This window comes from Notolepis coatsorum (genome assembly GCF_963971535.1).
Source record: "Notolepis coatsorum genome assembly, chromosome: 3".
NCBI lineage: Eukaryota > Metazoa > Chordata > Actinopteri > Aulopiformes > Paralepididae > Notolepis > Notolepis coatsorum.
Genome location: NC_140167.1, coordinates 171,077,783 through 171,221,961, shown reverse-complemented (window position 1 = coordinate 171,221,961; position 144,179 = coordinate 171,077,783). Strand labels below are relative to the sequence as shown.

At 44.0% G+C, this 144,179-nt stretch overlaps 1 protein-coding gene and 1 long non-coding RNA gene across 3 annotated transcripts; one reads left to right on the top strand and one right to left on the bottom strand.

Annotated features, from left to right (window-relative positions):
* Positions 1–20,390: 20,390 nt before the first annotated feature.
* Positions 20,391–21,412, top strand: LOC311224546. The gene is made up of 4 exons (XR_014619451.1): positions 20,391–20,509; positions 20,625–20,743; positions 20,863–21,075; positions 21,181–21,412. It is a non-coding gene; the product is annotated as an uncharacterized lncRNA (long non-coding RNA).
* An 18,681-nt stretch (positions 21,413–40,093) lies between these two features.
* On the bottom strand, positions 40,094–105,844 carry akap11 (A kinase (PRKA) anchor protein 11). Of its 2 annotated transcripts, none has more exons than XM_084310226.1 (12): positions 105,779–105,844; positions 84,892–85,000; positions 84,368–84,478; positions 81,305–81,358; positions 80,051–80,182; positions 68,422–68,704; positions 61,181–65,390; positions 60,602–60,748; positions 52,248–52,331; positions 48,560–48,606; positions 44,854–45,059; positions 40,094–41,721 (listed from the first exon to the last, which is right to left on the bottom strand). In XM_084310226.1, exons 2-12 carry the CDS (start codon positions 84,952–84,954, stop codon positions 41,536–41,538), a joined length of 5,523 nt encoding a protein of 1,840 aa, XP_084166352.1. In that variant the 5' UTR covers positions 84,955–85,000; positions 105,779–105,844; the 3' UTR covers positions 40,094–41,535. The 2 variants fall into 2 exon arrangements, with proteins under 2 accessions (XP_084166352.1, XP_084166353.1); XM_084310227.1 differs by having other exon boundaries at positions 68,422–68,701.
* Positions 105,845–144,179: the final 38,335 nt, after the last annotated feature.

Sequence of the window (144,179 nt, the reverse complement as noted above, 5' to 3'; positions counted from 1 at the left end):
ACTCTCTCCCCCCCTCTCGCTCTCTCCCTCTCCCCCCTCTCTCCTCCCCCTCCCTCTCTCCCCATCCCCCTCTCTCTCCCCCTCCCCCCCTCTCTCTCTCTCTCTCTCTCTCTCCCCCCCCTCTCTCTCTCTCTTCTCTCTCTCTCCCCCCTCTCTCTCGCTTTCTCTCTATCTCCTCCCCCTCCCTCTCTCCCCACCCCCCCCTCTCTCTCTCTCTCTTTCTCTCTCTCTTCCCCCTCTCTCCTTCCCTCTCCCGCCTCTCTCTCTCCCCCCATCTTTCTCTCATTAGGACTTGGTGGAAAGACACAGTGTGCTGTCGGAGTGCCTCCGTGGGATGGAGTGTGTTGTGTTTGTGAGTCAGGGCTGAGTTACTACTCCGCTCTATTACCCGGATAATAGATATAGATATTTACTCCGTCTCCAGGTCCACACACACCCAGGACCCATCTGGTGTTTTCCATCAAGCCTAGTCAAAACACACTTCTGCCGGGTTGGGAAACTACGCCAGCGGCCCCTCTTGATGGAGATATTTCCCCTCCGCCCCAAGGTCCCGTCTCTCTCATCTGGGCCCAGTCATGTTCAGATAAACAGTCGTTATTAAGACGTGATTCAGCTGCTCCTACTGACGACCACTCTTATCTCCCTCTGCCCTCTCTCTCCTCTTCTCATCACTCCCTCTCTCTCACTCTCTCCCTCACTCTATCTCCATCCCTCTCTCTCTCTCGCTCACTCTCTCTCCCTCCCTCTCTCCCCCCATCCCTCTATCTCTCTCACTCTCATACCCTCCCTTTCTCTCTCTCTCCATCTTCTCCCACGCTGGTGGTTTTCAGGGTTGGGGTCAGGGGTCAGCGTGTGTCCAGCTCCAGGGCTGTGGGAGATCTGTCCACTGTTTCCACTTCGCCTGGTCCACAAACACATACACACACACATTCACAACCAGACACACATACATATATAACCACAAAACACACACACACACACACACACACACACACACACACACACACACACACACACACACACACACACACACATACATTCACGGAGACACACACATGCACGCAGACACACACAAACACATACATTCACAACAAGACACACATACATATATATATACACACACACATACATTCACACAGACACAGACACACATACATTCACAACCAGACACACACACAGAGACACACGCGCACACATTCACAACCAGACACACAGAGTTGTCCTCACTGGTTCCACGCTGCTTGGTCCGCAAACACACACACACACACATACACTCTCACACACACACACACACATACACACACAGACACACACACACACACACACACACACACACACACACACACACACACACACACACATTCTCACACACACACACACACATACACACACAGACACACACACACACACACACACACACACACACACACACACACACACACACACACACACACACACACACACACACACACACACACACGCACACAAACACACCACAGCATCATGCAGTTCTCCTGTCACGGTTGGAGACTTCCTGGTTACCAGCCGGCATGGCGACCACTCAGAGCCCCGCGGTCACTCACTGGAAACAGGAGGCTAACGGCGACGACAGCCGGTGGGCAAGACGTTGAAAGACGCGCTGAGAGACGAGCGCTTCCGGCCCCGGGCTGGTGATTCTGTGGGTTCTGTCATTATAGAGACACTGCAGCAACATCACCGTAGCGTCAACAGGATTAGCGAACCGCTTCGGAATCAAACCTGCGTTACCATGACATCGACAAAAACACACGACAAGGGAATGTGTAATATGTCTACGAGCGTGCAGACATCAATAGGAAGAGATCTTTGATGACGTCTTTACGGGCAACTTAGCTTTAGGGGCCCCCCGTATCAACAGAGCCGCACTGTGGGAGAAAAACACTTGAAAATCCTTCACAGATCCCAAAATGTAGGCGTTGTGTTACGTAATTCACCCCGGGTGCCTCTTGATGTTATGAAACTGGTCGGAGGCTGGGAAACACAGCAAAATATATACGGCTGTTTTGTTTTTAGTTTTTCTTTCTAATTTGCTAAAGTGTCCCAAAGATTGGATTTTCCGACTCTTCTTGTTCCTCCAAGTCGTGCAGGTCGTTGGAGGACGAGGACGTCTCAGAGTCCGAGTCCAGGGCGGATGTTCAGGACTTGTGACTCAACTCGGACTCGAGCACTGACTGCATTTCGGACTCGGAAGGTGCAGACTCGGACTCGGACTTGTTAATTGATAAATACAGTTATTTTTATATATATATATTTTTGTAATAGGCCCTAATAGTTTGGCATAAGATATTGATGGCTATATTAATACCGTAACATTATTTAATTTCGGCGGTGACCGCTGTGTCATTTATGTTTAATGTAGACCTTTTTTTATTTGTACGTCAGCTCTTTGACGGCCAGAGTGGAGTGGACTCAACCTTGATGACTCGGACTCTGACTCGGGTAATGGAGTCTCGACTCGGGCTCTTCTTTGGTGACTCGGACTCAGTGGCGGCTCTGCCACTAGGGGCGCAAGGGCGCCGACCCACCTGCTGACTGCTGTTAAATCAGAGAAGAAGAATAAAATAAAACTTTTTAGTTTTTAGTTTTATAGCCCTATAAATAATATAAACATGTTTAAAATTAATAATATTTACTCATTTTAAGTATGTTTGTGTTTCCAATGCACAATATAACGTTATTATATAAAATAAAAAAATACTCGTTTTCTTGAACAGGAAGTGACATAACTTTTTTTTTTTTTTGTATTTCTCGGCCCGGGCTAGACGCAATAGCGCTCTGAGTGCGCGTCACGGTTTAATCGCTGTATCCGTCGAAGCCAATCAGTGCATAACGCGTTGTGCGTTGAAATATGACTATTATGTTGGAATCCGGGCGCGATTTGAAGCGGTCTAGCCAGTAGCGTCAAGAATGTCTGTAGCCGCATTTCGCGGAGACGCTCTCTGATTGGCCGACGCCAGTATTTTTTTCCGTAGCAGAATTTCACAGAGACGATCTCTGATTGGCCGAATCCAATTTCTAATGTTCCAATTCTAGCTTATTCCGGTCCGTTGGTGAGAGATAGTTGTGTTGTTGTGTTGTTGTGAAATGCAGGCAGCAGAGCGTGCCGTGACTGCAAGTTCTTTAGATGGTTAAGCTTAGGCACTCTTTCAAAGTTGGTTAAGGTTAGAGTTTGTCTTAGAGCAGGGCGATAGAACGCCAGGTAGTTTGCAGTCTGTTCGATGCGGAAAAATGGACAAAGAAATGTACTTGTGTTGTGCTAACAAGCTAACTGGCGGATGCAGTCTGGAGACAGTGGACAGTGGTCTGGAATACATCATTCAACAGTGGATTATACACGTTTATCAAGCTCTCCTGCCCTGGACGTTTCAACTAAACAGTGAGTCTCTCTCTCTATCTCTCTCTCTCTCGCTCTCTCTCTCTCGCTATACACAGCTGTCTCCGCGAAATGCGGCTACGGAAAAAAGTATTGACTGTGCTTGCTGAGACGATAATTAATAGGCTAGCGATTCAAAACGCGCTGCTGTGTTGTGAACTATAACATTAATTTAGCTGCTGCTGATGCATAATGAATGAATGGTGAGTTGTTTAAAATGACAACATACATGTGTTAATTATTTGATTTGATTGATCCGAGAGACAGAGAGAGATTGCTCCAGAGCATCTCAGAGCATTACATTTTCAACTCGACCTGAACTGCGACCTACAAGGCACCAGCGCCAGCGGCCGCCACTGCTCGGACTCGAACACTGGGGACTCGAGACTCGACTCGGACTCGAGATTTAGTGACTCGACTACAACACTGGCCGCTGTGGTGATGCTGAAATGTAGCCGAAGTTCAAACAGGAAGGCTACCTTGCGTCACACTTCACACTTCACTATTAGATTACATTAGATTAGATTAGATTCAAATGTGTTGTCATCATACGGCACAAGTGCAGTACAACGAAAAGAAGTGTGGAATAGAACCCACAGTGCAAATGTAACAGTAATGTGCAACAGTAATATACAATGTACAGGTGATTAAACTGGGTATAAAATATATAAACTAGTACTACTGTAACGGTCCTCAGTCAGTCAGAGATAGAAGAGTGACTGCTTTTCACCATGTATTGGCCCTCAGCTGCAGAAGACACATAAAACACAGTAATTGTAGTCTTCTAGTCACTGCATATCTTGTGAACCCTCAGAACTGCTGAGTGGGTATGGCAACACAACAGGGATATACAGCGCGATATGCCGTGAAACGCAAAACTTCACAGGTGACTCCAAAACAACAAATACCACCTCAGATGTATGTACTGTACAGAGCTGTAGTATTAATATGTACAGTGATACCGGTATAAAGACACTATGGTATCCAAGCAGCAGTGCTGGAAGAAGTACACAGTTCCTTTACTTAAGTAAAAGTATAAATACCCAGATAAATAAGTACTCTGGTAAAAGTAAAAGTCCTCCATTCAAATTTTACTTAAGTAAAAGTAGAGAAGTATTTGTTATTGAATTTACTTAAGTATCTAAAGTAAAAGCATGCATTCTACATGACGTTTGTGTAATCTAGTGCTTGGGAGCATTCAATCCTCGATCCATTGACCTCTATAGGTTATGTTAAAGGTATGTCGTCCAGTTATGCTGCTCTGATTATGTGCTCTGTGAAAGTATATAATCTTCATACATTTTAACCATGTTTTCTATGCAAAATCTTTTTCTTCAAAGTAACTAGTAACTGATGGGTTAAAAAGTGGAGTAAAAAGTACAATATTTCATTTGAAATGTTGTGGAGTAAAAGTATAAAGTTCCCTAAAATGAAAATACTCACATAAAGTAAAAGTAGCTCGAAATTGTACTAAAGTACAGTACTTTTGCTGCCCTATGCGCCAGCCGGCGTAATGGGGATAAGTAAGTAACAGTACTTGAGTACAAATACTTAGTTACTTTCCACCACTGCCAAGCACTTTGGAGAGCAGACCTCAATTCATCGGTCATTTCATATTATCCACATTAACCAATCGGGTTAGGCTAAGGGCATTGTCACGCCTTCGCGGGAAACAATCACAAACCGGCCTTCGTACACCCCCCTTCCTGCTCCGCGTTGCTGTTGCTCCGGTGTTGCCGTCGCGTTGTTCCGCGGCAACAGCAAACATGTTGTGAAACGAACGCTCTGTTTCGAGTTGGTGAACCCGGTCTCGCCTGACGCCGTTGCTGTTCCTGGTGTGCGAGTCACTCGGTCTGACCTCACATCCCCCTCGCTCAGGTCAGCCGCCGCCGCCCACACGCGTATTAGTCCATCTCTCCAGATAAAAGCAAGTCAAACTGCATTAAGGGAAAGATTTAACAAAGCCTATTTTCTTCAGACAGGAGTAAACAAAAGCCTGCAAAGGATGATGTAGCTGGATTTCCCCTTCCAACACAAAGCGCTGTATGTCATGGATTCCATGGCCTTGACTCAACCCCCCCCCCCTGTTGGACTCTCCCAACAACCCGGCCGTTTGTTGCTGTTGGGAGGGAAGTGATGTCATAGGGCTGTTGAATCACAGTTGACCTATGGGGTGGGGGGGGGGGGGGTCTGCCAGCCGAGCCAGGGCCCAGCCTATCTGTCAGAGAGAGAGATATAGAGAGAGATAAAGAGCGAGAGATGGAGAGAGAGATGGGACAGATTAGGGCTGGTATATGTTCGGGTCCCAGCCTGTTGTGCTGACTGGTGGTTTTCTACACAATGACCTCTATACAGTACATAACTTTTTGATTACAAACACTACAACCAGAACACAGACACTACAACCAGAACACAGACACTACAACCAGAACACAGACACTACAACCAGAACAAAGACACTACAACCAGAACACAGACACTACAACCAGAACACAGACACTACAACCAGAACACAGACACTACAACCAGAACACAGAAACTACAACCAGAACACAGACACTACAACCAGAACACATAAACTACAACCAGAACACAGGAACTACAACCAGAACACAGACACTACAACCAGAACAAAGACACTACAACCAGAACACAGACACTACAACCAGAACACATAAACTACAACCAGGACACAGGAACTACAATCAGAACACAAACACGACAACCAGAACACAGACACTACAACCAGAACACAGACACTACAACCAGAACACAGACACTACAACCAGACCACAGACACTACAACCAGAACACAGACACTACAACCAGACCACAGACACTACAACCAGAACACAGAACTCTTCACAGAGAACTGAACTTCACAGAAATCCATGCCCAGGTGTACACACACACACACACACACACACACACACACGCCCGCACACACACACACACACACACACACACACACACACACACACACAAACACACACACACACACACACACACACACACACACACACACACACACACTACAACCAGAACAAAGACACTACAACCAGAACACAGACACTACAACCAGAACACAGACACTACAACCAGAACAAAGACACTACAACCAGAACACAGACACTACAACCAGAACACAGACACTACAACCAGAACACAGACACTACAACCAGAACAAAGACACTACAACCAGAACACAGACACTACAACCAGAACACAGACACTACAACCAGAACACAGACACTACAACCAGAAAATAAACTACAACCAGAACAAAGACACTACAACCAGAACAAAGACACTACAACCAGAACACAGACACTACAACCAGAACACAGACACTACAACCAGAACACAGACACTACAACCAGAACAAAGACACTACAACCAGAACACAGACACTACAACCAGAACACAGACACTACAACCAGAACACAGAAACTACAACCAGAACACAGACACTACAACCAGAACACAGACACTACAACCAGAACACAGACACTACAACCAGAACACAGACACTACAACCAGAACAAAGACACTACGACCAGAACAAAGACACTACAACCAGAACACAGACACTACAACCAGAACACAGACACTACAACCAGAACACAGACACTACAACCAGAACACAGACACTACAACCAGAACAAAGACACTACAACCAGAACAAAGACACTACAACCAGAACAAAGACACTACAACCAGAACACATCAACTACAACCAGAACACAGACACTACAACCAGAACACAGACACTACAACCAGAACACAGACACTACAACCAGAACACAGACACTACAACCAGAACACATACACTACAACCAGAACACAGAAACTACAACCAGAACACAGACACTACAACCAGAACACAGACACTACAACCAGAACACAGACACTACAACCAGAACACATAAACTACAACCAGAACACAGAAACTACAACCAGAACACAGACAACCCTTTGTGTTCAAGTCTGTGGGACCTGTTCTCACTGTTTACTACAGGAGGAAGTATATTAACCCTTTGTGTTCAGGTATGTGGGACCTGTTCTCACTGTTTACTACAGGAGGAAGTATATTAACCCTTTGTGTTCAGGTCTGTGGGACCTGTTCTCACTGTTTACTAAAGGAGGAAGTATATTAACCCCTTGTGTTTCAAGTTTCAAGTTCAAGTTTCAAGTTTCTTTAATAGTTGTCATACAGAAGTACAGAATACTTTTATACAAAATGCTTCTTACTGTTACGCTCCAGAGACTGTGCAAGACAAGATAAGTATGAAATAGAATAACATAGTATAGCATGTAAATTAGAAGTAAAAAAAAAATGAGGTCACAGTGTTCAGTATAGGCATATGTACAATGTTTGATGCAGAATAGACGTAACTGAGTTACCATATAATATACAATACTATGCGGTGTACTAATATACAATACTATATAGTGCAAGGCAGAAATGGGATGAGGTGCAATTTAGGTACAATTTACAGTAGGTGTACGAGTTGTAGTGCAAATCCTTTATCAATAAATATAAAGTGTGTTTGTGTGATCTAACGTGTGGAGAGTGCGTGCTGCAGTGTGTTGTTTGTTTAAGTGAGTGTGTGCGTGTGGGTGTGTGGGTGTGTGTGCTGTGTGCATTTGATGGTTGTTGCATAGTGTTTATTGTTCGTTTAGCAGCCTGATGGCCTGGGGATAGAAGCTTCTTCTGAGTCTTTCTGTGCTCGCCTTAAGACTCCGGTATCGCTTGCCTGACCGCAGCAGTTCAAAGAGGCAGTTGTTTGGGTGGCTCGAGTCCTTAATAATTCTCTTAGCCTTCCCCCTGCACCGCTTGTTGTAAATGTTCTGGAGGGTGGAAAGCCCCCCTCCAATTGTGCGTTCGGCTGAACGTGTCACTCTTTGTAGTCTGCTACGGTCTTGTGCAGTGCTATTCCCAAACCAGGAGGTGATGTTGCCAGTCAGGATGCTCTCTATTGTACATGAGTAGAAGTTCCTAAGGATCTTCTGACTGACTTGGAACTTCCTTAGGCGCCTGAGGAAGTAGAGGCGTTGTCGTGCCTTCTTCACAACACTGTCAATGTGTGTGGTCCATGTCAAATCCTCGGATATGTGGGCTCCGAGGTACTTGAAACTGTTCACTCTCTCAACCGGTGCCCCGTCGATGCTGAGGGGGCTGTAGTCCTTGACCCCCGACCTCCTGAAGTCCACAATCATCTCTTTTGTTTTGCTGACGTTCAGGGAGAGGCAGTTCTCCTGACACCACTGTGACAGATTCTCTACCTCTTCCAGGTAGGCCCTCTCGTCGTTGGCAGAGATCAGGCCCACCACTACTGTGTCATCAGCAAATTTGATGATTGTGTTGTTGTTCCGCTGTGCTACGCAGTTCAGGTATGTGGGACCTGTTCTCACTGTTTACTAAAGGAGGAAGTATATTAACTAGGGCTGTCAGTTTATCGCATTAATTAGATTAATTAATTACACAGCTAATTATCGCGTTATGAAAATGTACTCAAAATTAATAAAAGCTAAATAAAATAAAAACATTTAAATACTTTTTTTTTATCTCATTCATTCCATAAGAATGTAGAATACACATTTACAGACTTTTTTTTAATATGATCCACTTGCACGTTCTTGGTATCTGATTCTAGGGACATCTATGGATCTCAGGGAATGTATCAGTGTCAGAAATACTGTGTCTGTTACTAGGCTTGAGTAAATTGTAATGAACCAAATGAGAATATCAATACATTTTTTATTTATCTTTGACTGTGAATAACAAACACCATGCAAAAATTTACCAGACCTGAAAAATCTAAGCAAATTAATAAATGGAAGATTTATTAAACAGAAGGTTTTGTAGATACAGTACTGAATTCTGCCATCCGGACACATGCTATTTGAAATATGATTATATAATATAGAATATCAGGCATAAAATGGTTATGCGATTAATTAGATTAATTAATTACAAATCCTGTAATTAATTAGATACATTTTTTTAATTGCCTGACAGCACTAATATTAACCCTTTGTGTTCAGGTCTGTGGGACCTGTTCTCAATGTTTACTAAAGAGAAATTATACATTATATTTTTTACCTCATTGGCCTTGGCTAATTTTCTGTGAAGAAAAGAACACATTGAGTGCTCCATGTGCACCTCCTACACAGTTATATTACATACAGTACATGGTGTTCAGGTTCACTGGACCAGGAAGTGTGTAAATTGTAGGTGGAAACACGTACATATGGTCAAAATGAAACAAAAAGGTTCACTGTGTTCCTTCACTGTCTGCCTCCACCTAGTTGCATTCATATTTTTCAAGATAAACGTGATTTATTCCATTCATGTCTTGATTATAATGGAATCTTTTTTTTCTTTACAGTCCTCATATTTGATCACACAAAAAAAGAGCACTTTTATTGATAAATAAATAGCCAATATTAACTATATATGCTGTCTAGATTGGGATACAGTTAACATCTATTGAGTGATTGTTGTGTTTTAAAATCCCAATAATGTCGTGGGTCCAGCTGACCTGTGAACATTAGGTGAGTAACAAAAACACTTGTGCAACCTTCCATTTCTCAGGGAAACAGGAAAATCCGGCTGCTCCTGAGAACTAGTCATCATAGGCTGCATGGCCGTCACAGCGGATTTTGTGCAGCCCGTTATTTCAACTCAAATGTTATTGCAATCATATCCTTACTATCATTTTGGTCTGATTATTATGTTTGTATATACCTACTTATACACCTGCATGTAACCCATATTACTCTGTATGATAGCATTTCCAATAATGCTGTATACTGTATACATTTATTCTTACCCTATACATATCTATCCACATCCGTCTGTACATATAATCCTTTTGACATTTCTGTAGATATGTATATTATATATACTGTATGTATGTACTCTATCTATACATTATCCCTTACCTACACTTACTAGTTATGCTGCTGGCCACTACCATAGTGTCTTTATACCTGTATCACTGTACATATTAATACTACAACTCTGTACATACATCTGATTAGCACTATTACTCAGTAGTACTAATTTATATATTGTATACCCAGTTTAATCACTTGTACATTGTATATTACTGTTGCACTTTACTGTTACATTTGCACTCTGGTTGGATGCCAAACTTATTTTTGTTGTACTGTTGTGCTGTATTTAAGCATTACATCACGCGCAGGAGTGGTTTGTGAACAATAAACCATGCCTAGGGGTGGTCGTTAGACCCCCCTAGGCATGGTTTATTGTTCACAAATCACGACTGCAAGTGGTGTAAAGCTTTTATACAACTGCCAGATTCATCCAACCTTATTTCTATACAATAAACACACATTAATCGAAGATTTATTGAAAAAACCATCCGCCAGAAAAAGTAGTTCCCACAACTACAAAAAAGACAAGTTGCCTCCATGTGGAAGCAGCTTGAAGTGCATCCAACCAAACTAACACATCCAACTGTGTATTATTGGAATGATTGAGAGAAGTTGCCTCATGTGGAAGCAGCTTGAAGTGCATCCAACCAACTAACACATCCAACTGTGTATTATTGGAATGATTGATTGAAAATTTTATTACCAGATGCAGAATGGGTACAATACAGTACGGCTCAATACACACAATTGTTAAGGGAATGCAGACCTACTTTCCATAGAACTTCATTCTTAGATGCTTCTATATAAAGTAGGTAAAACAAATTAAAAAGTTTTCTTTGCCCTATAGGAAAAAAAACGTTTTCTTCGCCCTATTTTTTTATTTCTTTCTTTTAGCCTAAACTTAACCAGTTGGAAACCAGGGGTACAGTAATAAAATTAGCAATCAACCAATCAATCAATTCAATAGACCATGCTCACTTAAAACAGCGCTGCTTCTCTCTCAGTCTGACTCCCCCGCTGTTGCAGACAGGAGTGTGTGTGTGTGTGTGTGCGTGTGTGTGTGTGTGTGTGTGTGTGTGTGTGTGTGTGTGTTTGTGGGTACGCCAGCGTCGGACAGTGTGAGAGTGAACGCTGCAGTCAGTGGGAAGGAAGTAGAAATTTAAATCAATCAATTAATCAATCAATCAATCCGCGATTTTTCTTTTGTTCTAGATTGACTCAAGACCCATCAATTACATCATCCAACATTGTTTAAAGGACTAACACATTCCCCTTGACAGAATCGCTTCATATTTAGTCGTTATGGCGCTATCAACATTCTGGCGCTATCAACATTCTCCCGGAGTGAGCCGGCGGAGTGATTATGTGATTCGGTTGTGGGCGGGTCCTGAGCCCAGGACCGTGGATTGTTGCCAATAAAGACGTGTAAATGGACTGTTTCAGCCAATCAGAATCGAGAAATTTGCATGCCGTTGTATAAAATGACAATACATTTGGATCTAATCTAATCTTATAGGCCGGTAAGGCTGTCACAGTGGACTTTCAGCGGTTATTTCAACTCAAATGTCATTGCAATCATATGGTCACTATCATTCTGATCTGATTAGAATGTTTGTGGTCCTGCAGCAGCAGCTAATTGGGATCCAAATCAACCGAAACAAAACCCCAATTTCATCCAGGCTCCCCACAGGGAGCTCCGCTCCCAAGGCTGCGGGAAACCCTGCGTTACTAGCATACAATAAGTGCTAGTTTGAAGACAAAGGGACAACATGTCGAACCCCACTGACTCCGTCTTCTGGAAGGGCCTACCGCGCTCCAACAGAGGAGGAGGCACCATAATGTGCAGTGTGTGATCTCGTAACACCCCCACACATCCCCTAATTTGAAGCCTGCTGGGGGATGACTTCATCCCGGCCCGCCCGCCCGGCACGTCGACCGTCTTCCCTTGTATGGTCGGCTCTCTCTCCGTGTCTGTCGACGGTCGTAATGCTCAGCCAGAGATCAGAGATTCTCCGACACATTCGCTCAGCCGCCAGAGATCAGAGATGTGCTTCTCTGACACATTCCTCAGCTCCTGTATCACGACACAGCCTGCAATTAGGCTTTCCCTCCTCCTCCCGCTCCTTCCCTTTCTTCTCCTCCCTTCCCGCCCAGACAGACACCTCCATTCATTCATAGCGCACGCAGAGAGCCGTAACGCTGACAGGCACCGGCCATTGTGCTAAGCATCGCCTAATTACATGTGTGTGTGTATGTGTGGAAAAACCATCTAATAACACGGCAACAATGACTTTGTTGTGTGTCTCTGTAGTCGAGGCACGGCAGAGAACTGTAACTCCGTTGTTACGACAAGAAAGGGCTCGGCTTTGATAAATACACATCCCGTCTGTTTCCTTTGGCACCTGCAGTAGAGGGCCCAGGAGAAACCAGCCAGCACTAAAGTGATAGCTCGTCTAATAGGGCTGGATACTTAGGGATCTCTGCACTGGTGGAGGTGGGCTTCCCGCTCTGCGGGACATTTACACCAGGCGTCGCAGGGCCAAGGCTAATAGAGAATAGTCAAAGACTCTATAGACACCCAAACAACTGCACCTCTTTGCACTGCTGCGGTCAGGCAAGCGCTACCGGAATGTCATGGCCGGTACAGGGAGACTCAAAAAAAGCTTCTATCCCCAGGCCGTCAGGATGCTCAATGTGGACTCTATGCAACACTAACCTATCTATTCTACATTCACTGCACATACATCCACACTCACTTTAAACTCTCACCATTAACATTAACTTTTTAACACACCATATTTTATAAATGTATTACTAAAAGATTTGCACTAGCCTACATCTCTACCTCATTTTTGCATTTTGTACTTTCGTTTTGTATATTGGTTATTTTGTATAGTGTTTGGTCTTTCTTTTTCTTTTTTTTACTGTATGAAGCAGGCACGTGCACACATAGAGTCCAAGGGGTGCTTGAGCACCTGCCTTTTTAAGCCTTGTAAAAAAAGTGCCCTTTTTGAAAAAAAATATTATATTTTTTTTCGTTACGCATATAGACTGCCCTTCCAACTGAAAAATGTCAGGATAGAATCAAAATATTAGGTAAAGAGAGCGAGATGCCCCATATTCCATTGCAGTTTGCACGGCCTCCTCAGCGTGCCTCTCCGCGGACCTATATATTTTATGCATAGCGTGGGTGGTGATGATGATGATGATAGAAACCGCTGTGGCCCATACAGTTGAATGCTGGTATTATACTCACTGAGGGACACGAAGAAGTCAAGTCCGATGGGATTTGGGAATCTCAAAATACAAATCGGGATTGGAATAAAAAATGCATTTATATTAAACAATACAGAAAATACAGCACTTCTTGGGGTCTGTAGGGTAAGCACTTATTCCCTCCCCCCTGAACATTTATGGAGATGTATGGGCCTTTTAAGTCAGTGATAAAAGTGTCTTTCAAGGATAAGTGAGCCCCTGCACTGATTATTATATTTCAATATTCAATATTTGATCACCAAAAACCCCCAAAAAGCATAAAAAGGGGCCCCCCGCCCGATAAGGGCCCTTAAAAATCGGGCTACGTGCGCTCGGTTAAAACACAGACAGGTATAGTGCCCTTTTCAGCCTTTGAGCACCTGCCCCTCTAAAGTCCTGTGCACGTCCCTGAGTGGGTGTGTATCTGTTAGTGGCTTGATGTGATGGAAATTAGTCAGAAGGATTACGACAAACATCTGTATCTCCAGTATGCACCCTCCCAAGTGATGATGTTTGGAGGGCGTGGAGGAGATGTATTATAGGACACGAGTGTCAGCTTCTTCATGGTTGCATTGATCCATTGGTGGACTGTTTCCAACATGGTGGACTTGATCACCTGCAGTGATGTAGATATCCTTGTCATCTGGGAACTGTCCATCTGTTAACAACTTATTTGACAGGAATGAGAGAATGTCTTGTTACACCTGGCGCAACTAACTCCTCGTCAACAGAAATATCTCTACTTGACGTGTATGTCTAGCACAATAAAAGCTTTCCCATAGAGCTCTGCATGATGTTTGAAGTGCTGCATTCTCAGCTTATTTGCTGTCTTATTCTGTGTTTTCTTCTCATGGAACAACAGTAAGTTATTTCGCTTGATCGGTGCTGTCAGAAGTCTGTCATTTGATTCAAGCACTCTTCCTGAAATTGTTGTACTGCTCTTGTCCCGTAGACTCGAGTTGATGGACAGATACGGCAGCAGCCGCAGACTCACACACCTTATTGTCTAATGCAGTGGAGGTTTCTCTATGACAACACGTGAAACACAAATTCACTCATAATTCATAATTATTATTCATTTACATATATATATAAATTTATTTTATTTATATATATATACAAAATTTATTTTTTTAATTATTATTATTTTATATTTTTTTATTAGAAAAGTTTTCCTCTGTAAAAAAAATGCCAGTGAATTTTTTCTTTTTAAAAAATGGCCGAAATTGACAGCTCTGAGCAGGCCTGCACTGCAGTAATGACTGCAGTAATTATTCGTGAAGAAAACTTCACAGGTGTGACCCAATGTTATATAAATAATAAATAACAGCCAATCGAAATAGGCTATTAACTTCGTCTAAGCACGGTCTGTGCAGTTAAACTCTTGCCATTGAATGGAGGATTGAATGATTGACAGCCCTTGCCATCCAATACATGGAGGTTGAATATGATTGGCAGCCTTGCAAATCCAATCAGAGATTGCTGCATTGCAAAGCAAAACGGGTCCATCTGCAGGTTAGGTTTAGCTCTGGCCAATCTCAAGTTTCTCAAGTTTCTTTATTAGTTGTCATACAGAAGTACAGAATACTTTTATACAAAATGTAACAGAAATAAGCATTTTGTATAAAAGTATTCTGTACTTCTGTATGACAACTAATAAAGAAACTTGAGAAACTTGAGATTGGCCAGAGCTAAACCTAACCTCCGACCCTGCAGATGGACCCATTTTGACTGTTTGAAAGAGCAAGGAAGTAGTTTAGTTGTTGTTTAGTAGAAGTAAGCTGTACAGCTATAACAAGTAAAGTCAGGCTAAATTAAACTTTGCGCCAACATTAGGACCGAAGTATAAACCAGCAACTGAGCAACATGAAGAAGTGGACTTATGCATCTGGATCAGAAAAAACGTTGTGGATGAAAAAGTAAGTAGGCTAGTGTTTGTAAAAGCTTGTATGCTAACAGTAGCTAGCCAGCTTAGCCTACATCACAATGATAATCACCAAGCTAACTTACTGTACACACTGTAGGGCTGGGCAATTAATCAAAACAGAATCGCGATATCGATTCATAGACCTATGCAATCTCATTTCTAAGTTATGACTATTTCTTTTTATTAAAAAAAAGTTTTTTTCTTTTTTTTACTTTTTAAATTATTTTATCTGGGTTGAACATGATTTGTGGAACTCCCTCTGGTGTTGTGGTCGTGGTATTCACTGACCTTTGGGAAGTATTTCGACATGCACATGGGTATCTTAGTGGTGTAGTGTATCTTGTAGACCAGGCAAGTTGCTGTACTCTGTCGTCTACTCTAAGCCATCCTAGGTTGTCAAAGTGGGCAGGGGTGAGGTGGGTTTTAGGAGTAAGGTCAAGCAGTAGTCTGACCAGTTTGTTTTGTGATGTTTGTAATCTTGTTTTTAGTGCCTTTGAGGTGCTTTGGTACCATGAGGTGCAAGCATAGTCGTAGTACCCTTGAATGAGTGCTCGAGAGTCTTCAAGGTATTCTTGTTTACCAGAGAGGAGATCCGGTACAAGAATCTAGTTCGTTGGTTGACTTAGTTTTATTACATTGGATCCCATTTTGTCACAGGAATGATTTGCCTCTATAGGATGGAACCCAGGTAGGGAATTTCATCTTTCCTTTTAAGATAAGATAAGATATTCCTTTATTGATCCCCTTGGGGAAATTCAGGCATCATAGCAGCATGGGGGAAGGGGGGGGGGTACAGGTAGTGAAAACAACACAAGCAGTGTAAACAAATAGGTCAATATAATTTACTATCTAACTAACTGAAATATATTTTCACAGTGTCACATAAGGTGCAGTATGCATAAGGTAGTGTTATAATTTACTATCTAACTAACTGAAATATACATTATTCATTATTCACAGTATCACAGTATCCACATAAGGTGCAGTATGCCTAAGGTAGTGTAAGTTGTCCTCCTTGGGTTCCTATAAGTCCCAGGTCGATGTCTGGCAGCAGTTGCTGCCCACTGTTGTGGAGCCTGATGGCCACTGGTATGAGGGACTGTCCGAGGCGGTTAGTTGAGTGTCGGGGGGGTATGAGTCTGTGGCTTCCTTGTCACCTTCACCTAATATGTTTTGATCTGGTCAGGTGCGCTGTCACCTAAAATGTTTTGATCTGATCAGGTGCGCTGTCACCTAATATGATTTCATCTGGTCAGGTGCGCTGTCACCTAATATGATTTCATCTGGTCAGGTGCGCTGTCACCTAATATGATTTCATCTGGTCAGGTGCGCTGTCACCTAATGTTAATATGTTTTCATCTGTGTCCACTGACCACTGACACACAGTGGGGGATGTTTTAAAAATATAATTTAATATATAATATAATATAATAATTTGTGCTTCACCTAAAAATTTGGTCAGCAGCCTCCACTGGTCTAATGTAACCAGGTCTTTACTGCCCTCCTCAAAGGGATTCCCATTGCTCAGCAACACCTCCATCAGGTCTTTGGCATGGCGTTGACATTGGTGCTGAGATGCAGATCCTTTCTTGTGATGAGGACGTTCTTCACAATCATCGTTTGTTCTTCACAATCAACTGTTGTTTACAGTTCTCATATCTAACTCTAGTTCTCCACATATGTATTGTCTCATTGTGTGAAATATCATATAAGATATGCTCCAATCATGTTTATTTAATTTTTATTCAATTACTCATTCATGAAAACATAGGTACTATGAGAAAAGTGTGTGGTTTTCTGGTCAGCAGGAGATGTGCATCTCTGGCAGCTTATGGTCAGTGGCATTGTTCGTCAAATAGTGTTGAACTTGAGTGTTACACCCTGAGTGCATAGTATAATAGACATATTAGCATGGTAGGTAGTAGTATATGGATAGTAACATAGTACATAGTAGTAAGGTACTAGTAAAAGACAGTTATTTATATATATATATATTATATTGTAGTAATCATCGGAATAGAGAAACGCAAAAAAAGAAAAGTTGACAACACAAAGCCGTGTGTCATTTATTTTGCAGTAGCACAAGTGACAGCTGTCAGAACTATGCCGGGCTAGCATATGGATAAAAGTTCCCATATTATGTGCATTACACAAACTAAAAACAGATATTACATTACATTACACAAACTAAAAACAGATATTACATTACATTACACAAACTAAAAACAGATATTACATTACATTACACAAACTAAAAACAGATATTACATTAAATTACACAAACTAAAAACAGATATTACATTACATTACACAAACTAAAAACAGATATTACATTACATTACACAAACTAAAAACAGATATTACATTACATTACACAAACTAAAAACCGATATGTGACTCGCCGTGACCAAACCCGATTTGATCCGCAAAGGGGGAGGTGCTCTGAAATGAAGAAAATGTCTTGCTGTTTAGAAAATCCTAAAAATCGATATCTTGATTTTTTTTACATATTTGAATTGTCATTGATGTGTTCCCTTATTTGCCCTTAGTTGCAAACTTAAATACAACTTGTAAATGAGGTAATTATTGTTATAATAGTTCCACAAATTTTCTTCCAAGTGAGGAGAAAAAACTACACGCGCGGGCTGTGGGGCCTGTCCACAGGGGTTAAGTACTGTACTTAATAGGTGTTAACACACAGACGTCATTAGCTTTAGAATAACACACTATTAATACACTATCTTAATGTTATAAGTTCAGATGATTTATAAGCAACGTAACGCAGTGTCTAAAAAAAAGATTAAAAAAAAGAGGCCTTTACGGCCTTTATAAAACGTGTGTTTTAACTTAATTAAAAACCATTAAAACACAGTTCGAATTTTATGAGCGAACGAATTTCGGTAGGGTGCATTTTTTCCAACCTAATGGCTAAAAGTAAATTAATTTAATACGGAAACGGAGTGATAAAAAATGGCTTTTTCATCGGCTTTTTCATTATTGTGGGGGCCCTGATGTAAACTGCGCTGCGGCGCGATGAGGGCGCGTTAACCCTTTCACTGCCACACTACAGAAGCTTAGTAATGCTTCGCCTCAACTCCGTTTCTGGTAGAACTAGTGAGCGAATCTTTAATATTTTTTTTTGATTCATATTCAGAGGTAATTCGTCGAGATATTTATAATTGGTATTTAGCCAAAATAAATATTAGAAATATGGTGAAAAAAACTATTTATCCGTTTTTTTATCCGTCACTACCACACTACAGAAGGTTAACCTTTCACTACCACACTACAGAAGGTTAACCTAGTTGTTGTGTCTTTCACTACCACACTACATGTATTTACATCTAAATGCTTATTGGTCAGGCGGTGACGTCATTAAGTTGATGCCATTGATCGGTGAGTATTAAACAGAGAGCAGGGCAGTGCATGTTTGCCAGTCACCATGGAACCCAGTCAGCAACCCACAGCGAGGGCACTTGCCGAGGCATTAAACCGGTTTGCTCACTTCGGAGCACACTGTGTTGAAGACGAACGCGCTTTAGGAACATTCATCACGGATTTCTTTCCGCAGAAGAAAAATCCAAAAAGAAACTCAGATTCTGGTTCAGAAGAAGAAGACAGTTGTGACGAGTTAGAGGCAGATGATGATGATGGTGACAACACTATTGAAGACGAGGCAGAGCCAGAAAATGATGGTGATGGTGGTGATGGTGACAAAACTAACGGATTTGAAGACGAGGCAGAGCCAGAATCTGATGATGGTGACAACACACCTAACGGATTTGGAGACAAGGTAGAACACGTAATGTGCGTTGTGGAAGTTGAATCTGACGAGAACCACGAACGCCAAATGGAAAGACTTTTGCGATTTACTTGTAAATGCGTCCAGGTTGATAAAGAAAATGACATTCTTAATCGGCGGTCATGTATCACAAAATTGGACCGTGATGAAGTTTACACAAGGCGTTTTGAGATAGCGGCTCTCGAAGAGGATCATAAAGACTTGATTATTATGGCGCAGCTCCAGGCTTTTGGTCGAAAGTCAGAATGGACTATCGGAAATAAATCGTTTTCCAAAAAAAGACAACGTGCTTACACAAACTATTTCTTCGGGGCGATACAAATCTGCCGTGAAGCTTTCCTCTTCATCCACGGGTAAGTTATTATTATTGTCTATTTAAAACTAATATAGTACATCATGCCTATTTTTTTTTAAATGATAATAAAATCTTGAAACTTGATTAGTCTTGTTTATTATCAGGGTCCCCCATTTTATTAAAACTAATTATAGTGATGATGATGATTGATGATGATGATCTAACTATCTCTCTCTGTCTCCACAATCATGTAGACTGGGTGTGGTACAGACAGGTACCGGTACTTGTGATGATGATGATGATTGATGATGATGATCTAACTATCTCTCTCTGTCTCCACAATCATGTAGACTGGGTGTGGTACAGACAGGTACCGGTACTTGTGATGATGATGATGATTGATGATGATGATCTAACTATCTCTCTCTGTCTCCACAATCATGTAGACTGGGTGTGGTACAGACAGGTACCGGTACTTGTGATGATGATGATTGATGATGATGATGATCTAACTTCTCTGTCTCTGTCTCCACAATCATGTAGACTGGGTGTGGTACAGACAGGTACCGGTACTTGTGATGATGATGATCTAACTATCTCTCTCTCTGTCTCCCCCCCCCCCCCCCTCTTCTCTCCCAAGAATAGGTAAGGATCGCTTGATTGCAATAAGCAAACACATGTCAGAAAATGGCATGTGTCTTCGCACAAAAAAGCGATCACCACACAACAACAAGCATTGCATAAAATATGAAGATATCGAAAAAGTAGTTCAATTTGTGTTGAATTATGCAGAAGATCATGCTGTTCACCTCCCTGGACGCCAGGCACACCAAAAGAACTTTACCGGTCAGCTGTTACCATCTTGCGTCACGAAGGCATCTGTGTGGCGTTTATATACCAAGGCAATGCCAGTTGGTAGGTGTAAGCAAATCTTTGTCAAAGAAATAGGTCAAATAGGTCTTTGTCAAATAAAAACAAAGCTTGAAAATGAATGACATTGTGCTAACATGTGTTCTTATTAATCTTTCAGACCAGCGAGCAGTGGGCCTGTCCACATTTAAGTCCCTCTGGAGGCAATTACTGAGTCATATCAGAGCAATCAAACCAATGTCTGATCTTTGCTGGGTGTGTCAGAAGAACAATTATCTGGTTAGTGAACATCACAGTGTTATGAACTTTGAACTGCAACTTCTGTATGAAAAGTGTTATACAAATACAGTTTATTATTATTAATATTAATCATCATTTACTTAACTTTTTTTTTTCAGATTTTCAAAAGTGCCAATCTGCCAGAGGCTGAGAAGTCTGCAAAGCTGAAGCAGCAGGAACAACATCTGGCGCATGTAACCTCAGAGCGGGCTGCCTACAAGGGCATGCTTAAAGCCGCCAAGGAGATCGGTGATGGTCTTTCTCTGGGTGGTCATGTGCCACCGGCAAGCAAGCCCTTGACAATGCATTACAGTTTCGACTACGCTCAAAAGGTGACTACATACCAAGCCCTCTTTCACAACATCATGTTATAATTGTTATAACTACTGCATTGCTCCCTTTTTTTTCTTTCTAAAATCCTTATTCATTTATTGCAGGTGCACTACCCATCAGACCCCCTTCAACCAGGGCCCATGTACTTCTTGGCTCCACGCAAGTGCAGCATATTCGGTGTTTGCTGTGAGGCGATTCCACGGCAAGTCAACTATTTGGTGGATGAGGGGATGGAGTCCAGCAAAGGTAGCAACGCCGTCATAAGCTACCTGCACCACTTCTTCAAAGACCATGGTCTTGGGGAGACAGATGTTGACCTTCACTGTGACAACTGCAGTGGCCAAAACAAGAACAAGTACATGTTGTGGTACTTAGCGTGGCGAGCGCTACATGGTCTTCACCATCGTGTCAATCTCCACCTGCTGATTGTAGGCCACACAAAGTTTTCCCCGGACAGTTTCTTTGGGCTTCTCAAGCAGCGTTTCAGAAAGACCAAGGTGAACACTCTTGATGAGATTGCAGCAGTCGTAAGGGACAGCTCAGTGGCTGGAATCAACATACCACAGCTAGTGGGAAAGGAAGATGGCACTGTAATCGTGCAGTCCTACAACTGGCAGGAACATCTGGGGCCTTACTTCAAGCCACTGCCACAGATCAAGCAGTACCAGCACTTTAGGTGGGTGTGGTCACTGTGTGTTGTGTATTTACTGTAATTAATTATTCACACTTTAGTGCAAAGAATGTCATTGGTAAATGATACAAATGCATTGATATTGTTATGTGCCCTGTACTAACGTTTCACTTTATTATTGCAGCTTTGATTCCAAGGAACCTGGTGTGGTTGTGGCAAAGATGTCTATTGATGGCGCTGAAACCAGATTCCAGCTGCTCCGTGACGTCCGTGTCCTGCCGCCTATAGATGGACTTCCTGTGCTGCCACCACCGGGACTGGACTCTGCAAGACAACACTATCTGTTCCACAAGATCAGAGAGTTCTGTGATGAGGAAGCCCAGGACGTAACATGCCCGGCACCACCAGCCAAAATATCCAGCGGCGGTTCAAAAAGACCACGGTGATCATCTGGAGAGGCCATCAGAACATTGAACATTGACTTTAGCATGTCTATTTTTATCTCGTGTTATTTTAAATGCTAATAAAATCTTGAAACTTGATTTTGTCTCTTGTTTATTATCAGGGTCCCTTTCACTACCACACTACAGAAGGTTAACCCTTTCACTACCACACTACAGAAGGTTAACCTTTCACTACCACACTACAGAAGGTTAACCTTTCACTACCACACTACAGAAGGTTAACCCTTTCACTACCACACTACAGAAGGTTAACCTTTCACTACCAGACTACAGAAGGTTAACCTAGTTGTTGTGTCTTTCACTACCACACTACATGTATTTACATCTAAATGCTTCTGGAGAGGCCATCAGAACATTGAACATTGACTTTAGCATGTCTATTTTTATCTCGTGTTATTTTAAATGCTAATAAAATCTTGAAACTTGATTTTGTCTCTTGTTTATTATCAGGGTCCCTTTCACTACCACACTACAGAAGGTTAACCCTTTCACTACCACACTACAGAAGGTTAACCTTTCACTACCACACTACAGAAGGTTAACCTTTCACTACCACACTACAGAAGGTTAACCCTTTCACTACCACACTACAGAAGGTTAACCTTTCACTACCAGACTACAGAAGGTTAACCTAGTTGTTGTGTCTTTCACTACCACACTACATGTATTTACATCTAAATGCTTCTGGAGAGGCCATCAGAACATTGAACATTGACTTTAGCATGTCTATTTTTATCTCGTGTTATTTTAAATGCTAATAAAATCTTGAAACTTGATTAAGTTTCTTGTTTATTATCAGGGTCCCTTTCACTACCACTACCAGTCACCAGACTCATTTTAATAACAAAGAGCCTCAGACTGGAAAGCTGCCAGGTGTTAATTGCCCTAGAGAGAGGGGGGCCATGGATTACAATGACTTCTGGGTAGTGTTGTAGTTGTTTCACTATTGTCACTGAATAGCCTGCTCGTCTCTTGAAGGCTATTATCTCTGAATACGTTTTGTGATAATCACCATGAATCATAGGAAGTAGCTTGCAAAGTATCCCACCAAAATGTTCAAGTGATGGCTTATTTTGAAGGTATGAATCTGTACTTTCATAATATGTAAAAAAAAAAAAAATGAAGATCCCTCAACATGACCCTGAAGTCCATACCTGGGCACATATTGTCTGAATTACTAGAAGAAAGAAATGCACCACATTTGGCTGATAGTAATTTATTAATTTCTTAGGATTTCTTTTGGTCTAATAAATGTTTAAGGTTCTTAGATGGATCCCCTGCTGCCTCCTCCTGCTCCTCCTCCTCCTCCTCCTCCTGCTCCTCCTCCTCTCCTCCTCCCCCTCCTGCTCCTCCTCCCTCCTCCTCCTCCTCCTCCTCCTCCACGGGGGGCAGCGTACTGGCTCATGTTAGGCAGGCCATGCATTATGCAGCAGCTTAGGCCACTGCGCCAGGTCTTCATGTCCTCTGCTACAGTCCACTTATCACTGCTCTGGTCGTAGCGCTCCACGTTGGAGATGGTGTATGAGTCACTGGTGCCTCCGACCACGAAGAGCAGGTCGTCCAGCACCACGATGCCAAAGTAGCTGCGGGGGGTGAGCATGGCGGGCCGGGCGCTCCAGGAGTCAGTCAAGGGGCTGTAGGCCTCCGCGCTATGCAGGTCGTTTACACCCTCCCACCCTCCCACCTGAGGACAGGACACATGAGAGGAATGTTTTAGTGTCTGGTTAAGGCAGACACTGTATTAATCCATTTAGGGAAATGAGGGCATCACAGCAGCATTGCAAGTCAAATGATACATGTAGCGGCCTCTTCCTGGGTCCGCTTCCAGTGGCAGTCGGGGAGGTATTCCATTCTCATCAATAATAGTCTCCACACTTTCAGTTCCGTTGTCAGATATCAAGTGGATATCCGATTTATTTAGAAAAGTATTTTACATGGAAGATGGGACCAAAGCGATCCTAATCGTGGTTCAAAGCGATCCAAAGCGATCCAAAACTGTCAGAAGCGTTCCTATAAGCGGTCAGAAAACTGTGTGCCGTTCCCCGTTCTACACCCCCCAGCTGATTCCCATCACTAATTTATGCCCTCAGCTGCGCCGTGGCTGGTCAGCCTGACAGGTGAACCACCCACAGTTCAACTGAGTTCATTCAATTTTCCCTAGAATAGGTCAGCACTGGGCAAGCATTCCCCTTTTGGCTACACAGATAAATAACATTCACATAAATCATATCCTTCTATTTGATATAATAATAATAATAATAATAATAATAATAATAATAATAATAATAATAATAATAATAATAATAATAATAATAATAATAATAATAATAATAATAATAATAATAATAATAATAATAATAATAATAATAATAATAACAATAATAATCCATAACCAAAACACTCATATGGCCTTTACAATACATATCTATAGAAATATCTAGTATAAAGCATTTGTCTCTGTGTGCACCTACCGCATAGACTTGTCCTCCGTACGCAGCGACTCCCACTCCACAACGCCTGCTGCTCATGGGGGCGATCAGAGTCCACTGGTTGGTGTCTGGGCTGTAGCACTCAGCTGTGAGCAGACACTCCGTCCTCCTGTTGAAGCCACCACAGATGTAAACCTGTAATAAGAAAGAATATTCTAATTTAGTTTATATATTCCATTTGATTTCATTCTACTTTAATTGTCTGTTAATGTTGATGCACCAAAGGACCCAGACACATCTTTTGTATGTGCAAGCTTACTTGGCAATAAAGACATTTATGATTTCTGATCTAACGTTCCTTGGGTTCATCTACCACCCTGTGTCCCTCAGTTCCACCAGTGGCGGCTCTGCCACTAGGGGCGCAAGGGCGCCGACCCACCTGCTGTTAAATCACAGAAGAAGAAAATAAAACTTTTTAGTTTTTTGTTTTATAGCCCTATAAATAATATAAACATGTTTAAAATGAATAATATTTACTCATTTTAAGTATGTTTGTATTTCCAATGCACAATATAACGTTATTATCTCAAATAAAAAAACACTAGTTTTCCTGAGCAGGAAGTGACATCACGTTTTTTTTATTTTTTTTATTTTTCCGTATTTCTCGGCCCGGGCTAGACGCGATAGCGCTCTGAGTGCGCGTCACAGTTTGATCGCTGTATCCGTCACAGCCAATCAGTGCATAACGCGTTGTGCGTTGAAATATGACTATTATGTTGGAATCCGGGCGCGATTTGAAGCGGTCTAGCCAGTAGCGTCAAGAATTTCTGTAGCCGCATTTCGCGGAGACGCTCTCTGATTGGCCGACGCCAGTATTTTTTTCCGTAGCAGAATTTCACAGAGACGATCTCTGATTGGCCGAATCCAATTTCGAATGTTCCAATTCTAGCTTATTCCTACATTGGTTCCTAGGTTGGTCCTAGGTTGTTTGTCTTAGAGCGTGCCGTGACTGCAAGTTCTTTAGACTGTTAAGCTTAGGCACTCTTTCAAAGTTGGTTAAGGTTAGAGTTTGTCTTAGAGCATGGCGATAGAACGCCAGGTAGTTTGCAGTCTGTTCGAGCGGAAATGGACAAAGGAATGAAGTACTTGTGACTGTTGTGTGGTGCTGCTAACAAGCTAACACTTGGCTAACAAGCTATATGGCGGATGCAGTCTGGACACAGTGGACAGTGGTCTGGAATACATCAACAGTGATACACTACTTTATCAAGGCAAGCCCTCCTGCCCTGGACGTGTCAACTAAACAGTGAGTCTCTCTCTCTCTCTCTCTCTCTCTCTCTCTCTCTCTCTCTCTCTCTCTCTCTCTCTCTCTCGCGTTTGGATTGAAAATACGTGGATTATGGCTTGTTCAATATCGTCTATGTTTGAATGAATGAATGAATGAGAACTTTATTAACAGATTGCAGAATGGGTACAATACAGTACGGCTCAATACACACAATTGTTAAGGGGATGCAGACCAGAGAAAGACGTTTGTCTTGTTTACATCAGGGTCCCAGATTTTCGATTCATATCGATAGTTTAATAGCTAGCCTTGGCTCGTTTAACAATATGCAAAATATGTGTACAGCCCTGTACTCATACTGAAGTTATTCTTGGTATATAATAGGTCTGATTGTGTAACGAATCGATTCCACGTCGCGCTGTGTGTGAGAGAGAAGGAGAGAGGGAGAGATCTGCCTGTGTTTGGAGACGGGGCGAGTTTTGTTTCTAACTTTTCTATTTATATATTGTGTTTCAAGTTGTGAATTAGAGTCTAGACTATACTTTATTTGACTGGTTGTGTGTTGTTGTAGTAACAGCTGAGCGACTCGTTCATAAGAGCCGATTCATTGCCGTGAGCGTGAGTCGAATCGCTCACGTCTTGCCATGAGTCTGTTGCGTGGTACTGTACATGTTTGCAAAATGTTTGGTATAGCGCCCCTAGTGGCGAAGCACCCACCGGCCGCCACTGAGTTCCACCCACCTTGCCCTGGAGGGCTGCTGCCCCTGCTAGGCCCCTGTGCTCCAGCATGGGTGAGATCACTGTCCACTGGTTGGTTTCAGGCTCGTAGCGCTCGGTGGTGTTCAGTACCACGTGTCCATCGCTCCCTCCCATGGCGTAGATACAGCCGCCCAACGCGACCACGCTGAGTTTACTGCGGCGTGAGTGCATGGGAGCCGCCTGCAGCCAGCTGCGAGTGATGGGGTTGAACCTGCACACACTGTTGAGAGTCTTTCTGCCGTCCAAGCCACCGACACAGTAGACCAGACCGTGGAGATAAGCGGTGCCGTGGTGGCAGGCCCGGGGACTCTCCGCATCAATGCTCACGTCCATCCATCCACCGGCTCGGATATTGTAAGCCTCCATGGACAGGATGCCGCCACCCCAGCCTCCGATGGCCAATAGGACCTCCTGGGGCAGGCGTGGACGCATCAGGGGGTTTGGGAGCCTGTCGGAGCCAGGGGGGTTCAGGACGCTGAGGATGAGGGGCTTGCAGTCGTGGCTGTCCCTCACCACAGGGTTGTTCTGGACGTTGTTCAGCAAGTGGTAGCCTCATCAAGCCCATGCGAACCTGGGAAGAGACAAGCAGACAGCGGGTACAACTTAGACATCGGTTGTAGACGGTTTCTGTTGCTAGGGAACAGTTTGGACCCAAATGTTTGAGAACCACTGTACTAGGGAACCTAGTGTTGTTTTAATGTAATGCACAGTAATACAATTAGTTACCTTGGCCAGCAGCAAAGGGATGTGTGTTTTACGCTCCTCACGGGAGTGGTCGATCCAACGGAGGACGGCATCGAACACCGTCTCCTCGCTCTTCACGTTCAGATCATCCCTCTCGATGATGTCCACAACATCTCCTCAAAGTGGCACACGATGAAGAGATGGGCCTTGGGCCTCAGGTCAGGGCAGCAGTAGATGTCCGCCAACCTCCAGATGCCGACAGTTTTCCAGAGACAGCTGGCCTTCTAGGAAATCAGAGCACGCTCCTACTATGCCAGTGACGAGAAGCTGGCCTGCAGCCACCAGAAGCTCTTCCACGTTCTCTGCTGTCACCAGCACAAAGCGTGTGTAGGCGTACTCTATGATGAGCTGCATCATACCCGGGGACACCCCAGGGATACTGTAGACTGCCTTCTCTGAGTCGCTCCAGCGAGTGAAGAGGGCTCTGTGGGATGCAGAGTATAGAGATATCTGATGAGTAAACAGTAAGCAACATTCTGTCCTGTGTAGTAATATATTTTCACTGTAGAAGTATAGGGTCTTAGCACAGTAGAAGTATAGTATCTGTTTACAGTAGAAGTGCTGTATAGTATCTTTTTACAGTAGAAGTACAGTATAGTATCTGTTTACAGTAAAAGTACAGTATGGTATCGGTTTACTAACCAAGCTAACCTGGGCCCCGTTCCCCGTACCTGGCTAACTGAGTTAGCCGGATAACTTCCAGCATAGCCTGACTTAAGCCGGACCTTTCTGTTCCCCGACGCTCGATTGTCTAAATCACCATGACAACAGATCAAAAAGTTTGAGCCTGGTCGAGAGCAGGGTTAAGTTCAGTTAGCTGGATGAACCATGGCCACGCCCCCGCAAAGAAATGCCAGCTCGCTTCCTGAAATGATTCTCAGTCTAGATCTGCATTATACCATTCTGAATTATGTTTCTGTGCTTCGTTTTCCTAGAGGGGGCTTTTGAAATGTATAATAATAGAACTAAATGCTGATAATAAATCATATTCAGCCTATAGATTTACTTTGTCCTAAATAAAATAATGCACGTCATATACGGCGCTCGGAGTGCGATACACGCTGCATGTGGTTATTTTAATAACGGCGCATTGCAAATGTGAATCCCGCGGGGATATTTTTAATGAATGAAACCTATCGGCCATTTGGCTCTGATTAGTTTCATATATTCTCCGCTGTAGATTTGCTTAACGGAGCGCCCGGATTGTGTTTCATTCAAGCATAAAATTGAAGTGTCTATGCGTGGATTGTGGTTTTTGTGGATTATGAATTACGAGGACTCTGAGGATTGTTGAATTGTATCATCACTCACACGTTATTGTGATATTGTAACTGGGATTAAAATGTCTGATGAGATGCGCTGTTTGACGGATTTGAGAAATTGAATGAGCCGTTGACGTCACATTAATGCATTTGAGAATAAAGAGATAAAACTTCATTCAAAAGAAAAATATTCGAAACACGGGTCTCTTGTCCATTGATGGATACACAATGGATATATCCCGTCTGGCACAGTGGTGCAACGGCCAGTGTTCGCTCCTGGCAAGCGGGCGACCCGAGTTCGAGACCCCGCGTTTCCAATATATTTTTTTTGGAATATAATATTAATGATTATACGCAAAAGTAGCCTAGTTTTAAGTTAAAATATTATAAATCTACATGCATTGAGGATGTCATTCTTTATATAGCTCTCAACGTGCACCAAATTGAATTATTCCTACATTGCAAAAAGAAGAAAAAGACTAGAAGAAGTGGGATTCGAACGCGGGTCGTCTGCGTGAAAGTCAAAACGACCAACCGTCACACCACAGTGCAGATAAGTAAAACATCCACCATACATCAATCAATGGGTAAGAGAGCCGTATCCTTATTCTGAAACAGTTGAACTAATTATTTTCGCTAGCAAGATCTCATTTGATTATCCATTCCATAAACCTACTGCCAGCAGGCAAGTTTAAAGAAATATAATCTGATTGATTGGGGTAATGAGGGACTTAAAATTAGCCTATAGATTATGCATTTAACTTGTCGGCGAGGCTATTGAGCCGTACTGCAATCTGTTAATAAAGTTTTAAATCAATTAATCAATCAATGCCGTTAGATAATCAGGATTTCTGCTATCGATACTTGCTGGCTTTTCAGCTGAGGCGGGCGCGCGCAATTATCCTGGGTCTCAAGTCTGGTTCGAGTTAACGAGACTGAATCCACCTTCGAGGAACAGGAAAATCCCGGCTTCAAACATCGGGTTAATTGAATCTGGATAATGGGACTCTTGATCGACTTAGTTGAACCAGGTACGGGGAATAGGGCCCTGAACCAAACTAACCTGAACCAAGCTAAGCTGAACCAAGCTAACCTGAACCAAGCTAACCTGAACCAAGCTAAACTTACCTGAAATAGTCACTGCAGTCACACAGGAGGGCCTTGTGGGCATTCAACTCAGTGCTGTTGACTTTAATAACCACATCACAGAACCTTCCCTCCAGACGCAGCTCATTAAGGATTGTACAGGACATTGTTTCCTTTTCCATGTAGGGATTTTAAATTGTATCTACAGAATATATTCAAGCTTACAGACAAATAGCCGGAAACTACAAGTGAGATCTTGACTTGTCTTCTGAGATCTGAGAACTTCTTCTTCTTCTTCTTCTTATTTGAATTTCCGGCAGTGTAGACGCATCGTGGCGTATTACTGCCCTCCACAATTCTTGCTTCGCCCACACTTGAGAAAGTTTACACTCCTCTTCTTCTTCTTCTCATCTTCAAAACACATTCCTATCGTCTCTGTCTCCTTCTTCTCTGCTCCTCTTGTCATACAATCACAATACAAACATTGAATATATACTGTACACAAATGTTCTAGAATGTTCTATTATGACATACTGTGACATCACAAATGTTCTAGAATGTGCTATCGTGACATCACAAATGTTCTAGAATGTTTGATTATGACATCATACTGCAACATCCAGTGATGGAATAACTGTTATAAATAACAGCGTTACTAATGGCGTTAGTTTTTTCAGTAACAAGTAATCTAACGGATTACTCTTCCAATCTTAATAACAACGTTACCGTTACGGCCAAAAAATGCGGCGTGTTACTATGATTGAAGCTGTTTTTTTCATCAGACAGATCTCTGCGCCGAGAAGCAATACTTTATTTCCTTGGTTGGTGGGTAGTGCGCGATTGGCTGAGGTTGAGTAAAATGTCATGGTAAGCCAATCAGAGGTAGAGGTGGGCAGGTGTTCGAAAGAATCCAGAGTCTGACACACAGCGACAACACAAGCGACTCAGTCAACGACAGTCCGTGTACGTTTTGATAGTTTGTTTGGCAAGCCCAAATAATCCAAAACTAAACATCTGTATGTCATGCATGTCTTAAATGTCATGATTAGATTAGTTTAGATGATTAGATTAGATTCTTATATCTGTATGTTGTGTATGTCATAAATGTCATGAATTGAAAATGCAGGACCCTGATGTAAACAAGACGAAAGTCTCTTAGTCCAGTCATTATATGAAAAAACCTAGGACAAATTGCAACAGTAGCAAACTCAACTGATTTTGTATCCTCATTATGTCCTTAGTGAGGGAAAAAAAGTCCCAAGGAATCCCATCATGGGAAAGTTTTGAAAACGACCTATATATATTCATATCGAAAAATGCCTGTTATAACATAGTGGTGAAAATTTTACTTTTAGATATCACTATAAAAACTCACAAGCTGATTACACACACAAAGACAAGAAAAAAAGTCAATCACAACTTCATTGAATTATTCTGTTTACTGCAAATCACACATTATCTTATTTGATATGCACCAATTAGCATACACGCCAGAACTAATCAAAACATTTGATAAAGACATTTCTTTCTTCTTGGAATATTAGTAGATAGGCTCTGTGGAGCTCAGTCCACGAGGATGGGGCTCAAGGGTTTATGTCCGTGGGGATAGGTCCATGGAGATGGGGGTTTTTATAATAGGCGGAAACTACATATTTGTACAGCATGCAAAACACTACATGATTCTTGCACAAAACTACATGGGCTTAACATAAATTTGGTATGTCTGTATAGGGGAGGCTTGTAGGTACCCATGTAACCCATTTCCATTAACATATATTGAGGTAGAAGGCCAAGGGACCATTTGAAAAATGGTGATGGCCATATTTCCCTCCCCAAAAAATCGTCTTAACTTTGAATAATTAGGTATGTACTATGTAGCCCCCTTTCCAATGAGGTAACATGACATGGTTGGTCTCATTGGAAACCCGAGGTTGTCTAGAATGAAATGGTATCTTTACTTTTGAGCTACCTAAAAATTTGAACGCGTCACAATCTCTGAAAGACAGTGTCGTCAGTGATCCTGCCAGCAATCAAGTACATTGAAAAGAAACACATTTCCCATGATGGGATTCCTTGGGACTTTTTTTCTCTCACTAAAGACATATTGAGGATACAAAATCAGTTGAGTTTGCTAATGTTGCAATTTGTCCTAGGTTTAGCCTAATTCTGGCCTATAATGACTGGACTATCTCTGAAGGTCTGGGCCCCGTTCCCCGTACCTGGTTCAACTAAGTCGATCAAGATGTCATTATCCAGATTCAGTTAACCCGATGTTTGAAGCCGGGATTTTCCTGTTCCTCGAAGGTGGATTCAGTCTCGTTAACTCAAGCCAGACTTGAGACCCAGGATAAGTGCGCGCGGCCGCTCCAGTTGAAAAGCCAGCACGTATCGATAGCAGAGATCCTGATTCTCTAGCGGCATTGATTGATTAATTGATTTAAAACTTTATTAACATATTGCAGTACGGCTCAATCGCCTCGCCGACAAGTTAAATGCGTTATCTATAGGCTAATTTTAAGTCCCTCATTACCTCAATCAATCAGATTATATTTCTTTAAACTTGCCTGCTGGATTGAATAATCAAATGAGATCTTGCTAGCGAAAATAATTAGTTAAAACTGTTATACAGAATAATGATACGGCTCTCTTCCCATTGATTGATGTATGGTCGATCTTTTACTTATCTCCACTGTGGTGTAACGGGTTCTTCTTTTGACTTTCACGCAGACGACCGGGGTTCGAAACCTAGTCTTTCCCTTCTTTTTGCGATGTAGGAATAATTCAATTTGGTGCACGTTGAGAGCTATATAAAGAATGACATCCTCAATGCATGTAGATTTATAATATTTTAACTTAAAACTAGGCTACTTTGGCGTATAATCATTAATATTATATTCCAAAAAGTTATATTGGAAACACGGGGTTTCGAACACCGGTCGCTGGGTTGCCAGGATTGAGCACTACCGCTGCGCCACTGTGCCAGATGGGATAAATTCATTGTTTATACATTAATGAACGAGAGACCCGTGTTTAGAATATTCCTTATTTTGAATGAAGTTTTATCTCTTTATCCTCATTCATTAATGTGACGTCAACGGCTCATTCAATTTCTCAAATCCGTCAAACAGCGCATCTCATCAGACATCTTAATCCCAGTTACAATTAAAATAACCACATAATGTGTACATCGCACCGAGCGAGCGCCACAGTATATATAACGTGCATTATTTAGGACAAAGTGAATTTAGTATCAGCATTTTGGGTATATTTTACATTTCAAAAGCCCCCTCTGGAAGAATGGAGCACAAAAACGTAATTCAGAATGGTATAATGCAGATCGTAGACTGTGGGAATAATTTCAGGAAACGGGCTGTCACTTCTTTGCGGGGGCGTGGCGATGGTTCATCCGGCTAACTTGAACTTAAACCCTGCTTTCGACCAGGCTCAAACTTTTGGATCTGTTGTCATGGTGATTTGGACAATCCAGATTCGGGGAACCGGAAAGTCCGGCTTAAGTCAGACTTCACCGAAAGTTATCCGGCTAACTCAGTTATCCAGGTACGGGGAACGGGGCCCTGCATCCCCTAACAATTGTGTGTATTGAGCTGTACTGTACTGTACCCATTCTGCAATCTGTTAATTAAAATGTTCAATCAATCAATATATTTGTTATTTATTTTTGGTATAGTGCTTAACAAGCATAATTTAATGTTGCCCAGTTGTGGCCTGTTGAGGGGCAATACATATCAAAAGTTCCAAAACATCTATTGTGTTTGTATTTGTATGATCCAAACATAGTAATTATAATATCTACATACATGGCATTTGATTGGAGGCTAGTCTCACTTTGTCCCACAGCAACATTAAAATAGTTTAGATTTGTGTATGTTGATGTAAAAAATGTACTTGAAAGTAACGCAATAGTTACTTTCTGAAGTAACTAGTTACTTTTATCATTTGTAACTGAGTAAGTAATTTAGTTACTTTTTGGAAGAAGTAACTAGTAACTGTAACTAGTTACTTTTTAAAAGTAACTTGCCCAACACTGGTGACATCACAACGGAACATGTTTGAGTCAATTTGAATAATTTAAATAATATGTTGACATTAAAAAAGAACAAATAAAATGATAAAAAAAACTACATAAAACAATGATACAAATTATAATAAAATATTTAAAGGGGAACTATCTTATAAATGGCCTTTTTGAGTGTTTAGCATTGTTTCCTAGCTATGTGAACTTATATTAATATGATCTATGTCTCAAAATTCTCATATTGGCGCATTCTTCCAATTCTCCTCTCACAATATTCACCCTCACTGAACTGAGTCATTTGAAAATGTGCGCGATATGTGATGTCAGAAAGACACCGCTGCATGATAATGGAGACGTGCATGATGAGCTGCACACAGTTCTGCTGACCACTCCACACAGTCAGCTCAAAACGGCTCGAGATCTTGAGGTAGAAAAATGCTGTTTTTGAGGACTTGATTAGAAATACAAAACAATGAATAAAAAAAAATATATATATTACAGAGGTGTTCCATAGACTCACAGGAATTGTGTAAAAGTGCCCAAATAGTGAAAGAAATAGTAAAATAGTTCCCCTTTAAGTAAAATTTATAGAAATAAAGAAAAATAAGACAATGAAATAAAGATAAAAATTCATTTAAAAGCTATTGTAAAAAGGTAAGTCCTAACAGACTTGGGGTCTGTAGAGTAAGCACTTATTCCCTCCGCCCTGAACATTAATGGAGATGTATGGGCCTTTTAAGTCAGTGATAAAAGTGTGTTTCAAGGATAAGTGAGCTCCTGCACTGATTATTATAGTTCAATATTCAATATTTGATCACCAAAACCCCCCAAAAAGCATAAAAAGGCCCCTCCCGCCCAAAAAGGGCCCCCAAAAATAGCACAGGCCCAGTGCCCTTTTCAGCCTTTGAGCACCTGGCCCTCTAAAGTCCTGTGCACGTCCCTGGTATGAAGCACAATCTCATACAGGCTCATACAGAACCAAGCATTTCACTGTAATGTACCTTATATGTGAAAAATAAAACAAAACTTGAACTTGAACTAGTAATCAGTGTGCTTACATGCAAGGCCTTCTCTGCCTCAGAAATCCATCCCCAGACCCAATCCCTCCATGTTATTCCCATCATCTTGAACAGTGAAGATTTGTGAACATGAAGTGTTTTCCTCGAGTGAGAAACTCTCTCGATGATATCATCCAGGGAGAACGTCTGGGACGGCGGACAGGAGGAGGCCTGTGGACGATATAAATACCGGTGTTGAGCATCAGCGTTTATTCTGGCACTCGGACATTAGCAACAAAAAACAGTGACATTAAGCACATTTTCAACGGAGCAGCTCAGGGTTTTGTCACTTGACAAATCAGATAGGAATCTTGGTTCTCTTGATTTATACCCAGGAGAGACGTGTTATTTTATTATCACACGTATTTGGTTAAATCATTCGAGGATCACTGGAAAAGCATATACTGTAGAGTACAGGAATTCCATGGTCGATTTTCACTTCCAAGTCTGACTGGCAAAAATGTTTATTGTAACGTACTGTATAATATAATCGTCATACAGACCCTCATCTGCACCTTAGTTTACACCGTTCATTCTTCATATTTTTATATTCAGAATTTATTATATTGTTTACACTGTATATTTCTTCATATTTCTATATTCAGAATTAATTATATCGTTTACACTGTATATTTCTTCTCATATTTTCATATTCAGATGTAATTGTATTGCCTACTGTATATTTAGGTCTTTCTACCATTACCGTGCCCATACCTGTACCTCCGCCATGCTGCTATCGTCATCATCATCAGGTGGCTTCTTCGTTCCGAAGGTTGCCTATCACTCTCCAACCCATTCTGTCCCCACTTCTTCTCTCTAACTCCGTGACTCCGCCTCTCATTCCGCTCCAATCAAGAATCAAGAATCAAGGTTTATTTGTCACATACATTACATACAGTGAAATGCGGGTGGTCATGCCCGCATTGATTGTGCAAAATACAATAATAAAATAGAATAAAATAGACATAGACTAAATTAAATAGATAAGACACAAGATATGCATGGGGGAAAAAAATACATGCTAGGTTCCTGAGAAACTGGTTCTTATATACACTACTATGCAATATACAATTTACAATGTTAACTCTTAATGTATCTAAACTATACAGTACCTCCTTCTTTTAAAGTGTTTCTAAAGATTCTATTTTTTAAAGTGACATTTTGTTTAAAGTAGGGATGTCCGATATTGGCATTAAAATGTGATATCGGAAATTATCGGTATCGGTTTTCAAAAAAAAATTATAAAAAGAATTTACATTTATTTCACCTTTATTTGCCGAGGCAAGCAAGTAGATCAAATTCTGATTTTATTCATTGTCAAAAGTATGTATAATGTTGTGTTAATTCCATGACAAGATATATGTAATGTTAATTACCTGAAATTATTCAGTTTTTTGAGGGGGGGGGGACCCTGCATATATCGGTATCGGTTGATATCGGTTGATATCGGTATTGGAAATTAAGAGTTGGACAATATCGGTAAAAAAGCCAATATCGAGCATCCCTAGTTTAAAGTGATTGTTTTAGCGGTTGCCGCATGAGTGGTGTGTGTGTGTGTGCTCATGTGTATCTGTGAGTGGAGAGTTCAGTGTTCAGTGTTGATGGCCTGGGGGAAGAAGCTGAGTCGGAGTCTCTCTGTTCTTGCAGCGTGTGACCGTAGGCGCTTGCCTGACCGCAGCAGCTTAAAACAGGCGGTGAGGGTCTTTCATGATTCTGCAGGCTCTGGATTTGCACCTCCTGTTATATAAATCCTGCAGGGGTGGTAGTGCAATACCCGTAGTACGCTCAGCTGAGCGCACCACTCTCTGGAGTGCCTTCCTGTCCTGTGCCGTGCTGTTTCCAAACCAGGCAGTGATGTTTCCAGTCAGAATGCTCTCTACAGCCCCGGAGTAGGAGTGGAGTATCTTCCCCGATACTGAATGATGAATGAATGAAAACTTTATTTAATAGATTGAAGAATGGGTACAATACAGTACGGCTCAATACACACAATTGTTAAGGGGATGCAGACCAGAGAAAGACGTTTGTCTCGTTTACATCAGGGTCCCCCATACTCTGAACTTCCTTAGCTGTCTCAGGTGATAGAGGCGCTGTTTCGCCTTTTTCACCACAGAATCTGTGTTTAGACCATGTCAGGTCCTCTATGATGTGGACTCCCAGGTACTTGAAACTGCTCACCCTGTCCACGATAGCCCCGTTTATCCACAGCGGCGTGTGTGTCCTATGCTGTATTCTCCTAAAATCCACGATCAGCTCTTTGGTTTTATCAATGTTCAGGAGTAGGCTGTTATCCCGGCACCAGCGTGCCAGTGCATCAACCTCCTCCCGATAGGCCTTCTCGTCATTGTTAGAGATCAGCCCCACCACCACCGTGTCGTCCGCAAACTTCACTATGGAGTTGGAGCTGAACCTGGCCACACAGTCATGTGTGTACAGTGAATACAGCAGGGGGCTCAGAACGCAGCCCTGGGGGGACCCGATACTCAGGGTGATTTTGCTGGAGGTATGAGCCCCCACCCTGACCGCCGGGGGCCTGTCACTTAGAAAGTCCAGGATCCAGGCGCTCATGGCGGAGCTCAGACCCAGATCGATCAGCTTGTCAACCAGTCTGGTGGGGACTATGGTGTTGAAAGCTGAACTATAGTCAATGAACAGCAATCTCACATAGCCCCCCTTCTGACTGTCAAGGTGAGATAGTGTGTTGTGTAGCACTTGGGAGACCGCATCATCAGTGGACCCGTTTGTCCTGTATACAAACTGCAGTGGGTCCATGTTACTGGGGAGGGAGGCACAGATGTAATCCTTGACCAGCCTCTCAAAGCATTCCATGAACACAGAGGTGAGTGCCACCGGTCTGTAGTGATTAAGGCCTGTTGGAGAGGAGTTTTTTGGCACAGGGAATATAGTGGACATTTTGAAGCAGGCAGGGACCACGGACTCAGCCAGGGATAGATTGAATATGGATGTAAATACTGGGGCCAGCTGATTTGCACAGGACTTAAGTATTCGTCCTGTTATCCCATCTGGGCCAGCCGCTTTCCGAGTATTTATACCCATGAACATTAATCTCACGCCGTCAGTGACGTCGTTAGCCGGTGAGCCAACGTCACCACTGCTCGCTCCAAACAGTGCGTAAAAGGAGTTCGAGTTCATCCACGAGCGAGGCATCGGCACTCACTATTGAGGGGGGGGCTGACTTTATAATCAGTTATCGTTCATACTCCCCGCCATAAGCCTCTCGTGTCGGTCTCCCCCAAGTGGATCAATAAAGGAATATCTACTTTATTCAGCAGGTCTATACGAAAAAAGATAACATCTATGATGTAAAAAAAAAGCTTATTATTTGGGCACAAAGCGAAAAAAAAAAGAATAAAGGAAAACCAAGAGACGCAGATCAGAGCACATGAAAAAGCTTTAATGTCACACATGGCTTTAACATTGACAAATATAGTGCTTTGACTTCAAGCTTAGAATGTGTGTAAACTATCAAGCGATGCCACTAAGGAAAACAAGTAGTGTACTCACTGTTATATATAACTTACATAAATTATTAAATATCGTATTTGGCAAAGATTATACAAGGAAGCAGGAAATATACAGGAGTCCGTGAACGCATATCTTTTATTTTTTGTCGTCTGCAGTAAATCGAGAAGGCCGAAAGTAACACTGGAACGACAGTAACAAAATAGACTTGATCTGATACTAAATGGGAGTTGATTCTCTGCGAGTACACATTCAGCTTTGAACAACACGACGACACAGCGTTACAGGTGATCCAGGAAGCTTAGGAATGTACAGTAGAACACTGAATAAGGAAGGTGATTAGGATGGCGGGGGGGGGGGGGGGGGCTAGTGGATCCGTCCTGGAAAAGGTCCCAACAGCTAAACACATTCTGTACAGTCTCACTGGGAGAGGGATCCATCCACGACTCTGGAAATACATTCCTTCCCGTGTAAACCAAGACATAAACACGCTCCCTCATGTTAACGTCTCCTTCAGAAACAATATCATCCGTGACCTCTCTTGAATACCAGGTGCAACTCGATTGTGAATACCGATTATAACCGACATATTTGCCGGAGGCCACAGTAAACAGACTATCCAGGATAAACACGTGTACGGTTTTTAGAGCGCTCAGCAGCCGAGAGGCTTGAGAGGACGAGGAGGCAGCGGCCTGCGGCATACTGTGAGGCGGCGTGGAGGCACAGGTCGCCGGCGAGTGACGAGCCAATACCATAATAATAAACCAGCGTCTTGGGCTGAGGAAGCGGATTAAGTCTCTGCCGTGCAGATGGCTAAACAATACGTTTTTTAATCTTTATATCAGTAATAGGAATAGAGGTGGAAAGCCATGGTATATTACAGTGTTTCAAACTCAAGAAGGGCTTCGGTCCTCGTGGAATGATGCTGGGAACGCTAAGCTTCACAACGTCTCTGATTCAAAAAAAAAAAAAAGGAAAAAAATGATCCCGGTCATGTTCCTTCAGAGCTGCTCACTACAGTTAATCCTCTGGGAACCGTGTGTGTGTGTGTGTGTGCGTGCATGCGTGCGTGTGTGAATTGGGGTGTGTGTGTGTGTGTGTGAGTCTGTGAGTGTGTGTGTGTGTGTGTGTGAGTCTGTGAGTGTGTGTGTGTGTGTGAACACTGACTGATTGTAAGCAAACCCGTCGGGTGCTGACAGGATATCAGTGTGTGTGTGTGTGTGAGTGTGTGTGTGAACACTGACTGATTGTAAGCGAACCAGTCTGGCGCTGACAGGAATATCAGGAATTATTCATTTTCCGGGTAAATCAACGGGAATAAAGCCAGGAGGCCTCAGGGCAGCGGGAGAGGAAGAGGAAATGCCCCGCGGCCACATAGCCAAATCAAAAAGTGCATCTCAGCAATATAGTGCTATATGTGTGCGTGTGTGTGTGTGTGTGTGTGTGGCAGGGGGTTATATTTGGAGGTCGGTGAGTAACTAGGGTGTGTGGATATGTGTTGTGTGTGTGTGGGGGGGGGGATTTGAGCGGATGTCGCCTGATCTCTGGATCCCACAAGGTGACGTGTGGAGTGGGTGACGCTGTGTGTGAATCCGAGGCTCAGCTATGCGGATGCCGTCGCTTGTGGTCTGGAGGTGCAGACTTGAGGGACATGCCTTTAATTACACCTCCTCAGCACTCTGCGTCACTGGATCTTCCCCTGACTGGACCGGTAACCGGCACACTACACACACATAACACTCTGTACGTACATCCCCCCCCCCCCCCCCCCCACGGGGCTTTTAGGCATCATCCTGGCTACGTTTTGGCAACACGAGGCCCCGCGCGACGAGGCTTCCTTCATGACATCCAGCAGCAGTTCCATTGTTTGATTAAAACAGACGCAGTCTTCCAAAACAAAAAGAATAAAAAGACACTTATTATCTTAACGGCGATGATTCCGGAGAACATTGTCCGGTGTTGGTGGATCACTTTTACTACGCTGAAGAGAACAGGTCGCTGGGTTTAAGTATCTTCTTCTAGATCTTCTCTTAATACATGATACAGGGGCGTAAATACAATTAAGTATTGTTAAAACCATTGTTTTGCGTTTTGTCCCCCCCCCCCCCACCGACAAATGAATGGCCCACTTGATCATCAACGCACAGTACAGTGTGGAATAAACACGTACTAGACTTGAGCTTCGTAACCACTGAAGCGTTTTTGGGTCAAATGCGAGTCATGTGGTAAAAGTGTGATCTAATGGAAGTTCTTATTGTCTTAATGTTTTGCTTCCTCATACCCCGTGTCTTGAAACCGTGAACGGAAGCCAATAACGTGAATGACACAAGCAATTATGATTGCGTTAATACAATCGGTTCACACTATGGAGAATCATTGGCCTGTATTGAGAGTTTTCTGACTCCTTTCTGTCACTGACAATGCAAGGGTATGGTGGTGTGAGTGTGTGTGAGTGTGCGTGTGTATGTGTGAGTGTGCGTGTGTGTGTGTGCGTGTGGTTGGTCGCTTAACATGTGGAAACAACACCACAGAGGTGAGCTGTGGGGTTGACATCATCAGCCCAACAACCATGGGGATTCCCTAACAGAAAACACATTCTCTCTCTCTCTCTCCGTCTCTCCCTCTCTCCATCTCTCCCTCTATCTGTGTGTGTGGAGCATAATAGATTGGGTTTCTCTCTCTCTCTCTCCCTCTGTAGCACAGGCGCAGGGGTTGCGAGGTGTGAGGGCTTCGACACAAAAAGAAGATGGGCGTGAAACATAACTCACTAAATCAACGTAACGCATGTGACGTATGCAGCCTAATATTAAACCAAACAAAACGGCAACAACAAAATAACCGGGAGAGGCTTTAAATAACAACAGAAGTGCTCTTGGTCACGGCATGCCATGCAGACACACACACACACACACCACACACACACACACACACATCCATCCATGAGTGCAGATCACACCGGCTGAATAATATGGCGCCCTCTAGGGGGGTAGCGGCGGGTGTGAAGTCTTAGACGAGATTACATTACAGTTTCCGTTGTACATGGCCATAGGAAGGGAGAGAGGAGGGTAGACAGGTGAGCCATCGCTGTGCGACCACAGCAAACCTTCATGTGGCACAACTCTCACACAGCCCACTAGAGGGCAGGATTCACAGACACCCTGTGAGCAGCGTGAGAGGGAGAGGAGAAAGGGGGAGAGGAGAGAAAGGGGGAGAGGAGACCGCCTAGGCGTGATCCAGGAGCCAGTGAAAGAGGGACATGTGGTGGGGCACTCTGCCCGCCTGAGGGGGCTCGTCTCTGGGCTGGCTGGGGGACGGGGCCTGGGTCTCTTCACAGTAGCGCAGCAGGGCTTGAAGGAGCTCGCCCACCTTCCACTCCCTCTCCCTCAGCCGCTGGACCACCGTGGGGAGCTGGAAGGGGAGACACAACGCAGTACAACCAGGTTAACAGCCACTCACTAAGCCTAAACACCATCAGTCAAGCAGATAACTGTATCCAACCAGGTTAACATGCACTCACTAAGCACCAAGTCATCAGTCAAGCAGATAACTGTATCCAACCAGGTTTACATGCACTCACTAAGCACCAAGTCATCAGTCAAGCAGATAACTGTATCCAACTACATATCTGTAGATACTATATCTGTACATATCCTACTCTTACTAGTTATGCTGATGGCCAGTATTTTTATTTTTTTGTATTTTATTATTTTTTATTATTTTTTAAACAAACACAAACAAACATGACAACACAAGATAAGATATACAAGCATTAATAACAGTGCACATCCAATGAAATCACCATTTAGTTAAATGTCTTATACAGGATATACCCCTAATACCTGCTATCTAATACCCTACACACATATGCTCTAGCTCGTACCCCCCCCTCCCGGACCCCCCATTGGATAATACATCCATTATCACTCGCTCCTAACCAGACACTACCATTATATGCTAGCTTTTATTCTCTCCACCACTTCTAACCACATTGTCATTTTGGATTCATTGAGACCCAAAATTCTTGTTGTAGATATTTCTTGATAAATCACATCGAGATATGTAAGAATCCAGACCTTCCGGCACATTTTTTCTGGTTGAAACCATCGTGATGCTATCAGCTTTTTAGCCACTGTGATACCAGATAAAACCAATCAGTCTAGCAGATAACTGTATCCAACCAGGTTAACATGCACTCACTAAGCACCAAGTCATCAGTCAAGCAGATAACTGTATCCAACTACATATCTGTAGATACTATATCTGTACATACTACTCTTACTGGTTATGCGGATGGCCAGTATTACTACTACCATAGTGTCTTCATACCTGTATCATTGTACATATTAATATTACAACTCTGTCCATACATCTGATTAACACTACACTCAGTACACACAGTAGTACTAATTTGTATATTTTGTACCCCGTTTAAATCACCTGTACTGCTACATTTGCACTCTGGTTGGATGCCAAAATTCTGTACTGTACTTGTGATGTATAATGATAATACATTTCCTTGATTGAGCTGAAACGACAAGAGATGTATCCTGAGAGTCAGAGCTGATAATTGAGATACAACATACCACACAATTTCCTAAATCGAATATAGATTTAGGAAATTGACCATTTTCTGAGTGTGATCATCATGGGACTGGGAATAAGATGAAAATGTGCTTGTGAGGTATTACTCTTGTATATTTGCCTTTTTCATGATTAAAACATCTCATTCAACACTGAAATTGCTGAAATATGCCCGGTCTATCAAATTCCATGACGGAAATTGTATTTTGGCATGGTTGGTGGCAGCCTTCTTAAAAATATATATTTTTCAGCTAAGTAGACCCAAGATGTATGCTTTTCTCTATCTGCTTGGCTGTAATGTGTAGCCTATAAACTTGTACCAAGCTTTATTGGCACAGCATGCGCATCTGTATTGCCAAGAAAATTATTGGGATCAATATAGATATAATAGATATCCAGCCAAATGCTGGTAAATATGGAAGTTAATATAGGTCTCCGATGTCCCCAAGACAGTTTTTTGCTGAAAAGACCACTCAGATTATGCATTCTAGCATGTCTCTATACCCCTCTGTTTCAGTCCTGTTCTGGACGGGCTGTTTTTGTATCTGTAGCTTTACGTGCAAATTAACCATGTTTTTCAAGTTCAAGTTCAAGTTCTTTAATAGTTGTCATACAGAAGTACAGAATACTTTCATACAAAATGCTTCTTACTGTTACGCTCCAGAGACTGTGCTAGACAAGATAGTATCAAATAACATAATATAGCATGTAATTTAGAAGAAGAAAAATGAGGTCACAGTGTTCGGTATAGACATATGTACAATGTTCTGAGTTACCATATAATATACAATACTATGCAGTGTACTAATGTACAGTACTATCTAGTGCAAAGCAGAAATGGGATGAGGTACAATTTTAGGTACAATTTACAGTAAGGTGTACGAGTTGTAGTGCAATCCTTCATCAATAAATATAAAGTGTGGGGAGTGGGTGCTACAGTGTGTTTGTTTAAAGTGGGTGTGTGCTATAAAGTGTGTGGAGTGGGTGCTACAGTGTGTTTGTTTAAAGTGAGTGTGTGCGTGTGGATGTGTGTGCTATGTGCGTTTGGTGGTTGTTGTTGTGTAGTGTTCATTCATTGTTCGTTTAGCAGCCTGATGGCCTGGGGATAGAAGCTTCTTCTGAGTCTTTCTGTGCTCGCCTTGAGACTCCGGTATCGCTTGCCTGACCGCAGCAGTTCAAAGAGGCAGTTGTTCGGGTGACTGGAGTCTTTAATGATTCTCTTAGCCTTGCCCGTGCAACGCTTGTTGTAAATGTTCTGGAGGGTGGGGAGCCCCCCTCCAATTGTGCGTTCGGCTGAACGTGTCACTCTTTGTAGTCTGCTTCGGTCTTGTGCAGTGCTATTCCCAAACCAGGAGGTGATGTTCCCAGGCTGCACTCCGGAACTGTGGGGCTTCCGGCTCATGAAATTCAGATCAAACTGTCAAACTAGGAGTTGCAGATCAATCAAGCTTTTTCGGGGGTGCTCTTGGTTGAAAAAGTTTCAACTGTAACTGCGGAGCGCACAGACGTCAATGTCACCTTCTTGTCGGCGGACCAATCGAAACAACCGAGGGGAGGGATTACAAGTCTGAGGTACTATCTGAAGAGGAATCGACAGCGAAACAAACCAATTGATAACGGAGGAGAAGCTATTTCTGGCAGTTTCCGACATAACCTTGTTTGTACGACCAGGTCCTCCCTTGACCGAGATATGAACAGCAACGCCTGGAGGGCTGTGAGCAGTAATGTGTGTTACTTATGTAACGACGTTAGCTGAGGTAGCGACGATAATCAGTGGACCTGTGCACTTTACATTCTCTATGTACACCGCCCACGACTTGTGTTTGAGCAAAAGCAATCACTCACAGGTAAATAACCATCATTCAGAGCTCCTATTCTATTAACCCACAAACTACTGTGGCCAATGGACTAAAAAGGGTTCTATATAGATCTACTGTATTCTATCCTGAGGTGGGTCACCTGCTGCAGATCTCTGTCGGCGCCGGGACCCAGCTGGACGTGAGGAAGGTCGGCCATGGAGGCCGCAGCCCACTGCAGCATGCTCCTCAGCTGGGGGTCAAGGGTCGCGGACTGGAGGTCGTGGCTGGGCTCTCTGACCTCGGAGTTGACCACTATGAGCAGGGCCCTGGCGGCCTGCACCTGAGGCCTGTCCACACGCACGGTCCCTGCAGGACGGCATCATCATCGTCTTATTATACAGTAGATATCACAGGGAAAAACAGAAAGGAGGGCTGAACCACAGTGTAATTAGTTATAGGTCTTCCAACATTGGTAACCACTTTCAAATTAAAACATTTGGGAAAGAATGGTATTACTGTTCTACTGTGACTTATTTACAAGATCCAAGTTATACTGTATATATCCAGTATAAGATATATTTCTCATATCTACATATAGCAACCGTTGTTTTGCACATAGCAACTGTTGCTCCTTCCAACATGGAGGACACATGGGCATTCTAATCATTCCGTGAAAGGCCTGCATTTAATTAATCTAACTACGTGTAACTATGTGTACATTTATAAATACGGATGACCAGAAGTGTGAAAATGTTGCCATGTCATGATTCTTTGGTGACAGAGATGAGTTTTAAGAAGATTTTATGAATTGTTTTATAGATGAACTTTTTGTTTACACCGTTTATTCAGATCTAATTTTATTGCCTATATTTATGTCTTTCTACTATTACCCTGTTCATACCTCCCCTCCCTCCTCATCCATGCTGCTATGACGCCTGCATTTCCCCAAGGGGATCAATAAAGGAATATCTTAACTTATCTTAACATAATTATCTGTAGATACTATATTTACTGTATATCTGTACATATCCCTTACCTACTCTTACTAGTGATGCTGCTGGCCAGTATGACTTACTATTAATAGTACAACTCTGTACATACATCTGATTAGCACTATACTCTGCAGTATTAATTTATATATGTTATACCTAGTTTAAATCACTGTACATTGTATATTACTATTGCACTTTACTGCTACATTTGCACTCTGGTTGGATTGCCAAACCTCTTTTAGTTGTACTGTACTTGTGCTGCATGATGACAATACATTTGAATGTAATGTCTCAGCCCCTCCCTCTACCTCTTCCCTGGGCTGTTAAGCAGCTCTCCGCTCCCCTGCCCTCCTCTGTTCTCCGGGTTCCCACGCTCTCTCACCAGGGCCAACGTGGAGCCTCAGCCCCACCAGGGGCTTCTCTGGTCTGACACACTCACAGCCCAGGGTGAGAGGAGGAGGAGGGAGGAAGGGAGGAAGGGAGGAGGGGGTGAATGAATGAGCGGTAGTGTGGCTGGATGTGTGGGCGGTGAAATCCCCGACTCACACAGACAGGCAGACAGACGGAGCCCACCAGCGCCAAGTCCAACTGTTCTGAATCTGAAGCTGGGGAGGTACAAGACCTCAAATTATCTCCGATTAGGAGAGAAGTCCATCTCTTTTCCACGTGCTTCACGAGTCAGACGAGTGCTCCGACGTACTTAACACCGCATGCTGTGTTTTCAGGAAGGGATCAGTGACACTTTATATCAAGGTCCTTGTAATAAGAGTTAGTTAATAGGCAATAAGGCTCTTATAAGACGCTTATTCATATTATGTGTTAATAAGACTATACTGTATAAGTGTTAATAATAGCATCATAAACACATTTATAGTTAGACATTGATAAACACTTATCAATTAAACATAAGAAACATGTTAACAATTTATAGACTGCTTAAGAACATTAATAACGGTTTCTTATAATTGTTTATAATAGCATTACAAACACATTTTACTAACCTTCCTATTTTGTCATTGTTAAACCTTTACCAATACTTTTTTTTGTTGCTTCATTAATGTTACAAAAAACATCATTAATTTATTAGGAGTTAACTATGCACTTATTAGCAGTAAACTATGCTTTTTCTAAAGTGAGAACAATTAGATTGGATTCAAATGTATTGTACAGCACAAGTACAGTACAACAAAAAGAAGTCTGGCATCCAAATGCAATGCCTTACTAAGGGTAATAAATCCTTTATTATTAATAGTCAACTATGCTGTTTGCAGCTGCCCCATCTAGAATGAGCACTACATGTGGTCAATGTTAATAAAATAAATTACACATAAATACAATGTTTTAGCGGTGAAACAATTTCTCTTTTCTTTTCTTTATTACTTAATGGCAGCCACATGCAGCCACAAAGAGAACGTTCCATAAAACATAGCCTCAAACAGGCCTTTGAAAAAATAACTTGTACAATTATTAGTAGGGCTGAGACAATATGCTTATCACCCGATTCGAAACTATCACAATACTTGGGTGCCAATTATGTATTGTGATTCTTCAGGTATTGCGATTCAATATTACATTCTGTAAGCGATATATACTCACATCAACACAATAAAAAATCAAGTGAAATTGTAACTTAAAAACGAGGTAGGTCTTAATAAAATAAATAAAAAAAGAATAACTCCATTAAACAATGCATTGATAATACAGCTCGATGAACAGAATGTTTGTATATTTATCCATCTTCTGACATGGCTGCCTGTAACCATTAATAATCACTTTAGATTACAATATACAATTTACCTAAATGTTGAAAGATACTGCATCTGTACTAATAATAAAATAAAAATAAAAAATCCCTGGCCTGTTTGGGTCGATGTTTTATAGAACATTCCCTTTGTGACCGCATTTGGCTATATATCATTTTTTTTCCAAAAAAATTTAAGGAGCCATCTAGTGTGCTTAACCACTAAAACATATATGTATTTCTTTTTCATTCACATTTGATCAAATTTGAGTTTGATGTAGCGCTCATTCCAGATGGGGGGAGCTGCAAAAAGCAGTTAACTGTTAATAAATGCTAAATAAATGTTTCATTAATTAGTTAAATAATAATTTATTATTGTTATATGTTATATGTTATTAAATACATTTAGTTTTGCACACATTCATTTAGTTATTGAGAGTAAATTACTTTGAATATGGCCACCAGTGATGTCATCAGGACTCCTTTTGTTGTGTTAATTACAGCTCAATGAAATAATAGGGTAGCAGTCCCTATAAGACAAGGCATTGCTATCTTTTCATCTACATCATGTCATTGAGCTGTAATTAACACAACATAATGATTCAGTGTCCCCGATGACATCACTGGTGGCCATATTCAAACTCACGTAATCTCAACTGTCAAACTAAATGAGTGTGCTAAACTTTGGTTGTGTGTGACTATACTACCGGTATATACTATTAACACGTTTCTTATAAGAGCTTATAAATGTCTTATAATCTAACAATAATTGTGTTTATGATCCTATTATTAACACGTATATAGTATCATTAACACATAATGTAAAAAAAATAACATGTTAATAAGCATCTTATAATGACTCATCTTATTTAACATTTATTACAAGGACCTTAATATAAAGCATTACCAAGAGATCTCTACTCTCTACGGAAATTTACTTTCTGATTTAAAGGGGATCAATGACATTTGAGCCCTACAAAGCAACAGTACGGAGTACATAAACTGACTTTTAAAATAACAAAAGTTAGGGGCACAATATTCATTTCCAGTTCCCTAGGTAGCATAAACCTATTTCAGGAGATGTGGCCCACAAATGGTGCGAGACGGCCGTGATGCGTAGCAGATCTCCTTACCACTAGACTCCTCTTTGACCTCAGTCTCCCTGTCCTCGGTGCAGTCACTGCGGGGTGAGAAATATCACACGGGTTAGAGAGAGGGAGAGACGGAGAGAGAGAGAGAGACAGAGAGAGAGAAGGCTGCATGCGAGAGGAAACGGGAGACGGAAAAGAGGGCCCAGACTTGTAGCGGGAGCGAGCTCTCTCCGTCTTTCACATACAGCGAGCACAGCGGGGTCCCCACAGCCACGTGCAAGGCGGTCTTAGCACCCCCCCCCCCCCCCCCTCCCCCTCTCCGTCAGGAGATGTTTTACCATACCACACTTTCGGGGAAAACAGATGAAGCGCTTTCGCTAAACACAGTGTTTCCCATTATTTACATTCCTCCTTAATGCGTTTAGCTAATTAGCAGCGCGATAAAGCGCGACGCCTTAGCACGCATCAAAGACTCGGTAAGACGTGGCTTTTCCCATTTTAAACTCATGCTCTTAAATTGTGAAAACACCCGCCGTGTGACGTGCCAACAGGTAAACAGTCATTTCTCTCCACTTTTCTGTATGTAAATCTGGGTGTTGTTGACACAGCCCACGGCTACAGACAGACAGACTCTGCCCGGGCTGGGATATCACTTTTCCTTCCGGAAGAAGAAGGAGGCCCAAAGAGGCTTTTCTACATTTACATTTCAATACGGCGGCGGCGGAGAGAGAGAGAGAGAGAGGTGGTGGTGGCGTGGCTGAATGGATGAGAGAGAGGGAGGGAGGGAGAGAGGGGGAGAGAGGAGAGCGAGAAAGAGGTGGTGGTGGTGGTGTGGCTGAACGGATGAGAGAGGGAGGGAGGGAGAGAGAGGTGGTGGTGGTGGCGTTTCTGAATGGATGAGAGAGAGAGAGAGAGAGAGAGAGAGAGAGAGAGGTGGTGGTGGTGGCGTGTCTGAATGGATGAGAGAGGTGGTGGTGGTGGTGTGTCTGAATGGATGAGAGAGAGAGAGAGAGAGAGGTGGTGGTGGCGTGTCTGAATGGATGAGAGAGATAGAGAGAGAGAGAGGTGGTGGTGGCGTGTCTGAATGGATGAGAGAGAGAGAGAGAGAGAGAGAGAGAGAGAGAGGTGGTGGTGGCGTGTCTGAATGGATGAGAGAGATAGAGAGAGAGAGAGGTGGTGGTGGCGTGTCTGAATGGATGAGAGAGAGAGAGAGAGAGAGAGAGGTGGTGGTGGCGTGTCTGAATGGATGAGAGAGAGAGAGAGAGAGAGGTGGTGGTGGCGTGTCTGAATGGATGAGAGAGCGAGAGAGAGAGAGAGAGAGAGGTGGTGCCGTGTCTGAATGGATGAGAGAGAGAGAGAGAGAGAGAGAGAGGTGGTGGTGGCATGTCTGAATGGATGAGAGAGAGAGAGAGAGAGAGAGAGAGAGAGAGAGAGAGAGAGAGAGAGGTGGTGGTGGCGTGTCTGAATGGATGAGAGAGAGAGAGAGAGGTGGTGGTGGCGTGTCTGAATGGATGAGAGAGAGAGAGAGAGAGAGAGAGAGAGAGAGAGAGAGAGAGAGAGAGAGGTGGTGGTGCTGTGTCTGAATGGATGAGAGAGAGAGGTGGTGGTGGCGTGTCTGAATGGATGAGAGAGAGAGGTGGTGGTGCTGTGTCTGAATGGATGAGAGAGAGAGGTGGTGGTGGCGTGTCTGAATGGATGAGAGAGAGAGGTGGTGGTGCTGTGTCTGAATGGATGAGAGAGAGAGGTGGTGGTGGCGTGTCTGAATGGATGAGAGAGAGAGGTGGTGGTGCTGTGTCTGAATGGATGAGAGAGAGGTGGTGGTGGCGTGTCTGAATGGATGAGAGAGAGAGGTGGTGGTGCTGTGTCTGAATGGATGAGAGAGAGAGGTCAAGATTTCAAGATTCAAGATTCAAGAGTTTTAATTGTCACGGCATACAGGTATACAATGAAATGCGGCTGGTCTTGCCCGCGACGATGTGCAATACAGTGGTACAACATATAATAGAATCCAATAAAAATACAGTGGTACAACATATTAATAGAATCCAATAAACAGTGCAATAAACAGGTACATGGTGTGCCATCTCGGTATCTGTACATTAGTATTTACAGAGCATATAGGACATGGTGGCGTGTCTGAATGGATGAGAGAGAGAGAGGTGGTGGCATGTCTGAATGGATGAGAGAGAGAGAGAGAGGGGGAGGGAGAGAGAGAGGTGGTGGTGCCGTGTCTGAATGGATGAGAGAGAGAGGTGGTGGTGGTGGCGTGTCTGAATGGATGAGAGAGAGGTTGTGGCGTGTCTGAATGGATGAGAGAGAGAGAGAGAGAGAGGTGGTGGCGTGTCTGAATGGAGGAGAGAGAGAGAGAGGTGGTGGTGGTGGCGTGGCTGAATGGAGGAGAGAGAGAGAGAGGTGGTGGTGGTGGCGTGGCTGAATGGAGGAGAGAGAGAGAGAGGTGGTGGTGGTGGCGTGGCTGAATGGAGGAGAGAGAGAGAGAGAGAGATAGGGTGGGAGCAGTGAGGAGCCATGCAGCAGACAGTCAAGCAGACAGGCAGACAGGCAGACATGCCAGAGACAGGAACAATGCCCAGTAAGCAGGACTGAGCTGATGTAGCCCATGGTAACTTTAGCAACAACACACACACACACGTATATATATTGGCACGGATTCCCGCTGTGTCTCATAGATGTGAGTGGAATCTACCATTCACGATCAAGCACACCCAGGTTCTAAGCTCTACCAGGTTCTTGTAGGATACTGGGGGGGGGGGGGGACCCCTTCTGAACGAGACGAGGAAGACCTGCACATACAGTGCCACCGTAAAAACTAGTAGTTTCACCATGGAAAATTTATATGGTTTCAAATGTGTTGCCGGATGTCTCAATGGTTGAGAGCAGACGGTTTCCTGGCTCGTTTCTTTGGCAGTGGGACCTAATTTACTGGATGGTCTTCCTTCTGCATCCCGTTCTAGACAGATCCCCTGCAGTGACGTCTAGCTTAGAGGAAGGGCTGGGCAAGAAGGCAATATTATTCTATATTTATCATCTTTCATACTATGATGAAATGATGATGTGTACGCAATTCTGCTGTCTTAATTCATGTGCTATCGCCCACATTTCAAATACTTGGGGAGTTTTGGTTTCATATCACACTTTATGTTTGATGTATTTATTTTACATTGCCATGTGGCTGAACTGTCGGACGTTGAGTATTTATTTTACATTGCCATGTGGCTGAACTGTCTGACGTTGAGTATTTATTTTACATTCAATGATGAAAGGTTTAAGCTCTTGACTCAAGGCTTACCAAGGTGTGTGCCAGGTGTGAGAGACCATCATAACGGTCCAATGTAATCCAGAAAAATCCAACACTAACAAAAAATATAGAGGATCTCTGGATGTAAGAATAGATGTATTTAGAAAGTGAAAACATAATATCTTCACTATGGAAATACATCTATTTTTGCATCCAGAGAGCCTCAACATACTAATGTTTTCTCAGTGTGCAGGCTTCTTTCAGATAATATTTATTTGGCATTGCCACGTGGCTCAACTGTCTGACACAAGTATTTATTGTTCACACATGTGAGCAGATATCATGCTTTATCGACACATCGGCATCAGGGAGTGGGGCGGGGGGGGGTCCTTGTGACTACGGCGGCATGCATGGCTTCCTAATGGCCCAGCGCTACGTGTGGGTGTGGGGGGCGTGGTGGTGCTGAGGACCGACCTGTCTGAGGGGGAGAAGGACAGGTGCTCCTCGCACACCTCCCCCTCCAGGCCCAGACTGCTCCAGCTACTGCTGTTCCCATTGCTGCGGAGGAGAGAAGGAAGGCATCACAATGCTCAGCCACACAGGACACAGACACACACGGACCACGGCTGAGCACTCAGAGAGCCTGCTGCACATGCAACCATACCTGCCGCAGAGGCGGGTATTCATCTATTCTACATGATGATGTTGTTACATGGAGAAACCTTTTCCTGCAAACTAAGCTCTAGGCTGGTATGAAAAGATATTAGGGATGGGTCAAATGTCTTCCCAGATGGAGCCGCTGGTTTTATCTTTTAGATAACACTATGCTAGCTGTAGCTGTGCGACAAACTTTTCGCGGTCGTGGGAGCTAAGAGGGTGGATACAGGAGGACGTTAGCTAAGAGGCTGGATACAGGAGGATGTTAGCTCTCCACGCTCCACAGCTTCCAGTTGTTGTCTTCCTGCGACAACTCACGCCTTGGGGGATTTCAGAGCGGGATTTCAGAGCGGGATTTCAGAGCGAGATTTCAGTTTCAGTGGCAAAAAATAAACCAAATAAAATAAACCCGTAAAAACCACTTGAAAAGTCTTGTTCTGTTGAAACGACGAGTACTCGAGTAATAGATTATCACGCCCATCCCTAAAAGATACACCTACTGTTTGAATGACATTGTTTCTGACATCAAACAATAGGAACAGGTGATGTAGGCTAGGCGTTCTACCTGGGCGCTTCAAATAGACCACCTCGAGCAAAGCACTGGAGCACATAACTCATAACGTTTGTTGACGCTCGAGGAAGACGCTTGTCAAATGTCAGTCACCCCTTGACCCCCCTTTGCGCATGCGGGTCAGTTCAGGAGTGTGACCCGGTTCACACTGGAATCTGATCTTGGCCACATTTAAAGAATAAACAAAATAATCTGATCCGAGCGAATAAATCAGAATTGAGCACCAAGGCTTGCGGTGTGAACGCAGCCTGCGGGTGCTCCAGTGTTTCGTTCCGGTGGTCTATCTGAAGCCTCCCGGTGAAATAGCCTTGCCTATATATATATTATACACACACACCGTCCGCCAACCACTGAGCCCCGAAACCCTTTCATTCCAGACTTGGCTGGAGCGCGTCGGCACTTAACTTCTAACAACACCAGGTGAGCTCCACGGTGAGGGAGGATTCAGCCTAAACGGTGCACGATGTCTCTCGGCTAATCCCCGTGTCATGTTGACTCAGGCCTCCAACGGCGAAGCACCGCGTTCTTGTATTCGCTCTTAATCTCCTCGTTCCACCGGGGGGGAGGGAGGTATCTCTCTCTCTCTCTCTCTCTCTCCCTCTCTCCCTCTCTCCCTCTCCCTCTCTCCCTCTCTCTCCCTCTCCCTCCCTCCCTCTCCCTCCCTCCCTCTCCCTCCCTCCCTCTCCCTCCCTCTCCCTCCCTCTCCCTCTCTCTCCCTCTCTCTCCCTCTCTCTCCCTCTCCCTCCCTCTCCCTCTCTCTCCCTCTCTCTCTCCCTCTCTCTCTCTCTCTCTCTCCCTCCCTCCCTCTCCCTCCCTCTCCCTCCCTCTCCCTCCCTCTCCCTCTCCCTCCCCCTCCCTCTCCCTCCCTCTCCCTCTCTCTCCCTCCCTCTCCCTCTCTCTCCCTCTCTCTCCCTCCCTCTCCCTCCCTCTCCCTCCCTCTCCCTCCCTCTCCCTCTCCCTCTCCCTCTCCCTCTCTCCCTCTCCCTCTCTCCCTCTCTCCCTCTCTCCCTCTCTCCCTCCCTCCCTCCCTCCCTCCCTCTCTCTCTCCTCTCTCCCTCTCTCTCCCTCTCTCCTCTCCCTCTCTCTCCTCCCTCTCTGGCGATGATTAAAGCAGGGACCTGCATACCTGTGCAGGCTGGGCGTGGGGGGGGGGGGGGGGGGGGGGGCGATATCTAAAAATAACCCCATCTATCCGCGTTAGCTCCGCTGAAATCTCTCTCCCTGCAGTCAGCCTGAGTGACACGCGCCGACAGCTCCTTCACTCGGGTCCGTCCACGAGCCCCAGCGCCTGCAGAACCCGTCCAGAGCCGACTTGATCACTGCCGTGTTATTGTATCTGTTGGAGGAGGCTGTTGAAGAGCAGCTAATGAGTTACACGTGGTGGACTTTGTTCCCACTGTGGAAACAGTGCCCGTGGCGACGGGAGCGCTCCGAGACACACCTTTAGAAAATATTATGATACCTTCACTTGGCCCCGGTGGCCAACATAACTCGCTGCTCTCTGCACATTCTGCGTCTTGGGAAAGAACCGCCGGTGTTGACCGGCTTTGCTTCCATAGAGATAGTGGGCCGAGCCAATACTGTCGCTCCCACCCCAATACTGGAGACGGGGAGAGAGACGGTGACACAGTGAGAGCACCACTTCACAACCACACACCGCTCTCTTACACACACACACACACACACCCCTCTCTTACACACAGACACACCTCTCTTACACACAGACACACACACCGCTCTCTTACACACACACACACCTCTCTCTTACACACATACACACACCTCTCTTACAGACACACACCTCTCTCTTACACACAGAGCCACACACATCTCTCTCTTACACACACACCCCTCTCATACACACATCTCTCTTACACACACACCCCTCTCTTACACACAGACACACACATCTCTCATACTCACCCCTCTCTTACACACAGACACACCCCTCTCATACACACACACATCTCTCTTACACACACACACACACACCTCTCATACACACCCCTCTCTTACACAGACACACACACACCCCTCTCATACACACATCTCTCTTACACACACACCCATCTCTTACACAGACACACCCACACACCTCTCTGACTCTCTCTCTTACACACACACACATCTACACTCACCCCTCTCTTACACACACACACACACAGGGAGCGAAATTAACTTTTTGACTCACCGGCCAGTGGCGGGTAGATGGGAAGAGTCTACCCGCCAAGCATATTTCTTACCTGCCAATATATATTTTATATATACAATTTTTTTTTAAATAAAATATATATTATATAATCATACTTGTAGTTGTATTATCTGCGAGACATCGCCACCACGCAATAAGTCAAAATGCTTGCTATCTGCAAACAGCTCCACTGTCTGTTTTGGCTGTGTTGCTCTTCTAGAAAAATAATCCTTTCAGGGTTGCCTATTGAAATACTGTACACTTTCCTACTGTACACTTTCCTGATTAATTGAAATGGGGGACCCTGATGTAAACAAGACGAAAGTCTTTCTCTGGTCTGCATCCCCTTAACAATTGTGTGTATTGAGCTGTACTGTACCCATTCTGCAATCTGTTAAAGTTTTCAATCAATCAATCAATCAATCACACCTCCAGTACAGAAACATTGTTTGAGTTTGCGTGTCAGGTAGACCATTGATTGACAGTCGAGTCTGCCAATTACATCACATCGCTTGTACTCCGGTGCTGCAGCTGGACCCATTGCCCACCTCTGCTGTTGATAACGCTAGCCAAGTTATTATACACACAGATACACAGTGGGCCAGTGACTTTGGTGTAGGGGTGTAACAATGCATCGATCCTAAGGGGGAAATTCAACTGCATCGATTTGAAAATGTTAGAATAGATTATCGCAATTTTAATGTGTACACGTTATGTTATTGTCATGTCCGTTACAGCCAACACACCGACATACGCTACTGCATCAACGTTATGATTAACAAAGCAAGGCATTCGTTTTGTTGCATTAACGTTATATTACTATTGCTATCGATAAATCTAGGTGTTCTAAAATCTATTGCTATTGGTAAGAGAGACTATAATAAGTTGGTGTCTCGGAAAACGAGAGCCCTGATCGCGGAGTTTCAGGAAGTAAACAAGAAAAATGAGAGCTTCCGATTGGTCATTTGCTTTATTTCCCATGAAACCAGTCACTTCACTCTACTGTGATTGGACCGTTGGCTTGAGTGCAATGTGGGACTTGTAGTTTTTTAACGATCTCGCAGCGGAGGAAAAAAAAGACGAGAGGCTATAATCTGTATTCGCACAGCGTGCGCGTAATTGATTTTTACCGTTCGCATACAAATATTTTTAGGGGCCTGCTTATGAACTACACGTCTACACGCCACACGGCGGGCAGCCCTCTAAGTGTCATGCGCCAAAGGTAAAAACAGACCGCCCCTGGCGGGCGGCGGGCTCTAGTTTCGGTCCCTGCACACACACCCACACATCTCTCCCTCTCTTACACACAGACCTCTCTTGACTCTCTCTCTTACACACACACACATATCTACACACACCCCTCTCTTACACACACACACACACACACACACACACCTCCCTTTCTTACACCCACACACCTCTCTCTTACACACACACCTCTCTCTTACACACACACCCCTATCTTACACAGACACACATCTCTCTCTTACACACACACACACACATCTCTACACACACACATACCTCTCTCTCTTACACACACAGCGCTCTCTTACACACACATCTCTCTTACACACACACCTCTCTTACTTAGACACACAGACCGCTCTCTTACACACACACACACCTCTCTTACACACACACACACACACCTCTCTTACAGACACACACCTCTCTTACACACACACACACCTCTCTCTTACACACAGACACAGCCACACACATCTCTCTCTTACACACACACCCCTCTCATACACACATCTCTCTTACACACACACCCCTCTCTTACACACAGACACACACATCTCTCATACTCACCCCTCTCTTACACACAGACACACCCCTCTCATACACACACACATCTCTCTTACACACACACACCTCTCATACACACCCCTCTCTTACACAGACACACACACATCTCTCTTACACACACACCCCTCTCATACACACATCTCTCTTACACACACACCCATCTCTTACACAGACCTCTCTTACACCCACACACCTCTCTGACTCTCTCTCTCTTACACACACACATCTACACTCACCCCTCTCTTACACACACACACACACACACCCACACACATCTCTCCCTCTCTTACACACAGACCTCTCTTGACTCTCTCTCTTACACACACATATCTACACACACATATCTACACACACCCCTCTCTTACACACACACACACACACCTCCCTTTCTTACACCCACACACCTCTCTCTTACACACACACCCCTATCTTACACAGACACATCTCTCTCTTACACACACACACACATCTCTACACACACACATACCTCTCTCTCTTACACACACAGCGCTCTCTTACACACACATCTCTCTTACACACACACCTCTCTTACTTAGACACACAATTCTCCATTACTTACACATCTCTCTTAAACACATCTCTCTTAAACACACACACATCCCTCTCTTACACACATACACACACGCACACACAGGCAAAGCCAATTCCCTCACAGCTAGAGACTTATCCCTGTGATGCACGTATAGAAACATTCTCAGAGCAGCCAGGACTGCAACATCTCCATGACAACCATGAGAGAAGGCACATGTAATGCAATATTAGCGCTAATCAGAGAAAATCACTCGTTGGCAGGGTAACGCCCGTAGAGTTCCCAGACCGTACATCGCCCTCGGTCGCGACCCGAGGAAAAACCTCACGTCCCGACGCGGCCCCGCCAGGCGCTCCTGTTACCACGCCGGCCGCGGGGGAACGTATCACGCGCCGCTCTCCGCCCGACCCCTGGAGCCAATCGTCAATTACCCGCATCGGATTAACGAGCCGTGAGAAATGCGACTTGACCCCCTTGATTGAAACTTTTAAAAAAAAATCCACGGCCTGTGGTCGAGGCTTTGCGCTCGCATAATACGCGTCGAAAAACCTGTGTCAACAAACCACAAGTCGGCATGGGCTGGAGTAGGGCTGGGCGATATAACGATAACGATAAATATCGCGATATATTTTAATAATCAATATCGAATATCGAATTAAAATTTTTTTTTTTTTTTTTTTTACCTGCAACAGGGCAGTTTTAAAACCAGAGACAGTGGACAGACTTGTCTTTCTTGCCTGCAACTTAAAGTAATGGCTTTGCTTGTCCAAATGACAATACTGACCAAATTCAGATTTCTTTTTCTCTTGTCCATTTATTTTGTTTGCTTTCTAATTTAAAATACATTTTGAAACCGTCTGTACACAGTAGGCTATGTGTGCTAGCAGAACTAGACTCCAGTTACGAGTCACAGTGCACATGTGCGGTGGTTTGTCCACCAAAAAAGCGCCAAAAGATCGAAAATAAACTAGCAGAGCCAGAACTGTTCAACTCCTCTGGAGCCACAGCCAGCAGAGAAGCCGGTTTACTTTAGCTTTTAAACCAGCTGCAGCCTGAGAACTGGAGTGTGAGGGGATGTAACACTAAAGATGGCGGCAATGACAAAGAATTGCTGCAAAATAAACATACATCTGTTGTTAAAAAAAAAAAAAAAAAAAAAAATTATACTTATAACAATTCGATAATTATCGATATCGAGAAATAAAATAAAATTATCATATCGTTATCGCGATATGATTTTTTTCCATATCGCCCAGCCCTAGGCTGGAGTCACTGTGGGGCGCGGTGCAAGAGGGTGTTCAGTCTTAAAGATGGAGGAGACAGGGGCCGCTAGAAGGTGACCTGTCGTGAAACCAATTTATGGCATTTCATAGAGAGAAAGAAGAGAGAGAGAAAGAGAGAAAGAAAGAAAAGAGCCTAAATCAATAACTTGCTGCCTTCTTGGTCTGAATGGATCTGAATACAAGCAATGCAGTGGAAATCTCCACATGGCAGGGCTTTCCCTAAACAATGGTATAGGTGCGCAGTGCTGCTATGGCAACACACCACCATGTGTTTATTTATTTATTTGTTTGTTTGTTTATTTGTTTTTACTTTCTTTGCAGTGAAAGCTTGTACCTTATACACTGCACTTGAATAAACAACTTATTTGGAACTTTTGTTAGCTATTTGATTGAAATTATGTTTTTAAGTTGCAGGAAATTACACCAAATTGCTTTCTCCCGGATGGGGGGCGTGAATACTTTCGGCAACCAACATGCCCTTCCGCGTTGCCGTTTTGCCCCCCCGAGTGACGCGCGAACAGCTGTTTCCGCGCTACACGACTGCGCTCTTGTTCACCACCCACTTCAATGACAGAGCTCTCATATTTGCGAATGAATATCTTAAATTATGGCTATGTGTCTAATATGGCCGTCGCTTATCAATGACTTGTTTGCAGTCAACATTGTCGAAACGGATTTTTTTTTTTTTTTTTTTTAATCAGTTCATTTTTACGGATTGTTTTTTTTAATCTGTTAATTTCCGTTTTATACCATTTTGAAAAACGCTACACGCGTACAGTACGCGTACAGTACAGCTCAATACATACAATTGTTAAGGGGATGCAGACCAGAGAAAGACTTTCGTCTTGTTTACATCAGGGTCCCCCATTTGTTTAAGTCCACTCCACATTACAGTTATACTTTTGTTTTGATGTGAAAAGTGGTGCTGCATAGACGGCTGAGAGTGTCGTTTCTTGACTCTCAGCTGAGAGCGTTGTCAAGCTACAATATTATAAAATACAATATTATAAAATCCTGTCAGGAAGCGTGCCTCAAAGCATGAATGAACCGGCATTTACCGGGCATTTACCGGCATTTCTAAGCACTTTAAACGCGAACTTTAGCGCACATATAAAGTCAGCTTATTATGATGAATTGAAAATGGGGGACCCTGATGTAAACAAGACAAAAGTCTTTCTCTGGTCTTGGCTTATTCAAAACCGAGTGTGTAGTGAGAGGGAAGACACACAAGCTGACCTTCGAGGTAGTAAAAAGCAGACAGAGACCCCTTTTGTCAGGTGAAACCAGTGAGCGCCTAGGCTCCTGTGGAAGACCTGTTGACTGCAAACAAGTCATTGATAAGCGACGGCCATATTAGACACATAGCCATAATTTAAGATATAGTTTATGCATTCGCAAATATGAGAGCTCTGTCATTGAAGTGGGTGGTGAACAAGAGCGCAGTCGTGTAGCGCGGAAACAGCTGTTCGCGCGTCACTCGGGGGGCGTGCTTCAGCGGCCAATCAGAGCACAAAACGGCAACGCGGAAGGGCATGTTTGTTGCCGAAAGTATTCACGCGGATGGGGGGCATAGACCCCCTCCAGACCACCCCCTACTTGCGACTCAACACCCTCTTGTTTGAGAATCCGGGGGAGAAGCGCCGAGTCGTAACCCTTGTGCTCACTGCCCCCAACCATTCAGACCTCAAGGAGACCGGCTCAGGTCTGTAGCGCCTGTAGCTAAACGGCCTGGGTGTGTTGGAGTGTCAGGGGGGGGCGCACCTGTCGCTTAGGTGCAGGAAGCTGCTGTTGTCGTCTGGGTGTTCGTCCTCGAAGCTCAGGTTGGACCAGCTGCCCAGACTGTCGTCCCCCACGCTCAGGCTGAGCTGCTGGGACACTGTGGACTCTGTGGCCTCCCTTCCTAGAGAGCTACGGTACACACACACACACACACACACACACACACACACACGCACACGCACACGCACACACACACACAGATCGAGGGAGAGAGAGGAGAACTGGAGGTATGAGAACCAATAGAAACAAACAATTACAGGAAAGTGATGTAAACCCTTTCAATAATAATAATGAACCCCCTAGATGCTACTTCAACTGTGTCGGGTGGTAGAATAAAATGGTACAGCATAGGCACGTCAAGCGGAGAGGAAGCAGCTATGAAGCACAAGCAGTGAGGGGGGGAGGGACTTTTGAAAGATTACTCAATGGAAGAGAGAGACAAAAGAAAGAAACATTTCTCACCAACCACCTAGAACGCCAAAGATAGCCATTAAGAGCACTATGCAGACTGGCAAGTCATGGAAAAGTGACCCCGGCGGCATGCGTCACGGATGTGGGTACCTGAGGTTGGCGGCCTGGCAGGCGTTGGACAGCGCCGAGGTCATGATCTCGGCGGTCAGGCTCTCGGCGTAGCTGGCCCCATCGTGGCCGATGCCGCTGTCGGCGTTGAGGCTTGTGTTGCTCAGCTCCCGCTTGGCCGTCTCCATCGCCGTGGAGACCATCTCCTCTGCGAAGGCTGTGCGGCGCTCCAGGTCGATGTGGATCCTGGGGATCTCCAGGCCACAGAGCCGGTCGGCCTCGCCCTCCCGCCCTCCCCTGCTCCCTCTCCTCTGGCCGGCCTGCTGGTGGTGTCTGCCGAGCTTGCTGCAGTAAGGGCACTCCTGGACCTGGCAGCAGCGACAGGCCGTCTCCGGACCCGGCGCTGCCCCCTCCGAGAGCCTCTCGGCGGGGGAGTGTCTGTCCTCGGCCGGGTCCTGATGTCTGACCGGATGTCCGGCCGAGGCCAGGCTTATCTCCAGGGTGTCGTCCACTATCTTCCGGGCGTAGTGCTCTATGACCTGCAGCACGCCACTGCTGTAGCCTCCGTCGTACAGGCTGCCGGTGCTGTGGTACTGCCGGCTCGTGCCCTCTTTGGCCAACAGGGGGCAGGAGAAGGAGTTTCTGATTAGATTATCTGCCATGTCCTCGAGTTTGGATTTCTTATAGAGACAGGAGTCGGTCAGAGACTTGGGCAGCCGTGCAGACGACAGGTGTAGTTTGCGCGTGACGTCGCAGGTGATGTTGTAAGCCAAGGACTCGGCGAAGTTCACCAGATCCGTGTAGTCCCCGGGGTCCCTGCTGCACGCCTCACCGCTGGGCCCCTTCCAGCCGTCTGGCAGGGACTTGGAGGAGTAGAGCCTGGTGGAGGAGGAGGGCCTCTGCTTCACCTTACGGGCGGCGTGCGCCAGGCCGAGCTTGATGGAGCGGTAGGCCAGCCGGCTGGCGTACTGGTCCAGGACAAGCTCCCGGCTGCCGCCCTCTTTCTTCAGCACCCGGATGAGGTAGCCGGCGTACTCGTCGGTCACGCTCTCACAGCTGGGGTACTCTGAAGACAGGCCGGAGGCGGCGCCGGGGCTGGTGGTGGAGGTAGAGGCGTTGGCCAGGGGGTGGAGGACGGAGGCCAGCAGGTCACTGGACCACTGCTCGGCCAGCCGGCCCAGCCTGCAGTCTCTGCTGTGGTGGTGGGGACACTCAGAGCTACACCTGTCCAGGCTCCTCCTCCTCCTGAGCGCCCTGTGATGGTGGTGACACTGCTGCCCGGAGCCCACCATCCTCTTCACGTCGCTGATCACCTCCCCGGCCACCTCCCCGGCGTACACCCACAGCGTGTTCAGGGTCTGCTCCGAGAACTGAGCCACGCTGTCCCTCCTCCCCTCGTCCCCCCTCCTCGTCGTCTCCCAGTCTTCCGCCCCTCCTAGGGTGTCCATCTCTGTCGCCATGGAGACGATGTGGCAGGCCAGCCGCTCTGCGTAATGGAGGGCCTCCCTGTTGGACATCCTGCGAGCCGACGACAGGTTGAGTTCGGGCCTGCGGCTCTCCGTCTCTGCGCCGCCGCGGGTCTCTGCACCACCGGCACAGCCCTCTGCCGCCTCCTCTTCCTCATCCTCTTCCTCGTTGCCCTCGGCCTCCTCGGACAGAGACCTCATCAGCTTGAGCATGAAGTCGGCATTGTCCGTATGAGGGCCGGCGCCCTTGGGCCCCGGCTGGTAGTGAGGGGTCGGTGGGGGAGTGGCGGGGGAGAACTCTTTAGCCAGCTTGCCTTTCAGTTTCTTGGAGAACTGCTTGATCAGTTTCTCCTGGGAGATCTCACTGGGCTGCTGGGGAGTGGAGGGGGGAGTCCCGGGAGTACCGACCGATTTCTGTCCAGAGCCGGGGGCTAAATCGTCCCCGGGGACAGACATCTTCCTCCGGCCACCCGTGTCCGAGGTCGGAACATCCAGGGTGTCCTTCATCATTACATGGTGGTTCGCCTGAGGGAGAGTGTGGAGAGCGCCGGGGCCTGCCGTCTGTTCACCAACACCTCCGTTCCTCACACAGCCAGGCCCTTTACCGTCATACGTGAAGCCCTCCTTGCCGGCTCCATGCGCTGCGGGGGAATCCGGGGTCTCTTCACTCACTGAACCGGGCCTGCTAGAGGAAGAGCCCCTTCGACTTCCGATGGTCTTACTGAGGAAGTCGGCACAGTCGCCAAAACCCTTCTTCACCTTCGTGGCAGTTATCAGCTCACAAGCCTCGCTCACTATCATGTCCACCATGTTGCCGGAGAAGTTATGGAAGGGGGTCTTTCCCTGGGCGGACTCTGCTCCTCCGGGGGCCTGGGCCGGATGTGGGTGGAGGTCGGTCTGCGTGGCGGTGGTGGTGTCGGAGGAGGACGCTGAGGTCTGGGCCACACTGGAATTGGTTTCCTCACTGCTCTGGAGGTGGGAGAGAGCCTGGCCGGCCTGGGGCACGGGGACACAGCTGGCCATGCCCGACACTGAGAACAGGGCTTTCTTCACCGTGCAGCAGCCGCCGTCCTCTCCCGGGGCCGTCTCACTAGAGGAGGTGCTGCCGCAGGTGTGAGTGGAGTCCTCCACGCTGACATAGCAGATGTTGTCCAGAGAGACGCTGATGGCGGCCTGGCTGGTGAAGGCCACGTCGGCCTGGGAGAGCTCTATGAAGGCCTCCTGGAGGACAGACTCGGAGAGGTCCGAGGCATAGGAGGACACCACCTCCTCCTCCTCCTCATCGTCCTCATCGTCTTCCTCCAAACCGCGGGCAAAGGACCAGTTGCTGGGCGTGAGAGGGGTGGAGGGGTGCGAGAACTGGCACACCTCCATCATGCCCTCGAACACCAGCTCTTCGGCCAGGTCGGCGGCGAAGCGCGTGACCGTGTCGTGGATGATCTGCTTCTTGACGGTCAGGAACTCCTTCAGGGCCCCAGTCACGGCCTCCCCGACCAGGAAGCCCGCCAGGCCGTTGACGGCGCGCTCCTTCAGCACGTAGGCGCGCCGCATGCCTATCTCGTGGAAGGCCATCTGGAACACGGAGGAGGTGAGCCGGGCGGCCAGGTGGCACAGTGTGGTGGTGCAGGAGGACACGCCCTTCTGGAGGTCTCGCAGGGCGCTGCCGAGGCTCATCTCCACCAGGTCCGTGGCGAACCTCTGGATCCCGTCCTTCAGAGACTGCGACCTCAGCTTGGCCACAGTCACCGTCTCCTGGATTTCCGAGAGCTTCATCAGGTGTCCCGAGGGATTCTCGAACTCCTTGTGGCAGACACAGCTCAGGTTCTTGTTGTCGCTGATGTCCACCGGTGACTGGTAGCCGCACACGGAGCCCAGGATCTCTTTGGACAGGCTGCTGGCAAAGTCAGAGTAGGTCTTGTATAGAGAGCAGAGGTCCTGGGGTTTACGCAGCTCCGAGGGGTCCCCACCGTCCCCTACAACCACCTCTGTCTTCCAGAAGTACTCCAGCGGTCCCCCAGTGTCCCCCAGAGGGCTGAAGGCCGAGGAGCTAACGGGGCTGAAGAGCGGACCCCCGCTCTCCTCACAGGAGGTCCGTACGGGCCGGGGGGAGTCTGGCACCTCAGAGTTGGGCGAGTAGGGAGAGCCCGGCTTCAGAGGAGTGGGCTTCTTCACATTGGCAGGGAGGGTGGGGTGGTCAAAGCGGTGGGGGTTCATGCCCTTGGTGGAGCAGCCTCTGGACACATATTTGGAACCGCTGGTGCTGATCTCAGAGGGCTTCTTCTTCTTCTGCGTGGGAGTGGTGCTGGCGGGGTCCAGAGGGAGGGTGAGGGTGCAGCTCTCCGAGCTCAGCTCCTCCAGGTCATCGAACTGGTCGAAGCTGTCGAAGAACTCGCTGACCTCGGAGTCCGAGTCTTCCACGCGGTCTCTGGGTCCCCCCGGCACCTGGGGGATGTCCAGCTTGGCCAGCAGGCTCTTCTGGTAGCCCACCTCGTCCAGGAAGATGATGGGGCTGGGGCTGGAGCAGTCCGACTCCTCCGATTCGCTGACATGTACGACCGTGGCGGGGGCGGGGAAACCGGCACCGGGGTTGCAGTGCGTCCACTGGGATTCCACGCCCAACGACCTCTGCACCGTGACGGACACCTCCGCGCCCGACCTGCGATTGGCCGAGGACTTCCTGGAGGAGGAGATTATGATGACGCGGGAGCCCGAGAGCTCTTTGCGTCTCTTGTGGGCCGGCACGGTCTGGGACGCCACGTCACGCTTCTTAGCCTGGTGATAGGGAGCTGCAGCGGGACAGGAAGAGACACGGCAGAAGAGAGATGGGTTATGTAAGAACAAAGAGGGGATTCTTTTACAAAAACCAAGACTGCCAAAACACAGAATATAATTCAGCGAAAGCGGTAACGGTGCCAACCGTTAATCTTATTTTAAGATTGAATCTAATCTTCACCACAGTGTCACACTGTCTTGATAATTACTACATGGCTGGCAAGAGAGCCATTTGGCTTCTACTTTGGGAAATAACGTGTCACAGAGGATAAACCGCTTATTCCTGCCGTTTCTTATCATATCAGATGTTGCACATAAACCGTTTGACTCCATCCCAAATGGATGGATTATTCTTCCAGAGTCAGCTACTGAATAGAGACCGGTCTCTGGCAGGGGAGGAAACTAACTTTTTGGCTTACCAGCCAACTGGCGAGTATCTGATTTTTTTTACCAGCCAAACAGATTTTTTACCAGACAAAAAAAAATCGCTAATTGTGATAATTACTTCTTTGTATGTCAAGCTGCGTCAATGTTGTGTATGCATCTGGGTAGGCACACTGTGCCTTTAAGACAGCACGGTGGTCTTACGACAGTGCTGTGAAGTACCGTCAAGTGTTGTGGTAACGTCAGTTGGGTTGGTGTGCTGTTGTGCACAGTGCACTGGTTGAGCTAGCCCCTTTCGTGACTGCGATGTGCAAGCCAGGGGCTTTTGAGCATGAAATAAAATGTCTAACCTTACGTCGTAGTCCGGTGCTTTTTTGGAAACATTATAGTCATAACAGATACACCTAGCTGGCTGCTTTGAGCACACGGGGCTAACGTTAGCTAGCAAGCAGCTATAGCTAAAACGCTAACTAGAAGCTAACCACTGTATACAGTTCCAGTAGACTAACATTACACCTCTGTGATTTAAATGTGTCCTTAGTAACTTGTACTCGAGGGTTGTACTAGGGTTGGATGCAGTTCCCCGTTGGTCAGTCTGTCTGTTTTCCATCTTCTGCTGTGTTTAACGTTATCTGTTTGCGAGTGCTCCTGATGGCTAGCCTAGTACCGCGGGACTTTTATTATTATATGTCCGCGGGTTGGCCAGTACTGCGCAAACGTTTATTAAACATTATATGTCCGCGGGTGGTCTTGTGCAGTGCTCTCGTGGCACTGTCAACTAAAGCGAACACTCAGAAGACGCGCACCGTTTGCCAGTGCAGTGATTGCAGAATGTTTTATTTTTTTGTATACTCGCCAGCAGGGGAGGAAACTAACTTTTTGGCTTACCAGCCAACTGGCGAGTATCTGATTTTTTTTACCAGCCAAACGTAAAAAATACTAGCATTTGGCCAGTAAAGTGGCCTAATTTCCTCCCCTGGTCTCTGGGTCACATCCTAAAGACTGAACCCAAAGACAACACTGGAGCACGAGAGTCTCTTTAAATACTTTATTGCTCAAATGGGATGGCAACCCCTCTTTATCAAGACTCTTTTTGTGGAAAAACATTTGTGGAAGATCAAATTACCTTGTCATTTTATTTTGGTTTTTTGTTTGATGTGTGTTTTAATTATTTCCCTTACTTCCGTGATGTATGCATTGTGTGTCTCAGTTCTTTCTTGTTTAATTTTTTTGTTACCCTTCGAGAGGCCTTTTTGTCCTCTGGCCAGGCCAACAAGAGTTTATTCTTAATTAACCCGCCTGGTTAAATAAAGGTTAAATAAAATTTAAAAAAATATATAAATAAAGAATACATTTATTAATTATACCTGGCCAGAATGTAAAGACAAAGTAAGCTGATGCAATGTATTTTAAATGTGCAATCATTATTTTTTACATTTATTTGAGTTATCCAAATAAAATGTAACCGTAGCCTACTACCACATAATGTAACCACATCCAAGTGAATAATGAAACCACATCTTATATTTCAATTAGACTCATTAGTCACCATGGTTCAATTCATTCTTCACCTCAGTTCTTGATTAACTTGGCCTATTTCCAAGCCTCTGAAACCTAATGAAGGTGGATCCTCCAACATTAATGTCACCGCACGCCACGGGCTACAGCAGGTGTTCGTAAGCTACCGCAAAGCCAGAGCTTCCATATGAAACTACACATGACAAGGAATCCATAACATACCAAATATATTTGTAGACTTTATTTATAGTCCACATACTAGCTTACCAAAAAAGAGGATAAATATCGCATTTTTTTTTTTACTTTCTTTACCATGTGTGAAAAAGGCTCATCATTGTGTTTACAATTCCAGTCACCAACCCCTTTTTTCGTTCTCATCTGGACTGCTTCATTTATCATGCGACATATTCGGCCAATCAGAGGACTGCCTCTAGAATTTTCGTTTTAGTAGCACATGGTGAACAGAAGAGCAAAGACATAGCTCAGTACTTGCTAGTAGTAGCTCAAGTAAGCCAGTAGAGTTTGACTGTGGGAGTTTTAGCTGCTCATTTGTGGTTATTTTGGGGGTTTTAAGTGCGTGCAGCTAATTAACCACCGATCACCTGACATTTGAGTTGATTGTGTTAGTCTGTGGTGTCATCCCTCAACAAGTATTAAAGTGACATCATCTACGGGAATGTTCTGATAGGACACCCTGTAGCGATTCAAATGATCCTGAATCAGCATAGATCTTAATTGAGATTGTCATATATCTTTCACTATGACAAAGCCAAACTCTAGTCCAGGAATATAAGACTACTCTTATATTCAGGGCGATATGGCAATAAGGTGCAAATTAATCCCTTTGCACCTGATTAATAAAGTATCTGAAGTGAACCACGCGCGCCACTGTCTTCTCTGGGTTTCGTCTTTAAGGAATGGCCCTCAGGGACCTGTTCCTGTTCAACTGTCTTATTCTGGGAGCAACGGAATGCGGTTTGCGGAGTGGCTGAAACTCCCTCGACTCAAGTCAGTGACTAAACCTACGTCTCTCTCTTGATGAGCTCACGTCTCCTCGTGACATCGCATTGGAAATCAGAGCCGGTAAAACGAGCGAGGGACTGAGAGACGCATTCGAACAAAAGGTTCAGATAATGAACTTACCGTCTCTGGTGTCCTCCTCCTCCAGATGTTCCAGGGCGGTGACAAAGTCGTCCTCGATGGACGAGACAGACTGGTTGGTGTCGTCTTCCTCGGGCTGGCTGGGCTCGGCCGTGCCCCTGTGGAGGGCCTGCAGCTCCAGGGCGTAGCGGACGCCCGCCGCGTAGCGCCCCAGCAGACCCACCAACCACGACACGCCGGCCTGGGGGCAGGGGGGGCCGAGGACGGAGCCGGGGCCATGGCTGGGGCTGCGTCTCAGCACACACACGGTCTTCAGCCAGCACTGCTGAGGGAGGGAGGGAGAGTTCAGATGGGTTCGATTCAATTTAGAAATTGTCCATTGGATGAATAAAGGTCTATGTCTGCATTTCGTTATGCTGCCCCTCTAGTTCTCATGGAATGAACCCCTCTAGTTCTCATGGAATGAACTCCAAACAGTTCCAAAGTTTGAGATTCTCTCCTCTGTGGCAGAGTTTAAAACCTCGATCTCCAACCATTGTCAATCAAGTTGTACGTGTTTTAATTGATTTGTTATCCTTGCTCTTTGCCTCGTCTTGTAGTCTTATTGTTATGATTTTATATGCTGTGTGATTTTATATGCTTTTTTTTGCAAATTTCTGTATGAACACTCAACGTGACTGTAAATGAGGGAATCCTCAGTTGCCTTTCGAGTTTAAATAAAGGTTTGAAATGTAATTGAATTTAACTGCACGTGAGAAAACAAAAAGAAAGTTAACTCAATCAGCGCCAGAGGTCGCTGTGTACCGTGTGGTAAGAAGGCCACCGCTTTAAAGAATAGGGATACATGGCGGTGTTTGCAGGGCTCAATCTATATTATATATCATAGCTATGGATATAATACTATTGCCCATTTGACATTGAGTATCTATCGTTCAATTTGTGAAAAAGAAAGATTTTTTCTCATCCATACATTCCCATTTTATACCGTGGTGAATATGAGTATAGTTTTAGAGTAATCCAGTCTAATCCCAGAAAACTACGCTATGAAGCGTTTAGTGCATTTCACTCAAAACTCCGTTTCTCGCCTGTATCAACAATCAATCTGAAATCAACGCTATATTATCGGTATTATGTTTCATCATGAATGCATGAAAGGTGGGGGGGGGGGGTCTTTTTTCTATGCTTCAATCATCACCAACGGAATACGTTACACACACACATTACACACAGTCGGATCGCAGTGAATGGATTTGTGGATCAACGCAAGATTGATACCATAGCCCTTACCTTGACTAGGATGTATTCCAAAAAGAATATTCCAATTATCTGATCGCCATTCCAAGTATTGATGTCGATCGTGTTGCCAACATAATCCACCAAAGAACATGAACCGGGAGTGCTTTATTCTCCTCAATCCATGCGTTATAAACACTTGTCCTGCCAGACAAGGAAAACCCGGCCCGGACTTTTTAGATCGACACACAGCCAGAGCCAGAGAGTTTCAAAGGATGTGCAATACCGGCCGCAAGGCGGCAGACGGCTGTATTGGACGTTTGCGATCTCAGATTAATTCCCAATGATAACAGAGGCTCCCTCGATGGATTATGATGGGAATATCGAATAAAAGAAATAACGACTTTTCTTGGGTTTGGCGCTCAAGCATCGGCGAGTTAACCCGACTTTATTCGTGAGTGGCGTCCAATGAGTTAAAAGTCTGGGTAAAGTGAAAATAAACGTGTTTATTTATTTTTTTGTTTGTTACACCACAGACACATGTGTTATTAACAGTGATGGGCAGTAGCTTGCTACAAGTAGCGACGCTACATAGCTTAACTACAATTCTCAGTAGCGTGCTGGTACAGTAGCTCGCTACTTTTTAACCAGGGTAGCAGTCTCTGTAGCGGAGCTCTTTATAGAACGAAGTAGTAACGTAGCGACGAGAAACGTTACACGCTACTTTCGAGAGAAACAGTCATTCATTCATTCATTCATTCACTAGAATATCTGCGAGGAGAAAAAAAAATCCCCGTAAAAATCCCACTATGATTGGTTGCTTGGTTTGTTTAGATATGAGTGACGACTTCACGATTGGGTATGGTAGGCCAAAACGTTATGGGTAGGCCAATCAGAGGCAGGATAGGGCGGGACTCCAGCCGCAAAGCAGGAAGTGAAAATCAAAACAGACGTATTGAATGAATGCAATTTAACGGATTACATGAACAAGAACCAGTCTGAGCTAAATGGCAGAGGGGTTCGATGGCATTGATGAAGATGATGTCAATAACAACAATGACTCTCCATGGCCCTATCTGGGACACATTTATGAGTTTGACTGAAAAAACGGCTAAAACTATGCTGCTCTCAACTTGAAGACACATTCAGGTGAGCTGATGAAAATCAACTGTTCCCAAACAGCACACAAGTCAGTACACTTTGTCAACAGCTTTAACTAAGATAGCTGCTATCATGATGTTTCACTGTAGGCAGAAAATGAACAATATTATTGGGGTGGAGAAAAGAAAAAAAGAGGGAAAGCAGTGGTTCTCAACCTGTGGGACAGGACCCCCAGGGGCGGTCCCCACATGATTTTGGGGCCATGGAATGTTTTGTGAGTTACATATTTAAATACATTTGGTCATTTAGCTGACACTTTCATTCAAAGCAACTTACAAATTGTGTACAACAAGTCAGTAGGAGTGGTACATATCTAGCAGCCAAGGATAAGTAGTATCGTTTGTCAGTGTCAAGCTTGAGTGTTATACTCGTACATACTGTAGTAGTATAGACATATTAGCATAGTTGGTACTGGTAGTAGTATATACATGGTAGCATAATACTAGTAAAATGAAGTAAAACAATTCAGATATTGAAGAAGTGTGTAATACAAGTTCATGTTAAAAGGATGACACAAAAAGCCAGACCGAGGGCTTGTTTCAGTTTTATAATAAACAATCAAACTGAGAATTTTTTTTCCTGCCTATTTGTTTGGTGGAAACTTGGTCACGAAGTAAAAAAAATAAATAAAAAAGTAGTGCCGATGTAGCTAGCTATTTTTGCCATATTCTTGTAGTGTAGCTTGCTACATTTCTCTGGGGATAGCTTCCATTGTAGTTGAGCTATATTTAATCGAGAGTAACTTGTAGTGTAGCTTGCTACATTTTCCAAGTAGCTTGCCCATCACTGGTTATTAACCACCCAGCCACATTTGAATGACTGAAAAACATTAATAACTTTTAGAAAACTCAGTTGATCTGGCTGCTCAGACCATTTTGCAGGGTTGTGGGGGGCGTGGTCAGATTCTGCTTGATTGACAGCACCCTTTCAGCTCAAGTCCCATTTAATTTCTTAAATCACTAAAACCTTTTGCTATAAACTACCAAATCTATTAAACAGACCCTATTTGGGTTAGAAAGCTTGACTAATCGACTAACTAGCAAACTAGGTTATACCACCCAAATTTGTGTTTTTATTTAACTATATCTCCCAGAGTATGGTGCTAATTGTTTTAGCATTTTCCATGAAACGGTTAGTAGTAGAGGTTTATCTATAAATGAACAAATCTATCAAATTGACCCCACTTGGTTAGAACCAATGGTTCTCGAGCCGTAACGGCACATGGGGCAGGAGCCTATCTCCTGTTTCCGTAGCGTGAGGCAGCTTGATGTACAAGTACACCCCTTGGACCAGCGTTTCCGTTAGCCGGTAATTACCGGTATTTGACCGGCAAAATCTGTTGAAGTCCGACATATTTAATCTCTCCGGTCTTAATGTCCGGTGAAAATAATGCCCTCTAAGCACAATTTGATTATTTGAATTGTATTAAAATAGGCTAAAATTAAATAGCCTATGCGATGAACGAAACAATCATTACATTTGTTTCATCGTTGCTTCACCAAGCAGGTATAATAATGTTGTCAGCGAGAGCTTAGTGCTGGGTTTTGCGAGTGCATGTGTAGCTGCAGAGCCGGAGCAGCAGCAGCACAGTGCAGTACTCCAATTCAGCCATTGACAATTCAGCTGTTGGGTGGGGGGCGCTGTTGAGCGGTCCCCAGATAGAGCCAAAAAACAGCTGAAACTGCTGCTCTGCAGCGCCATACTCTTTGCAAATAAGTCGTTGCGAGGTGGAGAGAGTCATCACGCAAACCCACGATAATGTTGCCGTCTCTCTCTGCCAAATTTCTCAGTTCTTCGCTTGATATAATTAATACAAATGTCCAATATAACGGAATTCGTTAGCTCATAAAAATGTGATTATAACAGACTGCTGTTTAATAATGTCGGGCGACTGCCCACAGACACCTATTTGATTTAAAGTCGGCAGCAGCACGGAGTCTCGGGACTTATTTTATTTGGAATATAATGATTGTATACGCAAAAGTAGCCTAGTTTTAAGTTAAAATATTATAAATCTACATGCCTTGAGGATGTCAATTATTTTTAAGCTCAATAAACTCTGACCGGAATTTCTCTCATTTGACCGGTAGATTTAAATCTACCGGACCCTGAGACCGGCAACAATTTTTTCTAACGGAAACCCTGCCTTGGACATGACGCTAGTATGTCGCAAGGACTTCCCCCCAAACCAACCCTTGATGCTGAGTGTCAAGCAGGGAGGCTATGGGTACCATTTTTAAATAGTCTTTGGTATGACTCGGCCGGGGCTTGAACTCCCAGCCTCCCGAACTTAGGGTGGACACTCTACCCACAAGGCCACTTGGTTAGAGAACTCAACTAATTAGCAAACTAGCTATTGTTTTTAGCATTTTACATTCACATACATAAAACGGTTAGCATTAGCTTTGCCATGCTACATTTTTGAGCTACTTATCAACTCCGGGAGAACCATGCTAATGCGCCAAGACGGTACAAATTTGTACACGGAAAGTGTCATCATTGTCAACATCGTGATATTAATGATACAGCGGCGTGATAACATGTTGACGCGTTAGCATGCCCTGGCCTAAACAAACACCACTTTGAACAGCACGAGATTTCTTCAAGCACAACTCTAACGTTACTTTAGCTAACAATTTAATCCTACTTTAGTTAAACTAGTTAGCGGGTACAGACGCTATCCTGCACGCATGAGTGGGAGCTAAGGACACAGCTACAACCACCAATACAGACGCATGGACACATAAGAGGCTAACAAATAACGTTTCAGAGGACATGCAATAGCTAGGCTCATGACACTTTTAGGATACAACTAATTCCTGGAATATAATGGCTACTTGTTGCTCCCCCTGCTGTAGTTATGAAGCGCTAACTCCATATCAGATAGTAGTTAGTAACATAGCGTGGCATTAACTATACGGGAGACTAAATGACTTGAGACACCCCTATAATGCACTCAATGCAGATTTTAGACACGAAGCACCTTCATGACCGGCAAAGTCACTAACTCACTCACTCATCTAGCACCCATCCAGAGCACCCATCCAGAGCACCCATCCAGAGCACCCATCCAGAGCTAACACCACGGTATGAGAGCTCCTGCTAGAAAACCATTACATTCTGTAGAACACCATTACATTTTACGGACACTCGGAGCTGTGTGTTTACAGGTTAATTTGCCATTTGTTGATCCAAGAGGAAGAGAGACAGGGCTCAGCCTCTCACTCACTGCGTTTTTCCATTCGGTCAATATCACAGTCGTGCGCGACGTTACTCTTTCATCACGTATGCATGCGTCTGCAAATCTGAGCACCCTGAGATAAACACAACATGAACCCCAGCCCCCCCCCCTTAACGCCTGCGACACCTACGGCACTATGTGTCCTTGTTACATAGCGTTATGTTACGGCAGGGGACGGGTGGCTCCAGTGTCTCAGCCAGCTATGATTACAGACCCACAAACTGAACACAAAAATGGTGAAAAACGGTCCAACTCCACAATTCAGTTCTAACATAATTCACAGTTTTCAGCAACTCTTTCCAACATAGAAACAAATCTCTTTAACCTCTTAACTTGCAAGTACACAAGTTCAACTCAAGTTCAGACCTCTGTTAGGGCTTGTGTCCATAGCGGACGTTTTTTTCAAGGCGGACCGCTTTGAAAAAAGAAAAAAAAAGCTCAGAGCGTTTTCCTGAGTCTCGCGACTGCCGCGGCTCCGCCCCTTCCTCGATGTTGATTACCTTGATGAGCGCGCTCCTTTCCAAAAGTTTAACTAGTTTCAACTTTATGCGCTGGGAGCGCTCCGCCCAAAAACGCTGCCGCCGAGAGCTCATAAACGCGAGGCGCGGCGCTGGGAAGAGGAGCGCACCTGTCACGCCTGTAGCATAGAAATTAATGACAGGAAGGAGCCGACAACTCATAAAACGTCCGCTATGGACACAAGCCCTTACTCTATTTCATTAGCACTAAAAGTGACTTTACTTTTTTGCATTAGTAACTTCAGAATGTTATCTTTCAAAAGAGGCTCATGCATGTGCTATAAGTATAAAGATAAGCTTTGCAAAAAAAGTATGCAGTCCTCAAGTATAAAATAAAATAAAAATAAATAAAAATAAAAAAGGGCCACTTTTCTGCCTGCCTGTTAAAGGGGTTAAAAGAGATGTGCTTTGCCCAGACTTTTAAGCGTGGTCAGCTGGTGGTTTATTCCTGCTGCCAAGGGGACCATCATCAGCTCATTGAGGCTGGGGAGGCGAGCAGCATCTGCATGTTGTCAGGGGCTGCCATGTCCCTGAGTGGCCCAGGACGAGACGAGCTAATCATCACGGAGCCTTCGGCGTTTGTAAACTCGCAGGAATCCACATGGGACTTTTTCAGAGGGGGAAGAGCGAGGGCTTTGTTATGGCTGCCGTCTGATTGCGGTTTGATATTATTGTCGCATATAAAGAATACAGAATCACTTAGCGCCACTTCTGCCTGTATTGTGGAAGGGGGGGGGCGGGCACGGTCTCGCTGTCTTGTCACATTAACTCTCAAAAGAAACCACACAGTGGGCCACAGGGTCTGTCTGAAACTCACACACACAGAACCTGGAAGGACACACACACACACAATCCCACACACACACAATCGGAACCTGGAAGGACATACACGGAACCTGGAAGGACACGCACACAGAACCTGGAAGGACAGCGCTACAGTCGCAGGTTAATTAAGCATTACATCACGCGCAGGAGTGGTTTGTGAACAATAAACCATGCCTAGGGGTGGTCGTTAGGCCCGAGGCGCAGCCGAGGGTCGTTAGACCCCCCTAGGCATGGTTTATTGTTCACAAATCACGACTGCAAGTGGTGTAATGCTTTTATACAACTGCCACATTCATCCAACCTTATTGCTATACAATAAACGCAAGTGGTGTAATGCTTTTATACAACTGCCACATTCTTCCAACCTTATTGCTATACAATAAACACACATTAATCGAAGATTTATTGAAAAAACCATCCGCCAGAAAAAGTAGTTCCCACAACAACAAAAAAGAGAAATTGCCTCCATGTGGAAGCAGCTCAGAAGTGCATCCAACCAACTAACACATCCAACTGTGTGTTATTGGAATCCAACTGCCTTTCAACTAAGACATCCAACCAACTAACACATCCAACTGTCTTTCAACTAAGACATCCAACCAACTAACACATCCAACTGCCTTTCAACTAAGACATCCAACCAACTAACACATCCAACTTTTCTTTAGTTTTTAATTATGAAGTTAGTGGTTGTTATTGGAATGATTGAAATTTTTATTACCAGATGCAGAATGGGTAAAATACAGTACGGCTCAATACACACAATTGTTAAGGGGATGCAGACCTACTTTCTATAGAACTTCATTCTTAGATGCTTCTATAGAAAGTAGGTAAAACAAATTAAAAAGTTTTCTTTGCCCTATTTATTTTTTAATTTTTTTGTAAACCTACTGTAGAGGGCCTAAACTTAACCAGTTGGAAACCAAGCATACAGTAATAAAATTAGCAATCAATCAATCAACTCAATAGGCCATGCTCACTTAGAACAGCGCAGCACCCAGCTCTCTCTCAGTCTGACTCTCCCCCGCGTTGCAGACAGGAGTGTGTGTGTGTGTGCGTGCGTGTGCGTGCGTGTGTGTGGGGGTGTGTGGGGGTGGGTGGAGAGCCAGCGTCGGACAGTGTGAGAGTGAGGGCTGCAGTCAGGGAGAAGGAAAAAGAAATTGAAAAAGAAATTGCAAATCAATCAATCAATTTTCTTTTGTTACACAATGATTCATGACCCATAGATTACACAATCCAACATTGTGTAAGAGACTAAGACATTCGCCGTGACAGAATCGCTTGATATTTAGTCGTTATGACGCTATCAACATATCCATTTGTTAAAGATTATTGTCAGCCATCTTGTGATCCGGCGGAGTGATGTGATGTGATTCGGTTGTGGGCGGGTCCAGGGACCAGCAGCGTGGAGTGTTCCCTATACATACGTGTAAATGGACTGTTTCAGCCAATCAGAATCGAGAAATTTGCATGCCGTTGTATAAGAAAACATAACGTTGTCCGTCTCCGCACCTGTGTTTGTCTGGCAGGGCGAGGGAGACATCTTACATCCATGCAACTGACAGACGCCAAGAGACATTTTGGACGCAGTGGACGCCTTCTCTCCACTCTACTCTTCCCCCGGTTTCACTTCACAACTTCCCCAGTTCTCCCTGCTCACTTCTCCTCTACTCTTCCCTAGGGGTGGGAATCACCAGTTTCATCATGATACGATACGATATCGATTCTTTGGACAACGATACGATATTTGCCGATATCACAAAGTCTCTCACGATACAATACGATACGATTAGATTCAGGTGCCTGCGATCGATATGAGATGATATCATATGCCCATTTAACACAACCAGTAACATTTAGATCAACAAAAAAAAGGTAATGAAAATATCATTTGACATTTGTATTTTTGAGCTCTTCCAGACATTTAAAGGAAAATCAATCTATTGTTTTTAATACAAATAGACCTCCTGTTCACTGTAAAGTGCCACGTTTTTATATATTGAGCTTTAAACTTTAAGCTACATTTTTTGGAACTCAAAACTCACAACCTCCCTCTCCCAAACCGTTCCTACAACAATTTGTTGATGTTGCATGATCATGTATAGGCCTACATTTATTATGTATTATATTGTTTATGTTTAAATAACATTTAAACATCAAACTCCTCTGACCTCATCTGGTCTTTCCAAAGACGCGCGCACACACACACACACAGAAAGGGAGAATGCTATGCTGTAACATCTACACACACGGAGCTACTGCCGTTGTTCTTGGGCGGATATGAGACTCGCCACAGGATTTTCAAAATAAGAGTATCGATATGAATCGATCTTATTACATTGCATCGATCCGATTCGATTGTTGATAATTACATTAGGGATGCCCCGATCACGTTTTTTGCCACCGATACCGATCACCGATCGTCGTGATCCATATCGGCCGATACCGATCCGATACCGATTGTTTTTGATTAAAAAGAAATTAAAAATTATTTTATATAAAAAGTTTTTTTTTTTTTTTTTTTTATAAAATATATATATTATATAATTAGACTTGTACTTGTATTATCTGCGACTGCGAGACATCGCCACCACGCAACAAGTCAAAATGCTCACTATCTGCAAACAGCTCCACTGTCTGTGTGTACTCTAGTAGCCCAGCTCAAAAGGATTCTCCGGCGCTGCAGCGGGACCCCATTGGTAACGTTAAGTGCTTTGGTCGTTTCACATTCAGCAAGCCCTCAGCTCGAATACGCATTAAATCAATGTTATAAGACATTGATATCAAGAGCTATCTGTAGCTACTGCTAGCCGGCTAGATGACGTTAAGACAGAACTTTAGTTCAATGGGACATTTCGTTTTGAACAGTAAACGAACGTCAGCTAACGCAAGCTAACTGAGGTATGAACATGAACTACTAGACTTTCTGGATCATTTGTTGATATCAGGAGCTATCGGTAGCTAGCCGGCTAAATACCGTTAGACAATGCCTACTAAACGTGAATAGTTGACTGGGTAATTTTGTTTAAACAGTAACGATAGCTAGGTAGCTAACGTTAGCGCAGGTCGAATGCAGTGCACTACAGACTTGAGCAGAGGAGCCGCACCTCTTTGTTTACAAACTCTACACGGGGGCGGGCGGGGCTAGGGAGGAGGAGCAGCGGCAGTTTGCAGGTCGTGTGTGTCTGAGACAGACAGCGAGTGAGAGCTTCGCTTGATCGGTTTCCGCTATCGGCGAATATGACTAATTATCGGAATTCACAGATTGCATATTTATACTGAGTATCGGCCGATAACGATCGGTGGCCGATCGATCGGGGCATCCCTAAATTACATCAATGTATCGATCTGGATCGATGTATCGTCCCACCCCTACTCTTCCCCCGGTTTCACTTCACAACTTCTCCAGTTCTCCCTGCTCACTTCTCCTCTACTCTTCCCCCGGTTTCACTTCACAACTTCCCCAGTTCTACCTGCTCACTTCTCCTCTACTTAGTCTTCCCCCGGTTTCACTTCACAACTTCTCCAGTTCTCCCTGCTCACTTCTCCTCTACTCTTCCCCCGGTTTCACTTCACAACTTCCCCAGTTCTCCCTGCTCACTTCTCCTCTACGCTTCCCCCGGTTTCACTTCACAACTTCCCCAGTTCTACCTGCTCACTTCTCCTCTACTCTTCCCCCGGTTTCACTTCACAACTTCCCCAGTTCTACCTGCGCACTTCTCCACTTTCAGCTCACTTCTGCTTTGCTCATCATGATGCCGGTTTCAGCTGCGTCTTTTCTCACAGAAAGACATGTCCAGAAAACCCCTCGGGGCGTCTGCCCCCAGGGTTTCAGTTAGCCGTGATTACAGTTTTTTTTTTACCCTGTAAAAATATGTTGTGTTGTGTTTAAAATCTCTCTGGTCATAATGTCCTGTGAAAATATTTCCCCTCTTTGTTTTTCTTTGAGCCGAGTAACGTACTGTACGTCCCACTGAACGTGCTTGTTTTTGCCACTGAAACAGAAATCTAGCGCAAACAGAAGTCTCGTTTTCTGAAATCCCTCAAGGCGTGTGTGTTTACCTTGCAAAGCAGCTGGATTTCGAGGTGTTTGTGTGTGTGTGTGTGTGTGTGTGTGTGTGTGTGTGTGTGTGTCTGTGTGAACCAGGAAAACTAAAACGAGGACTGGAATAACATTTCCAAATCATGTGAACATGTTGCCTACTTCGCGTAACGTTCATAGACTATTGATAAGGACTGACACGCTTAGGTTGTGGCTAAGCTGTTGTGCTAGATGGACCCAAATACCCGAGCCATCCTGGCTGCACCAAAATATTTCTCAAGAAATCTGCCATTCAATGAGTGGAGAGAGAGAGAGCTGTTGCGGTGCAGACAGAGTGAAGGTAATGTAACGTCAATTATTACTATCGATACGGACGGACACGCTTAAAAAGTGGCTAGATGTTGTGCTTACATAGACCCAAACACCCCATTCAATGAGAGCTGGTGCAGTGAAGACAGAGTGGAGGTAAAGTAATGTAACATTAAATTATTACAAATGGTAACGGTGACCGCTTTGATTGACGATTGAGCATTAAGCATTGGGTATAACTTTATCGCAATGAGCTCAATAAACACAGATAATATTTGACCGGAATTTATCTGGACTGGCACCAATTTTCTCTAGAGGAAACCCCTGGCCCGCCCGCTCTACCTGCACTCCGGTGTCCTTGCGCTCGGCCGGCCTGCGGGAGTCCTTGAGCAGCAACACCTCGTCGTTCCTCAGGCTGTGGACGTGGAGGGACCTCAGCATATCACACAGATCCCCCGGCAGAGACGACAGAGCCTGGGGCAGGGGCATCGGCAAGTTAGCCTCTCTGGCTCAGCTGGTAGACTGCTGTCCAGGAGTTAGCTCTGTCTGTTAGCCTCTCTGGCTCAGCTGGTAGACAGCTGTGCAGGAGCTAGCTCTGTCTGTTAGTCTCTCTGGTTCAGCTGGTAGACTGCTGTCCAGGAGCTAGCTCTGTCTGTTAGTCTCTCTGGTTCAGCTGGTAGACTGCAGTCCAGGAGCTAGCTCTGTCTGTTAGCCTCTCTGGTTCAGCTGGTAGACTGCAGTCCAGGAGTTAGCTCTGTCTGTTAGCCTCTCTGGCTCAGCTGGTAGACAGCTGTCCAGGAGCTAGCTCTGTCTGTTAGTCTCTCTGGTTCAGCTGGTAGACTGCTGTCCAGGAGCTAGCTCTGTCTGTTAGTCTCTCTGGTTCAGCTGGTAGACTGCAGTCCAGGAGCTAGCTCTGTCTGTTAGCCTCTCTGGTTCAGCTGGTAGACTGCAGTCCAGGAGTTAGCTCTGTCTGTTAGCCTCTCTGGCTCAGCTGGTAGACTGCTGTCCAGGAGCTAGCTCTGTCTGTTAGTCTCTCTGGTTCAGCTGGTAGACTGCAGTCCAGGAGCTAGCTCTGTCTGTTAGCCTCTCTGGCTCAGCTGGTAGACTGCAGTCCAGGAGCTAGCTCTGTCTGTTAGCCTCTCTGGTTCAGCTGGTAGACTGCTGTCCAGGAGTTAGCTGGACAGAGTAAGCCCAAAACTTTGAGTAAGAGTGCTGGTCAAGGATCAGAAACTAGATTCCCAGTAGCTGAGAATCTCATTCAATAGGAGGTACAAGGGACAACTGATCCTAGCGCAGCACTGGCAATTTGGGAAGTAATGTGTAGCATCAATGAGATTCAATTTAAATTAATGTACTTATCCAGCTATGGCTGCGTGATATGGGAAAGAAAACATTCAGAGGAACTTGAAAATAAATTAATTATAATAAATAAAGATATGTTAGAAATTCAGTGGCATTCTCAAATATTTCAGAAAGCATACCATTCAGAAATATGGAGGTATTACCCAGCCCTATCTACAGCACAAAGTTGTTTTTAAGAACACATTTTTACAATAATAGGCCTCTGAGCAGAAGAAGGTACAGTACGATGCTCACCTGCAAAGTGGCGTCCTGCCCTTCACAATGACCAGGCAGACACACAAAATGGATCTGGAAAAGCACAGAGTCAATCCATTTACATTACATTTGCATTTAGTCATTTAACTGCTGCTTTTATCCAAATCCTTACATGTTCTGTACACAGTGACGACTGGTGATTAGTGGCCCCACGAGTGTCACCAAAAATAACTGCAGACAAATGTTATTGCCATCTGTACTCAATGGCGCCAGCGTTATTGACCATTTTAGCGATGTTTGCAGACCCATCGTGTGTTCTGTATTATAGCTATAGAGACAATAGTGTATGGCTCATTTGACAGGCATTGTTCACAGTACATCACTGACTCATCATCAGTTCATTTCTACATACTGTAGTTTTTGCGCTATTACACGCTAAACATCGCCCCTTTCCAAAATAATCCAGTCTTTTTCCATAGATAGCGAGATATGACGCGTTATATGCAATATGCGCAAATCGTTCTGGTTGATCGCCTGAAACCCCAAATACTTCCAAATCAAAAAAGGTATATACCATGTACATATGCGTCTTCACAAAATCATCAAGGGGGGGGGGGGCTCGTTTTAACTAGAAACGCGATCGTGTTTGTCAAGCATGTTTTACGTCCGGTAAAACACGACACTGTGATCGTTACAGAAGTATGTTTTACGTTAAAGAAATACCAGCAGGAGACCTTACCTCAGTCAGAAAGTACTCCAAAATGAATCCCAGTCGATCCCATGGCGATCGCAATTACTTATGTATATTGGGCATGTCTACCATATGGGAAAGAATAGCTCTGAGGTACCAAATCTTCCACCGATTGCTATGTTGTGATCCACTCCTAGGCAGAAAGAGCCGGAGGTAAACTCAGTACTGGCCCAGGCTGGAAGACAACTGATATCCCCAGTTCAAAAGGTAGGCGATACTGCCACCTGGTGATATTCGATCGTTATTGCAATTCCAACGTAGGCAGACGAGCCAGAGAGACCTAGAGAGCTCCTGGCGAGTGTTTAGAACGGGGATCAAATGGAAAAGATCAAAGGATCTAAAAACGAGATATTGCATTTTTGGCGCTCAAGCGTTGGTGACGAAACACGAGATATTACATTTTTGGAGTTAAAGATTTGACTTGTTATTTTCTCAAATGTATTATGCATGGTTATAGCATCTTACTAAATTGCATATACATTATGATTTTATTAGTATTTTAGTTGATGGTCATCTCTTTGCCTTGCCGTTTTAGATTGCGTTCTTCTCCCGACCGTTGGGTCTAAAATAGCATGAACGGTGCTAGCCCCTCTCTATCGTGGAAAACTCCAAGTGCGCATGCTCAGGGTGTTGGATCACAGTAGACCAAATCAATTTGATGGCAAGTGGGGCTCGGAGCCCCTAGCCCTAAAAGTACAACGTCATTTCGTATTTCAAAGTTGATTGGCTGGCGTCGGATTACAGACAGTCGGTAAAGATTCAAGAAGCCTTTCATTGCTAACGGCAGCTACTCTAAACTACCTAGCTAGTGACGTTACGTGAAAATGAACAAAGTGGATTATTTACTAAAGCACAGGTTTGAAACCCTGAATTTGGAGAACATTTTAATAAAACGTCTGGGTCCACACCAAGCCACTGGATATCGTTATAACTTAAACAGCTTGCAAAGGTAACCGCATGAGAACAACCATCAGTCTGCTGAAAATCATTATAACAACTCATATGATGACATCTGAGTCAGAGAGGAACTTTTCCACCTTAACACTTTGGATGCCAGCCACGCGTTTTGTCGTTAGTTCATGCCGACCGTTGAGTGCCCGCCAACGCTATATAGGGTTTGTTTGTCGTATTTTTTTTTATTGGCGATTTGAATTCATATTTCATCAATCGAGCCTCAGGTTAGTGTTGCAGACTCTCTCTGAGCTCAATTGGGAAGATACCGCCCCCTACCGTCTCTCCCTGTGTAACTGCACCCCATTACTTTAGACAGTTTCCTCATTTTACTTTTCCGACGAGGCATCTGAAGAATCCATTGTGATCACCGGCCCGGAAAACACGTGGATTATGTATTTACAGTACCCAACGCTGAATCAATAAACGCGATCGATATTTGGAATGGCAATCAGGAATTGGAATAATCTTTTTGGATAACATCTGATCTGAGGTAAGGAATCTATTTTACCAGTCTTAGGATAATCAGAGCCATTTTCACCTATATATCAGCGTTTGCCCTATGCGTGTGTGGCTGTGATCGCTGATGAGGAAATGAGAGAATCGATATTTCAGCCCGCTTCTATAGCGTGCATAAGTACACATATACTATCGATAATCTAGCGTTTATTTGAAAACGATTCATAAATAGGCCGAAAAATTACAACGTTTTTGTGTATGCCAGAATATTCCAGTAAATGCCGTTTATCACGGAATCTTTATATTTTCCTTGAAAACGAGGGCTTTTCAAAATGCTATAAAACGGAAATGAAGAGATTAAAAAACAATCCGTTTTGACAATGTTGACTGCAAACAAGTCATTGATAAGCGACGGGCAGATTAGACACATAGCCATAATTTAAGACAGAGATTATGCGTTCACAGCGCTATCATTGAAGTGGGTGGTGGCATTCAACGGGGGTAAGGCGCACCGCATGGCTGGTAATCAAAGTGTTAGAGGATAAAAACGTCACAATACAATGGGGGCCAGCTAATTCAGGAGTTACAGGACTTTGTTCCCAAAGTAATCGACAAGTGAGCCCACAGCTTTGGCAAGTGATATTTTATCATCCTGATGTTATGGTCCTGGTCCGTGCTTTGGCAATGGTGTTGTGTTGAATCCCTTGATGGTAGTGTCATGTTTAAACTTTAAAGACAAGGTTGTTGTCATAATGTGGTCGTCATAGAATCCCTAAAAAGTTGTCTATGGGTGCTTTGGTGTGGCCTTCAGTGGCGTTGAGCTCTATAATAGCAGTTAATTTAATCCATCACAAAGTGCAAAAATAAAAAATAAGTGTTTGACACTAAAAACGTCCGCTTTTCATCTGTGTATGTGTGTTGCGTGTGAGAGAGACACACACCTCCGTCAGCCTCGGTGCGTCTCTGGCTTGCGGCTCCAGACAGACGCTGCATAACTCCTTCCGGTTCCTCAGGAGGCTCTTCACACACTGAGCCCCGCCGTCACGGACCGTCTGCAAACACACCACATGTGTGACACGCTGCCACAATTAACCCTAATTAGGGCGACCATCGAGGCAACGTGTTCTCCCAGGGTTACATTTAAGTCCTTTTTAATACCACTAAGAACAAAATGTAATACCAATTTCACAACCATATTCTCACACATTCCATACAAGTTTTCGCCAGACGCATCAAGCAAAAAAACAACACGAATACAAAAATATTTTATATATTTAACATTGGCCCCCAAACATTTGTATACCTGTGCAAATGAAAATAAGACTTTTTAATACCCCGCAAATACCCGGTTGTCTCTTCCTCCTGGAGATGCATGTGAGGCACAGTGTGCCTGCCTACTGCTTTGTGTGAGACGGGTGTCTGGTGTTTAAGGCTCTACTCTCTAAAACATGTCAGACAGACTGACCTCTTTGCGGATGGAAGCTCTGGTCCTGAGTGGGACTCCTCGGATACGGGCGCAGGCGTCCATGGCAACACAGGGCTGGGCGTGGCTGGCTGGTTGGCCGGCCACTCACCTGGAGAGAGAGGAAGGAGAGAGGGAGTGAGAAGAAGAGTGAGTTGGACGTGGCTGAGCGGTTGAGAGAATAAGGCAGGGCGCACTGCAGCCATACAGATATCAACTGTCCGGTTAATCCTAGGGATGGCCAAAACTCAAAACAGTAACACTAACATTTCTATTCACTAGTCATTCGATCGATGGGTCACTAGAAGATCGCCCACCTGTTAACCCATTGAAACCGGGAAACATGTGTCTATATGCAGGCTATATAATGCATTATTAGCAGGCGTTTTAGGTCTAAATGGGTCAAATGTAAATGGTATATGGTGCATTTATATAACAGCTTTTATCCAAAGCGCTTTACAATTTTGTTCCTCACATTTCACCCATTCACTCACACATTCACACACCGACGGCGGAGGCAACCATGCAAGGTGCCGACCTGCTCATCGAGAGCAATTAGGGGTTAAGTGTCTCGCTCAAGGACACTTCGACACGCTGCCCGGGAGGAGCGGTAATCAAACCGGGAACCTTCCCGATTACCAGACGACGGCCCGCTCTACCTACTGAGCCACTGTAGCGCAATTTTGTTTTCACTTAGCGGACGTGAGATAATCAAGCAAACATTGCGAAGGTTACATCACTGACGCTTGAAGTGTGTGAGCTTTAGTGAAGCAAAACGTCAAAAACGTTGCTACAATGTAACATCTCCGGTCTCTCCTTTCTTCATCTTTCTTTCATCACTTCATGAAGTGATGAGGATCTGCAGCCACAACAAACAGGACACAGACACACACGTGTCGGTGATCCAGCTCTTATCTCCAGTCGATCTGCAGCAGGTGCAAGACGACACAAAGCGCTCCGTGTGAGACGTCTGCAGCTCCTACGTGCCGCTCCAGTCTCACCCTCCACCGTGACTCAGTAGCGTGATGGAGCGCTCGCTGAAAGAGTGAAACCAGAGAGACGTCACGCAGACTCCCTCCGCCCAGTCTGACGAGCGGCCTGCGGACAGGAGGTCAAACCACGGAGAGCTCGGAAAGGTCACGTGCGATCGCGACCTCAGATCCAGACAGACTGAGAGATTAGGCCCGGGCCGTCCCGTCATTAACTAGGCTAATCAGGCTTCAGGTGAGGAGGTGGACGGGGCCGTGCAACACACACTCGTTACAGAACGGCTAACTCCACCTAACTTGAGAGGAGATCCAATTTCATGATTAGAACACTATTCTGTGTGTCCTTGCAATCCCCGATAGCATAAACTCTTCTCAAGACCTACGTGTAAATAATGAGTTGGGTACTTTTAAGGGTACCGAGTACGAGTACCGATTCACGCTAGATCAATCCGTACCATATTTCTGCATCTTTACATGTTTAGTATAAGAGTGTAATATGGGAGCATTTTCCACAAATATATATTACTGTCTCGTCTCTTGGGTCTTTGGAAAGACCAGACGAGGTCAGAGGTGTTTGAATTAAAAAACATTCTGATGATGGTCAGAATATTTTGATATTTAAACATAATACATGATCGTGCGATTTATTTTGTGTGGTGCGTTATAACAATAAATAATGTTGAAGTTGCACATAAAAAATATATATATTTACAACTGAAATTACATTTATTGTTATTACAGAGAGAGTTAAGTATCCAAAAAAAGGTACCATTGGGAATTCCAGGAACTGGTACTATACCGGTTCAAATGTGAACGGTACCCAACCCTAGCTAGCATGACCTCTCCTCAAGACCTGTAAATAACACAAATCAAAGCCTTAGAAGCGGTAGGCCGAGACCATGCTGGACAACGCGGGGCCTAGCTCTCTTTGATGTTCTCCACAACACCGGGGCCCGGTGATCAAACAGCAGGCGAGGGAGCAGGGGTGTGGGCCGTGACCCGGGTCAGGGGGATGGGGGGGGGGAGAGCACACTTAGTAAGCATGACGGGGCAGCCCGAAGGCGGCAAAAATATTTACAGTGCGCAAAGAGGAAAAGTTTCCCCAAGTAATCCTAGCCTTCCCTTTGAGGTGTCGTCCAAAGCAGCTGCCTGCGTCTAGACTCCAGGCAGGCGGTCCCTGCTGATCAGCTCGTCCTGCTTCACCCTGGGAACCCGGGAAGGGAAGGGAAAGGGGGAGAACATGCCACTGCCTTCTGCCCGGTGGCCAAGGACCTCCTGGCTGGCGAGCTCCGGTGGGCAGCCGCTGGGAAAGTAAGGAGGTGCGGCCGCAGCTGTCTAACCTCAGCTATGCGGGACGTCCCATCCCGCTGCAGCCCGCTCTGGGGTGGCCTCGAGGTGAAGCGGGGTCCCGGGCGACGTCGGTTGCACCTCGCGACCGAACGGCTAAATGGAACGGTGGAGCGGTGCACCGCTCGGTGGAGCGTGAGTGTCCGCCAGGTAGTATGACTAATATTCCTATTAAAAGTTGGCCAGTAATACGGTCGTAAAAGTTTATTCTTTTTTTTATATGCGCTGCAGAATTATTTTTTTTTTACCATCATGAATTACCGTCATAAAAAATAAAACGTGATGCTAAGCATATGTGCAATAAACGCCTAAATTAAGATTGACTGAGGTTGTGTTTTCGGTTCCTCTCTCCGGGTAGAATGGTTGAGATGACATTTGGCAACTTTTGTGGATGTGACGACTTCTCCTCCTCAGAAAGGAAAACAGACAAACATGTTTCCTCCATGTCGGAAGAAGCGGTTGCTATGTGCAAAACATGCTCTTGCTGCATAACGTGCCTTTTTATAATGGGATTTTGGAACCTATGGAACCCGTTCTAGTAATAATAACTTTATTTGTATAGTAATAACTTTATTTGTATAGCACCTTTCATACAGGGGATTGCAGTTCAAAGTGCTTTAAATCAGTAAAGTGACTGGATGGTCCTTAAACCTTTCACTGCCACACGACAGAAGGTTAACCCTTTACTATCACACAACCGACGGTCGCTGTCGGTTGTGTGATAGTAAAGGGTTAACCTTCTGTTGTGTGGCAGTGAAAGGGTTAACCGGCTGTCGTGTGGCAGTGAAAGGGTGTGAATTATCTCAGTGAAAGGGTTAACCGTTTTGGTAGTGCGGCGGTGAAAGGGTTAAGGTCCCCTGAGTTTGCTCAGAAGAGGGTAAATCTGCATTTTGTTATGAATGATGCCCCTCTAGCCCATGGAATGAACTCCAACAGTCCTTAAAGCTTGAGATTCTCCCCTCTGTTGCAGAGTTTAAAACCAACATTTGTCAGTCAAGTTGTCTGTGTTTTAATAGATTTGTTATCCTTGCCTCGTCTTGTTGTCGCTTTGTTATTATTTTATATGCCGTGTGATATTATGTGCTTTATTTTCATTTATGTATGTACACTCAACATGACTGTAAATGAGGGAAACCTCAGTTGCCTTTCGAGTTTAAATAAAGGTTTTGAAATGAAATAATGGGAGCAAAAAATACATGATGATGAGCAGCTAAATTACCCTAGAGGCATCAGTGAGATGCAGCTGATCATAAAGTAAAATGCCATAATGTCACTATGAAGAGAGAGAGAGACAGACCGAGAGAGACGGAGAGAGAAACGGGGAGAAAGACAGGGAGAGAGAGACCGAGTGTGTTATTGTCTTATTTGTTCATCATTTAAAGAAATATTCAATTTTCCCCAAAAAACAAAAAAACTCTGAATGAGTCATTCCCAGGTTCGCTGACTGCTGCCAATCAAACAGGTAATTTTGGAACTTGTTTAAAATATGTAAAAGCGAGGAATGGTCAACAGTGTCCTTTGGAGAGGTCCAGAAAGTGTCAAACGGGTGCACTTTCTAATCGTCCCTGTAGCTCCCGGACGGTCAGGCTGGGCGGAGTTAGCGCTTGAGTCGATTGGCTACAGGACAGGTACTGAAAAGGTCTTGCATGACCAAAACTATGAGAGGCCCTTGTTAATAGTCATAATTAGGGCTGTGCGATATGACAATATATAGCGTGGGATGACAGAAACGTTTCTATCGCCAATGTTGCAAGAAAGCAGCAGAACTGCTTTATGGTAGGGATGGTTAAAACTCACAATATGACTATTCTATACTAGTCACTGGGAACTTCTTTCTTTTCTGTTCTCCCAGCGGTTACGCCTCCTGGCCAGCGAGCGAGCTGTACCACCGGCATGACGTTCACTTAATAGGGTCCCCTCTTAATAAACTACAGTGTACTGTAGTTGCCGGTAAAAACAAGGGAACATTATATTTTTTTAGACAAAACGATTTGCATAAACTATCAGATTTTTTTATCATTGAACAAATATTTGAATATTCGAAAATCGATGCCCATCCCTGCTTTACAGCAGTATTTTAAGTCATTCTGACCCTATTTTACAGGGCTGTACAGTGCGATGAGGGCATAGCATATTGCCCCTAAATATAGCCTGTGCGAATAGAAAAAAATATTTCGGGGCACCCTTGCGAGTACTGATTTCAACCCTTTCATTCGCATTTCACTCCTAAATTAATCCATACAAATTGCTTTTTATGTGCTGTGGCACCGGGAAGGAAAACACACTCGCGTTACCCCACACATTTGGCCAGTTTTTGAAATGCGACATGCTTTCTGAAAATTATCTTGCGCGCACCCTGGCATCTTTCTACAATATAATAGGGGTGTAACAGTACACAAAAACCATGGTTCGGTACGTATCTCGGTTTTGAAGTCAAGGTTCGGTACTGTTTTCGGTACAGTGGGGGAAGGTTTGGCTTTCCATGTTCCACTCAGGGGTAATGTATTGTGCAGTAACTAATTGTACTTGTATGGCTGTCAACGAATATTCTATATTGAAATTAATAATCGAGTTTTGAATTCAATTCTGCACGCAAAAAAAGGTTCTGCACGTGCGTTCGTTAGTGGTTAACGACGTACCGCTGTATTCGTTCGGTACACAGCCGTACTGAACCTTAAGTCCAGTACTGAAACGGTTCGGTACGGATATGTGTACCTTTACACCCCTACAATCAGGGCACGAAACTAGAGCCCGCCAAGCGCCAATGGTGGGCAGATTTTACGTTTGGCGAGTGAGACTGAGAGGTCTGTCCGCCATGTGGCGGGCAATCAAATAGTCATGTGAAAACCGATCCAAAATCATGATCCAATCCTTAGCGGAGTTCTCACTTGCTGTCTCAGCACAGACATGCAGCGCAGTCACACTGCTCCTCCTACTGCTCCTCCTGCCCCTCCCGCACCCGTTTCTGTATGCTGCATGTAAACAGAGGCTATTGCCTCGGACAGTCACTGTTACAAAGGGTCAGATTAAACCGAATATATATATTTATTGCCTGAGATCCCATGTATAATATTTGTATATCGTTTGATATCCCTTGTATATTCTTTGTACATATACACGGAATATCCCTTTACCTGGTACAGGACAGACCATAATATTCGTTCTCCTATTGGAAGCGATCCCCTAGGCGCCAGTGACTTACCCCCTAGAGCTGACTTGAAAGCTACCGACATGACTTGTCTTAACATGCCCGCTTCTGCCCATGAATACGGCTACCGAAAGCAGAGCGGCACTATTTGTCCACCGTACATATAAATAGGGCGCAAGAAATGTAGAATTCCTCTTAGTCCTTTGTCCCGTTCAGTCTCGTGCAGTTCCAGTTATCCAAGCAACGTCTCCCCATTATGCAACGTGGGGTAGAGTAGGGCTCGTATTGCCTCAAATAGAGTCGTGTTATTCTACTACGTTTGTTTAACGTATCGTTCGCTATTCACTAGTAAACCTTCATTACGAGTCAAAGACCACGTGAAGTGGGTAATTGTGTGTCTACATAGAGCACTTATTGCCGCGTGCTAATAAGGATAGTAACGTCACGTTCAACCGTGGACCACCGCGCACCACGGAGGATATCTACACCGGACCAGCAGAGCCACTTTCCGGCAAGGATTATTATTCTTCATTCTTCACCAAGCTGCTGGAGCAGAGAACCGTCTACACCCACGGCTGTGGGATCTACATAGGCCGTGAGGACATCACTCGAGCCCGTCTCTGTCGGAGCAGAGACTCCACGGCTTCATCTGCGGCGCGCACCCTAGGATTACAGCTGCTGCTTTCCCCGCTGACACAGGGGTGATATCGCCTCCGTGGACCCTTGACTTTCATAGAGCATTGCCTCCCCCTGCTGGCTTACAACCGGTAGTACACCCCTTCCCAGAGTACAATAGAGAATTCCTAATATTCAGTATTGACTTGCCTACGCACATTCTTTGCCTTACAAGTGCATTCAAATGATAAATGTAATAATACATTTTGATGTAATAAATATTCTAAACGAGTATTTGTGTGGAAACCGTGTTATTGTGGATAAAGTTCTCATCATATACCTGTGTACGGTATTGGCCAGTAATGTACATAAGACGGTAGTAGTTTAATGATACTAATACTTGATTAATACAGTCAGGGAATTGTACCCCTCAGTTACAGTCACCGTGACATTAGTCTAGTCAGTGGGACCTCCGTGAGCTAACGTTAGCTACCGTTACAAAATGACCCTGTCAACTATTCACTTTTAGTTTAATACATGAGGCATTGTGTAACGTTATGCAGCCGGCTAGCTACTGATAGCTCCTGATATCAACAAATGCTCCAGCAATAGTCTAGTGCATAATACCTCCGTTGGCTAGGTAGCTCACGTTAGCTCACTAGTCACTACGAAATGTCCCAGTAAACTAAATAGTTCACTGAGGCGTTGTCTTAACGTTATCTAGCAGTAGCTACAGATAGCTCCTGATATCAATGTCTTATAACATGCGTATTCGAGCCCCTGGCTTCCATCGCATGAGGGCATGCTGAATATGGTCCAGCTGCAGCGCCGGAGAATCCTTGCATGCTGAATGTAGAGTAATGGGGACCAGCTTCAGCACTGGAGAATCGGACAGTGGAGCTGTTTGCAGATAGCAAGCATTTTGACTTGTTGCGTGGTGGCGATGTCTCGCAGATAATACAACTACAAGTATGATTATATAATATATATATTTTATTAAAAAAATAAAATAAATTTTTATTTGGCTGGTAAGAAATATGCTTGGCGGGTAGATTTCTCTCATCTACCCGCCACTGGCCGGTGAGTCAAAGTTAATTTCGTGCCCTGCCTACAATATAACCACCACTGCTGCTGACCTGCTGGCTGCAGCCAGGATTCTGTCTATCGCTACTTATTTATTTTTATTTATTTTGGACTCATTCATCTTTGCAAATCTGATGCGCTGTTACTACACACAGACACACCGGGAAGGAAGGGACGGTCCTGTCACTAACGTGGACAGTCAGGGGGGCTAGCCGCCAGGCACTGAGAAACCAGACTACCGCTAAACCCACTGGAAGTACATGTGGAAGCTATCGTGCTAGCTAGCAGGGGAGTAGCTTGCACTAGTGGTCTGCAAGGGCCTCGAAATAAAGCCCGAGCCCTGCCCGAGCCCGTGAACTTCAGGCCCTGCCCGAAAATAAGCCCGACTGTAAATAATATTTTAAGCCCTAGCCCGCGTGAAAACCAGAAAAAAAATTATTATTAAAATATAATTTTTTTTGTATTTGTTTTAAATATTCTAAACACTTTATATATTAACTTAATAAATAAACAAAAACGAAAATGTCCAATAGGTCTGCCCAAATAACGCATATCACGCTGAAAACTAAGAAGCATTTATGCCTCCCTCCCAGTGCTCGCTTATAGAGCAGCCTCGTAAAACGTATTGAAGGCTATAGAATCTTCTTTGACACACACACACGACACACAATAGCCTACTCAGTCACTATACAAACAGAAATCAGATTTCGAGCAGAGCAACATAATGAAAAGCACAACAAAACAGGTAGCGACCCAGCAAATAATAAACATCACTCACCACGACGTCAGCAACGCGTTGAACAACTTTAACAAAACTTCGCCAACCGGCTACATACATCCAAGTACAAATAAAACGTTCGCCAACTGGCTATATTCCAACACAACCAATAGAGTTGTCCCCGGCCTGAGTTCTCCCTGCGCGCTGCGGTAATTACATCCAAATGTTTCTCCGATGACAGCTTGGCGCAAAAGAGAAAACGAATCTTAAGGAAAACGAAGGTTATCCTATAACCCTAGTTATAAAAAAAAAACGCAATAAAAAAATTAAAAAAAATAAAAAACGGCGGTGCCCGGGCCCGGCCGAGCCCGAATTATTTATTAAAAAAAAAAGCCCTACCCAGCCCGAACCCGCCGGGCCGGGCCCCGTCAAGGTTGCAGTGCACTAGCTTGCACGCACCTTTGAAGCGGGTTGTCAGTCAGACCTACTAGCCAGAGGTGCCTGACGTTAGCCTGGTGCATGTGGGTCAATCAGGGAACACAGCAGAGAACAACACGTTTACCTCAAATCCTAGGAATATGTATGAATAAGGGATAGCGTTGTTTTAATAAAAACTTGTAATTTCGTGTTACCGAAGCAATGTGAAAGTGTTATCTTGAAATAGTAAGTGCAACATTAAGTTAGTTGTATGTATTGCACCTTGATTGGACCGGTTCTACAATGTAACGCTATTTTCAAAATGTGTTACTATTATTACAACATGCACATTGTAAACTGTGGGCGAGGGCAACGAGCGGGCAAATGTAACAGCAGACGGTGCTGAACATACACATACACGCGTGCACATATCGGATGGTAGCGAGTGATAGCTGTGAAGTTATATAACAGCACGTTTGGTGAGCAGCCAGATCATTGCTGTAGACTGGTGTGTTTTGCTTTAATAAACCACAGGAAAAGAGTGACATGTGTGGGCCTGAACTGCTTCTTTTAAATGCTTTATTTTCTCACCAGGCAGTTCTATTTTTCTCCTTACTAGTTGCCACCTGCGTTTGATTGATTGAACATTTTATTAACAGATTGCAGAATGGGTACAATACAGTACGGCTCAATACACACAATTTAGGGATGCCCCGATCGATCGGCCACCGATCGTTATCGGCCGATAATCAGTATAAATATGCTATCGGTGATAGTGATAATGCTTTATTTTCGCCGATCGTCAAAACCGATCTCACTCGCTCGTCTCGCTGAGTTCTGTCTCAGACACCGGGAGCTGTGCGGCGTCTGCTCCTCCCTCCAGCCCCTCCCGCGCGCATGTAAACACAGGTCTAGTAGTCTAGTCTAGTGGGACGGGAGCCGGGAGGACGGCGTCTCCCTTAGCTAACGTTAGCTACCGTTACAAAATGACCCAGTCAACCATTCACTTCCAGTCCAATACATGATGAGGCATTGTCTAACCGAACGGTATCTAGCCGGCCAGCTACCGATAGCTCCTGACATCAACAAACGCTCCAGCAAACTCTAGTAGAGACGTGTATGATACCTCAGCTAGCTCATGTTAGCTGACGCCAGCTCACTGTTCAAAACGAAATGTCCCACTGAACTAAATAGTTCACAGAGGCGCTGTATCAACGTTATATAGCCGGCCAGCAGTAGCCACAGATAGCTCCTGATATCAATGTTTTATAACACTCATTCGATGCGTATTCGAGCTGAGGGCATGTTGTTGAATATGATCAATAGGGTCCAGCTGCACCTCCGGAGAATCCTGGCCGTAGCTGCAGGCTACTGAGTATAGGGTCTAGCTGCAGCTCCGGAGAATCCTGGCCGTAGCTGGAGGCTACTAGAGTACACACAGACAGTGGAGCTTGTTGCGTGGTGGCGATGTCTCACAGATAATACAAGTACAAGTCTAATTATATAATATATATATTTTATTTTAAATATATATATATATATTTATATAAAATAATTTTTATTTTTATTTTTTTTCAAAAACGATCGGTATCGGATCGGTATCGGTCGATATGGCTCACGACGATCGGTGATCGGTATCGGTGGCAAAAAACGTGATCGGGGCATCCCTAACACAATTGTTAAGGGGATGCAGACCAGAAAAAGACTTTCCTCTTGTTTACATCAGGGTCCCCCATTTTCAATTCATCATAGTTTACCACAAGAGAGCGTTGTTTGAGTTTTTTTGCTAATCCATTCCAGTTATTGCCATCAACAGCAGAGCAGCAGATACTGACTATGAACACTGAAGAAATGTTTGCAGCCGTGGTAATACTTCAGTTGGTTCATTATAAAAGATACAAACCTGAAAACAAAAGCACTTAAATGTTAAATAAAAGGACCACAGTAATGAGGCAGGAACATATTTTTTTGCACTATGGTAAAATTGTTATTTAAAAAGGTGCCCCTAAAAAAGGATTCTGTGCCCCTAAATGTTTCATTTAGGGGCACCTGTGCCCCTAGTGAAAAAGCTTAGCGTACAGCCCTGCTTTATGGCAGTATTTTACATCATTCAGACCCTACTGTACTTCATGGCAGTATTTTACGTCATTCAGACCCTCCTTACGGCAGTATTTTATGTCATTCAGACCCTCCTTACAGCAGTATTTTACGTGATTCAGACCCTACTTTATGGCAGTATTTTACATCATTCAGACCCTGCTTTACGTTCTCCACACGTGGGCTTGAATAACAAACAAACAAACAAACATGGAGGAGCGTGACACAGAAGGAAACTCCCTGCAACACCAAGATAAGATGAGAAACTCGTACTGTACCTAAAGGGGGGGGAACTTCTGTTTGATCGTGGTTTGTATAGAAGAAACCCGACACAGACCAGAAAACTCTACCTCGCAAAGTATGCTGCAGACCAGATCCCACATCAAAGTCCAACACAGCAAACCTCTTCTACCACCTAACGCTACAGAAGAACCATGAGAGCCAGGAGCCACATGGAAGGCAAGTGTTGAAAGCCCTGTTCAATGTAGGGCTGTACACTGCGACGATCTTGTCGCAAATTGCCCCTTAATTTGGCCGTTGCGAGTTGGAAATATTATTTGGGAGCAACGTTGCGAGTTGTGATTTCAACCCTTCATTCGCATTTCACTCCTAAATTAATCCATACAAATTGGATACATTTATTAAAAAAGAAAAAAAAACACACATTAGCCTACAACCAAGGCTGTACAGTGCGACACAATGTCGTGGTGCTATGAAAGAATCTGTCGGCAATGAATGAACTTACTGCGATCACCGATAGCCTGAGTGAAAAAAATGATTTGCGTGTGGAGTGAATCTGGGTCACGCTTAGTGATGCACGATATATCGGCCGTTTTTTTACACATCGGTATCGGTCCGATGTGTATAAATAAACTTTTTACATGTTTTGGCCTTAAATAGTTTCAAAATATCAGTCATTTCTGAAAATAAGTTACAAAAGTAAAAAAAATTATGCGTTTTGGAAAATAGCTCTTTATTTGATCATCATAAAAAAGTGTTTTCTATACAGAGATATCGACATCGGTAAATATCGGTATCGGCCAGAACAGCAATATTAATATCGGTTATCGGTATCGGCCACAATTTTCACATCGGTGCATCACTAGTCAGGCTATATACTTGGTACTTGTAGTCTATCGTGCGATTAAAGACCATGTCCCTATCTGCGTAGTCTATACATCCAACACCAAATCCCATAATTCCTAGCAAAACGAAACTGAATGTGGCCTCTCTTCCTTTCAATATGGGCTATTGCATCGCCAAAGAAGCACCTCCTTTCAATACATTTAAGACGCAAATTTTGCTCTGCAAGAACAACTGAGTGGATATCAGTCCATCTTATGACAACCACGTCCGATGTGGAGAGATGATAAGATGATGATGATTGACGTGATGATGTGATGATTGATTGACGGGGACACGGACACTTTTAACGTTCACTTCAGCCATGCATTAGGTGAGTACTAGTAGCCCACTATTAGGACGTGAAATACTGTCTACTTAAATTTATAAAATATCAACCTATCTATCTATCTAATAATGAGACAATATGCAAATAAGATAATACTAATAATTGTCACGGTTCCCGTATATGAAATGAAAGTGGCTTGCAACTTTACTGCTGGTAAAATCACTGTTTATTTCTCGTTTAGCATAGTATTACGTTCCACTTCTATAAACAATCAAAGTCCTACCGTAAGAGCCTCATACGGGTCAATTAAACCTTTTTGATTAGTCTTTCCTTCGAGCTAAGTTGGACTGAACATTTCACTGTCAAAAGCGCAAATGTAAATAAGGTTGCGTCGCAACACGGTTTTCAAAATAAAGGTCACATATATAAATACCTCTCAATTCTTATTAAAAAAAAGTCCCGGATATACATAAACATTAATTGGCATAGATCTCTATAAACGGCCCAACACATTGATCACTTTAGGCACACACTGAAACCAGTAACATCACAAATATGAAGCAGGTAATTACCCATACAAATAATAAACCTTTCATGGGGTTATTTACAATAATAATTCATTTGATTTCTAAAGCACTTTTCATTGTGAAACAAATGTATGCAGAGTTTCTTGTCCTCCTGATTAATGCAATGGTGTGTGTGTGTGTGTGTTGTGGTGATCTCATTCAAGGAGCACTACACAAGCGCGCGCACACACACACACAGTTTGTTGTTTTTGTTCTATTAGTGATTTACACACTTTCTCAGTTGGTTCATTATAAATGATACAAACCTGAAAACAAACGCACTTAAATGTTAAATAAAAGGACCACAGTAATGAGGCAGGAGGAACATATTTTTTTAATAATGGTAAAATTGTTATTTAAAAATGTGCCCCTAAAAAATATGTTTTGCCCCTAAATTTCTCATTTAGGGGCAAGTGTGCCCCTAGTGAAAAAGCTTAGCGTACAGCCCTGCAATGCCACTTCCAAATAAAAGAGAAAAGAAAGTGCATTTCATCTGTATTATCAGACGATGTCTTTAGTGTTCACCCTCAAAATGGACTGCATTTATAGAACAGCTTTCATCCAAAGCGCTTTATAACTTATGCCTCACGTTCACCCATTAAGTCACACATTCACAAACCGACTGTTGAGGGCGACCATGCGAGGTGCCGACCTGCTCATCGGGAGCAGTTAGGGGTTAAGTGTCTTGCTCAAGGACACTTCGACACTTGTTTTTATTTTGAGCGCATAATGATGAATAGATGAGAACTAGAACTAGGTAAAGAAAGAAGAGGTCAAATGGACATCAGAAAATGTGGTTTTGATTGATTGAACATTTTATTAACAGATTGCAGAATGGGTACAATACAGTACAGCTCAATACACACAATGGTCATTTTGTAAAAACGAGTTCTCATTGAATTTACAGAAAATTTACTACATTGTGATATAAATCGTTATCGAGACATGAAATTACAAATTACCCATATCGCACCCATTGTGTCCATATCGCACAGCCCTAGTCATAATTGCAAGATTTGGAGCGGACAGATAAATGCATACCGGACTGATTGCATGATCTCCTCCAAGCTTCCGTCTGGTGGAGATAACAGCAACAGAGATTACAAACCGGTTCCTGTAGCGATTTACGCTTTGGTTCAGGCAGCCTCTGCAATTAGGGTGGAAGAAGAATCCATTTCAAAACGGTCCAGATCTTAATCACGGTGGGTTATGTCTAGGGATGGGAATCGAAAACCGGTTCCCGTTGGGAACCGGTTCCTAATTGGCCGATGCCTGGAACCGTGTGGCTCCCGTGACTTTCGATTCCATTATCGCTGCCAGGTTTTTCCTACAGTTGCGCAATAACGTTAGCATGTAGCCATGGCAGACTCTATTTGATTCCTTAAGGGCTCGAAATTGCCTGGGTTTTGGTAATATGCTCCCGAAATGCTCCCGCTGTTTGGCTACTTCTATGTGCAGTGAAAACTACTTGAATGCTTTAGAACCTAGTCATTGATTTAGTTCAGGGTGAGGTAAAATTAGCCGCGGAGCTAACGCTATCTAACGTGAGCTAACGCTATTTAATCAAGCTCACAAAGAGAGATAAACAGCTGACAGCGGATAGTACAGGTACAAATACAATAAAACAGCAGGAGGGGGCTGTTGTGTAAACCTTGTACTCTTTAGTTCACATATAATGAGACGGAGTGTTTGTTTACAAGTCTGTACACTGTAAGCCAGGAAGACCGTGGTGGTGCAACATACAAATGTGTCCGTGTAGCAACACAAGCCAATACCTTATAGGACAGGGGCCCGGGGAGGGAGCTCTGTGTGTGTGTGTGTGTGTGTGAGACAGAAGTCAGAGGAATAACGACCTGTTATTCAATAGATTAAATTAGTTTAAGAATAAAAAAATAAATACATTTTAAGAGAATCTCAAATACATTATTTTATTTAAGTGTAGGCTATAGTTAATGTTTTATTTTTTACAGTTTTTGTATTTTTCTGACATGGGGGCTCAACAATAAATGACAATCAGAAATGTCAAGTTGCATGTTGTTATTCTAACCAGCTTAGACCCCTACGCTCTGCATCTTCTGGCCGCCTCAGACCTACTCCTATCCAAGCTCTGGGAGGGTCATCAAAGAGAAGTCGCCTATTCTCAGTCCTTGCCCCACAATGGTGGAATGAACTACCCACCCCAGTTAGGACAGCCGAATCACGTCCAATCTTTCGCCGTCGACTAAAGACGCACTTCTTCAACCATTATCTGAATAAAAGAAAATATATCTAACCCTAACTAACCGTACTGTCATGCACTTGTCCTAATAAACTAACCTACACTGTAGCACTCAACACTTTGATGAACATTGTTGCTCAGCTGATAGAGTTGTGCCCTTCCTGGTGGCTTGTCGTACAGAACTTGTAAGTCGCTTTGGATAAAAGCGTCAGCTAAATGACTAAATGTAAATGTAAATGTAGTTCTGTTGCATTTCCAATTTATTTATGTAAATAATAAATTGATCAGGTATCGATAAGGGTATCGAATCGATAAGCAGAATCGATAATGGAATCGTATCGATAAAATCCTATCAATTCCCATCCCTAGTTATGTCTCATTAGAATGGTTCGGTTAGGTCATTCATATTTGGTTGTGGGTTCTGAATTTGAAATAGTGTGTGAGCATTGCCATTTAGGCTCCTTTATCCTAGACATGGTATAGGCTACTGTTGTATGTATGACATTTGTAGTAGATTGCAGGGTTCGAAATTAACGGGGGCTTGGGGCATAATGCCCTTGAAAATGGACAAAATGCCCTCGAAAATCAGTTAAGGGGGGCACTTAATGCCCCCGACAGTTTACTAATTATATATATTTATCCGGTAATGGAGCGTCTGTGTATCGTACGGTTCAGATGACGCGCAAATAAAAAAATTCATTTGGCGGAGCCGGTGTTCTGCACTGGCTGCAGGCAGCAGCAGCAGCACTGCAGCCATCCAGGTGCTAGTCAGTTTGTGTAAAAATGGCACGCACAATATAAATCAATCTTCATTACGACTTTAAAAACATAGCCATTAACATTACATAGGCCTACACACATCTTGCCATAGCGTTAGCAGTTTGTACAATGTTTGTAGCTGTTAGCTAGCTAGCCCTTCACAACAACAGCTAACACCGTAGCTACTAGCTACTGTAGCAGAGGAGGAAATGGGAGTCTGAGAGGCGGGGTGTTTAAAGACAATGATAGGCGTTTATTTAACATCCAAGAAGGCTAACATACAACTGTGTTTTACTAACTCCAACCGGGACTATTATCGCTTTCGCGCTGCTTGTTGATGTTATGAACTGCTCCTAACGTGACCGGAGCTGAAGGTGCCACACGCTAAAATGTCCGTGGGGACCCAGCGCCAACCCATAGATAGTTCCAACTCACCGAATTACATAATCCACCACAGTTGCACTCAATATTTAAATAATGTTAGTCTAAATAAATGTAGACAGAAACATAATAATTTCAAGCAGAAAACGAATCTTTCCATTAAGAACTGACAATCAGGGAATTTAAACATGGTTGACATTGTTTTTGTGTGTTTATATTAATTAAAGAAAGGAAAGTCTAGTGCTGGCTGAGCATATTGTTTGTTTGCACTAAGTTAATACTTTGACAAATGTAGCCTATATTTTTCAGTCAGTTCGGTCTTTGTGTGCCAAACATTATTTAAGGCTGTAAACACTGTAAACCTTTTATTTTATTTTTAATAAATGAGAAGCATGTTTAGATTTGAGTGTTAAATTTTTTTTTAATAAAAATTAACGTATATCGAACTGAAAACCGTGACCCCAAAATCGTGATACGAACCAAACGTCCATTTTGTGAACCATCCCACCCCTACCGTTTATCATAAAAATTCAGTGCCCCCGAAATACAAAAAAAAGCCCCCGAAAATCAATTAAGGGGGGCAAAAAAAGCCCTTGAAAAAAAATGTTAATTTCTAACCCTGGTAGATTGATATAATTAAATGCCATGAATAATTAAATGCCATCAATATTTAAATGCCATCAAAGTAAAGAATAAATAGCCCAGAACGCTCAGGGCTAGATCCACAAAGAATGGATTGCACAGAGCAAGTTGCACCCTTACTTACTGTACAATTCATTATGAATTGAAAATGGGGGACCCTGATGTAAACAAGACGAAAGTTTTTCTCTGGTCTTAACAATTGTGTGTATTGAGCCGTACTGTATTGTACCCATTCTGCAATCCGTTAATAAAACTTTCAATCAATCAATCTGCACGGTGATGGATTGAATGAAAATTGTAACAGATTGCAGAATGGGTACAATACAGTACAGCTCAATACACACAATTCTTAAGGGGATGCAGACCAGAGAAAGACTTTCGTCTTGTTTACATCAGGGTCCCCCATTTTCAATTCATAATGAATTGTAAGTAAGGGTGCAACTTGCTCCGTGCAATCCATTCTTTGTGGATCTAGCCCTCAGTGTTTCATATGGAATGGTACACATTGTAAATCTGAATCATGGAATTGCATGGTCAGTCACCACCGCCGTCGTCGGTGTGTGAATGTGTGAGTGAATGGGTAAAAATATCAGAGGAACTAAATTGTAAAGCGCTTTGGATAAAAGCACTATATAAATGCAGTCCATTTACCATTTATAGCCTGATAATCCATTAAGTTGGTTAACGTTAACAGGATTCTGAAAGCTAGCAATATCCAACAGGGAACAACAATAATGACGATTTATGTGGACGTCTAACAATGTTAGTAATATAATGTTGCTGCACTTGTGCGTGTCCGTGTGTGTGTGTTCGTCTGTGCTTCGATCCATCAAGCCAAGATAGAGATAATGTTGGCGGATCTGAATCTCTGCTCTTATGACACATTTTGACACTTTACTGGTAGGTCATAACAGCAGGCTGTGCAATGCCATTAAACTCCCGCAGTAAGCAAAAGTTTACCTATGTTGTTCTTTTACGCAGAGAGAGCAAGAGAGAAAGAGAGCGAGAGTGAGAGTGGGAGAGAAAGAGAGCGAGAGGGGAAAGAGAGGGAGAGAGCGAGCGGAGATTGGAGAAAGAGAGGGCGAGAAAGTGTGTGCGAGAGAGAGCGTGCCCAGTGATGGAGATGGTCTTGCACAAGCAACGTTATTATGTTTATTGTGTTTAATTTAGATTAGCCATGTAGCTTGTAATTGAGTCGGTCAGCAAACACAGCTGGCTCCAACACTATTTAGAAATGTAGACAACAAGCATGCAGTCTAACTAACTTGGGAGTTGGGACTGGCCCAAACTATTTGGATATTTCAACATTTCGGAAGGCATCAGTTATACTCTCGTCTTCTTTCTTCATTAGGCCTAATTCATTGCCTAATGCATTAGTCTTTAATAGTGTTGTCAAAAATATCGAAGTATCGATACATATCGATACTGAATATTTAAAACGGCTTCGATACTCATTTCCCGAAGTACCGATACTTTCTGCAGTATCGGTACCAGCTGGCTTGCTCCCGCAAGTTGTTGACAGACAGCCCTGTCTTCAGTTTGTAAACAACGCTATTATTAGCTAACGTTAGCTGTCGTTCCTCCATTAGCTTAATGCTAGCTAGCTGGCCACCTATTACTTCATGGAAACGGAGTAACGTCAAGCCGAGCCCACTACACCAGTACACGCATGAACTCGACACAACTACCCCGTTTCCAACGTTAGGTCTAGCGGAGCCGGAGCCCATCCTACACCAGTACACACATGAACTCGACACAACTACCCCGTTTCCAACGTTAGGTCTAGCGGAGCCGGAGCCCATCCTACACCAGTACACACATGAACTCGACACAACTACCCCGTTTCCAACGTTAGGTCTAGCGGAGCCGGAGCCCATCCTACACCAGTACACACATGAAACCGACACAACGTTACCCCGCCTCCATGAAGTGTCCAATTAGCAGCAATGTTGTTGAAAATGTAACGTTAATAAATGCTCTCTCTCTCTCTCAAGTACCCTTGTTTTCGGGTCATAACTAGAAAGGTGCGCTCAGTAGACCTAAAATCTCCAGCAGCCACTCTCTCTTTCTCTCTCTCTCTCTCTCTCTCTCTGATCTAAAGATAAACAAAGGGTTTTAAAAGTGTATTTATCTTCTCGTATAGTACCAGAGAGAAGCTGAGGAGAATCAACCAGCAACAAAAGCAAAATTTGTTAAAAAAAATATATATATATTATTATAATAAAAAAAATATTATTATAATTTTTTTTTTTGGTATTTAAAGTATCGAAAGTATCGATACTTTTCAAGGTATCGTATCGAAGTCGAAATTCCAGTATTGTGACAACACTAGTCTTTAATCAGCTCATTTAAATCTTTCTTATCTTTGAGTATGAGAATATGATCATAGATGAATATCTGAGTGGTGAAAAAAGTCATTTTGCCTGGTACCACCAGGCCTGAAGAGAATTCTAGGGGAAACACTGAAGCCAGTTTACCGTGTTTGCCCAAACAGATCGTAAATCCAGCCAACAGACTTTTGGGGGTATTCAGTTTAAGCGGCAGACAGCACAACATGCTGTCAGAACAAGCAGAATTTGTGTAGTCTATAAGTGCTTGGCTGGTCGGGAGCAGACGTGGGTCAGTCTTTGAGGCATGTCAGCGTGACTGTGGGTGGGTGGGCGGACAGGCGGGTAAACACAGAGTTAAGACTGGAAAAAGACAAAACAACCCAGAAGAGGGCAGAGACTATGGATTACTATACGATCAGATGTAGGTCACAACTCACAAGTGATGCAGCGAGTACATTCATTCAACCATTTTTTTTTGTCTCGAAAAATCACTAAGAAGAGTTCAACTCTCATTTCAAATTATGTGGAGAACACAATAAATACAAAAAAACAACAAGAAAGTAAATGGATAAAAACAACTGCAGACTGAGGTGAAATAGTTGGTCGTTAAGGATTAAACTGTCTAAAGGATACTAAAGTATTGACTTTTAAGGTGCATTGTAAGACGTTCCATGTGTCGGGGGCAGAGATTTCCCAAGTTTGTTGTAAACTCTAGGTGTTTGAAGTGTGAAGCCAAACATAGGAGCGAGTATGATAAGGTCCAGACTGAGGTCCAGTCCAATAATGAAGTCATATAAGGGGGGAGATCTCCAACAATGGCTTCAAAGTACTGTAGATAAATAAAAACCTGTGATAAATCTGTGATCTGAGAGATACACAGAACCCGAGGGCTTTGGATTTTCAAGTTGAACTTTATAGATGGCTGGACGAAAAAGCATGTCAGTTACCCTGTTAGAATAGCACAACAGTAAGATAAAAAGGCAGACAGGTTATTGCGGAGGGCAGTAATACGCCTCGATGCGTCTACTCTGCCGGAAATTCAAATAAGAAGAAGAAGAAGAAGAAGGTTGGCTTGACCAGTTCAGGCTTGGCTTGGGTTGGGTCGCAGTCTTGCAGGTTGAGGTCCAAAAATCAAGATGAAGAATGTTACGGTGGATCAGGGTTAACTGTTTACTTAACGTGGCCTTTTTTCTGACCACTGCTGCACAAAACTGAGACTAGGGGTTAAGCATCACTGCACCCGATGGCGAGGAAGTAATTATTAAATCCCAGGGCCTATAATCTACATTATGCATCTTAAAACCACAGAGCCTGTGCTTTAGTCTAGCAATGTTTACCCAACAATAGCTGAAAATAGTGATATATTGTATACGCTACCGTCTGGTGGTGATCGTTTTGGCACTGGCTAACGCTAAGTTCAATAATAAATTGTATTATATTACTATGTCAGACGTGAATACCAGAGTCGAAGCAGGCCATCGCTGCATCCATAACGTCAGTAGTTTATCGTTAGCCAACGAAGGAAGAAGGAAACCATAAACTAGCTTTATTGTTTGCATTTTGTACTTTAGGTTGTACTTTAGTTTGTATATTTTGCAAAATGTGTATAGTTAGTGTTTGGCCTTTATTCTCTGAAGCACAATCTTAGGGGGCTCATACAGAACCAAGCCGTTCACTGTAATGTTTGATTGATTGATTGAACATTTTATTAACGGATTGCAGAATGGGTACAATACAGTACGGCTCAATACACACAATTGTTAAGGGGATGCAGACCAGAGAAAGACTTTCGTCTTGTTTACATCAGGGTCCCCCGTTTTCAATTCATCATAACATATATGACATACACGACATACAGATAGACAGTACTGTTACATCTATACATTTATGACTACCAGATTTACAAATACAGTACTAACGTTATATTATATGTGCCAAATAAAGAGGTAAACACCACGCTAGTGTCTTTCTTGTTGGCTGTCAGTCGAATAGCAGCAGCAACAAGGCCTCATCTCAACAACAGCTAACGTTAGCAGCTAGCTTAGCTAACGCGTTGGTGTGTATCTAACAGACACGAGACAGATTCGCCGTGAAATATAAAATAAAGAACAATTACCTATCCGGCATTCAAGCAATCATACGTGCCTTAATCAAATGATATGATCTCACCGTTGAGTCAGTGTCGGATGCTACAGAGCTGACGATATCCCACAGTAGCGATGATGATGATGTGCGATTCCTGGAAGATTGGTTCGTTTGAATTGTGCTTTTCAGTGAAGTAACTGAAGAAATCTGTAATGATTCGTTCAACGATTGATACAACTATTCAAGTTTCAGTTCCATGTTTTGTTTTGTCACATATTACGGTGCATGTATATTACAGTGAAATGCTTGGTTCTGTATGAGCCCCCTGGGACTGTGCGTCATACAGTAAAAAGAATAAAGGCCAAACACTATCGGCTACAAAATATACAATATACAAACTAAAGTACAACCTACAAGTACAAAGTGAAGTACAAAATTCAAACAATGAAGTACAAATGTAAGCTTTTTGAAATGCAAAAATGTGGTATGGATGTAGTGCAAATATTTTTGTAATGAATAGATAAAATATGGTGGTGTTGAAAGTGTTTAATTAAAGTGTCTAACGTGAATGTTATGGTGAGTGTTTAAAGTGAGTGTGTGCATGTCGATGTAGAATTGGTTAGTGTGTTACATAGAGTCATTGAGCATCCTGATGGCCTGGGGATAAGCTCCTTTTGAGTCTCTCTGTACTCCGGTAGCGCTTGCCTGACACAGGCAGTGCAAAGAGTTGTTTGGGTTGCTAGTCTTTGACTATTCTCTTGGCCTTGGTAAATGTCCAAACCCCCCTCCCACCCAACCGCCTCCAATGTACAGTTTCTTCCCCCTCGAATGTATATATTTTCTTTTAGGATCTTTGTCTCTTAAACAGTACTGTATATTTGTATATCTTGTGTCATAAATGTCTGGATGTAACAGTAGTAGGCTACTGTATATCTATGTAATGTATGTCATAAACATGATGAATTGAAAATGGGGGACCCTGATGTAAACAAGACGAAAGTCTTTCTCTGGTCTGCACACCTTAACAATTGTGTGTATTGAGCCGTACTGTATTGTTGTACCCATTCTGCAATCTGTTAATAAAGTTTTCAATCAATCAATCAATCAACCAAACAGTGAAAGTAATACTTATTACCAGCTTTCTTTACTGAATGAGTTCTCAAAGGCCGACTCCTAAAAGCGAGTCGAAGCTTACATCATTTGTTCAGTTATATTTTATGGTCATCAGACCTTTGTACATGACATACTGTATTGTACCCATTCTGCAATCTGTTAATAAAGTTTTCAATCAATCAATCAGACAATTCTATCTAGAAGTGCACTACGATCGTTTATTACAGCAGGGTTGATCCAGTTAGTAGCTGTGTGTTCTTTCTTGAACTATTTCTGAAGCTCGACGACAGTATACGGCTCTGGACGACGCTCCCAACGAGTCGACATCATTCACATGGCATGGATGGATAGAGGCGAGCAGGAAACCCACGAAGGTGTTCATTTTATAGTGGTCGTCGTCGTAAACGGGCGTATCGCCTTGCAGCTCGACCCAAACTCGGTCTCCGACCTCCAGTAAGATCACCACGACGTTGCTGCCCATGTTGTTGAATGAAAACTTTATTTAACAGATTGCAGAATGGGTACAATACAGTACGGCTCAATACACACAATTGTTAAGGGGATGCAGACCTGAGAAAGACGTTTGTCTTGTTTCCATCAGGGTCCCCCATTTTCAATCCATAGACATTTATGACATACACAACATACATGACATTTATGGCATAGGGACATATAGGTATTTAGTACTGATACATTTGTGACATAAACGGTATTCAAATATACAGTACTGTTAAGGCCTCTACATGCTACAGCAACTCCACTGACACATGCCTTCTCTACTTGAACGACCACATCAAACAAGAGGTGGACGCGGGCAAATACTGCGGCATGGTCATGCTGGACCTACAAAAGGCCTTCGACACTGTCAATCACACCATTCTGATTGACAAGCTAAAAGCAATTGGTTTTGATAGTTTATCAGTGAGCTGGATACAATCCTACCTGGAGGGGAGGGAACAGATGGTGGAAGTAAACGGTACCCTATCCCCCCCCCTCACAGTGAGCTGTGGTGTTCCACAAGGAAGCATACTAGGACCGCTACTATTCCTAATTTATGCAAATGACATGTCGTCAGCTTGTGACTGCAACTTGTTCCTGTTTGCGGACGACTCAGCCCTGCTGGTCTCTGACAAGAACAAGTTACAGGTTGAAAAAGCCCTCAGCTCGGAACTAGGCAAAATCTGCATATGGCTCGCCGACAACAAACTATCATTACACATGGGCAAAACAGAGTCCATTCTCTTCGGTTCAAATAACAAACTCAGCAAGACTGACGACTTCTCGGTTACAGTGGGTGACAATATTGTCACAAGGAAAGATGAAATTACCTACCTGGGTTCCATCCTAGAGGCTAATCTTTCCTGTGACAAAATGGCATCCAATGTAATAAAAAAAGTCAACCAACGAACGCGATTCTTGTACCGGATCTCCTCTCTGGTAAACAAGAATACCCTGAAGACTCTAGCAGGAGCACTCATTCAAGGGTACTACGACTATGCTTGCACCTCATGGTACCAAAGCACCTCAAAGGCACTAAAAAACAAATTACAAACATCTCAAAACAAGCTAGTCAGACTACTACTTGACCTGACTCCTAGAACCCACCTCACCCCTGCCCACTTTGACAACCTAGGATGGCTTAGAGTAGACGACAGAGTACAGCAACTTGCAATGGGCCTGGTCTACAAGATACACTACGCGACCAAGGTACCCATGTACATGTCAAAATACTTCCCAAAGGTCAGTGAATACCATGATCACAACACCAGAGGGAGCTCCACAAATCATGTAAAACCCAGATTCGGCTCAAACAAGGGACTAAACACGTTTCGCAATTATGCCACATCAATGTGGAACGCCCTGCCTAAAGCTGTAAAGGAATGTGAATCACTACCCACCTTCAAAAACACTCTCAAAAAACACCTACGTGAGACTGCAATTCGAAACTGGCCCCTACAAATGTCCTAACCTAGTTGTACAGTAAATGACCAAGTAAGGCTTTGTCAACGTTCCAATGTACAGTGTAAAATGTGTGTGTGTCCCCTACCCAACCCCCCCCCCCCCCCCCACCTCCAATGTACAGCCCTCACCCAACCCACCCAACCCCACCCCACCAACCTCCTCCAATGTACAGTTTCTACGCCAAATGTATATACACTCCTTTTCTGGACACTTTTGTATCACAAACAGTACTGTATTTGCAAATCTGATATGTCATAAATGTATAGATGTAGCAGTACTGTCTATCTGTATGTCATGTATGTCATATATGTTATGATGAATTGAAAATGGGGGACCCTGGTGGAAACAAGACGAAAGTCTTTCTCTGGTCTGCATCCCCTTAACAATTGTATGTATTGAGATGTACTGTACTGTACCCATTCTGCAATCTGTTAATAAACTTTTTCAATCAATCAATCAAAACTGCAACACAACATCGGCGCGATTTCAGCGCGGTTGTTTTAGAGGGTCTTGTAGACTGTGTTGCTTGGACGTTGCGTACATGTCCCCAGAATCTAATCTGAACAACCGTTGCGTTGATATTGCGTAGCAGTGATTGGTTGGTTAGCGAATGGGGGCGGGGCTGTCATAGAATAATATTAGTCCCGCAGAGAATAATATCCTCCATTGTTGAAGCCAGCGTTGACGCTAAATAATCAGCGTCACATAGCTCGCTTTTTTCTGAAAACCCAAGCACATATTGTTCCATAGCATACGCCTTCAGTTGATCATGACAAATCCTCTTACCTTGACGATTAAAAAGCCTCCATAATTTAGTAAATAAAGATGTAGCCAGCCAGCTAGCATTGGGTCTATTCAAAATGCTATCCACATTAGCTACATTAGCTAACCAAGTAAATACAATGGTATCCGTCCTGAGGTAACGTTAAATACAACGTTTGCTAGTCGAAATGACTGGACACACACAGGGACAAGTTAAACATCAATCAAGTAATTTATTCCAATAGGTAGTTTGAGCTGCATGTGAGCCGAGGTCCTCTCCATTGGAAACTAATGATGTTACGGTAACGTTAGCTCGAAAAGCACAGAAAGTCAAGCTGCTAGCAACAGACACTATAACACTTCCGGTCGGGGGTTTTCAAAATAAAAGAGCGACGTCTAAAATCACCGGAAATACGTTTATTTTGTACATTATCCAAAGTTAACACGAACCTAAACTAACTTTAGATTAGTTTAGGTTCGTGTAACGTTAGATATTGTAAAAAATAAACGTATTTACGGTGCTTTTAGACTCGCTCTTTTATTTTGAAACCCCCCGCCCGGAAGTAAAAATTATACTTATTTTTCTGCTTTTATCAATGGGTTGGTTGAGAAGGGAAGCGTCATCTATCTAGGGAACCTAGCTACATACGGGGTACAATGTTACATAGGCTGCGCGTTGATTTTGCAGAAGCATAAAGGTAGAGTGTCTGCAACACCGTTGCTTTGTCGATGTTGTGTCGAAGTTGCTTTGAATTTGCTGTAGCATGCAGAGGCCTTTAGTCTGTTACCCCTAGATCCTGACAGTATACATATGATGGGGAGGGGCAGGGGGCGCTAGGGCGCCGCCCCCCCTCAGGCCCTGCCCTGGTTATATGAGAGAATAACAAGAAAAATAATTTTTTAGTTTTTAGTTTTATAGCCCTATAAATAATATAAACATGTTTAAAATGAATAATATTTACTAATTTTAAGTATGTTTGTGTTTCCAATGCACAATATAACGTTAATAAATAAAATAATAAATACTCGTTTTCTTGAACAGGAAGTGACTCATTTTTTATTTTATTTTTTTTGTATTTCTCTGCCCGGGCTAGACGCGATAGCGCTCTGAGTTAGAGCTGCCGCGATAACCGCATTACCGCGGTATCGCTGTTGCATCACGCTCACCGCAGAGTTAGGCTGAATACCGCGTCACCGCTGTTTTTTTATCATAATAATAAAGTTGGCTTGCGGCTCTGCAGATATACCCTACTCGGTTCCAAGCGACCCTATTGGGTAGAAGTGGTACCAGAAAAGACATGTGAAACATTGCAGACCACTGACTGGTCAGAAGAGAGACGCGTCACACTTTGTAGCCTCTGAACGAAAACAGAACGCCGCCATCTTTACTGCCTCGCTAAGGATGCATTTCATTCAGGATTTGTTTGCGACAGAACCAAGCAATAAAAAAAAAATAATGGATTCACTGTGTATTCTGCCTTATTTATTGATGAAACAAAACCGACATCAACCCAATTTACCACAGAGCGGAGAGTTTAGTGTCACAACAAGATCGCTGATGTGTTAAGTTTGTTGTTGTTATTATTAGCCTAATACTACCGTCAGCCGATATACACGAGAGGTAACGTTAAACCCGGGTTTGCTTGGTAGAATACACAATGAGAGGTAACGTTAGCTTTGGCAGAATAGACGCAACGAGAGTCTGGTTAATGTTGTTATTGATTGATTGATTGAAACTGTGTTAAACTCTGGCTTGCTGCAAGCCCTCGGACATCTATGCCCACGGAGCTTTCAGTGTACACAAGCGAGCGGCCCCGCCTGCATCCCCACGTCGGAGACAAACGGAGTAGTACCTGGCTGCAGTGGAAAAGGAACGAAGTACCAGGTGCCTAAAGCGGGTTGAGTCGAGTAGGTACTATGCAGTGGAAAAGCGCCATTAGACTAGAGGCAGGCTATAAGAGTAGACTACAAAAAAAAATAAAAAATGCATTCAAACTTTTTTTTTTGTGCGCACTGTGCGGTAATAACCGCGGCGGTAGGAAATATTTCGCAAATTCGTGCGGTAAGGAAAATATCAATACCGCGGCAGCTCTACTCTGAGTGCGTGTCACTGTCTGATCGCTGTATCCGTAGCAGCCAATCAGTGCGTAACGCGTTGTGCGTTGAAATATGACTATTATGTTGGAACCCGGGCTTGATTTGAAGCGGTCTAGGCAGCAGCGTCAAACATTTCTGTAGCCGCATTTCGCGGAGACGCTCTCTGATAGGCCGACGCCAGTATTTTTTTCCGTAGCAGCATTTCGCGGAGACGATCTCTGATTGGCCGAATCCACTTTCTAATGTTCCAATTCTAGCTTATTCTATTTTGTCTTAGAGCGTGACTGCAAGTTCTTTAGACGGTTAAGCTTAGGCACTCTTTCAAAGTTGGTTAAGGTTAGAGTTTGTCTTAGAGCATGGCGATAGAACGCCAGGTAGTTTGCAGTCTGTTCGACGCGGAAATGGACAAAGAAATCAAACTACTTGTTGTGTGGTGCTAACTGCTAACAGCTGACAAGCTATATGGCAGTCTGGACAGTGGACTGGATATACATCATCAACAGCGGATTATACACTTTATCAAGAACAGTCTGGGGAGTCGGGACAACAGTGAGTGGACCACGTAAACAGTGAGTTAATTCGGTCTCTCTCTCGCTCTCTCTCTCGCTCTATCTCTCTCCCCCTCCCTCTCGCTCTCTCTCTCTCGCTCTCTCTCTGTTACGATTAGTCCTACGCTTCTTTGGCATGATGGACCCAGATGACAGAGTGGAGATTGATGAGACCGGAGACAGAATGTGACGATGAACAGTTTACTTAAAGACAAGGTACATACACGACTAACACACAGGTAACATTTAACAATGACCGCGCACAGCAGGGCAGGACAGACAGGACTATATACACAAGACTAATTGACAAGACACAGAGGGTAATTTACAAACAAGACACAGGTGTGGTAGACAGAAACAATAGAGCACAGAGTACTGGGAAAACAATAACAAACAACCAGACTAAAACATAATTACAAACCACAGACAGGGGAACACAAGACTAACAAAGTGGAGACAACAGATAATAAACACAACAAACACAACTGACAATAAATAACAATAAGTTGGTGTGTGAGCTGATGCCAGATTGGCATCAGCCCACCGGGTGGAAATGTAGACTGAGGGTTATTGTTAATGGGAGGTACTTGTGATGAATATGACTGTCTGAGTCCTGGTCCCACAGGGCCAGGACCGGAGGAAGTGTTACAGTACCCCGCCCTCGAAGGTCGACTCCCAGGCGACCCAACAGGCCCCCCGGGAACGGGGAGGGTGGGGGGGACGGAAGCCGCATCGGCGAAAAGAGGGGGGGGGAGGATGGGGGTTCGAGGAACGGGGCCTGCGGGAACAGGAACGGGGGGAGGGGGCTGACGAGGAGGGCTGGAGCAGGGAAGGATGGGAGGAGGAGACGACGGCTCCGGAGCGCGACCTGGGGCTGGGGTCTCCACGGTGGCGAGACCCCCCGCCGAACCCCGAACCGGAGGCTCCCTGGCGACAGGACGCGGTGCAGGACCCCCAACCGGGGTCCCTCCGGCAGCGGAATCCGACGTCTTCCTCCAGGTCTGCCATGGTGGTGGCTCGTCTTCTGGAACCTCCCAGGGCGGAGGAGACCTCGACCAGGCCGGCGAGGAAGACCTGCGGTCCTGGGAACCCCTTCCCCTGGGGCTGTGGCGTCGGGATCCGCGCCCCGTCCCCGACGCTCCCCTGCGGACCAGGCGACTCCCCACCCAGGGATCCAGCACCGGGGTGGCCGCGGCGCAAGCACCCGATGTCATCGGCGCCGCTGGCCCAGCCACTGCGTCCCATGGTGCCAGACCCAGAGCGGTCGCCTGGTCGGCACGCAGGACGGAGGCGCCCAGGATCCCGAGCGCGAAGCTGGCTCCGTCTCTCCTCTCTGCCGGGTCCAAGTTCGGCGCGGTCATTCTGTTACGATTAGTCCTACGCTTCTTTGGCATGATGGACCCAGATGACAGAGTGGAGATTGATGAGACCGGAGACAGAATGTGACGATGAACAGTTTACTTAAAGACAAGGTACATACACGACTAACACACAGGTAACATTTAACAATGACCGCGCACAGCAGGGCAGGACAGACAGGACTATATACACAAGACTAATTGACAAGACACAGAGGGTAATTTACAAACAAGACACAGGTGTGGTAGACAGAAACAATAGAGCACAGAGTACTGGGAAAACAATAACAAACAACCAGACTAAAACATAATTACAAACCACAGACAGGGGAACACAAGACTAACAAAGTGGAGACAACAGATAATAAACACAACAAACACAACTGACAATAAATAACAATAAGTTGGTGTGTGAGCTGATGCCAGATTGGCATCAGCCCACCGGGTGGAAATGTAGACTGAGGGTTATTGTTAATGGGAGGTACTTGTGATGAATATGACTGTCTGAGTCCTGGTCCCACAGGGCCAGGACCGGAGGAAGTGTTACAGTACCCCGCCCTCGAAGGTCGACTCCCAGGCGACCCAACAGGCCCCCCGGGAACGGGGAGGGTGGGGGGGACGGAAGCCGCATCGGCGAAAAGAGGGGGGGGGAGGATGGGGGTTCGAGGAACGGGGCCTGCGGGAACAGGAACGGGGGGAGGGGGCTGACGAGGAGGGCTGGAGCAGGGAAGGATGGGAGGAGGAGACGACGGCTCCGGAGCGCGACCTGGGGCTGGGGTCTCCACGGTGGCGAGACCCCCCGCCGAACCCCGAACCGGAGGCTCCCTGGCGACAGGACGCGGTGCAGGACCCCCAACCGGGGTCCCTCCGGCAGCGGAATCCGACGTCTTCCTCCAGGTCTGCCATGGTGGTGGCTCGTCTTCTGGAACCTCCCAGGGCGGAGGAGACCTCGACCAGGCCGGCGAGGAAGACCTGCGGTCCTGGGAACCCCTTCCCCTGGGGCTGTGGCGTCGGGATCCGCGCCCCGTCCCCGACGCTCCCCTGCGGACCAGGCGACTCCCCACCCAGGGATCCAGCACCGGGGTGGCCGCGGCGCAAGCACCCGATGTCATCGGCGCCGCTGGCCCAGCCACTGCGTCCCATGGTGCCAGACCCAGAGCGGTCGCCTGGTCGGCACGCAGGACGGAGGCGCCCAGGATCCCGAGCGCGAAGCTGGCTCCGTCTCTCCTCTCTGCCGGGTCCAAGTTCGGCGCGGTCATTCTGTTACGATTAGTCCTACGCTTCTTTGGCATGATGGACCCAGATGACAGAGTGGAGATTGATGAGACCGGAGACAGAATGTGACGATGAACAGTTTACTTAAAGACAAGGTACATACACGACTAACACACAGGTAACATTTAACAATGACCGCGCACAGCAGGGCAGGACAGACAGGACTATATACACAAGACTAATTGACAAGACACAGAGGGTAATTTACAAACAAGACACAGGTGTGGTAGACAGAAACAATAGAGCACAGAGTACTGGGAAAACAATAACAAACAACCAGACTAAAACATAATTACAAACCACAGACAGGGGAACACAAGACTAACAAAGTGGAGACAACAGATAATAAACACAACAAACACAACTGACAATAAATAACAATAAGTTGGTGTGTGAGCTGATGCCAGATTGGCATCAGCCCACCGGGTGGAAATGTAGACTGAGGGTTATTGTTAATGGGAGGTACTTGTGATGAATATGACTGTCTGAGTCCTGGTCCCACAGGGCCAGGACCGGAGGAAGTGTTACAGTACCCCGCCCTCGAAGGTCGACTCCCAGGCGACCCAACAGGCCCCCCGGGAACGGGGAGGGTGGGGGGGACGGAAGCCGCATCGGCGAAAAGAGGGGGGGGGAGGATGGGGGTTCGAGGAACGGGGCCTGCGGGAACAGGAACGGGGGGAGGGGGCTGACGAGGAGGGCTGGAGCAGGGAAGGATGGGAGGAGGAGACGACGGCTCCGGAGCGCGACCTGGGGCTGGGGTCTCCACGGTGGCGAGACCCCCCGCCGAACCCCGAACCGGAGGCTCCCTGGCGACAGGACGCGGTGCAGGACCCCCAACCGGGGTCCCTCCGGCAGCGGAATCCGACGTCTTCCTCCAGGTCTGCCATGGTGGTGGCTCGTCTTCTGGAACCTCCCAGGGCGGAGGAGACCTCGACCAGGCCGGCGAGGAAGACCTGCGGTCCTGGGAACCCCTTCCCCTGGGGCTGTGGCGTCGGGATCCGCGCCCCGTCCCCGACGCTCCCCTGCGGACCAGGCGACTCCCCACCCAGGGATCCAGCACCGGGGTGGCCGCGGCGCAAGCACCCGATGTCATCGGCGCCGCTGGCCCAGCCACTGCGTCCCATGGTGCCAGACCCAGAGCGGTCGCCTGGTCGGCACGCAGGACGGAGGCGCCCAGGATCCCGAGCGCGAAGCTGGCTCCGTCTCTCCTCTCTGCCGGGTCCAAGTTCGGCGCGGTCATTCTGTTACGATTAGTCCTACGCTTCTTTGGCATGATGGACCCAGATGACAGAGTGGAGATTGATGAGACCGGAGACAGAATGTGACGATGAACAGTTTACTTAAAGACAAGGTACATACACGACTAACACACAGGTAACATTTAACAATGACCGCGCACAGCAGGGCAGGACAGACAGGACTATATACACAAGACTAATTGACAAGACACAGAGGGTAATTTACAAACAAGACACAGGTGTGGTAGACAGAAACAATAGAGCACAGAGTACTGGGAAAACAATAACAAACAACCAGACTAAAACATAATTACAAACCACAGACAGGGGAACACAAGACTAACAAAGTGGAGACAACAGATAATAAACACAACAAACACAACTGACAATAAATAACAATAAGTTGGTGTGTGAGCTGATGCCAGATTGGCATCAGCCCACCGGGTGGAAATGTAGACTGAGGGTTATTGTTAATGGGAGGTACTTGTGATGAATATGACTGTCTGAGTCCTGGTCCCACAGGGCCAGGACCGGAGGAAGTGTTACACTCTCTCTCTCTCGCTCTCTCTCTCTCTCTCTCTCTCTCTCTCTCTCTCTCTAATTTCGCCGCGGGTAGAGCATAACCACTCAGTGGTTAATGGTAACTTGTTTAAAATGACAATATATACAGATGTGTTTCTTATTGAATCGATCTGAGAGAGAGAGAGAGAGAGAGAGAGAGAGAGAGAGAGGGAGAGAGAGGGAGAGAGAGAGAGAGAGAGAGCTGTGCGTGTTTGTGTTGGGCTATTGGAAACGTGGTTGCATTTGACTGACTGTGATCATATATTGATCGATGGCAATGGTGATAATATTCGCCAATGCGTGCCTTGTACATGTTTGCAAAATGTTTGGTATAGCGCCCCTAGTGGCGAAGCATCCACGAGCCGCCACTGGGGAGGGGACTGTACATTAGGAGGGGGTGGGTGGGTGGAAGAGAAATATACATACGGCGGGGAGGGAATATATACATGCGGTCGGGAGGAGACTGGGGGTAAGGTCAAGTAGTAGTCTGACCAGTTTGTTTTGTGATGTTTGTAATTTTGTTTTAAGCGCCTTTGAGGTGCTTTGGTACCATGAGGTGCACGCATAGTCGTAGTACCCTTGAATGAGTGCTCCTGCCAGAGTCTTCAGGGTATTCTTGTTTACCAGAGAGGAGATCCGGTACAAGAATCTAGTTCGTTGGTTGACTTTTTTTTATTACATTGGATGCCATTTTGTCACAGGAAAGATTTGCCTCTAAGATGGAACCCAGGTAGGTAATTTCGTCTTTCCTTGTGACAATATTGTCACCCACTGCAGCTGAGAACGGTCTTGCTGAGTTTGTTATTTGAACCGAAGAGAATGGACTCTGTTTTGCCCATGTGTAATGATAGTTTGTTATCAGCGAGCCATATGCAGATTTTGCCTAGTTCCGAGCTGAGGGTTTTTTCAACCTGCAACTTGTTCTTGTCAGAGACCAGCAGGGCTGAGTCGTCCGCAAACAGGAACAAGTTGCAGTCACAGGCTGACGACATGTCATTTGCATAAATTAGGAAGAGTAGCGGTCCTAGTATGCTTCCTTGTGGAACACCACAGCTCACTGTGAGGGGGGGGGATAGAGTACCGTTTACCTCTACCATCTGTTCTCTCCCCTCCAGGTAGGATTGCATCCAGCTCACTGATAAGCTATCAAAACCAATTGCTTTTAGCTTGTCAATCAGAATGGAGTGATTGAAGTGTCAAAGGCCTTTTGTAGGTCCAGCATGACCATGCCGCAGTATTTGCCCGCGTCCACCTCTTGTTTGATGTGGTCGTTCAAATAGAGGAGGCATGTGTCAGTGGAGTGGGACGTTCTGAAGCCAGATTGGAATTCGTAGATTAGATTTTTTTCCACCAGGTACTTTTCGACCTGTTCGAAGACTATTTTCTCCATGACTTTCGAGATGGAGGTAAGTTGTTGTAGAAGTCGCCCGCCGCGGTGTCCAAGACCCTCGCAAGTCCTACGCCGTTCTTCTTGAGCCACCCGATGGAACTGGAATGGGCAAATCCACGGTTGTTGTTGATCATAGAGAAACGGAAGGCGTAAATGCCTTTGATCTTGGCGGTAAAGACACCTGCAAACAACAAAAAGAGACAGGTTTAAAGCCCCGAACCTAGAACGTTGTTTCAAGTTTCAAGTTTCAAGTTTCTTTATTAGTTGGAATACAGAAGTACAGAATACTTTTATACAAAATGCTTCTTTTTGTTTCGCTCCAGAGACTGTGCTAGGCAAAAATAGATAATACAATAAGTATAGCAAGTATAAAATAGAAGTCAAGTACGTAGACAAAAAATGTCAGTATATATACAATGCTCTATGTAGAGTAGAAGTAACTGAGTTACCATACAATATACTATACAGTGCAAAGCAGAAGTGGGATGAGGTACAATTTAGGTACAATATAATTTACAGTAAGGTGTAATGACTAGGTATGGGTTGTAGTGCAAATTCTTTACCGATAAATATAAAGTGCTTAGGTGTACTAAAGTGGGTGCTGCAGTGAGATGCATTTTCATGGGTAAGTCTTTAAGAATGTTTGTGTAAAGTAGCGTCCAACTCCTTACTACACAGAGAGTTTTCAGGTTCTCACCTGTTGCAGGACTGTAACTTTTGCCAATGTTTGAGAATACGTTCTCATACTTCAGCGTCGTATTTGTGTCGAACGGCCCGGTGTCCCCCTCTCTGAGGGAAGCGGCAGAGATAGGGCGATCCAATTACTGGCCATGATGTTGTTGTTAGATGACTTTGTGATTCCTTTTTATAGCGTGTTTCACCTGTAGACGTGGCACAGGTGACGTCATCTTGAGGACATGACAACGCTGTCTCCCCCCTTGTGTAAACACACTCACTAGGGCTGAATAACCTGAGCACGGTCACTGTGTCATTTCATGGACATACAGAAATTCAGATGGGTCACTCCTGACCTGATGCTCCCTGTGTCCGCAGAGAGATGGGTCACTGAGATGACTGACTGTACTGTGTACACACACACACAGACACACACACTCACCACACACTAGGTAACCATGCTGTTCTTTTAAATAGTATAACTGTTTAATCTTTCCTTCTTTCTTTCCAAAGGGTGACCTAGGAAGAGAAGGATTCAGTTACCCTGGACCAAGAGGGACCACAGTATGTCTTTGTTTTGTTTTAAGGAGAGTGGACTGTCCACTCCTTAGGATTTTCTTTCTTTCAATTTTGTATTTATTTATGTATCTATTTAGCTGAGACAGAGACAAAGTATGACGTCAGATTTGTTTTATAATGTAGTTCGTAGTGTCTTTTACTATTATGCACTCTGCTACTAAGGAATCTACCGTGCCTATATTACTACCTACTATGCTAATATGCACTCAAGACTGTGGCACTCAAGTTCAACACTGTTTGACGAAATGTTACTGACCCTTAGCTGCCTGAGTTGTACCCCTCCCGCTGACTTTGTACTGAACATGTAAGTCACTTTGGATAAAAGCATCAGCTAAATGTAAATGGTACAAGACATAAAAACATGTCAAAAATAATGTTCTATTAGGATGTAGTCACAGTGTTCTCAAGACGTTATGTCTTTCGTGGACTGAGGATTAGGAGCGGACCGTGGGTCACACTGGTTTCATTAAAAACAGTATTATAGAGAGAGACCAACGTGCCGACAGTGATCTTATCTAGAAAAGTGAGTCATTTCCACTGAGAAGCGTTGTGTTTTCTCTCCCCCAGGGAGATGCTGGTCCTTGGGGCGTGCCAGGGAAGAGAGGCCCCCGCGGAGAAGCTGGTTCTGATGTAAGTCTGCCAAAGCAATCAGAGAATCATTTCATCTCTGGAGTTAGATTTTTAGATCAAATCTCATCCCACTTTGCTTTTGATCTTCTCTCCAGAGTGACACTGGACCCCCAGGAGATCCTGCACTCTCAGTGAGTAACGTTTAAACACAAAGCTGTTGAAGGTCAAAGGTGTTTTAGATCCTTTTTTCCGCCCTCTGGGAAAAAGGAATCTCAACCCTTGCGTGACATAAGAGCAAAATGGCCACTGTGTGAATATGATCAATAGGTGTGACATTACTGCTCTGCTTTCCTTTTAACATAGGAGTGTGATATCATGACTTACATCAGATAGACATGTGGTTGTTGTGGTGAGTGACAGCCATTTCCATCATCTGACAAAATTTCATTTAATTTCAAACCTTTATTTAAACTCAAAAGGCAACTGAGGTTTCCCTCATTTACAGTCACGTCGAGTGTACATACAGAGTTAAGCAAAAAAAAAAGTATATAAAATCACACAGCATATAAAATCATAACAATAAGACAAGTAAGGATAAAAAATCTATTAAAACATGTACAACTTGATTGCCAAAGGTTGGAGATCAAGGTTTTAAACTCTGCAACAGAGGGGATATAGCATATAGCAGCCTTCACGCACCTCATTTCCTTCTGACGAGCTAAAGATACATAACAGGCTTTAGAAAGCGCTGCTTCGTCTTATCCATAGTATATTTCTTCAGACGAGCTAAAGATACATAACAGGCTTTAGAAAGCGCTGCTTCGTCTTATCCATAGTATATTTCTTCAGACGAGCTAAAGATACATACAGTAACAGGCTTTAGAAAGCGCTGCTTCGTCTTATCCATCGTATATTTCTTCAGACGAGCTAAAGATACATAACAGGCTTTAGAAAGCGCTGCTTCGTCTTATCCAAGACACACAAGGATTTAACAAATTACATCCTGAACTCGCTCTACGGTTCCTGCCAACAAGCTTGTCCTACTGGTTTCATCCGTCAGACTGTGAGAAACGCTCTGGACCCCTGGACATCGTGTTCATCATCGACAGCTCTTCACCCTGGAGAAGAACTTTGTCATCAACACCATCAGCAGGTTGGGCTCCATGGCCAACGACCCCGGGTCCCTGACAGGTGCAGTATACCACACAAACACAACAAAGAGGAAATGCTGCTACTGTAGGAATCCATCTTCTCTTGGGAGAGGCTGCGGTCAAATATAAACCGTCGCCACAAAACAATTTTGAAGGTTGATAATGGTTCGATTAGTAACGCTCCACCTTTCCTCGACAACGGCCACTGAAGTTGCCCTTGAGAAAGGCAACTTAACCGGCAACCGCTTCAGTGGAGCTGTCAACCGTGTCAGACTTTGTTGTTCTGGCAGCTCTGGGGTGTGAATGTGTAACATTGTACGAGTGTAAAGCAGGGTGTTTCTGAGAAAGAGCAGACATGCCCATGCTCATAAATAAGAAAAATAATAATAATGGTGCATTGTCCTTCAGACCAATTGGGGTTTCACTCACTCAATCTGCTGTGAGCTCCAAATTTAACTATTATTTATTTTCATGTTTTAGCTCCGTACTTTTAAAATGTGAAATGAGCCAATAACTATGAGGTTAAAGTACAGACTATACACTTTAATTGAGTTTATTTTAAACCATGAGATGGACAGACATTTGAACCCCATAGACACTGCTTTATTTCACATCCAATGTAATCAGGATACAGAGTCAAACCATAAAGAAAGTCCAAGTATTGTTGGAGCCGAGTCGGCCGACTGCGTGTTATTTATCTCTCAGCATCCTGGCAACGTGTGTTTAAACATCCCCGTTTGGCGCTGCTCCAGTATGGCAAGGCCGACGAGCACCTGGTGGCGTTCAATCTCACGCACGACCCGGCTCTCATCTCCGGTGGCGTGGCGCGCATGGGTTACCTGGACTCCTCCTCCAGCGTGGGGCCCACCATCCTCTACGCCAGGGGTCAGCAACATTTTTGACATGGAGTGCCTGTTTGAAATATAGTTGTAACTAGTGTGCCTCAACAATATTCCATGCATCGTAATTTTTTTTTCTCATAATCAGGTCTTTTTAATGATAATTCTTACATTATTACATCATTATTGTTATTGTTATTATTAACAATATTATTATGATGGTTGTATCAACCCTAAATCTGAGTTGGGGGGGGGGATGCAATGCAGACAAACAGCTGCATACAGTGCGACCATTTCACTCACATTTGCCCATTCATTTTTGGACACATCACACACCATCGGTGTGTGTACTGTACGTGTGCTGTCATAGCTCCACCTACAGGCCTAATGGAGAACACCAGGAGAACACCAGGATGTGAATGGAGGGTGAATGTGAGGTATATCGTGTAAATAAGTTTTGATTGATAGCAAGACTACACTGTAAAAAAATAAATAATAATAAGTTACCAGAACTTAAAAATATTGAGTTCAGTTACTGTGCATTAAGGTTTTCAGTTTTCAATCCATAATAAGTTAACAGAAAATAAGTACACAACCACATTATTTCAACCTAATAAAAATATGTTTATTGTCATTGTTTTAAGAACACAAGTTGACTTGGTAATACTCACATTTTGAGTAAAAAAATGGCTTTTAACATGTGCAATGTTCAATGAAATAGAAAAATAAATAATCAAATTTGTTGATTAATCCCACTGGTCACAATGGTGACCGTAATAATGTTTTTGTTATAAGGCTCTGCAAATGTTACTGAATGATGTAGCAATGTATTTCCAGCTAAATTGAAATAATAAACAAATAAAGGGTCTCAATTAAATATGTGGTAGTAAAAAGAACCTGTGGGAGGATTTCAACAAGATAAATGCGACAACAGTGCAAAATATTTCACTAGTAGTTCAAAGCAAAAAAATAAAATAAGTATATATATTTTTTTATGCTGCCCCCTGTGCCTATGAAAATGCCCCCGCGTGCCTATGCAGGCACGCGTGCCTAGGGTTGCCTACCCCTGCTCTACGCCGTCAACAACCTCCTGAGCGCACGTCAAACCAGACGCAACGCGGAGATCTCCTTCATCTTCATCACGGACGGCGTCACAGACAGCGGCGCCCTGGAGGAGGCGGTTGCCACCATGCGAAGGGCACAGGTCGTCTCCACGGTGATCACCACAGGAAGCGATGTTGACCGGGATGTGTTGATCAAGCTGGCCATGGGCAACCAGGATGCAATCTTCAACTCTAAAGACTTTTCTGACCTGTCCAAGTCTGGTTTCTTTGAACGTTTCATTCGGTGGGTGTGTTAGGGAGGGACCGCCGTTAGCTGGACATTATAGGGCTGAACATTATATATATTATAGTGTGCTACTGGTGCTAGGGCTGGGCGATATGATTTTGATTATGATATGATATCGCGATAACGATATGATAATGTTATCATATTTCTCGATATCGATAATTATCGAATTGTTATAAGTATTAATTTTTTTATTTTTTTTAACAACAGATGTATGTTTATTTTGCAGCAATTCTTTGTCATTGCCGCCATCTTTAGTGTTACATCCCCTCACACTCCAGTTCTCAGGCTGCAGCTGGTTTAAAAGCGAAAGTAAACCGGCTTCTCTGCTGGCTGTGGCTCCAGGGGAGTTGAACAGTTCTGGCTCTGCTAGTTTATTTTCGATCTTTTGGCGCTTTTTTGGTGGACAAACCACCGCACATGTGCACCGTGACTCGTGACTGGAGTCTAGTTCTGCTAGCACACATAGCCTACTGTGTACAGATGGTTTCAAACTGTATTTTAAATTAGAAAGCAAACAAAATAAATGGACAAGAGAAAAAGAAATCTGAATTTGGTCAGTATTGTCATTTGGACAAGCAAAGCCATTACTTTAAGTTGCAGGCAAGAAAGACAAGTCTGTCCACTGTCTCTGGTTTTAAAACTGCCCTGTTGCAGGTAAAAAAATAAATTAAAAAAAAAACGATTTTTCGATTTTTTTTTTCTTTTCGATATTCGATATCGATTATTAAAATAAATCGCGATATTTATCGTTATATCGCCCAGCCCTAACTGGTGCTACCGTCACATCTAGCATTTAAAAAAATTTGGCAAAAAAAATTCCAGCCAAGGAATCTGATTGGTCAAAGAGACCCGGTAATTCCCATGGATTGGGGGGGGGGGGGTTGCTATGGTAACTAGGTTGGTTACCAACCAGAGAGCCAGTTTACTTTTTTTTCTTTTTTTTAACTTTTTCTTATACTTAAGATAAGATGAGATGAAATATTCCCTTTTTTTTTTTTTTTACTTTTTCTTATACTTAAGATAAGATGAGATGAAATATTCCTTTATTGATCCCCTTGGGTAAATTCTGGGAAAAACCTGCTTTATTCTTATCAATGTACAACATTTAGAAGATTTCATTTTTTTAGACAATACACAATGCATTGGAAGCAATTAGATACAAGCCATACAGCCTGAGAAGGCACCATTCATCACATGTGATTAATGTGACATGGAATCTGATTGGTCAAAGAGACCCGGTAATTCCCATGGATTGGGGGGGGGGGGGTTGCTATGGTAACTAGGTTGGTTACCAACCAGAGAGCCAGTTTACTTTTTTTTCTTTTTTTTACTTTTTCTTATACTTAAGATAAGATGAGATGAAATATTCCCTTTTTTTTTTTTTACTTTTTCTTATACTTAAGATAAGATGAGATGAAATATTCCTTTATTGATCCCCTTGGGTAAATTCTGGGAAAAACCTGCTTTATTCTTATCAATGTACAACATTTAGAAGATTTAATTTTTTTAGACAATACACAATGCATTGGAAGCAATTAGATACAAGCCATACAGCCTGAGAAGGCACCATTCATCACATGTGATTATGGGTACTGAGGTAAATGTTTTACCCCTCAGTCGTCCCCTGGAGGGGTCGATAGGAATGGACACGTTGCCCTTTGACCCTCCAGGTACGGGATGGTCTCTCTAAATGTCAGGCCGCTCAGCTACCCTGAAGGTACTTACAGATTGTGGTACCCGTAATTACCGTATGCCTTCTCAGATATCACTGCTATCTTAAAGGAACACTCCCACCAAAAAAATAAAGCTAATCTATTATGCCCACAATCATACACATATCCCCAAACTATAAACTTGTCTTTTTTGGAGTGGGAGTTATTGAGTTAAAGGTTTAGAATGTGTGATGTCATTATGACATGTTGTTCCAGGGAGTAATACAGCTATTCTCAGTGAAGTTATGTGAAACATCAAGGCCTTGAACCTCGTTCCGTCCCTGGTTGCGGCTGGCCCACATCAATTTTCACTGGAACCTCCATTTGAAAGGGATAACCTGTCCCTCGTGAGTTCTTGAATTGATATGGTTATGGACCAGTCGACCAAAGATTCACAGAACGACCAAGTTGTTTCCAAACAGAGTCTTTATTTCACAGAGAAGAAGAACAGTCACCCTCCCGCACGGGCTCATCCTCTCGCACACCAGTAGAAGAATGAATACATCACATTACATGACATTTTATACCCTCTTGCACAGAGGAGGAGGCGAGGGGTGTATGTGTCTATATGTATCTGTGTGTGTATGTATGGGTGTGTGTGGTGTGTGTGTGCTTGTCTGTGTGTGTGCTTGTTCCAGAAGGGGGGCTAATGGGTTCCAGATGTAGGCAAGGAGAGACCCCTAGTCTCGAACAACACCCCAACAAATCACGGGCCCCGACAGCTGAGTGGGGGAGATGTGTGTATGTGTGTGTGTGTGTGTGCTTGTCTGTGTGTGTGTGTGTGTGTGTGTGTGTGTGTGTGTGTGTGTGTGTGTGTGTGTGTGTGTGTGTGTGTGTGTGTGTGTGTGTGTGTGTGTGTGTGTGTGGAGGGAGACTACAGCCACAAGGTCAGCAGGTCACTCAAGCTAGAGAGAGACACACAGACAGAGAGCAGGGTGCAGCCTGCACAAGCACAGATATAGGATATCAGACATTTTACATCAAATTTTACTAGATCAATGAACTAAAAAAGCCTTGGTGAATGATCATCAGAACCTGAACAGGCAGTGGTGGAAAAGTACACAGTTCATTTACTTAGAACTACCCAGATAAATGAGTACTCTGGTAAAAGTAAAAGTCCTCCATTCAAATTCTACTTAAGTAAAAGTAGAGAAGTATTTGATATTGAATTTACTTAAGTATCTAAAGCAAAAGTATGTATTCTACATTATGTTTGTGTATTCCAGTGCTTGGGAGCATTCAACCATCAAACCACTGACCTATAAAGCTTATGTTAAAGTAGTCTGTGGTCCAGTTATGCTGCTCTGATTAAAGGTTATGTTAAAGTAGTCTGTGGTCCAGTTATGCTGCTCTGATTAAAGGTTATGTTAAAGTGGTATGTGGTCCAGTTATGCTGCTCTGATTAAAGGTTATGTTAGAGTGGTATGTGGTCCAGTTATGCTGCTCTGATTAAAGGTTATGTTAAAGTGGTATGTGGTCCAGTTATGCTGCTCTGATTAAAGGTTATGTTAAAGTGGTATGTGGTCCAGTTATACTGCTCTGATTACGTCCTCTTGAAGTTGACAGGCTTCAAATGTGATGTGAAAGTATATAATCTTCTAAATATTTTTCTTCAAAGTAACTAGTAACTGATGGGTTCAGATAAATGTGGAGTAAAAAGTACAATATTTCCTTTAAAATGTAGTGGAGTAAAAGTATACAATTCCCTAAAATGAAAAGACTCACCTAAAGTACAAGTAGCTCAAAATTGTACTTAAGTACAGCACTTGAGTACAAATACTTAGTTACTTTCTACCCCTGTGAACAGGTATATTCAAAGGTCTTGATATGTATTTTTCACAATATTCACTGAGCTGTATTCATTACTTCCTTGAATAATATACATAATGACACCACACGTCTTAAAGGAACACGCCAACCTTTTGGGAAATTTGCTTATTTGCCATCTACCCTGGAGTTAGACAAGCAGATACATACCCTTTTCTTCTCTGTGCATGTATTAGGCTTAGGGAACAGCCACACCCTATTTCTTTCTCAAAACTACACTGGCACACCTACTTCCAGTGAATGACGCTAAGCTAGGCTAATGGTGCAGCTGTTCCCTAAGCCTAATGCATGCACAGAGAAGAAAAGGGTATGTATCTGCTTGTCTAACTCCAATGGCTGAAAACCAGATCCAGGCTGACGGCAGTAATGCAACACCAAGGATGCAGACTGCCGTTAAACCCCCTTTTATTTCTAGATAGTGGGAGTGGTTATGGTTATGGTTAGGGATAGGTTTATAAACAACTTTTAAGGTTAAAATGATGACGATTTGTGACTTTGCAAACTGTGTTTGCAGGCCCAGGCAGTGAGGTCACATCTGTGCAGAATATGATCGAGAACAGAGTAGTCCATTGAACATACAGCAAAGCATTCTCGAAGTCAACTTCCTGTCTGTTGTTGCTACGCAACTGCGGCGTGGGGGGAAACACGCCCCCCGGGTACATTGTGAACGCTTCATTTAGTGCAGAAATGGATCGGAAAAGCGGCAAATTAAACACAATCGAGGGTAATTTTCTTCAGTGCATCACAATGCCAAAGAGCTGCTGTGTTACGTTTTGTACTAATAACAAAAACAAATCCAAATAGCAAGTTTTATACCATCACAGAGGAAAAAGTGGCTGGCAGCTAACGTTATAGCTACATTAACCCAGACAAATAGCTACATGCTAAGATAACGTTAATTATATCATATCGAACCGATAGGAGCTTATCTTATCTAATCTTACGTGGGTGTTTGATCGGGTAGTGGCACACGTGGTACCACCACGTAAGATTAGATAAGATAAGCTCCTATCGGTTCGATATGATGTAATTAACGTTAGCTTAGCATGTAGCTACCACGACCACAACACCAGAGGGAGTTAGCCGAACGTTAGCCGCCAGCCACTTTTCCCCCCGTGATGCCTCGGCTGGTATTATAAAACTTGCGATTTGGATTTCTGTGTTTGTTATTAGTACAAAACGTAACACAGCAGCTTCAATTTGGGTCTTCGAGAGATGGCCATGTCTGCAGGTGTCTTGTATGGACATGATGTCAAGTCAATCAGGGCGAGCTTCTTTGACTCATATCTCGCCTTAGAATCACCAGAAAGGCTTTCGAAATAGTGAAATGCCATGTTGGCCTCAATATTTTCAAAACAAATCGTATGAAAATGTTATGAAATGAACAAGAATGTGATAAAACATGTAATAAAAACAGAGCTCAACGCATACATTTGATGGTAGAAATCCGTTTGTTTTCCCTCATACCAAGATGGCGGCGGTCTCGTGACATCAGAGTGTCTTCGAGAATTCTCCTGCGCAGAGTTGGACGACGTTCCACTTTCAAACATATATCTGCCCAAAATCAAAGAGGAAGTAAAGTAACCAATGCTACCTACACTCGTATTATCTTCCCTTCAACCCTTAACATGATTGAATACATAATATTATAGTTCCCCACCACAGCCGTAAAAAGATGTGAATCCCTACCCACATGATCTCAAGAAGGTACTGAACGAGATCAGTGGCAGTTTTTAATGTTTGGTCATTATTAGCATGGTGTTATTCACTGTCAAAGATGCAAAGAAAAATCATAATTCATATTCTCCTTTGTTTCATCACAATTTAAGCAAGTACACAATATTTCTGACACTGGGAATACATTCACTGAGGTCCATAGATGGAGTCCTGTTCGGGGTACCCAGCAAAGCCCTGGACAGGCTCCAGTATGTTCAGAACTCAGCTGCCAGGGTTCTCACTCACACCAAGCCCTGGCAGCACATCACCCCCACCCTCATCCATCTCCACTGACTTCCAGTCAAGTTCCGCATCACCTTCAAACTCCTGCTCCTCACCTACAAATCCCTCCATGCCCTCACCCCCCGGTACCTGTCTGATCTCCTCCACCAGTACACTCCATCCCGGAACCTACGATCCTCTGATCTAGGTCTCCTCTCCATCCCTCGCACCAGGTTACAGACTTTTGGGGACAGAGCCTTCAGTATGGCGTCCCCTACCCTCTGGAACTCTCTCCCCCCCGAAATCCGCAACGCCCCAACCCTGGACACCTTCAAATCCGCTCTAAAAACACACCTCTTCACCAAGGCTTTTCCCCATCAGTTAGTTTAGATTAGATTAGGTCCATTATCCCTTACCTTCCCTCATCCCCTCTCCCCCCCCCCCCCCTATTTTTCCTTGCCCTATTTTTTGTCCTGATTGTGAAGCGACCGTGGGTTCTATGAAAGGCGCTATATAAATTTGATCTATTATTATTATTATTATTATTAGATGTCCCTAGATAGCAAGAATATGCAAATGGCCTTGTAGAAGTGGAGCAATATTCCATTTACTTATGTATGTATTTTAGGCGGATTTTCAGAAAATAGGCTCCAGGTGGAAGAGGTTAAAGAGCACCTACGGGAGGCTGCAATTCGAAATTGGCCACTGTAAATGTCCAAACCCCCCCACCCCCTCCTAATAGACAGTCTCCTCCCCATCATATGTATATATACTCTGTTAGGATCTATGGGTAACAGTACTGTGTATTTGCATATCGTATATGTCACAAATGTAACAGTACTATATACCTGTATGTCATGTATGTCCCTATGCCATAAATGTCATGATGTCATGTATGTATGTCATAAATGTCACTATGAATTGAAAATGGGGGACCCTGATGTAAACAAGACAAACATCTTTCTCTGGTCTGCATCCCCTTAACAATTGTGTGTATTGAGCCGTACTGTATTGTACCCATTCTGCAATCTGTTAAATAACGTTTTCATTCATCCCCCATATCTAGTCTCTTTTTATAAATAAGAACCGAAATTAATTCGAAAAAGGTTTAATTTCACAGCGTCTGTGCAGCCTGTGGGCCTGCCTGGTCTACAAGATACACTACACCACTAAGATACCCATGTACATGTCGAAATACTTCCCAAAGGTCAGTGAATTCCACGATCACAACACCAGAGGGAGTTCCACAAATCATGTTCAAACCAGATTCGGCTCAAACAAGGGACTAAACACGTTTAGCAATTATGCCACAACAATGTGGAATGCGGCCGCCCTACCCACAGCCGTAAAATAATGTGAATCCCTACCCTCCTTCAAAACCGCTCTCAAAAAGCACCTACGGGTGCTGCAATTAGAAACTGGCCCCGGTAAATGTCAACCCCCCCCCCCCCCCCCCCCCCACCCAGTGCCCACCCACCCAACCCCCTCCAATGTACAGTTTCTTCCCCTTCGAATGTACAGTATATATTTTTCTTTTAAGATCTCTTTCTCTTAAACAGTACTGTATATTGTGTATGTCTTGTATGTCATAAATGTCTTGATGAAACAGTACTGTATATATCTGTATGTCATAAATGTCTTGATTAATTGAAAATGGGGGACCCTGATGTAAACAAGATGAAAGTCTTTTTCTGGTCTGCATCCTCTTAACAATTGTTTGTATTGAGCCGTACTGTATTGTACCCAGTCTGCAATCTGTTAATAAAGTTTTCAATCAATCAATCAATGTGTCCATGGAAACGACGAACGCGGCCATAAAGGTATGGTTTCCTTGTAATATCATAGGTCGAGTCAATCAAACCTTGACAACCGCAGAGCACACAAGGACGAACATTAAACTCTTTATTTGTACATACAAATCACAGGAATGGGGAAATGACTAACAAAAAGGGGGACAAGGGGACACAGGCTCAAATCAGGCTGCCTAGTATACTTACTTAAAAAAAAACATGGGGGTGATGGGGAAGGGAAGGTACAAACAACAGGGAAGACACATCTACGGGGAAGGGAAAATTATAAATGAGCCGACCCCAGGTCAGCTAAAATATAGCCCGAAGTTGAGACCACACAGCTCGCCCAGAAAATAGCTGACTATGGTAATATGAGGGGGACTGAGTGTGTGCACAGGGAGATTCCACATCCGTAACCAATCTTCTCCAGTCGTCCAGGGAATATAGGTCAACCTGTCATGGGAGAACTGAATGAGTGGCGCATTCGCTCACAGTTCAATATCCAACACCAACATGTGAGCAGAAAAGAAAACTACTTAACTTGGGGGGTGTGTAGTAGAGTTGATTCCCATGCCAAGGTATCAAGCTGGTTCTTCAGTCTAGTGGTTAGGTTGGAGAAGGCTGGATTGACGTTGTAAAGGTTTGAAGAATCGGGGAAGGGAAAGGCAAAGGGAACATAGCTGTCAACATTTCGATTTGAAAAAACGTGCAGGTTTTAGCCACGCCCCTTCTCATGGCCCCGCCCCCTCAGCCCGCCCCCTCCCACCCGGCCCCGCCCCCTCCCAATGGAGCTGCCTCGTCGCTGCTGGTCAAAACCGGTATTATTTTGTTTTCCTACTGTGTAGAGTGTAAATGCTATAAAAATACAGTAAATTACCTTTTATCAAAATATTAACCATTAAATAAAGGTTGTAATCTGTAAATGCATTTGATTTGACTGTAATTTGACAGTATTTGGAAACCATAGATGCCAGACATTTAGTTTTCTTGCAGCTTTTTTTCTTACAGTCTACAGTCAGTGAATCCTAAATCTCCACTAGGCAACCACTTAAAGTTATCAGTCCAACAAGGACTGGGTGAACTAGTTGCTACATTAAATTAATCAGATACCAGTCCAACAAGGACTGGGTGAACTAGTTGCTACATTAAATTAATCAGATACCTGGTTGAAAGTGAAATGCTGTGAACATCCCTGCATTAAGTGTAAGACAAATTCAGTATAAATTCAGTTTATGTAGTAGTAGCATTAACATGTTCATATTTATTGAAATCTTACAATTCATACATAAATGTTATGATGAATTGAAAATGGGGGAAGAAGTCCTTCTCTGGTCTGCATCCCCTTAATAATTGTGTATTGTACAATACTGTATTGTACCCATCTGTTAAAGTTAGCAATCGATCAATGTATTACCAGTGTCTTTATACCTTCATCACTGTAGGCTACATATTAATACGACAACTCAAGAAGAATCAAGAGGTTTATTTGTCACATACAGTGAAATGCAGGTGGTCACGCCCGCATTGATTGTGCAAAATGCAAAAAAATATAGGTAACAGGATATGCATGATAAAAAAAGACATGCCATGTTCCTGAAAAAGCTATAAAAAATACCTATGGTCATTAATTTAGCAGTGGGAAATGGGAATATCATTTTTGGAACAGTGTGTGTGTCTATTATGTCTGTGTAGTATGTCTGTATTGAGCCGTACTGTATTGTACCCATTCTGCAATCTGTTAAATAAAGTTTTCATTCATTCTACAGAGAAAAATTATAGAAAAAAAGCCAATGCGATTTTGTGTTTTTCCTCAATATCTTTGCAATGCCTGCGAGTTACCAGTAACTGTATTTGTCATACCATGACAATTCACGACAACTTTTAAAACGGATCAATTTATTTATATGTATAAATCGCATTCAGGAAATTGGGCGTCAGTGGAGGAATGGGAGGAGGGGACAGTGGAGGCGCAGAGGCGCAAACGGCTGTTAGTGTTCACCAACCAACACATTTACACATTCCTGCATTTGTATTGTTTTATCCACAGAATATTTGCAAAAATTTTGTTCCAGAGACAAAAGCCACATAGTGGGCAATCAAGAGACACTGGCTAAGTTGATTTGACACGCTCGGTCCGCGGCCGCCTCGGTGCGTCAGTCTACTCAATCCCCTGAGCTCTGAGCTTTATCCGGTCGCGTCGCTGTCTTCTTCTGGTCGCAACGGTCTGACTTCCTGTGATAACGGTCTAATCTACACTGCTGCCACCTGTCGTCACGGAGGAGAATTGCACCCATTTTGTAAAAAAAAAAATAATAATAATAAGTACAAAATACGTACCAATCCGTGAGCCGTAAAGAGGCCGTGCAGAGGGTCGAAAAAACAGGAGAATCCCGGTAAAACCGTGAGTGTTGACAGCTATGAAAGGGAACCGCTCCTGCGTACCTCCGGTCAATGGTCTCTAACTACACACCCTCAAGAGCCCTAAGTTCTGCATCTTCTGGCCGTCTCAGACCCACTCCTATCCGAGCTCCGGGAGGGTCATCAAGGAGAACCTTTTCTCAGTCCTTGCCCCACAATGGTGGAATGAACTACCCACCCCAGTTAGGACAGCCGAAACCCGTCCAAACTTTTGCCGTCGACTAAAGACGCACTTTTTTTTGTTTGTATTTTATTTTTTAATAATTTTTTAAACATAACATCAAATTAGACACACAAGCATTAACAGTAAACATCCAATGAAATCACCATTTAAATAAATGTAGTATCCGAGATATATACCTAATACTTGCTATCTAATACCCTACATACATATGCTCTCGCTCGCTCACCCCCCCCGGACCCCCACTTGGATAATCCATCCATTATCATTCGTTTCTAACCAGGCACTACAATTCATATGCTAGCTTTTATTCTCTCCACCACTTCTAACCAGATTGCAATTTTGGTTTCACTGACACCTAAAATTCTTGCTGTAGATATTTCTAGATAAATCACATCGAGATAGGTAAGAACCCATACCTTCCGGCACATTTTTTCCGGTTGAAACCATCGTGATGCTATCAGCTTTTTAGCCGCTGTGAGACCAGATAAAACTAGTCTCTTTAGCTGTATAGGGGCTGCAAACTGAAAAACATCATTCAAAAGCAATACAGAGGGGTGTACAGGTATGTTCAGAAATAAGAAGTTTGATAATTGCTGGGACACTTCTTTCCAGAATATCTTAACTGGTGGGCAATCCCAATACATGTGCATAAATGTACCCTCATCCCCATTTGTACATAAGGAACATGAGTCTTGTTTAAGTCCCATTCTGTTCAATCTTATAGGAGTCAGGTATGTCCTATGAATATAATTAAGATTAATTTGTTGATGGTCCGGGTTACGTGACGCAATTCGAACGTTTGCCCAGACTTCTTGCCAATCAAAATTTATTTCCAAGTCTGGTATATCCCTCCTCCAGACTGAGTCTAGGGGGAGGATTCCATACGAGGACGTTAGTAAGTGATGATAAAAATCAGATACGAAGCCTCTCGATGTCTCTCTTTCATAGAATAATTTGTGATATCTGTGGTGCTCAATTGGTATCCTTAATGGGACTCCATGAGCCTTCAAACAAACCAATAACTGTGCGTAAAAATAATATGTGGAACTGGTGAACTGGTTAGAATATTTTTTTTGTGTTTCACGCCATATCCGGATCACATGAGTAATAAGGGGGCCAAATTTCAATTCGCATTGCTTAATTGATAATATGGTGTATACTATGTCCTGCAGTCTATGTGGTGCTACTATATTTTCTTCTAAGTTTCTCCAGGATACAGATGCTTGGGAATCAAACCAGGTTGTCAGTGGTCTTAAAGAGTACGCTTTAAAATAGTGGTAAAAGTCTGGAAATGCCATACCTCCGTCGGCTTTGTTTCTCTGTGCGGTGGATCTTTTTATACGTGGAGGTTTGTTATTCCAAATAAATTTGTATGCGGTGGAGTATAATTTTTTCCAGTAACCATCAGGAGGGGGTAACGGTAACATTGAGCTAATGAAGTTGATTCTAGGTAAAACATCCATCTTAACTATTGATCCCAGTGCCTGTACTGAGTTTTTAAATTTGGACCACCTGTCAAAGTCGTATTTATCTTATCTTGGAATTTTATGTAATTGTACTTCACCGTTTGGCTTATAGTAGGGAATACTTCAACTCCTAAACATCTGAAGTGTTTAACCATTGGTATTTTTTCTGGAAGGAGTATATTCTTTGCAGGGGCATTAAGTGGAAGGAAGGCCGACTTTGGCCAATTTATCCTAAATCCCGATAGATTACCAAAGTCATCAATCAACTTGAGAAGCTGAGGCATTGAAGTGTTCGGGTTTTGCATGAACAATATTACGTTGTCCGCATATAAACTAATATGATGTTGTGTGCCCTTGATTTCGATTGGTTCTATGGATTGGGATTGTCTTATATATTGTGCTAAAGGCTCTAGTGATAAAGCGAATAGTCCGGGACTAAGAGGGCAACCCTGTCTGGAAGAGCGCGATACCGGAAAGATTTCGGAGGTGATTATACCTGTTGTAATCATGGCCGATGGGTCTTTGTATAATACTTTAATCATATCAATGAATCCTTTTCCTAATCCCATCCTTTCTAGTACTGCCCATAAATAAGACCATTCCAACCTATCAAAGGCTTTCATCGCATCCAGGGACAACATCGCTATAGGTGGGGTGTCATCCTTGCTGGCCTCTAACACATGTAATATCCGTCTTATATTATCCGTGATCAAGCGGCCTCTTATGAAGCCAGTCTGATCAGGATGACCCAAAGACGTCATATGCTTTTGAAGTCTGATGGCTAATACCTTGGAATACAGCTTGATATCGGTTCCGAGGAGGCTCAAGGGTAAAGACGCACTTCTTCAACCATTATCTCAAATAGAAATTAAAAAAATTAATAAATAAAATATAATAATCTAACCCTAACTAACCTTACTGTCATACACTTGTCCTAATAAACTAACCTACACTGTAGCACTCAACACTTTGATGAACATTGTTACTCAGCTGATAGAGTTGTGCCCTTCCTGATGACTTGTCATACAGAACTTGTAAGTCGCTTTGGATAAAAGCTTCAGCTAAATGACTAAATGTAAATGATGTAAATGTAAAGAATCGTCGCAGATCATATGAAGAGAAGAGTCGTCCCATGTAGCATGAGATTTCCTTGTAGGAACCAGTCTGACATTCCATATTTCCTTCCTGGTTTCATTTCCAAACTCAAGGCCCATGACGTCATCATCTTTCTACAGGAATGCTCAGAGAGAAATCAGAAGGAGGAGAGAGTGGCAGGCAGTAGCGCCCCCATCAGGCCGATTGGGGTAATATTCCAGGAGTCATGTCCCTGGCCTGCTGTCACCACAGCCTTTTAGTTGGCAAGCTATGCTGAGCATACATACACACACACGCACACACACACACCATACTGAAAATGTTATGTAAAAAGTCTTGGTTCCAAGCTGTTCTTTGTTTCTTCATCATGGTCTCAGTGTTGTGGTTCCAAGCTGGTGTTGTTTCTTCATCATGGTCTCAGTGTTGTGGTTCCAGGCTGGTGTTGTTTCTTCATCATGGTCTCAGTGTTGTGGTTCCAGGCTGGTGTTGTTTCTTCATCATGGTCTCAGTGTTGTGGTTCCAGGCTGGTGTTGTTTCTTCATCATGGTCTCAGTGTTGTGGTTCCAAGCTGGTGTTGTTTCTTCATCATGGTCTCAGTGTTGTGGTTCCAAGCTGGTGTTGTTTCTTCATCATGGTCTCAGTGTTGTGGTTCCAGGCTGGTGTTGTTTCTTCATCATGGTCTCAGTGTTGTGGTTCCAGGCTGGTGTTGTTTCTTCATCATGGTCTCAGTGTTGTGGTTCCAGGCTGGTGTTGTTTCTTCATCATGGTCTCAGTGTTGTGGTTCCAAGCTGGTGTTGTTTCTTCATCATGGTCTCAGTGTTGTGGTTCCAGGCCAAGTCATCTGACATCTGCAGACCCAGGAAAACGGAAGCAACTGACGACTTCCACGTTGATGTTGATGAGGCGATGGATCCCTCTGTGGATCTCCTGAGTATTGTTGATGTTCAGGGCAAGATTGTTCATTGCACCATCTCTCCAGCTGGACTATCAGACAGACAGACAGACAGACAGACAGACAGACAGACAGACAGACAGACAGACAGACAGACAGACAGACAGACAGACAGACAGACAGACAGACAGACAGACAGACACAGACAATACACATATATAGATATACAGACAGACAGACAGACAGACAGACAGACAGACAGACAGACAGACAGAGACAGACAGACAGACAGACAGACAGACAGACAGACAGACAGACAGACAGACAGACAGACAGACAGACAGACAGACAGACAGACAGACAGACAGACAGACAGACAGACAGACAGACAGACAGACAGACAGACAGACAATCAATGAAGGGTTTCCCCAGGATCTTACTGGATGCTGGTCTGGAAAGGTGATCACTTTGGAAGATGTCCTTCAGCAGTTGGCCTAACTCAGGAGGGAAATGTTCTGGGAGAGATGGCTACTGTATGGACCAGAGGATGTAAGTCATCCTGCCCCTCCTGAGGATGCTCAATGACTTTCTTTTTCTTTTAATTATATTTTTATTGATTTTCACCATGGTCCATACAAACAATATCTTGACTTCGCCTTCATTTATCTCAGCCTTCTGCAGTACAAATTGCTTCAATTGTTAATAATTCTTACTTAACTTAAAAGTTGCGGTGCAGAAGTACCAGTACATACATGAGGACCCATACAGTCAATAACATCCTATACTTATTTTTCTTTTCTTTTCTTGACAAACAATAACAAAAAATAACAGATAACAAAATAATATGCTATGGTACATCTCCAATACATCTGCATCTACCATAAAGCAAACAAATAACAAAATAATATGTTGGGGAGCATCTTCCTGATATTCAACTCCCTTTACACAAGGTTCACTTAACAATTATCCCGAATGGTCATTTCTGTATACCTTAACACTATGGCGACCGGCGGGGCGCTGCGATTTAGGCCTCAGAGGACAGCGGATTGTAAACAAACCGATGTACTTTCTAAGAGCTTTATATATCATTTATAGTATTGCTATCTGTCCATTCTCATTGTCACTTGAGTGCATAAACCGTGCCTTCATAATGGCTTAAAGAAAATAAAAATCCATCGGTTGGTTGTCATTTTATAGCATCGTGAATATAAGGTATATCGCACTTTTCGTCTAGGCTTTTCTGCAGGAGGCTGCAAAAAAGGCTAAACGTTGGCGCCGTTATATCAAACGCCATTTCTGCTGTATATATACGAATGAAATAAAACAAACTGCGTAGCATCCGGACTATTACAGAGCATCTATGGATGAAATGGGGGCGGCGGGGAACGCCGATGACTATTATTGATTAGCAATAGAGTGTGCGTTCAATATAGCATTTTCACTGATCGATCATTGTTACGTTATAAAACAATGTCCAATACAGCTGTAATTTGGGGTAATATTATCCTACCGTCAGGCCATGTGATCGCCGGCAGCATTTCCTCACCAGTCATCGGATTCTGGTAGATCGATATGCACATTGGCTAATCATAAATCCCATTATTCCACGCGGGAAAAAAAATTCGGCAAGCTGATCCAAGATGGAGGGTCTTCTTTTGGAATCAAGGATCTATGATCCGCCCACAGAACTGTACTTGCATTTTTTTTTTAAATCCCATCAATGATACTGCAGTGGAGCGATGGCGCCCCTAAGCGGTTCTGGCCGGTACTGCATGTTTCGAAAATCAAATATGTGAAAAGATCCTGCTAGTGGATCGGGTACCTAATAAGCGTTATAAATATGGAATAAAACAATAACAACTTGCCACGAGTATATACGTGGCTCTGGTCCACAACGCTCTTTTTCGAAACACGTATATACTCGTGAACGGACGCCATAGTGTTAAACAAATGAAGATCGTAACGGTGTAATGTACATTATCCATCTTTCCCATTTCTTCCGAAACGTATCCTGTTGCAACCTAAAAGAAAAAATTATTCTTTCCATCTTAAAAATATCATAAATAATATCAATCCAATCATCCACTGTAGGAATTTCTGTTCTTAACCACTTTCTAGTAATGGCTTTCCTGCTAGCCGCGCTTAATATCTGAAATATATATCTATCCCCATTTTCTGATGGCCTGGCGCCCAAATATAGACTCTCCAACTTAAATGGGATGTCCCCCTGGAATACTTTTTCAAAAATGTTATGGACCTCCCTCCCGAAAGGCATCAGCAAGGGACATGACCAGAATATGTGGTAATGATTTGCCTCTGAGAGGCCACACTGTCTCCAGCAGTTGGAAGATTTGGTATGGTGGCTCCCTTGAGCTGGAGTACTAAAGAACCTAATCAGGGATTTCCAACAAAATTCTCTCCATACTGGTGAACTTGATGTTTTCCATTGTATTTCACATAAATCCTCCCATTTCTCTTCTGTTATATTTAGGTTTCCCTCCCTTTCCCATTTCTGTTTTACATACAGTGAATTACCTTTCGTCTGTTATAATCCCTTATAGAGTCTTGAGATGGTTTTTTGGTTTGAGTTCGCTCAATGACTTTCAACCTGTCCATGTCCAGTTTTACATACAATCAATACAAAGACCCCAGCCACCCCGACCACAAACTGTTTGAGCTCATGCCGTCTGGCAGTCGGTACCGGAGTCTCACCTCCAAAAGAACTCTGAACAGCTGCTTCCACCGGAAGTACACAAAGCACCTTGAATGACTTGCACACAACACGCACACACTGCTGCTACTGTACCTCAGGGACGTGCACAGGACTTTAGAGGGGCAGGTGCTCCAAGGCTGAAAAGGGCACTATAGGCCCTACCTGTGTGTTTTAACCGAGCATGCATAGCGTGCAAGCCCGATTTTTAAGGGCCCTTTTCGGGGGGGGGGGGGGGGGGGGGCTTTTTATGTTTTTTGGGGGGTTTTGTTGATCAAATATTGAATATTGAACTATAATAATCAGTGCAGGAGCTCACTTATCCTTGAAAGACACTTTTATCACTGACTTAAAAGGCCCATACATCTCCATAAATGTTCAGGGGGGAGGAAATAAGTTCTTACCCTACAGACCCCAAGAAGTACCCTATATTCTGTATTGTTTAATATAAATGCATTTTTAATTCCAATCCCGATTTGTATTTGAGATTCCCAAATCCCATCGGACTTGACTTCTTCGTGTCCCTCAATGAGTGTAATACCAGCATTCAACTGTATGCGCCACAGCGGTTTCTATTAGGGATGTCCCGATCATGTTTTTTTGCTTATCTACCGATACCGATATTTCCCGATCCGATTTTAATTTTTTTTACTTTTTTTTTTTATTCAACAAACATGACCATGTTCACGTCTTAAACTCATACTGAGGCCTTAGTTTTGGTTTTAAATTGCATATCATCATTCATTTATTTATTGTCACACAGAACAGAAGAATTCTGCCAAAACAAACCAATAGTATCCAGCTGCAGAACGGCAGACCAGCCACACTCTCAGACCCAAACGCATTTCCTTTGATTTAATTATACATCAAATGATTTATGTCAAGGATTGCAATGCCTCGCTTGAATGAAGTTAACTTTTCACCTGGATAACGTCAACATTCAGGGTGAATGTAATGTGAGAAATTGGGATTAAAAAAAAATTATAATAAAATTATTTGGGTCTGAGAGTGTGGCTGGTCTGCCGTTCTGCAGCTGGATACTATTGATTTGTTTTGGCAAAATTCTTCTGCTCTGTGTGACAATAAATAAATGAATGATGATATGCAATTTAAAACCAAAACGAATGCCTCAGTATGAGTTTAAGACGTGAACATGGTCATGTTTGTTGAATAAAAAAAATAAAGTTAAAAAAAAATAAAATAAAAGAAATTCCAGATTTTGTTATTTATTTTTTGCCAATCCCGATCTTCGGAAAATCACGTGATCGGCCCCGATTCCGATCACGTGATCGGATCAGGACATCCCTAGTTTCTATCATCATCATCATCACCACCCATGCTATGCATAAAATATATAGGTCCGCGGAGAGGCATGCTGAGGAGGCCGTGCAAACTGCAATGGAATATGGGGCATCTCTCTCTCTTTACCTAATATTTTTATTCTATCCTGAATTTTTTCAGTTGGAAGGGCAGTCTATATGCGTAACGGTAAAAATTTAAATAAAAAAAATATATAAAAAATATTTTTCTTTTTCAAAAAGGGCACTTTTTTTACGAGGCTCAAAAAGGCAGGTGCTCAAGCACCCCTTGAGCTCTATGTGTGCACGTGCCTGATAGATAGGGTGGTAAGATCGGCTCTGGCACGGGAGCCTGATCCCGGTGGGGGTCCTCCGGGACGGATGTATGTGCCCAAGGCTGCGCGCTCGCGACTGCTGCAGTGGGCACATACCTCTTCACTCACCGGCCACCCTGGGGCCGCCAGGACCCTGGAGTTTATCCGTAGGAGGTTCTGGTGGCCTACAGAGGTGGGGGATACGCGTTCATTCATGGCGGCCTGTCCGGTGTGCGTGCGTAGTAAGACCTCTCGCCATGCACCGGCGGGTCTCCTCAGACCGCTTCCTTTTTTATTTTCAGTTTCTTGATTTACAAACAAACATCCACATACAACAATACAATTGGCGGTCAAAATTATAAACGACAGTACAATACAATTCGACAGATAAGAACTAAAAGATATAGCTGATAGTAGAAAATAATATCAAAATCGAATGAAGAGTTTACCTAAAATAAATTCACTAAAGGGAAAAGGGAAAACAAAACAAAAAACAAAAACAAAGAAAAGAGATACAAAAAAAAATTATAATAATAATAAAGTGACATGGGTTCTTTGGTACCTTCATAGTTTATTTTCATTTCGATTTCTCTTCTTGTCTCCTTTTCACTCTCCTGTGATGTCGTTTCTTTTCTTCCTATACTCTTCCCACTTCTCCCATTTTGACTCAAACTTCTCGTCTTGTAGCCTCAGCCTATGTGTGATTCTCTCCATTTCCTGTATCCCACCCACTATCTCAATTGCTTGCTGTGTGAGAGAGAGAGAGAGAGAGAGAGAGAGAGAGAGAGAGAGAGAGAGAGAGAGAGAGAGAGAGAGAGAGAGAGAGAGAGAGAGAATTAAGTACATTTGCTGAAATACAGTTGTTCTTAATTTTCTCACTTGCTATGTGAGAATGTTAGTTATTATGTTCTCAATAAGTCAATAAGTGTATGAGTTGTATGGAAGCGTTTGCTAGTTCTAGTGCTAACCCTTTGTACATTGTGGCTGTGTCTGACTAAAGTTAACAATAAATAATGGTATTAGGAATACATTTGCCTTCTGCATGAACTGTGCATAGCTGAATAGACTGTATTTTAACGCCGGTCATATGGTGGTACTTGGAGAGCCAGCTATGTTCTCAGGTGGTACTTGGTGTAAAAAGTTTGAGAACCACTGGTCTAGACTGTCCAGATCGGTCTCCACTGGGTACAGAGCTGAAAACTCACACAGTGGGGAGGAGTCGAAGTTGATGGACTGGATGTGCGGTAGGTTCTCCAGACCGTAGTCATTCAGAGGGCTGTCAGCAGGAAATTGACTGGCTGCACTAAACCCTCCTGATGAAGCAGATATAGCTTGGGAGGACTGCAATGGTTCCAAGGAGTACTGCTGGCTGTATTTAGGCATGGAGTGGGCAGAGCTACTGTCGTTCAGCATCAGAGGGATCTTTCTCTTCATGGCCAGTTTCAGACTGGCAATTTCCCTCCTCAAAGCCTCATTCTCGTGTTTAATAGAGATGTAATAGGCTTGGATGTTCTCCTGTTTTTCCTTCATCAGCTGAACATCACTGAGGATCTTAGACACCTCCTCAGGAAACACCTTCAGCTCATCCTGCTTCAGATTGGACACATTGGTGACTTTGCGTTTGATGTTCTTCAGCAGCTTGCTGAAGGTGACTTTGCGTTCGGTGACTTTGCGTTTGATTTTCTTCAGCAGCTGATCTTCTCCTCTGATGAAATGAGGATGTTGGAACTCTGTGTCGTCTAACTCCTGTTTCACAAGAACCCCATGCTCGTGGACCACCTTACGGAATCCATATATGTTGAGTTGTCGTATGAAGCTGACCATGTTGTTGTGCTTGAAAAACTTTGGAAGAACCTCCTTGGAGAAGCGACCCTGGTCAAATACATGAAAACTATTTCCATTTGGGCTCCAGCAGATGAGAGGGTCAATTTCTGGGTCTTCCACCATTGTCTTAAGTTTGGTCAGAAAAGCTGGAACTCTGCTGCGGCTAACGTCCGCACCTCCAGATCCATCGCTGTGAAACTCCATGCTCCCAAAACGACAAGGATTCAAACAAACAAAGCCACCGTTCACAAGTCAACAGTCTGAGTTAGTTAGTAGATGAAGAATGAGATCTTATGAGAGAATTGTTTATAGAACACAATGTTCTAGAATGTTCTATATGACATCATACTGTGACATCACAAATATTCTAGAATGTACTATATGACATCATACTGTGCCATCACAAATGTTCTAGAATGTTCTATATGTAAAAATTAGTAAAAGAAAATACTATGACATCAATCATCTCTTTTTTTTTAATAAATTTCTTTATTGCAGGAAAAGTAATTTGTACATTTACAATTGACAACAACATCATTCATTTTCCATATTTTTTTCCTTTCTTCCCCTTTCATTTCCCCTTCCCCTCCCTCATACCCACCCCATCCCCCCCACACTGGAGTTGTTGAAAACACATCTGCAAAACATCCAAACATACAGCATAGATGCTACTGGGACAGAAAAACAAAAAACAAAAAAACAATAATAATATCAATCAGACCCATCTGTATTATGCACAAACATTTAGATAAAAAGAAGTAAAGAAAGAACTAAAACACAGAAAGAAAACTCTCTAGAGGCTAATCTTTCCTGTGACAAAATGGCATCCAATGTAATAAAAAAAGTCAACCAACGAACGCGATTCTTGTACCGGATCTCCTCTCTGGTAAACAAGAATACCCTGAAGACTCTAGCAGGAGCACTCATTCAAGGGTACTACGACTATGCTTGCACCTCATGGTACCAAAGCACCTCAAAGGCACTAAAAAACAAATTACAAACATCTCAAAACAAGCTAGTCAGACTACTACTTGACCTGACTCCTAGAACCCACCTCACCCCTGCCCACTTTGACAACCTAGGATGGCTTAGAGTAGACGACAGAGTACAGCAACTTGCAATGGGCCTGGTCTACAAGATACACTACGCGACCAAGGTACCCATGTACATGTCAAAATACTTCCCAAAGGTCAGTGAATACCACGATCACAACACCAGAGGGAGCTCCACAAATCATGTAAAACCCAGATTCGGCTCAAACAAGGGACTAAACACGTTTCGCAATTATGCCACATCAATGTGGAACGCCCTACCTAAAGCTGTAAAGGAATGTGAATCACTACCCACCTTCAAAAACACTCTCAAAAAACACCTACGTGAGACTGCAATTCGAAACTGGCCCCTACAAATGTCCTAACCTAGTTGTACAGTAAATGACCAAGTAAGGCTTTGTCAATATTCCAATGTACAGTGTAAAATGTGTGTGTGTCCCCTTCCCAACCCCCCCCCCCCCCCCCCCCACCTCCAATGTACAGCCCTCACCCAA

Excerpts from the sequence above, each read along its gene's own strand:
- akap11 (XM_084310226.1), bottom strand. The coding sequence starts at position 84,954 with ATGGACGCCTGCGCCCGTATCCGAGGAGTCCCACTCAGGACCAGAGCT. Across the intron at positions 81,359-84,367 it reads ACGCACCGAGGCTGACGGAG|ATCCATTTTGTGTGTCTGCC; the intron begins GTGTGTGTCTCT and ends GTGCTTTTCCAG. Across the intron at positions 41,722-44,853 it reads CCGACAGAGATCTGCAGCAG|CTCCCCACGGTGGTCCAGCG; the intron begins GTGACCCACCTC and ends CTCCCCTTCCAG.